At 45.5% G+C, this 131,078-nt stretch overlaps 2 protein-coding genes and 2 long non-coding RNA genes across 4 annotated transcripts; 1 reads left to right on the forward strand and 3 right to left on the reverse strand.

Moving 5' to 3' along the window:
* Nucleotides 1–14,120: 14,120 nt before the first annotated feature.
* LOC127047093 (transmembrane protease serine 11C-like) lies at nucleotides 14,121–73,721 on the reverse strand. Its single transcript, XM_050945036.1, has 10 exons — nucleotides 73,386–73,721; nucleotides 63,206–63,327; nucleotides 62,191–62,309; nucleotides 44,620–44,687; nucleotides 40,417–40,580; nucleotides 25,768–25,806; nucleotides 21,233–21,428; nucleotides 20,241–20,500; nucleotides 19,239–19,381; nucleotides 14,121–15,089 (listed from the first exon to the last, which is right to left on the reverse strand). Exons 1-10 carry the CDS (start codon nucleotides 73,535–73,537, stop codon nucleotides 14,928–14,930), a joined length of 1,425 nt encoding a protein of 474 aa, XP_050800993.1. The 5' UTR covers nucleotides 73,538–73,721; the 3' UTR covers nucleotides 14,121–14,927.
* Nucleotides 26,469–27,776, reverse strand: LOC127047134 (uncharacterized). The gene is made up of 3 exons (XR_007773303.1): nucleotides 27,075–27,776; nucleotides 26,696–26,888; nucleotides 26,469–26,633 (listed from the first exon to the last, which is right to left on the reverse strand). It is a non-coding gene; the product is annotated as an uncharacterized LOC127047134 (long non-coding RNA).
* Nucleotides 39,257–49,579, forward strand: LOC127047139 (uncharacterized). The gene is made up of 3 exons (XR_007773310.1): nucleotides 39,257–39,594; nucleotides 40,484–40,601; nucleotides 49,446–49,579. It is a non-coding gene; the product is annotated as an uncharacterized LOC127047139 (long non-coding RNA).
* Nucleotides 73,722–93,375: 19,654 nt separating the features above from the next.
* Nucleotides 93,376–121,649, reverse strand: LOC127047354 (transmembrane protease serine 11C-like). The gene is made up of 10 exons (XM_050945474.1): nucleotides 121,618–121,649; nucleotides 120,964–121,085; nucleotides 119,695–119,813; nucleotides 117,927–117,994; nucleotides 116,007–116,170; nucleotides 112,579–112,617; nucleotides 105,548–105,725; nucleotides 104,825–105,090; nucleotides 96,428–96,570; nucleotides 93,376–93,537 (listed from the first exon to the last, which is right to left on the reverse strand). Exons 1-10 carry the CDS (start codon nucleotides 121,647–121,649, stop codon nucleotides 93,376–93,378), a joined length of 1,293 nt encoding a protein of 430 aa, XP_050801431.1.
* Between the last annotated feature and the right edge of the window lie 9,429 nt (nucleotides 121,650–131,078).

Here is a 131,078-nt window from a genome sequence, read left to right on the forward strand (position 1 = left end):
TGACCCAGGCCCTACACTCAGCCCAGAGCCTCGGGCCCTGCACCGAGCCCTTCCCAGCTCTGCACAATGACCTGGGCCCTGACCCAGCCCCATATAGAGCCCTGGGCCCTGCACCCTGCCCCAGCTCAGAGCCCTACACCCAGCCCAGCCCCATACAGAGCCCTGGGCCCTGCACACTGCCTAGCCCCATACAGAGCCCCAGGTGCTGCCCCCAGCCCCATACAGAGCCCCGGGCCCTGCCCCCAGCCCAGCACCGAGCCCTGGGTGCTACACCCTGCCCCGAGCCCAGCACCAAGCCCCAGGCACTGCAACCTGCCCAGCGCCAAGCCCCAGCCCTGCGCAGCCCCACTCCTACACAGCCCTGCACAGAGCTCCCGACCAGCCCAGCACACACACAGCTACTCAGCCCAGCACTGTACAGCGCCCCACATCTGTGCATCCCTTTCCCCTCGGCCCCTGTAGCCAGCCCCACTCCTACACAGAGCCCAATACAACTGGGCTCCCAGCCCCTAGAGTCCATCATGCAGTGGGATCTCCCAGAGCCATCCCACCTCCTCAAGCCCCACACAGAACCCCAGTGGCAGAAACCTTCGTACCTCATACAGCCAGCTGCACCCCAGAGAGGTGCCCCCCATGCAACCCCAGCCCCTCCATGTAAGCCTAGCCACAGAGCCTGTTACCCTACACAGCCAGCCCTACTCCACAGAGTCCCTGGCCTCCCACCAGCCCATACAGAGCCATTGTCACCCCCAGATGCCCTTTGCAGCCCCACCCAGCTACCCTTATCTCCCATGAGCCCCACCCTGGAGAACCCTTGCTTCTCCTATTCACTATTCAGCCATGCCTATCCTCTACATCCCCCTTGTCATCTTCCTCCCACACCTGTAGTCTATCGCTCCCTCCTCAGGGAGACACCCCACTTAGGGTTGCCAGGCATCTGGTTTTCAATCCAAACATCCAGTCAGAAAGGGACCCTGGTGACTCTGCTCAGCACTGCTGACCAGGCTGCTAAAAGTCCAGCTGGCTGCAGCAGCCACCTCCACATGGCTCCGGGAAGCAGCCGGCCTGTCCCTCTGGCTCCCAGCCACAGGGATGGCCAGGGGTAGGGTGACCAGATCACAAGAGTAAAATATCGGGACACATGCTGGGGGCGGGGGAAGGAGCAGCCACAGGCTCACAGCCCCCACTGAAGCCATGGGGGAAGGAGCGCACAGCTGTAGGAAGCTGCAAGGTGGGGGAGCAGGGAGGGCATGGCCCTGGCTGCAGGCCCTGACAGAAGCAGCGGGTTGGGGGCCCACAGCTCCATCCCCCACCGTGGGTCGGGGGCATACGGCTATGGCCCTCACTGCAAGGTGGGGTCTCAGGGTTGGGGCACAGGAGGGGAAGGTTCAAGGTGCTGACTGTGGGAGGGAGTTTGGGTGCGGTTTGGGATTCCAGGCACGCTTACCTCCGGCGGCTCCCTGGAAGCCTCAACATCTTCTGGGTCCTAGGCGGAGGCGCAGCTAGGCGGCTCTGCATGCTGCCTTGCCTGCAGGTTCTGCCCCTGCAGCTCCTATTGGCTGTGGTTCCTGGCCAATGGGAGCTGCGGAGCCAGTGCTGATGGCGGGGGAAGCACACAGAACCCCCTCCAGCTGTCCCTGCACCTCAGACCCAGAGGGAGATGTCGCCACTTCCAGGGACCTGCGCAAAGCCAGCCGGGTAAGGAGCCTGCCAGCCCCACACCAACTGGAGGCCTGGCAACCTTACAATATTGGGAGAAATGGCGTCCCAATTGTACATCGGTCAGGATGTGGGACAGAAAGTTAAATATCAGAACAGTCCTGATTTTATCAGGACGTCTGGTCACTCTAGCCTGGGGGCTTCGAGCGCTGCCCCCACAGCTCCCATCACCCAGGAACCTGGGCCAATGGGAGCTGCGGGGGTGCTGCCTGCAGATGGGGGCAGTATGCAGAGACACCTGGCAACCCCTGCACTTAGGAGCCAGAAGGACATGTCGGCCATTTCTGGGAGCCACCTGAGATAAGGGCCACCCCACACCCCAACCCCCTGCCCCAGCCTTGTGAAAATGAGCCAGCGAGTGAGAATGGAGGAGAGCGAGCGATGGAGGGAGGGGGGATGGAGTCAGAAAGGGAGGGGTCTCAGAAGGGGCGGGGCAGGGGCAGGGCCTCGAGCGGGGAAAGAGTGTTCAGTTTTCTGCAAAAAAAAAGTTGGCAACCCTAACCCCTATCCCTATGCTCCATCATAGCCCTGTGTATGAACTCCAGCCTCCACATTCCCCAGGGACAGTCCACCTCTCTAGTACCTCACAGAGACACACTTGGCCCAGCTTCTCTCCTATACAGTCATAGACTCATAGACTCATAGGTCAGAAGGGACCAATCTGATCATCTAGTCTGACCTCCTGCACAAGGCAGGCCACAGAACCCCACCCATCCAATTTTATAACAACCCCTATCCCAGGACCGAGTTATTGAAATCCTCAAAAATGGTTTGAAGACCTCAAGCTGCAGAGAAACCACCAGCAAGTGACCCGTGCCTCACGCTGCAGGGGAAGGCGAAAAACCTCCAGGGCACCTGCCAATCCGCCCTGGAGGAAAATTCCTTCCCGACCCCAAATATGGCGATCAGCTAAACCCTGAGCATGTGGGCAAGAGTCACCAGCTAGCACCCAAGAAGGAATTCTCAGCAGTAACTCAGTACCCATCGCATCCACCATCTCCCCGCAGACCATTGAGCAGACCTGTCTGGTGGTAATTCAAGATCAATTGCCCAAATTAACGATCCTATCATAACATCCCCTCCATATACTTATCAAGCTTTGTCTTAAAGCCAGGAAAGTCTTTTGCCCCTACTACTTCCCTCGGAAGGCTATTCCAGAACTTCACTCCCCTAATGGTCAGAAACCTTCGTCTAATTTCAAGTCTAAACTTCCTAATATCCAGTTTATACCCATTCGTCCTTGTGTCTACATTAGCACTAAACTTAAATAATTCCTCTCCCTCCCTAACGTTAACCCCCTTGATATATTTATATAGAGCGAGCATATCCCCCCTCAGCCTTCTTTTGGCCAGGCTAAACAAGCCAAGCTCTTTGAGTCTCCTTTCATAAGGCAGTTTTTCCATTCCTCGGATCATCCTTGTAGCCCGTCTCTGAACCTGTTCCAGTTTGAATTCATCCTTCTTGAACATGGGACACCAGAACTGCACACAGTATTCCAGATGGGGTCTCACCAACGTCATCACCTCTCATCAGCCTTTCCTAGAGCAGTGGCTCTCAGTGTTTCTAGATTACAATGCCCCTTTCAGGAGTTTGATTTGTCTTGTCTACCCCCAAGTTTCACCTCACTTAAAAACCCCTTGCTTACAAAATCAAACATAAAAATACAGAAGTGTCACAGCACACTGTTATTGATAAATTGCTGAGTTTCTCATTTTTACCATAAAATTATAAAATAAATCAATTGGAGTATAAATATCTTACTTACTTTTCACTGTATAATATAGAGAGCAGTATAAACAAAACTTTGTATGAAATTTTAGTTTGTACTGACTTTGCTAGTGCTTATTATGTAGCCTGATGTAAAACTAGGCAAATATTTAGATGTTGATGTATCCCCGGAAGACCTTTTGAGTACCCCTGGGGTACACCTACCGCTGGTTGAGAACCACTGCCCTAGAGAAACAGCCACACCTCCCCTGACCTGCTACACAGCCATCTGAACCCACAGCTTCTCACAGATACACCCCAAGTGCTACTCTTTACCTTAATACACAACCACCGTCTCCTCAGAACTATCCTTACCCTTCCTGCCCCACAGAAATGCCCTGTCCAACACTCTCGTCTCTCCCATCCCTCATAGACACCCATGTGTTACCCCCCACAGAGACTCCTTCACCCAACCCTACTGCCCCCACCATTACACATTTCACTTCCTCCCCATAGAGATACCCTACTTTCCAATCTCTATACAGCCCCTACGTACTTTCACCGATCTTCATCCTCTGTAGCTATAGGTCTGTGCTGTAGAGCTGGCCTGGATAGCATAAAGTGACAGCAACATTATTGTTTTGATGTATAGTGGTTTTTAAATTTCTCACACAGCTAAGCTGGGATTACCCAATAAACGCATGATGCATGTTCAGTTTGTCTTCACCTACATTAGGGCTATTTTTCAAAAATTTCCCTTTGTTGCTAACAGCAGTACACCTCCATTGCTGTTAACAACTTTGGGAGCACTAATGTAGACAGGCTGATGCTATTATTTTAGGCTCTGGTTCAGCAGAGTACCTAAGCACCTTTGTGGGTATGGATTGGACCTCCTCAGTGTATTAGCAGCCATCAGCCCCCCAACAATGTAGAGAACAAAAAAGTATTAGTGAGTTGAGAGGCTTGCTGATTCACACCTTCTCTCATGTTATGGAGTTTGAGTTCCCTCCGAAGTTACTGGTTATAGGAATTGCTCTGCCATATCAGACATGTGGTCACTCTAGTCTGTTGTTTTGTGTCTAACGGTGACCACATGCTTTAGTGGAAGTTGCAAAATGCCACATAGCAAATAATTTAGAAATAATTGCCATAGGAGAAGTTCTTTCTAAACCCCATCAATTAGTGGTTGGAGTATGCCCTGAAGCGTGACAGCTTATTTGCAGTGAGTTAAAGTATTATTAAGTTGTCTAATGATTGAAATAGTTCTTCCTTTTGTGACCTATTTCCAGGGTAAGAAATACACCCTGCTGCAGTTGGGTATTGTAAATGCAAGGGTCCTGTTCTGCCCTGTTTGGCCCTTTGTGTGGCCTGGCATAATTTGGTAAAGTGAATATGAAAAGCCATTGAATAACCCTACTTTGTCCTTCATTTGCACAGATGTAAATGATTGCACAAGGTGTAATGCATTGGAGAATCATGCCCAAAATGCCAATGTAGATGAAGAGGCTGAATCTGAGAAGTATGTTCACCCTTGATGGAGCCAAGTAACCCTCATGAACTAGTTTTGCACATATACATCTGAGGAATATATTGCATAAAAGTGTGAAGTTACATACTAGCTGTAAGCCTTTAAAGATACTTATGACAGAAATGCAAGGCTGGAATTTAGAGTATGTATTAGCAGGAATAAGTACTTTTAAAGATAGAATAATTTAGAGTCTAAGACCCTCGTCCTCTAATGAGGTCCTTGCAGAGACCCATTGCATGATCACCCAGCTCTTCCTGTGGTGGGGTGTCTGTCTGATATCTCTGCTGAGCGAGGCCGAGCTGCGCCATCAGCCCCCCCAAGGATCTGAAAACCCAGACAGCTGCGAGGATCAGCAAGGCCAAACATGGTCATGAGAGCGAGCAGGGGCATGCTGCGGTTCCCATCACATATGATAGCCCAACCCTGGTGCGGGCCAGGGCGTCCACCTTCCCTGGCCAGTGGGAACCTCATATCGCCCTCTCACTGGAGCCCCAGGACCCCCTGCTACCCTTTCTGTCCGGGTTGTTGTCTTCTTCTCTAATGGATTGCCTGCAAGGCAGTCACGTCAAAGAGGGCCACTGGGGAAACCAGGGCTCCAACCCTGCAAAGATTTACACGTTCTTCACTTTATGCACTGTGAGTGATACCAATGACTGCAACTGCTCTGCTCACAATGGGTGCAGTTAAACACATGAATAGGTCTGCAGGATTGGAGTCAGAGTTCCTTTCACCAAATCCTTTAATTCTCAGGCAAAATGAATGGGAAGATGAAAGGACGTTTCATATGACCACTAGAGGACACCAAAATTCTAAATTGTGTGACTGGTTGGTGAGAGCAAGCGAGAGAGCAATGCAGCTGTTCAGGATGAGGTTCAGAAATGAAAGGTACAAGTAAGAATTATATTTGTTTGCTTGCTTCAAATAGTATATATTAAAAATGGAAAATACAAGGATAAAATATTTTGTTCTTTGATTGGAACTAGTGTGCTCCTCCTCACTGTGAATATATATATAACGAAAGAGACATGGTCCTTCTCCTGAACATGTTAAAATCTAAGTTCTGGTCTACACACAAAGTTGTACCAGTTTAACTGAAGGTGTGATTTTATACTGGTTTAATTAGATGGCTGCAACTTTGTGTGTGGGCACTCAGATCAGGTTAAACTTGGCTTGTAGTGGTTTAGCTTGTATTTATAATTTTACAGACAACAGCTACATTGGTATAACCAGTTCTAAACTGATATAAAGAAGTGCCCACACACAAGTTGCACTAGTTTAAAATGATGCAAGTTGGATCAGTGCAGTTTGTGTGTGCAATTTGTGCTAACTGCAACAGGCATACCAAAGATGAATGACTCAGACACACAAAGCACTGGGTGACAAAGTGAGGGAACCCTCACCCAGAGAGGCAGGATTTTAAAGTTATAATATGAGCACTTGTGCAGGTGGAGTTCACAAAAGTGTGAGTGGAGGTGTCACACCCCAAGGCCCCCTCCCTCAGGGAGTCCCCATGGGAAGGCAGATCAGCATTGTATATTGCTAACGCTGTTGCAAGCATTGCAAAGCATTTTGAGGAAAGTCAAAGGTGTGTGAGTGGGGAGTGGAAGTTTCCTTTGCAGGTACGAGAGGCCGAGGGGAGAAGAATAAGAGAGCAAAGAACGAGTTAACTCAACATTTCAGCTAGCTCAGTCAGAAGGTAAGATGCTGGCCCCAGCTGCCCAAGGACACTGCTCACATCTGAGACTTGGCTGACAGCCGAGAAAGATGGGGGCTTGAGGCTTTCTCAAGCAGCCATGAGAAAGAAAAATCCAGCTACACAGGCCTATGAGACAGCAAGGCCAGCAAAGACTAAAACAAAGTCCAGGCCTGCGGAAATTGAAAACACAGACGAGACGACTTGTGTCCCTGGAACTGGGGTATTTTAGGAATAGTGAAGAGACCACAGAAAGCTGGTTTGGACTGGCACAAAGAGCCCTAAGAGCAGAGGTACACCCTCAAAGGAACCCAGGACTTAAAACCCTCCTGAGAGCCAGAGCAACTCAGACATCAACAGTGGACCTCAGATGGCCTAGGCCCAGGACAGAACTCCCGTCCACCCTTCCCCTCCTCTTCTTCTGACATTACACCCAGGCCTGGCATGTGTGAGTATGAAAGTGGGTTAGGGCTTGGGGCGCTAACGCTTTCTTTCTTCCCCCGAGTGATGTGGGAGTGTTCCCAGCACTCTCTGCTGTTATGTTATGTTATTAATAAAGCTTTAAAATTTAAACCCTTGGTGTGTTTCATCATCTCCTCCCCAAATGATCCTGTGGCCTCAGCCTGATCACCTGACGCCTCAGGCAGATCGGTAACTGAAATCTGTCACAGAGGAGGTTTTTAAAGGAAGAGTCGGATTCTTGCCAATCCTCAGGGAAGGTTCAGGCCTATGGTGAAGCAAGCATGGGAGGAGAGTGCAAAGGGAGTGCTTTAGGCACGAGGTGATGGCTAAGCCCTGGTCTACACTGCGGGGGGAGGATCGATCTAAGTCACGCAACTTCAGCTATGTGCATAGTGTAGCTGAAGTCAATATACTTAGTTCTACTCATCGTGGTGTCTTCACAGCGGTGAGGCGACGGCTGATGCTCCCCCGTCGACTCTGCCTGCACCTCTCTGCCTGGTGGAGTACAGGAGTCGACGGGAGAGCGCTCAGGGGTTGATCTATCACGTCTAGACTAGATGCGATAAATTGACCCCCACTGGATTGATTGCTGCCTGCCAATCCAGCGAGTAATATAGACATGCTCTAAGTGGAAGGGGAATCTAAGAACATGGGAGAATAATATAACAGCAACACTGAGCTGGCATGTAGAGATAATTACATGAATATTTACCAAGTAGCAGATCATTAATATCAGCATTTTTTGTCTTTAATTTCGTCCTTTGATTACTTAGAAAGGGATCTGTGTCTAATCCTTGTCAGATTATATTACACTAATCTTTGTCATTTGTAAGAATTTACTAATCAAGTGTGGCCTGAAATATAAACATCACACATTATACTGCTTCATTTGTATCATTTTTATTTGACATCCTATTTGCACATGTAGCTCTCTGATACTGATCTAGTAAAACCCTGAACATATCTGACTTTCCTCCCATTACTTTATATACCACTGCCCTGTCCTGGATGGCATGCCAGAAAGGATTGGCGTGGTGGGGCTGGGGTGGGGTGGAGCATGTTATGTTTTTGGTGATGCAACCTGTAGCAGCTATAGACATAAAAATCTTTGTACATAAGTGCTAATATTTGACAGGGTAGCACTAGCTTTAATTTAAAAACACAACAAAACAGAGCACTTGGTTTCATGAAAGTTAATAAAAACACCTGCTGGAAAGTCGATCAAGCAACTGCTGAGGTAACATAAGAGAACTTTAAGGTACTGTACAGTCTTGTTTACAGCACATTAGGGGTTGAGCAAATCAGCTTTGTGATAGCTGAAGGCTGGTTTATAAGAATACTGCACTTCTGCTGATGCTCTGCAAATATTCTTTACACCACCATGAATAAAATTCTGTGTTTAAGCAGCTCCCTTTCAAGTTGGCTGGAGGCCAGCGTGCATGCTGGGGGATTCTGGACTTGATTCCAGAGAGGACAACACAAAGTTTGGAAGCTTAGCCAAACCACTTGGAACTGTAAAACTGGAAAATCTCTTGTGAAATTTATGAAACTTCCTACAGCAGAGTAGCTGGAAATACAACGAGGACATGCTTTTTCCAAGCCCAGAAGCAAGACATGTCGAACCTGAACTTGTTCAAACCTTAAAAATATTCTAAGTTCAGACAGGAGCTCAGGTTAAGTTTCAGTTTATGTTGTTCTTCCATCTCTCCCACAAATCCACCTCTTAGTTTTTGAGCTGAGTTGTGGACTATGTGGCTAAGTCTTTGCAGAAATCTCTGTTGGACAATCATAATGCAAGTCAAACCATTCTGAGATCAGTGAGAGAAAATAAAGGCTCTAGTTTTGCCACAAAAAGTTGGAAAACTAGACTAAATCAGATTAATGTGAAATATTGGAAACAGGAGAACTTGGGCTTGGTTACTATTAAACCAAAGATGGACAATAACTAAGAGAGAATTTTTAAAATATATTTAATCACACTTGACATATAATAATTTCACCATGTTTAAATCTCTGACATAGCTCAATTTTAACAATACTATAAGGGGTCTTGTTTACTTTCCTTCACTTATACAAGGTTCTCTTTGTTCTGTTCTAGTGCAGCTAATAAACTTTGCTTTCATAAATAAAACACTGGCATGCAGTAAAGACAAAACTAGGCCAGACAGTTCACTAGTACGTGAAGAACAATGCTTCTGTCTGGCTTGCAAGTCCCTGAGTAAGGTGGAGAGTCATGCTCCCCTTGGTGCTTTGGTTTCTCACAGGGAAAATCTGAAGTAAATGCTGCCTTTCCCACTTCCAAAGTGAGATTATATATATATATATATATATATATATATATATATATATATATATATATATATATATATATATATATATATATATATATATATAGGGCTGTTGATTAATTGCAGTTAACTCACACAATTAACTCAAAAAATTAATCATGATTAATTGCACTAACAATAGAATACATTGAAATTTATTAAATATTTTTGATGTTTTTCTACATTTTCAAATAGCTATTTCAATTACAACACAGACTACAAAGTGTACAGTGCTCACTTTATATTATTTTTATTACAAATATTTGCACTGTAAAAATGATAAAAGAAATAGTATGTTTCAATTCACCTCATACAAGTACTGTAGTGCAATCTCTTTATCATGAAAGTGCAACTTACAAATGTATTTTTTGTTACATAACTGCACTCAAAACCAAAACAATGTAAAACTTTAGAGCCTACAAGTCCACTCAGTCCTACTTCTTGTTCAGCCAATCACTAAGAGAAACAAGTCTGTTTACATTTATGGGAAATAATGTTGCCTACTTCTTAATTACAATCTCACCTGAAACTGAGAACAGGCGTTCACATAGCACTGTTGTAGCTGGCGTCGCAAGATATTTACGTACCAGATGCACTAAAGATTCATATATCTCTTCATACTTCGACCGTCTTTCCAGAGGACATGCTTCCATGCTGACGCACGTTAAAAAAATGCGTTAATTAAATTTGTGACTGAACTCCTTGGGAGAGAATTGCATGTCTCCTGCTCTGTTTTACCCACATTCTGCCATATATTTCATGTTATAGCTTTCTCGGATGATGACCCAGCACATGTTGTTCATTTTAAGAACACTTTCAGTGCAACTTTGACAAAATGCAAAGAAGATACCAATGTGAAATTTCTAAAGATACCTACAGCACTCAACCCAAAGTTTAAGAATCTGAAGTGCCTTCCAAAACCTGAAAGGAACAAGGTGTGAAGCATGCTTTCAGAAGTCTTAAAAGAGCAACACTCTGATGCAGAAACTATGGAACCCAAACCACCAAAAAAGAAAATCAGCCTTCTGCTGGCGGCATCTGACCCAGAAGATGAAAATGAGCGTGCGTCAGTCCGCACTGCTTTGTATCATTATTGAGCAGAACCCGTCATCAGCATGGATGCATGTTCTCTGGAATGGTGGTTGAAGCATCAAGGGACATATGAATATTTAGCACATCTGGCATGAAAATATATTGCGACGCCAGCTACAACAGCATCATGCAAATGCCTGTTCTCAGTTTCAGGTGAAATTGCAAACAAGAAGCAGGCAACATTATTTTCTGCAAATGTAAACAAACTTGTTTGAGCAATTGGCTGAAGAAGTAATAGGACTGACCGGACTTGTAGGCTCTAAAGTTTTACATCATTTTATTTTTGAATGCGGTTTTTTTTGTACATAATTCTACATTTGTAAGTTCAACTTTCATGATAAAAAGATTGCACTACAGTACTTGTACCAGGTGAATTGAAAAATACTATTTCTTTTGTTTTTTTACAGTGCAAATATTTGTGATAAAAAATATAAAGCAAGTGCTGTACACTTCGTATTCTGTGTTGTAATTTAAATCAATATATTTGAAAATGTAGAAATATCCAAAAATATGTAAATAAATGGTATTCTATTATTGTTTAATCGCACAATTAATCTTTTTAATCATGCGATTAATTGTGATTAATTTTTTTAATCGCTTGACAGGCCTAATATGTATAGATATAAATAAAGATACACACACACACACACACACACACACACACACACACACACCACTTTCAGTATACATTTGGGACCCGATGGTTATGGGTTATATAAGATGAGCTTGGTCACCCATTTTGTAGGCAAAAAAATATTTTTTTTTCCAGGTACAAGTCAGAGCTCTTGCCCTTTTACCCACCTTCTTCTCACCTGCACTCCAGTACTTACAGGGACAAGTACCCTGATTTGCACCTGCAGTTCCATTACAAGCCCAGAAAAATGGGTGACAATTTTCCAGGCACAAAAAGGACAAGGGAGGCTGCCCTTTGGAAAATGTGTCTCATGATTTTTTAGTCACCTTATTTTATTGTATAACCTGATGTTCCTTCTGGAGATGAGAAATTGCTTCCTTCCCTTGTTCCCTATCAATAATGTGACCAGGGCACAGTGACTGAGAACACTGTTCATAAAGATCCTGATTGAAATCCCATTGGATCTCTTCCCTGAGTACTGGATTTGGCCCAGAATGACATCTCAGCTGAAAAGGAGCAGCAACAGAATAGTGCACGATTAGCAACCTTTGTCAATAAGTGAAGGTAACAGACCTGTTGGATTTGACCTAACCCTGAGTATCCCAAGATATCCTTTGTAGTTTACTGGCAGAGAAAGAACAGTAATTTAAAATGACATGGCAAATCAGAATAGAAATGCCACCATTTAAAAAGTAGAGAATCGCCTAAGACACTGCACCCATTTTGTTCAGACCAAAGTACGGTGGCTCAAGATAGAGGAAAACCTTCTCACCATTAATTATGAAAAATATCTGAAAATAAGCCAAGATTTTCAAAAAATGGGGGCCTAGAGTTAGGCTCCTAAATCCATATTTAGACACCCAAATGAGTGGTTTGACCTATCATAAAGTGCTGAGCACCCTGTAACTCCTGTCAACGTCAGTCATCAAGGGCCACCGTGATGCTTGGGTCAGAAGATATGAGCAGAGAAGGAAGCAGGGAATTCTAAAGAGCTGTTCAGCAGTAGGAGATTTCCAGCTTCTCTCAAACATCAAGGTGATCCTCTGTATTTTACACCACCAGTTGCTTCTCCTGGCCAATCAGACACAGGAGGAGGCGCAACTGGCCTTACTTTGGTGCCTCGCACTGATGCAGCAGTGGTGGGTCTCAAGGGGATTTGGAGGTGGGAGGGCGAGCATTATGCACCTGGGATCCTTTACTAGGAAAAAGAACAGGAGTGCTTGTGGCACCTTAAAGACTAACAAATTTATTTCAGCATAAGCTTTCGTCGTGACATTTTTTAAAAAGTGCATTATCATTTGAAGCGGTGGGTGGTAAAGTTCTCGTGCTGGAGGAGAGGGGTCATCCCCAGGGAATTTCCTTTTGAATGTCCCCTCTGGCCTATTCTTAATGTTTAAAATTACCCTTTAGCCTTCTGAGTCGGGATAATGGTCATCCTTGGCAGGGATAAATCCACCAGTGGAGTAGGAAGCAAACCACTCAGGTCTTCCTTTTCAGTGAGCCGGAGGCTCAGAAATGTCCATGACATCTTTACTTAAAGCTCTAATTTATGGTGAGCATTTGTTCCCCTTTCACAAACATCTAGATGAGAGCCTGAACAAAAAGGGTGAGGGTCTTTTCTGCGATCTGATTTTCCTTCCTGTTCTTTAAAAAAAATAAACTGCGTTGCTATTGCACAATAAGCACCAAACTAGGATATATCGTGTGTTTGAGGCAATTCAAGTACATTGTGCAGACTGAGAGAAGTCAGCCTAGAGGTACATTAATGGAGCAGAAGCATCCAACTGTAATAAAGATTTTTTAAAAATTAAAGATAATCTGTGCTTCACTGAGTCCATTGAGTTGCAATTAAAAATATACTTCATACCCGCATGACAGATTTCTCCCCCCAGGAACCTACTTTTGGAGTCACTGAAATCCTTCTTCACCTTAGCTTAGCTCTGCCCTTAGTCCTGATTCTTGTGACTTCCCTAGACTCTGACTACCCCTTCGGACCTCTGACTGTGGGCTCTGGGGACAGTTAGATTCTCTTGTGAGCTCCGAAACTCCCTCTGAAGTTTCTTCACAGGAGCCATGGCCCCTCATCGTAGCCCCTGGCTTCCTCAAGACAGCTGAAGGTGGCGTCACATCTAAGTTATGTACTCACTGGCATAGCACTACTTACTATTGCGGGAGAAGGCAGTGCTACCTGCCTTTGGTTCCAACAGAGTTCTGAGGTCAGCACTGATGTTGCAGTTTAAGATTAAGTGCAGTGGCCTAGTGCCAGGACCTTGCACTGCCATGCTATACACCAGGGGTCTCAAACATGCGACCTGCGGGCCACAGGCGGCCCACGAGGTTATTTTCTGCGGCCCGCAAGCTCCTCGCGGCCCCCGTCCTCCCCCAGCATTTACCTAGAGCAGCTCCGGCCCAACGCGCACAGGGGCGGGGCAGGGCAGGCTCCCTGCCTGCCTTCCCTGCCCCCATGCCACTCCGGGAAGCGGCGGGAACCTGGGGGAGGAGAGGCACAGGGATGTGTGTGTTGATGTTGCTTCAGGCACTGCCCCCAGCAGCTCCCATTGGCCGTGGTTCCCGGTTCCGGGCCAATGGGAAATGCTGGGAGTGGTGCCTAAAGCAACAGCAATACCCCCCCACCCCCCGTGGCCCTGCTCCCCCATGTTCCGGCTGCTTCCCGGAGTGGCACAGGGGCAAGGCAGGCAGGGACTCTGCCATGCCACCGGTGCGTGCCGGGACAGAGCCCGCTTCCCAAACCCCTCCTGCAGTCGAACCCCCTGCCCTGAGCCCCTTGCCACATTCCGAACCTCTCCTGCACCCCAACCCCCTGCCCTGAGTCCCCTGCCGCACCCCTCCTGCACCCTGATCCCCTGCCACACCCCACACCCCTCCTGCACCCCCTGGGACAGAGAGGGGGTGGAGTTGGGGTGGGGATTTCGGGGAAGGGGTTGGAATGGGGGCAGGGAAGGGGCGGAGCCTCATGGAAGGGGTGGAGTGGGGGCAGAGCCGAGGGCAGCAAGTGGGAGATGTCAGTAATGCTGCCCTCGGGCCAGTGTACTAGCCCTCATGTGGCCCTCATAGTCATTTGAGTTTGAGACCCCTGCTAGATACTCTGGTTTATTTCTAGTCCTAGTTTCTAGACCCCTGCTAGATACTCTGGTTTATTTCTAGTCCTAATTTCTAGACCCCTGCTAGATACTCTGGTTTATTTCTCGTCCTCATTCCATGTTCTGGAGCAGTGGGGGAGGACAGGCTCTCAGCAACTGGAGGGAAATGCCCTGAGTCTTAATTGCAACCAGTGTCCTGTAATTGGCGGACTGTGCTGATAGGCTCTGAAAGGAGGAGCTGTCCAGGCTTGCCTGGCTAGAATAAAAGTGGCTAAGACTTTAGGCCCCAGTGGAGGAGGAGGAGAGTACCAAGGCTGGGGAAATCATCGGACCTTGGGGCAGGTAACTCTCCTTTCCTGAGAGAAGTACATACACTTTTTAACTAGTAAAATAAATAAATCAGTAGCTTTTTTCATTCTGATGGGGTGTTTTCCTCTCCTCTAATAAGCCAGAGCGATTCGGAGCTTGGAGAGGAGGCAGGTGATCTCACACCTTCAGTGTGAATTCACAAGGGGTTATGGCATCTCCAGCAGCGAAGCTAGTGCTTGCTTTGGACGGGAATTGATGTAGGGATATATGGATTAAATGACACCTTGTAGAGTTACAGACGAGCATGACCTCCATGCAGCCTGTGTAGCGTAGTCCAGTTGTGACTTCTGCTGCATTAGAGGCCAGTTTTTGAGGTGATCCAGTCCCGATAGTAAGTCACTCGTGTGTAGACTCCCGGCTTATTTGGTTTAGCACATTCATCTCCCCAGCTCACTATGCCCACAAGGTACCACATTCCTCTAGAATCTGGACTAACCAGTGGGCCACCAGAGTCACCCTATGAGAGGAGGAAAAAAGAGAAAAAAGAAATTTAGTGAACCAGAAAGGAAAATATAGCTATTTTCACAGGCAATAGGGCAGGGGTGGGCAAAATATGGCCCATGGACCACATCTGGCCTGCGGGACCCTCCTGCCCGGCCCCCAAGTTCCTGGCCCGGGAAGCTCGCCTCCGGCCCCTCCTCTGCTGTCCCCCCTCCCCAGCAGCATCTGCTCACTCATTCTGCTGCTGGCACAATGCTCTGGACGGCGGGGCTGTGAGCTCCTGGGGCAGCGCCGCTGCAGAGCCCGGCCTGACCCTGTATCTGTGCTGCGCGGTGGCAGCATGACCCAGCTCCAGCCTGACGGCGCGGCTGTAGCACCACCAGCCACTGGTGCTCCAGGCAGCGCGGTAAGGGGGCAGGGGGCGGGGGGGGGTGTTGGATGGAGGACTAGGGAGTTCGGGGTGGTGGTCAGGGGGCGAGGGTATGGATGGTGCTCAGAGGGGAAACAGGGTTGAACGGGGGCAGGGATACCGAGGGGCAGTCAGGAAGGAGGAGGAGGAGGTTGGATGGGGTGGCAGGGGGCAGTCGGGACAGGGGTTCCAGAGGCAGTCAGGGGACAGGGAGAAGGGGTGGTTGGATGGAGCAGTGGTCCCGGGGGGGCTCTCAGGAATGAGAGGAGGGGTTGGATGGGGCGGCGGAGGTCCAGGGGCAGTCAGGGGACAGGGAGCGGGTGTGTGTGGATGGGGCAGGGGTCCCAGGGGGCCGTCAGGGAACAGGGGAGGTTGGATGGGGCAGGAGTCCCAGGGGGCAGATAGGAGGTGGGGGCCGGGCCACAACCCCCTCCCCTAACTGGCCCTCCATACAATTTACGAAACCCAATGTGACCTTCAGGCCAAAAAGTTTGCCCGCCCCTGTAATAGGGTCTGGAAAGGGACAGCTTCCTTTGATGGAAGATGGGAAGAGAGCATTATTTAAAGGAACACCATCAACCTGGAACTTAGTCACTTTCCAGAAACTAAGGGTACATCTATCCCACAAATGAGGGTGTGATTGCAGCACAGGTAGCCATACCCATGTGAGTTTTAATCTAGCTAGCACGGGTAGCGACAGCAGCGAAGACGTGGCAACACCAACTTCAGCGTGGGCCAGCAACCAGAGTAGGTATTCAGAGTCCCTGGCTGGCTTGTACTGAGATGGTTAGCCCGTGCCGAAGCCCATGCCACCACGTCTTCACTACTACTGTTATCCACACTAGCCAAACTAATGCTACCATGGGCATGTCCACCCATGCCACAGTCACACCTTCATTTGCAGTGCAGATGTGCCCTAAGCACTGCTTCTCAAACAGAAGTACGCATACCTCGGGGGATACTCAGAAGTCTTCCGGGATTACATCAACTCACTAAATATTTGCCTAGTTTTACAGCAGGCTACATAAAAAGCGCAAGCAAAGTCAGTACAAACTAAAATTTTATACAGTCAAGGACTTGTTTAACCTGCACTATACAAGATACACTGAAATGTAAGGTTTCAGAGTAGCAGCCGTGTTAGTTTGTATCCGCAAAAAGAACAGGAGTACTTGTGGCACCTTTAGAAACTAACAAATTTATTTCAACATGGGTTTTCATGAGCTACAGCTCACTTCTTCGGTTGCACAGAATGGAACACACAGACAGGAGATATTTATACAGACAGAGAACATGAAAAGGTGGACATATGCATACCAAGGAAGAGCTGACTCTCCTCCTGTTGGTATGCATACTTTCACCTTTTCATGTTCTCTGTATGTATAAATATCTCCCGTCTGTGTGTTCCATTCTATGCATCCGAAGAAGTGAGCTGTAGCTCACGAAAGCTTATGCTGAAATAAATTTGTTAGTCTCTAAGGTGCCACAAGTACTCCTGTTCTTTTTACTGAAATGCAAGTACAGTATTTATATTCCATTTGATTTATTTTTTAATTATATGGTAAAAATGAGAAAGTCAGCAATTTGTCAGTAACAGTGCTCTGTGATACTTTTGTATTTTTATGCCTTATTTTGTAAGCAAGTAGTTTCTAAGTGGGGTAAAACTTGGGGGTACATAAGACAAATCAGACTCTTGAAAGGGGTACAGTAATCTGGAAAGGTTGAGAGCCACTGCCCTACATGATAAGCTGTGGTTCTTTGCCAGCCATGGAGTCCCCCTGTCAGGATTGTAAAACCACAGAAACTATTTCCCAATTATAATTTTTAAAGTTTCTCTCTCAACAGGGGAACCTGACTAAGGGCTTGATCTCAAGCCCACTGAAATCAGAGGGAGTCTTTCAGGAGAAACAGTTCAACTGCTGTACCCAAAGTGTTGTCAAAGGCGCACAGCAAATGGAACAAGAACAATATTTTTTCCACAATCCTTTTTCTTCTAAATAATTTTAGGTGTTACTTGTAACTATAGTAGGTTAAAACTAAGTTTTCAGTCAGAACTGTGGTTTTTAAGTTGATGACATTTCTTTAAATGTTAAACACATTAGCCTCTCTCAGATTTTAAATTCAGACACTATGTAAATAGCATCACACATAAATCAGACTGGTCTGGGAAGCTTACGGGATTTCAGGCAAGTTAGTTCTGGTATAACAGTGAATATATTCCCTTCCCCTCCCCAACTTTACTGAAAGATATACATGACAGCCCTTCAGCCCTTTTCTATGTGGAGTAGAATGGGAACATAGGAACTAGGTTATCTGGACTGAAGATATTTAGGCCTCAATCCTGCAAAGACTTTTGCATATAATAATTTCGTGCACATTGAATTGAATGGGAATACTCACATGCATAAAGTTAAACATACGCAGAACTCTTTGCAGGATTGGGGCAATAGTGCGGAGCTGTTAAGTATTTAGACTCAACATTTAGATGAACTTTTCAGAACCTCAGTAGAAATTTTAAAAATATTGCCATGGAGACAGTTTTTATTTGGATATATTCCTGGCAGTCTTTGCAGGTCAAACATTGCAGCATCCCATGTACATCTTGTTGTTTTATAACAATCTTTAATTATTGTTTCAACCAGTTTTCCTGGTCCTGAAGCTGTCCAACTGCTCAGTAATGCCAAAGATCAGCCCTAGCACCTTTTAAAAAACATAGGTACATTTGCTGCTCTCCAGACCAGAAATTGATTTTAATGAGTGATTGCACATTTTAATGAGCGATTGCTCAGCTACTTCATTCCTAAACTCCTTCAGAATTCTTGAATGGTTACTGTCTGGTCCTGGCTGCCTGTTGCTATTGAATTTTTTAATGTTTGACACTTCAGTCTCAGATGATGCCTCATTTTTATTACCTGGAAAAAAAGCAGGTCAGGTATCACTCAGCGTCAAAGCTAGCAGAGAGATAGTACAAAGTAATTTATTCCTTATGGGGCAGATTCTCATTTATACTAAGGCCACTTTGTGCCACTCTAGAAGTGTAAAAGGACCTTAAAATACGCATAACTATAATTAATCTTTACTATGCTGTCATGACTAGCTCCAGCATAACAATTTACTCTCACATTAAGGCCCCTTTATAGAGCAGAGCCCATAATGTAAATGCAGCAAAGAGTCCTATGGCACCTTATAGACTAACAGACGTCTGTTAGTCTACAAGGTGCCACAGGACTCTTCGCCGCTTTTACAGATCCAGACTAACACAGCTACCCCTCTGATACTATAATGTATATGAGAATCAGGCCCACTTGCTAGCAGAAAACAGATCACTTGACAACAAGAAGTCAGCAGCTGCAGGGTGGGGATGGAGGAAGGCTGAGGCAGCAACACAGGGAAGCCAGGAGATGACAGTACTTGTGGGAGCTGATGGGGAGTGAGTGACAAACTGTGCAGGCCATGATGGGAGATAAAGATCGGGCACAAGCTAACTTTGAATTACAGGGCTCCAGTTCCATCTTGCCCTTTTGAATTTTACAGGTACTATCCTAGTTCTGTTAATATGAGTTTTATGTGCTAAACTGCATGGAATAAATGTTTTATTTTACAAACCTCTTAGCCAGAGTCTTGGTTGAATCAGAACCCATATAAACAAAGAGTCCAGGGAAGGAGCATACACAGAATTAGTTAAGATTTGGGAATCACTATATTTAATAATTTAAAGTCATTTTCCCTACTAGTTCTAAGTATTGAGCTTAGACCTACCTGACAGGCATCTACTCCTCCTTCCAAGTATCCAGCACACAACATCCCAGGTGTGATGAGCCCATCGTACACTTCTCTCCTATTGCAAGTGTTTGAGTCTATAAGTTTCACTGTTGCTTCCTGGAGAACATTAGGACTCGGGCCTGAAGGGAAAAAATGACTCTACAAATATAAATGCTTTGCACTAGCTAAGATGTGGAAGGAGCATTTAGCATCTGTTCATGGGTGAGAGGGCTGGGCTGGGTTAAGAAGAAATAGAGCTGTTCCAGCTTGTACCACTTTTCATAGATTGAAGTACTATATGGGAGGAGTTGTACATACATTATAACCATTACTTTGTAGGAAGGGCTTGAAGGATTCCACAGTAAAGACCTGTGAGTCACTGATTAAGATGGCCCACGCTCATATGAGGACATAGGCGTGGTATCACTGAGGTGGGAGAAGAGGCCTACCACAGTCTATTTACTCTTAAGTACAGTACCATACAATGGAGCAGAGGCTAATGCTTTCAGCAGGTGACACAGAGCCAAGATGGCTAGTTCTATGGCTAGCTGTGTTCTGACTGCGTGAACTTGAGTAAGCCACCTATCTCCAGCTCAGTTTGCACCTCTGCTCCACACGTTATAATACATATCTCACAAAGGTTTTGGGAAACCCTAGTCAAGGCCAGCACCCTGTTGTCATAGTCACTGTACAAACACATTGCTAGACAGTGCCTGCCACAAAGAGCTTGCAATCTAAAATGTATGGACAAAAACAGAATGTCAGACTCCTCCCTAGTTTCTGTTTCAGTGGCTGGCAGCTTTGTCTTTTTCCAATCCAACATTAGAAAGCAAGAAAATAAGGAATGTGTTTCTTATAGTTACACAAATCTATTATTTTTTTGCAAGGATTAAACAAGATGTGGCCACACTGCTGCTCTCACCTAAACAGTTAGTTGGACTCATCATTAATGTAAAATGTCTGATGTTATTATTTTTTTTTGCAGATGGAGGCACTCACCATCGTCGCTCAGTGCTCCCCAGCCTGTGATGATAGCATCAGAATTATATGGGAAAATCTGAGATGGATCTGGCAGACAGACGCGATGCACAATATTTGTAAAATCAACTCCTTTCGAGAGTTTCACGACAGCTATATCATAGTTGTGTGCTGGATAACGGTACTTTTCATGGACAATAATAGCTTTGACAAAGCGTTTCATTCTTGCAGGTCTTAAAAGAGTTCCAAAGGTAACAGTCCATATACGTGGGTTATTTGCTCTGGAAAAGATGAAAGAACTTTGTAGATATATTTAAGCCATGGAGATAAAGGTCTGTAGACTTGGTCCACTGTATGTAGCTCAAAACCTCACCCATAGTTCCTTACAAAATCCTTGGAAGATCTTGGTGGAATGGGGACTTGTGCCTACACCATCCCATCTGTACTACTCACTGGCCAAGTCATAAATGTGGCCAGGTAGCTTCCCAATATACAAAGCAAATCCAGTTCACTACAGCAGGTAACGAGAGGTGTTTCCCTTGCTGTTTGCAGACCCTTAATCTATTCCAGTTTTTATACTGCCACACCCTTTAGGAGCAATCAGTCTTCACTATCTCCTTGGCTATTCAAAAAAGGAGTGATGGAACCACCAAATTCTAACCTCTGCTCAGGGAACAACTCACACCACTGCCCATAGAAGGAAAGGAGTAAGGTGTCCTAATGGCTCAAAAAACATGCATATTTGGGCCAAGCTGTGATAGCACAAAGTCATTCCTCTTGCTCTACCTGACCTTAGGCAGAGCAGCTTCCTTTGGAGCATCTTTCAGAGCCTTTTCCTCAGGAATTATTCTCTCAAGCTTCAAAAAGAATGGTCACAGCTCTCTGCCTGAAACGCTGCAACTTTACTACGGCCCTTCCGGGACTTGGCATTGGTTCGGAATGGAGCACCATTTGATGTGCAGGTCAGTACATACCACATCTTACTGCAGCCTCTTTCAGAGCTGGGAACTTACTTTCTAAAGCAATGAGCTGCAGACAGAAGCCACGTGTTGCTGATCAGCGTTGCACCGCAACGGTGGATGTTGTTCTGCCGTAAACTCGCTTGCCACGGCCAATCTCCAAGCTCTGCAGAAGTCAACCCTCCAACTACTCGTTCTGATATGGATGATGATTTTGATTTTGCTGATCTATTCTGTCGTAACCCGCAGACTGTCAAAATGGGGAGAGAAAACATAAGTCATTTCTCAATGTACTAATTGTGCCTACTGATGCCTCTAGGCACATGTACAAAATGTACCGTAAGATAACATGCAATTAGACCCTGTAATGACATAATGTCAATCTCAAAACACTCCCTGATATGGAGGCTGTCCACACCCACCCTTTCAAGTAAAAGTCTGAGAGAACAGATGAAACTTGTGGAGAGCTACGAAGTTCAACAGACTCAGGCTCAACTGCATGACTAAGAGGAGCGAATTCTAGAGTCATGAGCTTTTCACCCTGCATCCCGCCTCCAGGGATTGTCCGTTTGAATGTTGCAGCCAGGGCCGGCACCAGGCACCAGCTCAGCAAGCAGGTGCTTGGGATGGCCAACTGAGAGGGGCGTCATGTCCAGCTCTTTGGTGGCAATTCGGCAATAGGTCCCTCAGTCCCTCTTGGAGCGAAGGCCCTGCCGCCGAATTGCCACCGAAGACTGAAGTGGCGGTGGTAGAGCTGCCGCAGATTGCAAATCACGGCTTTTTTTTTTTTTTGCATGCTGCTTAGGGCGGCAAAAACCCTGGAGCCGGCCCTGGTTGCAGCTGGTCTCAGTTGATGGGATAAGGCATCTCTCTAAGACAGGTGGGACCCACACCATTTAGTATTTTACAGAAAAAGCAGCACCTTGAATTTCAGCCAGACATGACTTGGAAAACAGTGCAACATACGGAGCGTGTATCCAATGCTCTCTCAGTGAAACACTGCTATAGAAGCTAGCAGCTGCGATTTGCATCAGCTGAAGTTTCCAAATGGTCCTTGAGTGTAGTCCCAAGTAGAGCACGTTGCACTAATCCAAGCCAGAAGTGACAAAGGCATGGTTAACCAGAGCGAGGTGTGCATCTGACAGGAAAAGCGACAAGCTCTTTGCCAAGCACAGACAAAGACAAGATTCTTGCCTTCTGCTACTACCTGGAAATCCAGGAGTAGCGGACGATCTGTCAAGCATAAGGCCCTGAGCTGCACCTGATCAGTACTCCTGACACCCTAATGAGCCAGCTAGGTTGCCTGATGGACTGCCCTGCCTGACTGGCTGAGACAGCCAGAAGGTCGGTTCTTAATCCTAGCAGCAGCAGTAGCTTGCTGGCTGCTTAACACACATGTCCACAGACTCTCTGCCTCCCTGCGCTCATCTCTCCAAGCCCTAGTCCTGCTCTGCTCTTCCACAGCTCCAGCCCAGATTCTGACCAGCCTTGTTTCCATCCTGTCCCAGCCTTGCTCCTGCCTTCCCTGACTCCTGGTAATCCAGTTCCGATCCTTGGCTCTGACTCCTGACTCCAACTCTGCCTCAACCTTTGGCTCTGTCATTCGGACTTTGACTTCAGTTCCAATCCCCAGCTCTGACTCCGACCCTGTCTCGACCCCAGACTCTGGAATTCGGCCTCCAACCACTAGGCCTGACTCCTGCTCTGACTGCTAGGCATGACTGCCTATGATCTGGTCTCCTGACAGTTTGAGCAGCCCAAATTCTAAAACAGGGGATCTAGGCTAACAAGGGGTCCAGAGCAGTGGCTAGTACAGAACCTTCCTGGCCAGTCTTTCCCTGCTCCAATTTCTGCTGCGTCCGCAGTTGTTCCCCACTGACCAATGCAGAGTGGGGCTCATTATTAGCCGGCTGACTGGGAAAGCTTTGGCCTGGGCATTCCCACTCCTAGAGAAAGCAAGCCCACTCCTGGGCTAGCTTGAAGACTTCAATCATGCCATTGCCATGATCTTTGAGCATAGAGCCAAGACCACCCTTTGAGCGTCACGGCAGCGACCTCAGCACGTTGCTAAGTATGCCACAGAGTTCCAGTGCTTGGTAGCAGAGGCTGAATGGAACGAAGCCGCGCGGTATTATCATTTCTGCTTCAGCCTAAATGATGACATCAAAGATGAGCTCACGTGAGTGGACTCCCCACCCATTCTGGATGTCCTGATTGACTCAGCATAAAGATTGACAACTGCTTGATGGAACGCAGCCAAGAAAGAAGTTCAGCTTCCCAGCTCCTGCCAGTCCTCCTGTTTCCAGCCCATCAAGCTTCCGTGCTTTTCCCACAGCCCCAACAATGCAGCTCAACAGAGAAAATGCAGCATCGAGCATTGGCACTATGCATGTTCTGTGGAAGACCAGAGCACTTCGCATTGGGCTGCTCTGCTAAGGTGCACTCTGCACCCTGGTCAGGGAATGCCAAGCCCCCAGGAGGGAGTCTGGGTGGGGGTGGCACTCTCTACCTCTTATTGGTACCCAGCATCCGTACCTGTCTGCTGACAGATTGACAATAACCAGGTGTATACTGACACATCTGCAACTCCCTCTGCAAGCCCGCACCCCTCCATCTCCAATGTCCACCTGGAGGCACTGGTGGATTCTGATGCCTCTGGCAACTTCATGGATCAGGACTTTGTATGAGTACATCAGATCCCCGCCAAACACAAGGACACTCTAGACTTGGTAGAATCTATTGATGGCTCACTCATTTCATCAGGCCCAGTTACCCCCTAGACCACACCTCTGCAGGTGATGACCCTTCAAGGTCAACAAGAAACCCTTCAGTTTGGACTTATCTGAACACCACATTTTCCAGTTATTCTCAGCATGCCCTGGATACTTCTTATGCAATCATTGGCAATACGGTTCAGCGCCCCACATTGCCAACAATTCTGTCCCTGGAATCCAAATATGGGGACCATAGACTGGGAGCCTTCCTCGAGATTCCAAGTCTGATCAGGTTAATCCCCAGGGAGTCTTTTTATCCACTGCAGTCCAGTCTGCTGCCTCCATGTTATCACTTAATTATAAGGATTTTGCTGATATGTTCGAGAAACAGAATGCAGATGCTCTGCCACTCCATTGCAGCTATAACTGTCCCATCAACTTTCAGCCCACTCCAATCCCCCTTTGTCCGCATCTGCTTCCTTTCAGAGCCAGAACTTCAGGCTCTCCATAACTACCTCCAGGAATATCTACAAATGTGATTTATCCATCCTTCCATGTCTCCAGCTGGGGCTCCAATTTTCTTTGTGAAGAAGAAAGATGGATCAATAAGGCCTTGTGTTGACTATCGGGTTTTAAACAGAGTCACAATTTGAAATTAATGTCCTCTCCCTCTCATTAATGTGCTTTTACAAAAGACTCTGCTCTTCAATGGTTTTTACTAAGCTGGACCTTCACGGACCCTATAACTTTGTCCTAAATAGAGAGGGAGATGAGTGGAAGATCTCCTTCCATACATGGTACAGACACTGAGTGCCTGGTCATGCCATTCGGCTTGTTCAATGCCCCAGAAACATTTCAGTACTTCATAAACAATATCTTCAGAGATGCATTAGAATGCCATGTTGTCATTAATCTGGACGACATACTCATCTTTTCTGACAATCAGGCTTCTCATGATCAGCATGTCCACGGCATCCTAGACTTTGCCAATGTCATCTATATGCAAAGCCCAAAAAATGCAAGTTTGACCAGGATACAATAGAATTCTTTGGTTACATTATCTCCTCTGAGGGAATAGCCAGGGACCCATGCAAGGTGATCGTCACCTCTGACTGTGCTGCACCAAAGGACACCAGTGAGGTCCAGTGGTTCCTAGGCTGTGCTAACTTCTACCAGTGATTCATTGAGGGATTTTCCAGCCTAGTTGCTCCTCTGACCACCCCTCTGAAAAGGAGTCCAGTTCACCTGGTCCTTGGAAACCCACGTAGTACAGAGAGGAAAATTGTGTTTCTACTGGAAGTGGCCAGGTTTCTTGTCCAAGTGCTCACAGCCCATAAAAACCTGGAAAATCTTCAAGCAACCAGATTCTTCAACCAACAACAGATCCACTGGTCCCTCTTCTTCATCCAGTTTGACTTCATAGTTGCCTATTGCCCAAGAGTCAGAAATGGGAAGGCTGACGCTCTGTCCCATAAGGCTGAGTACCTGGAACAGGTGAGAAGACTCCCTCTGTGATTCTAAAGGCATCCAACTTCATCAATGGCACAGCAGACAACAGTGTAATGGAGTCAGATCAGATCAGATCCGCCAGACTCTGGAGAATGTTGACACCTCATTCAGGCAAGCCCCCCTCAGGGTGGGAGGCTCAGGCGAGCCGCGGGTGGTGTCCCATTTTCTCTTTGGGAAATATGGTCATCCTAGTAAAACCAGAAGGAACTGGGAAGATGCATCCCCCATGAATGTGCAAGGCTCTGTGTAAAGTGTAAGGTCAACTTCATTCAAGAGAAAAAGAGGCTTTCTAAAGGGCCAGAAAAATGATCAGACTATTTATTAAAACAGTCAGGGAATTGCCAAGCATGCACTGCTTTCACTTACAGTCACTGAAGAGGGTTTCAGCTCTCTCAGGCCTCATATCTGAAATAAACAAACAAACAGAGTGAGTTCAACACAGCCCGGGGTTTTTAACCTATGAATGTAGCTCAGATTAGGCCCAGCCCATAGTAAAGGGTGGGGTGGAGCTGAACTGCTACAGAGGAATCACTTGGAGGTGGAAAATTTTCTGCTGTGCACCCATTATTATATCCCCTGATGGGCTACAGCATGGTCTCTCTCTAAACAGCCAGCCATTTCCTGTGGACCAGAGCACAGGGTCTGAAATTCTGCCTGGGCACTGCAGAAAGCTCCGTATGCTCTCCCACACCACACTCTGCAGCAGTGTAAGGGTCAGCCACAATCTGGCCCTGAGACTGTGAGCTTTTCAGGGCAGGTACCACGGCGCAGCTCCCCAGTGGGTGTAGTTTGTCAGCGTTGGCTCTGACTTCAGTGGAGCTAAGACAACCTGCACCACCTGAGGATCTGCTCCCACAGCTTCTTATTTGGACTGGGAGGTGCCAGGTACACTTTTGGAGGCTGAAATAAATAAATAAAATTAATGCTAATAATTTGGTGTGTCACGGTGGGGCATTGATGGCACTGTTGAAATACCCTCCTACCCCAATTCATTACACCATATCTATGGTGTGATTCAGCACTCACTGAAGTCTGTGTAAAGGTTATCAGTGATCTTAATGGGCACAGGGTCAAGCAAGCAAACATCAATATAGTCCCCTGGCTACAACACCCACTTTCTAACCAGAGCCACATTCCTGGTTACTTGCAGGCCAGTGGAAAAACTTACCTGTTCAATAACATTTTGAAGTTGTCCAGTGACTCTTGAACAGCAACCAACGCCTAGGTATCACCTGATACTTATCTTCATCCATGTGCCTCTCCTCTGCCTTCTCTAACTTCACCTACATATCACCCGATACTTATCTTCATCCACGTGCCTCTCCTCTGCCTTCTCTACCTTCACCTACATATCACCCGATAGCTATCCTCATCCACGTGCCTCTCCTCTGCCTTCTCTACCTTCACCTACATATCACCCGATACCTATCCTCATCCACGTGCCTCTCCTCTGCCTTCTCTACCTTCACCTACATATCACCCGATACCTATCCTCCTCCACGTATCTCTCCTCTGCCTTCTCTACCATCACCTGCATATCACTCGATACCTATCCCTATCCAAGTCCCGCTCCTCTTCCTTCTCTAGTGTCAGCTGGGTATCACTCGATACATATCCACATCCATGTCCCGCTCCTCTATCTTCTGTACCTTCACCTACATATCACCTGATACCTAGCCTCACCCACGTCTCTCTCCTCTGCCTTCTCTACCGTCACCTAGGTATCACCCGATACCTATCCTCATTCACGTCTCTCTCCTCTGCCTTCTCTACCGTCACCTAGGTATCACACAATACCTATCCACATCCCACTCCTCTGCCTTCTGTACCTTCACCTACATATCACCCGATACCTATCCACATCACATCCTGCTCCTCTGCCTTCTCTACTGTCACCTGGGTATCACCCGATACCTATCCTCATCCACATCCCTCTCTTCTGCCTTCTCTAACGTCAGCTGGGTAACACCCGATACCTATCCTCATCCATGTCCCGCTCCTCTGCCTTCTCTACCTTCACATACATATCACCCGATACCTATCCTCATCCACGTCCCTCTCTGCCTTTTCTGCCATCACCTGCATATCACTCACACCTAACTCTATCCATGTCCCGCTCCTCTTCCTTCTCTACTGTCAACTGGGTATCACCCGATACCTATCCTCATCCACGTCCCTCTCCTCTGCTTTCTCTACCGTCACCTAGGTATCACCCAATATCTATCCTCATCTACGTCTCTCTCTTCTGCCTTCTCTAATATCACGTAGGTATCACTCTATACTATCCTCATCCACATCACACTCCTCTGCCTTCTGTACCTTCACCTATATATCACCTGGTACCTATCCCTATCCATGTCCCGCTACTCTGCCTTCTCTACCGTCACCTGGGTATCACCTGATAGCTATCCTCATCCACGTCCCACTTGTCTGCCTTCTCTACAGTCACCTGGGTATCACTCTATACCTATCCTCATCCACGCCCCTCTCCTCTGCCTTCTCTACCTTCACCTAGGTATCACCCAATACCTATTCTCATCCATGTCCCGCTCCTCTGCCTTCTCTTTACCTTACTATATCTGGGTCCTAATAAAAAACCAACAGCAATCAGTGGGGATCTTTCTACTGAATTCAATGGGCTTTGGATCACACTGCTTGTCTGTTGTGTTAATATCAGTGGCATTCTGCTTGTGGGCTTGACACTCCTTTCTATCTGTTCTGTGAATTCAGTTTGTTTGCAGTCAGCAATTGCTGTACCTGGGCAAATTAATTTCCTTATATTAAGTAAAAAAAAAAAAGTATGTTATGATACAAAAACCAAAACCGCCCTGTTCACACACACGTCTTAGAATCCCTGAGCATTAGCAGAGGGAAGGACAATGTTAAAGGTATAGACTGCTGTCATTGTGCAGCTGCTGTGTTACTTTGTAGGGATGGGGAAATTATTTATGACTAACTTTAAACCATGATTCACTGTTCTTCATTATAATGGAAGATTACTGGCATAATAAACATAGATTAATTTTGATCAGTGATCAAGTGGCCAGTTGTGGGCTCCAATCACAGTTTAAGTGCTCACTCCTGTACACATTCCACTCTGAAGGATAAATCCCTAACTAAGCTCGGAAGGTTTTAATTTTAACGTTATGGATTTTGAGGGATAACATTAATGTTTATTTCTACAATATAGTCATTCAAAATTTACTGATTTAAAGCACTGACGGCCAGATTTTCAGAAGTGCTCAGTCCCCAGCTGCTCCCACTGAAAACATTTGATGGGTTACCCAATGAGAAGAATGAGAGTATTCAATTCTTACTGATTTCTAGATAGATGCAATGAACAGCAAAAAAGTTCACCTCTTCTCTACAAAGGAAAGATACAAGATGTTTTCAGCATTCCCTCTTAGTTAATTTCAAATAGTGACTTCTTTTTCTTTTTTGCCACTCTTGGGATGGAGGGACATCTAACTATTAAAAGCTTAAGTACAAAGCCTGCAATTAATTACCATCACTTATATTAGGTTGCAAAACCAACGAGGGAGACAAAAGGATCAGTCAGTTTGTTCCAACCAGCACCAGAAGTGATTCAGTTGGTATGTTTTCACTGATCTGTGTCTCTCATCTGTACTGCTAAGCAGCTCTCTCTCTCTACTTCCCCTTCTAGCACCTGATAGTTGCCTAGGTTATTTATGTCAGAAGTGGCACATACCTTATACTGGGCCAAATTCAGCTGTGACTTATACTGTTGCCTTCAGTAGGGTTGCATGGATGTAACTGAAAGGAGAATTTGGCCACTTACATTTTGCCTTCTGGGGAAGGTGTAAAGGTCTATAAGGAACCTAATGTATGTTCTCTCTGTCTGTACAGCTTCATTTTTAGCATGTTTTGCAAGTATTCCATATAATCGAAGTCTGTGCAGATCATGCAAAGTCACGTTCACCCTCCACTGAGGAAGGCAAAGTACACGAACATATGCCCTAAGGTAGGAGTAATACTTTTTTGCAGGGGGCAGCCAGGGATCTGCCAGCGGCACAGTGGCCCGGCCCATGCTCCCTACCCTGAGGGCTGGGAGTGAAGTGGCATAAGAAACACTGTAGGAGCTCATCCCTACCAAAGGTCCCTTTAGGACTGGTAAAGAGACTCCTCATATGACCAGATCAGCTGGCATCAGGACTGCTTGGAGCCACTGGAGTGAAACAAAGCAGGCTCTGCACTGCAGAGAATTGGGGCTTAGGGCAAAATTTTTAAATTTGGGTTTATAAAGTTAGGTGACAAAGGCCAAGACTTTCAAAACTAGAGGCCTAAAATTAGAGCCTCTGTGAGGATTCAGGAGCCTTAAATACATGGCATAATTTTCACAAGTGATGAGCATGAGCAGCATCCATAAAAAAAAAAAAATCAATGGGAGCTGCTTGGTACTCAGCACTTGTTGGTGTGCTTCCACATGGATTTAGGTGTCTTGGCTTTATGAATAATTTGAAAACTTTGGCCTTAGTTTTTTCCCGCTTCTTTGTGTTTTTTTGTAAATGTATTTTGAGTGAAGTTAGGGCCCTAAAAGGAACTGGACGGATAGCCTCACGAAGTGAATCCACAGCATCAACAGCATGCCTCAGCCCTGCCTCTAAGGGGTGCTTATTTATTCCATAATCTCCTTGGTCAAGCTAGCAGTTAGTGCCAACTGTGATGTTCTTCTTGGGCCAAGGCCAAACCGCCATCTCCTAATATCTCCGGATCGACATGGCTACAACACCACTGTGTACACTAACTCCTCACTTAAAGTCGTCCCGGTTAACGTTGTTTCATTGTTAGGTTGCTGATCAATTAGGGAACATGCTCGTTTAAAGTTGTGCAATGCTCCCTTATAAGGTTGTTTGGCAGCCACCTGCTTTGTCCACTGCTTGCAGAAAGAGCAGCCTGGTGGAGGGAGCTGGTGGGGGCTTCGAACCAGGGTGGACCGGTAGCTTCCCTATCAGCTGCCCACTCCCCTAAGTTCCCTGTGCAGCAGCCGCCTAGCAGGCTATTAATCGCCAGCAGTTCAGCTGTCCCTCCCCACACTGCCATGTGCTGCTCCTTGGAGCCTTCTGCTTGCTGTGCAGGGGAAGAGGGGTGCTAATGTCAGGGTGTCCCTCTCCCCATGCTCCTGCCCCCCGCTTACCCCATCTCCATAGAGTGGGGGGGGGGAACATGACAGGGCTCAGGACAGAGGGAGCTTGCTGGCAGTAGCTGCTGTCTCAACTTGCTGATCTACTTAAAAAGGCAATGTACTTAGAGTGGTGTCAGCATACCTAAAGGGGCAATGCGCATTTCTCGCTCTCACATACACAGGGTGTGTGTCTCTGTCTGCCATGCTGTCTCCCCTCCCTCCATTTGTGCTGCCTTGTAGAGTGTGAGGCTACATTAACAACAATGTGTTGTTGAGTGCTCAGCCGAGTGCTAGTTCATCATTTAGCAGTAAGGCATTCCCTGGGAAATATCCCACCCTCTGACTCCTCCACCTCAACCAAGCTTCACAATCATCATTGCTGTGTATAGTATTAAATTGTTTGTTTAAAACTTATACTCTGTGTGTGTGTGTGTGTGTGTGTCTAGAGAGAGAGAGAGAGAGAGAGAGAAAGAGTCTTTTGTCTGGTGAAAAAATTTTTCCTGGAACCTAACACCTCCCTCTCTCCTCATTTACATTAATTCTTATGGGGAAATTGGATTAACTTAACATCATTTTGCTTAAAGTTGCATTTTTCAGGAACATAACTACAATGTTAAGTGAGGAGTTACTGTAGTTATAAGCAACCTATTGACCTGATAGATTCTATAACAATGGATTAACCATGTATTGAAATAGCTAATAATCATTAAACCACCCATAATAAGTAGTTTATAATTGCATCTGTTCCAGACTGAGATGTTTTTGGAACAAGTTGATAAATTAAATAGTGATAAGTCACCAGGACTAGATGATATTCATCCAAGAGTTCTGAAGGAACTCAAATTCTGTACCAGATGACTGGAGGACAGCTAATGTGACATCAATTTAAAAACAAAACAAAACTCCAGAAGCAATCCCGGCAATTACAGACCAGTAAGCCTAACTTCAGTACCAGGCAAACTGGCTGAAATATAGTAAAGAACAGAATTATCAGACACATAGATGAATATGATTTGCAGGAGAAGAGTCAACTTGGCTTTTGTAAAGGGAAATCATGCCTCACCAATCTATTAGAATTCTCTGAGGGGGTCAACTAGCATGTGGACAAGAGCAATCCAGTGAATATAATGTACTTGGACTTTCAGAAAGCCTTTGACGTGATTTTTCAGAATGGGGATGTATGTTCCACTTTTCTCCTCCAGGTTGTTGTCACTTGTATACAAGTGGAAATACGCAGGCTCCCAAATACACTATTTGAAACACAACCCAATGAAGCAATCCACAAAAATCCAGGTCAGATACTCATCTGCATGGCAATGAAGGAGGCTCCGACTAGGACAAGTGAGAACATCTATCTCCTAGATGCTGGTCTCTGTGCTTGTAAAGCATCTAGAAAGTTTTGACTGGTAGATAAATAAATAAAAATAATAATAGATGTTTCTTCTTATATGAAACAAATTTGGGACTCATGTTGTTCATGGTCAAAACCTCTGACTCTGGGACAGATGAGAATATGTTCTTTATACTTTGATGTGGTGGCACCAACAATCTTGCAGCTAGTTTCCTTTTTCCAGACAGAAGCAAATAGCCAACTTTGCACTTGGCAAGGCCTGCAAGCTGGCGGAGAGGGAGAAATGGGTTGGCAATTGCCTTCCTTTTTGGTCCCCTTGCTGGAGCAGGGAAGGGATCAGGCTGTGAATTGCTTCCATCTTCTAATCCTGCTGATGGAGAAAGGATGGGAGGAAGGGAAAGAAATTAGGCCATGTATGCCTTCTCTTCTGGTACCAATTCGGTAAAGGAAGAAGAAATTCACATCCCTCTCCACACCAAGTGTCAGTAGAAGACTGAATCTATTATCTCAGGTGTTTCTAAGACACCTATCACTGCTATACCTCAGCACCAGAGTTAGGGCCACAAGTTGCATCTTCCCTTCCTGCTGCCTTGCTTGTTATCTGGTGAAAATGGGACTTAGGTTGCTTTCATCTTCAGGGAGAACTTGTATTATGAGCTACCGAGGCCTACCTGAGGCCCACAAAAGAATACAGGCTTGACTGGCTTCCAGCTCCATCTGTAGAAAAAGGCATAGTACCAAGAAGAGACAGGAAGCTTTGGAATATTTCCCAGGAGCTCACAGAAGTGGATGAGAGATTCCAGACATCTCTGTATTTTCTACTGTGTCTGGTGTATGAAGACACCATTATCTTTCTGCTGCAGAAATATTAAATACAATTACAAATTATTAAATATAACTGTAGTATCTTCAGCATATTATCCACCAAAATTAATGTATTTCTGCAGATTTCTCTGTCCACGAAAGCTTATGCTCAAATACATTTGTTAGTCTCTAAGGTGCCACAAGTCCTCCTGTTCTTTTTCCTTTCCAGTGTGTAATGATGAGACAAAATGTAGACACTCGGTGTATTCGTCCCTTTTTTCAGCTTTGCAAAATTTCTATTTCCCAACTTGCTTGGTGCAAAGTGTTTTTGTTTTGAATAGACTAGTAAAATATCATCAGTCTTCCCAACATATCTGTCTCCACCACACTGGTGTGGGTGGGCAAGCAAAATGTTGTGGCTGTGAATTTTCACACCAGCTTTGAAAAGCTGCCCTTGATCACGGCTCTCAGATAACAGAAGGTGCACCAGACTCCTAGGCAGTTTGTTCCAGCTGCTCCCCAGCATCACTACTTTTGAACCAAGTACAAGTTGAGACATGGTGTTGAACAACAAGTTGGTGAGATACTAGGAGGAAGGTTTACTCATTCTCCCTGTCGGAACCTCCTAGTGTGCCATGCAAATGAGTACCTGACCTAGATTTTTAATAAGGGTTCAACCAGTTAGTGATGCTTTTTTATATATTATGGCACAAACCCATAGGCTTTTGGTAAATGACATATAGTGAAAGGGTCTATGCTGGCTTTAAGAAGCCATTAAGAATATGCTTAGGAATACCCTTATGTTTTGTAAGGACAACAAGAAACAAGATGGAATGAGGCAGAAGTTGGTAAGGATACCTCATAACCTGGACAAAAGCTTGGTACCCTCAGAATTTACTTGTCCTTTTTGTTCTAAAGGTTGATGCTGGATAGGGTACTTTGTGTTACATGTTGTTCCAAATAGAATTAGGCCTGAACTGCAAACCAGAGATCCTCTTCGGGACTCCTAGACACCCCAGAGTTCAGCTGAAGGATTTCACTTCTGCCTGTTGCAGGGATAATGCCAAAACATGGCATTCTGGATCTTGGTGCACACGTTCCACATCACCCAGCTCCCTACAAGGCACAGGGATACTCAGGTCTGGAGGGCTTGGATAAGTCCATCAGTCACTCTAATGTAATACTATAAATATGACCACTGTCAGGATTGTTAGAAGTAGAACTGCTTAAAATTGATTTACTTGCCCAGGTGTGGATCCCAAAGGGAATCTCTTACTATTCTTTCCCAGAAACAGCAGGGTATTGTTTTATGTTTACATTGTCTTTGTACAGAGTACTCGAACTATTGTGTCAAGCTCAGTGGTTTGAGCATTGGCCTGCTAAACTCAGGGTTGTGAGTTCAATCCTTGAGGGGGCCATGTAGGGATCTGGGGCAAAAATCTGTCTGGGGATTGGTCCTGCTTTCAGTAGGGGGTTGGACTAGATGATCTCCTGAGGTCCCTTCCAACCCTGATATTCTATGATCACTGTTTTACACTCAGATCAGGGTAGACAAGAAAAAGCAACTCAAAGATTAGCCGCAGTACTTCTCAGTCCTATACGTAATCAGATAACTTTATAAAACCTATTCTGAGAATTCATTTTACTATAATTGAGTATTTAATGAACAATCTGATTCCATTTAACTAGTGAGTTTACTGTAAACAATTACAGTATCTTAACAGTCCTGGCCTCGATGCATCTGTGAGTTAGAAAAACAAAGCTTTTGCATCATTTTATCTAATTCCCATCATTTACTAGATTCTGATTACATGCAGCTGATCAGGCAACTAGTGTGTTTTCCTCTCTGCTGTTCCTGAAGTTTGAGAACTCCCTATCAAAATTCACAGAGCCAGCACCCTGCGCTCGTCTAAAATCCCTCCTTAGAACCTACCTCTGCCTTAAACCGGGCTGGCCTTACCATGAGGCGAACAGAGGCGGCCGCCTCAGGCGACAGACTGTGGGCTTGTCTACATCACAAAGTTGCAGCGCTGGTGAGGGGGTTACAGCGCTGCAACTTAGGAGGTGTACACATCTGCAGGGCATCACCAGCGCTGCAACTCCCTGTTTGCAGCGCTGGCCGTACTCCCGTTTTGTCTCGGGTGTAGAGGATCCAGCGCTGGTGATCCAGCGCTGGTAATCAAGTGTAGACACTTACCAGCGCTTTTCTTGACCTCCGTGGAATAAGCAGGTATCCCAGCATACCTGAGGAAGCCTCTCTGGTAATCAAGCAGGTCTCCTTCCCCGGTTTGCTCTCGCGTTCCCCGAACCCCCGAGCAAGCATGTCTCCTTCCCCGCGGTTTGCAGGGGGGTTCGGGGAACGCGAGAGCAAACTGCGGGGAAGCAGGTCTCCTTCCCCGGTTTGCTCTCGCGTTCCCCGAACCCCCGTGCAAGCAGGTCTCCTTCCCTGCGGTTTGCTCTCACGTTCCCCGAACCCCCATGCAAGCAGGTCTCCTTCCCTGCGGTTTGCTCTCGCGTTCCCCGAACCCCCGAGCAAGCAGGTTTTCTTTCCCTGCGGTTTGCAGGGGAGTTCGGGGAACGCGAGAGCAAACCGCGGGGAAGCAGGTCTCCTTCCCTGCGGTTTGCTCTCGCATTCCCCGAACCCCCCTTGAAGCCGCCCAACAGCGCTGCAGTGTGGCCACATCTAACACCACTTGCAGCGCTGGTTGCTGTAAGTGTGGCCACTCTGCAGCGCTGGCCCTATACAGCTGTACTAATACAGCTGTAACAACCAGCGCTGCAAAACTGTAGATGTAGACATACCCTGTGTGTTTGGGGTGGGGGAGGGGAATGCCGTTAGGACCCAGAGTGTAGAAAATTGTGTCTGCTGCTGGTGTATATGTATTCTCTTTGCTCTAGATGCACAGAGATGGTGGAGTGCTGTGCTGGAGGAAGGAGGGTACAAGAGACATAACAGGGAAGCAGCAGTGAAGGTGAGAGGGAATAACAAAGTAGCAGGAGCTGCAGGGAGAGAGAGGAGGAGCAGCCTCTTATGTACTTTCGAGCACCCTCAAGAGCCTGGACTGATTCACACCAGCTTCTCAGGGAGCTTCCTGTTTCCTGCTGCTTCCCTGAACCCACCTGAGGCGAACAGGCAGTCAGCTGAAGTAGTAGGAGCCAGTTAGGGCCTTGAGACGCTGATATCTTTCCTCACTCAGGCCTGCTATCAGCCTGCTTATCTGTCCCCTTCAACTGAATGTTGAGAACCACTATAGCTGGCACAGAACAGCAGCCATGAGTGAAAGAAGAAAACACCCCTCTGGGGCAGCATTCAGAAAAAGAAAGCAAGCAAAGGAAGTTTTTCTATCTAAGCAGGAAGGAGCTCTCCTGAGATACATAGACACAAATGTTCACGCTGAGCCTTCTGGCCCCAGTGAGGATGTGAGTGGTGAGGAGATGCCTGATCTTTCAGTTAGCCAGAGTGCCGGTGACCTAGAAGCTACTGCAGCATCCATCTCTCCATCTCAAATGGATGGAACCATGCACATTCCTGAAGAAAAATGTAGATCAGAGAAGAGTGTGATGGAGGTGCAAGAAACAGCTGCTTCTGAGTTTAATTCCTTAAGTCTAGATGATCCAGGATTGTGGACCCACTTGAGCAGTAGCCTGAGGGACTTCCTTGTACTGCACGGGCCACAGCAAGTGAAAAACTTCATGTTTCCCAAAGACAATGAACATAGAAGTTTCCATCCAACACATTATGAGTGTGAAATCCCGAATGCTGACAAAGTGGAGAGGCCATGGCTTATGTACTCAAAAACCCAGAATGCTGCATACTGTTTTTGTTGCAAACTCTTCCAGTCTAAAGTTCCAGCCACATTGGGTTCTACAGGAACAAAGGATTGGAAAAATCTGGCTAGAAATCTGGTATGCCATGAGAAGGGAGCAAATCACCAGAGAGCATTCCATAGATGGAAAGAGCTTGAGATGAGACTAAGGGTAGAGGCCACCATATATGATCAGCATCAAGAGAAGATTGCATCAGAGTCTCTTTACTGGCAAAATGTTCTGAAAAGGCTCATTGCCATTGTGAGAATGCTTGCTACCCGAAACCTAGCACTGAGTGGCACTTCAGATCAGCTGTATGTGCCAAACAGTAGAAACTTCCTTAAAATTGTGGAGTTGATGGCTGAGTTTGATGTTGTACTCCAGGAGCATCTAAGAAGAATCACCACCCAAGAAATGTACACACACCACTACCTTGGAAAAACAATTCAAAATGAGATCATACAGTTACTGGCAACAAAGTCAAACAGAAGATTGTGGCATATCTGAAGTCAGAAAGATATTACTCCGTTATTCTGGACTGCACATCTGACATCAGCCATACGGAACATTTTACTTTAATGGTGCATTTTGTAACAACAACAGAACCTAGTGAAAATTGTCCCTGCAATGGTGAATGTCAGAGAGTATTTTCTAGAATTTATTGACATTGATGATACTACAGGAACTGATATGACAAATATGCTTCTTAAAAAGCTGGAAGATACGGGAATTGCGATAGCTGACGTGAGAGGTCAGGGCTACGATAATGGTGCCAACATGAGAGGAAAGAACAGAGGAGTGCAGACACGAATCCGAGAGTTAAACCCTCAAGCTTTTTTTGTTCCATGTAGTTCTCATTCATTGGACTTGGTGGTCAGTGGTGCAGCATCAGCTTCTAGTGAGGCTGCTGAATTTTTTAATATAATTCAGAGCATTTACATATTTTTCTCTGCATCAACTCATCAATGGCAAATTTTGAAGTAACCTCTGGGAACATCCTCTCTGACACTGAAACCACTGAGTGCTATACGATGGGAAAGTCGAGTGGAGGCGATAAAGCCTATCAAACACCAGCTTGGGAAGACAGATGATGCCATAGTTACCATTATGGAGAATAATGCTATGACAGGAACTGTTCATGGGAGAATATGGCAGAGGGAAATGGAATCACCATAAACATACAAAACTTCAAATTTCTGTGTGGCTTAGTGTTGTGGCATGACATACTGTTTGAAATAAATGTTGTAAGCAAGAGACTCCAAGGTGTTGACCTTGATATATCTGGAGCAATGGAACAACTAGACAAAGCAAAGTCACATCTACAGTCTTACTGTCAGATGAGGGATTTCAAAATGTTCTGAAGAGAGCACAGAAGTTGGCAGAGGAACTTCACACCGAAGCTGTTTTCCCACCCATTCAAGAATACAAGAGTCACCGAAGAAAAAGACATTTTGATGACGAGGCACGGGATAATCCCATAAGAGACCCCAAACAACAATTCAAAGTTCAATTCTTTAACCAGATGCTAGATTGTGCAATACAGTTAGTTGAATGTTTCATGCAGCTCAAGGAACACAGCAGTGTATTTGGGATGTTGTCTGATATTCCAAAACCCCTCATTATACCTGAAGAAGACCTACACCAGCAATGCAGGGCACTAGAGACAGTGTTGACACATGATGACATGCGCGATATTGATGCGAGTGATTTAAGTGATGAACTGAAAGTCATTTCAAGATACATTTCATCAGGATGAACTCCAAAGGCTGTTCTGGAATACATCTGCACAAATAAGATGACCACCCTCTTTCCAAATGCTTTTGTTGCTCTGTGCATACTTCTAACACTTCTTGTAACAGTTGCCAGTGGAGAAGGCAGCTTCTCCAAGCTGAAGTTAATACAAACACATCTACGCTCCACAATGACACAGGAGAGGCTGGTCAACCTTGCAACCACCTCAATAGAGCATGAGCTGGCCCAGACTGTGGACCTTCAGCAGGAAGCAGTTCAAATCTTTGCAACCAAGGAGGCACGGAAAGCAGCACTTTGATTATTCAAACAGATAAAAATGCCAGTGTTTACTATGCAGACAAGAAAAGTTACATCTGCTGTTCAGGCATTTGAAAGTTAAGTGTTACTTAACATTTTTAAACAAGGCATTTTAAGTTGTAAGTTCTCCTTTATTGGGGTAGGTAGCAGAGCAGCACCATGAGAGGAGTAGAACAGGAAGAAGGCAGAATTGAGACCTTTCAAAGTTTTGGCACAAGCTAGGGGGCATAGGGGCACCATTTGAGCTCCCCGCCTCAGGTGCCAAAATGTTGTCAGCCAGCCCTGGCCTTAAATCTGCAAATGACTCCTCTCCGCAGTCAGTTAGGCTGGCAGCCTCCCGCAACTGTGGAGACCATTGTGACTTCTAATTTATGCAAATATCTATCTCTCTCCTGTTACCTTGTCCACCCTCATCACCTTCCACCACCATCTGTCGCATTGTTCACCTGCTCCATACAGTTGAAATCCCAGATGGTGAGTTTTCTGGGTCAGGGACTTTGGGTGGGTTTTTTTTAATACACGCTCTAGCACAATGTAGCCCTGATCACTGAATGGGATCTGTAGGCATTGCTGTAATATGAACAATAAATAATAATACAAAGCAGAACTTTTGCTACAAAGCTCAGTGGCTGGGGGTGATCTGTCTGATTTTTAACCAGTGGACTTTTCCATTTCTCCACATCACAGGTTACAAATGGAGTGTTCCTGAGAAAACACATGGCATGAGCCAGCTCACATTTGGGTCTTACTCCATGCCTGCAAGGCAGTCCATACAAGAGCTGAGAGAAGGAAGGAGAGGCAGCTTGCAGTCATCTGCGACTGGGAGAAACCCTGGATCTGGCACCCATGGAGTCTGACCAAATGCTCCTGCAGTCAGCACTGATCTTGACATTTCAACATATCTATCTAGCCTGCACTTATCTGCATCAGATAGTCTAAATACACTGTTACGGAAAACCAGGGTAATACAACGCCCAGGTGTGTATTATATCATCTCAGGGTGGAGCAAGAGGAAAGCCTGCAATGCTGGAAAGTGCAGGTATTTACTTCTTTCTGTTCAGCTATTTACCTTTGGATAGTTTAAGCCAACCCCTGCCTCCAAAGGAAGAGAGAATAAGTGAAGCTCGCCTGATTCATATGCAAAACAAAGGCCGTAAGTCTGCATGAAAGTTCCCTAACTGGGCAGCTGCACATAGAGGGAGCAAGATGAGGTAGGGAATTGATCCTAAAAGTGACAGTTTGTAACATTTACTGTACCAAAATTATAGTGCTGAAACTTTTAAAATAAGTGGAAACATTCACTGTGTTTGATGAGGGAAATGATGGTAAACTCACACTCACACACACACACACACACACACACACACAAAACAGAAAGGAGGTCAGGAAGGATGTTTTAGAGCCTGACACGTCCACAGTGACACAGCTGGAATGTGTTTTCAGATGCTCCCACGGTGTCAAGTTTGTAAGGTTAAGACAAGAAGCAAAGAGCCCTGGAAGCCAAGGAGCTCGCTTACTTGTGTTGCTGCCTGCTGCAGTTCAGCAGTATCGACTAGGGCTGTCCATTCCCACAGCTACCAGCATTGCCCAAGGGGTGAAATTCATCCTCCTTGAGCAGAAAAGGCCAGCGCAAAGCATATGGCCCACTGAAGGCCCCCTTAAGCACTACTGAGAAGGCTTAAGGGCACATAGACTTTATGCTAGCCCCAGGTACAGGGATGACTTTCACCCAGAGTTCCACTGAGAACAGATATATAAAGGAAACAACTCATATTTACAATGCAAAATAATGTGCATTATACAAAGAAAGGAAAAGCACAAAGAACAAACCAAGAGCAAAACAGAGCCATGAGACACTTACTTGAGATGGTAGAAGATGCAAGATCTATTCGCACAGGCCCAGAATATTTACTCAGTTTCTTCTGCAGGACACTATCGATTTTTCCCAGAAATGCTGCTTTATCATCAGTGGCAGAGAAAAGGAACGTGAGCACAACCTGTGCCAGCACTCCGCCAGTGTCGGGGCTGCAAATCAACAAGACAGAGGTAAGTGACTTATCTGCTTCGCTCTTCTTACACTTCCTGGTTTTTCATTCGATCCTACAGTGATTTCAGATTAATTTAAGGGATTATGTGGATTGCCATAGGCTGTGTAAAGAGAGAGGGAAGTGTTGAAAAATCTGAGCAGATGCCAGGACATTGTAACTGAGCAGATTTATGCAAGAAAGCTACATCCGAGGAGAAGCGACACTTCCTATGAATGGTTTCAGAGTAGCAGCCGTGTTAGTCTGTATCCGCAAAAAGAACAGGAGTCCTTGCGGCACCTTAGAGACTAACACATTTATTTGAGTGTAAGCTTTTGTGGGCGACAGTCCACTTCATCGGATGCATAGAATGGAACATATAAGAAGAGTATAAATGTACATACAGAGCTGGTATGGCATCTTCTCTGTATGTATATTTATACTCTTCTTATATGTTCCATTCTATGCTTCCGATGAAGTGGGTTTTAGCCCACGAAAGCTTATGCTCAAATAAATTTGTTAGTCTCTAAGGTGCCACAAGTACTCCTGTTCTTCCTATGAATGGGCAGACAGGCCAACATTCTCAATCCTGGGTGCCTAGAGATGGGTCACTCATTCTATACTGGGCACCCAAATAACCTGGTCACCTGCAGCTCCCCTTGATTTCAATGGGTGGAGGCTCTGCAATTCTCAAAACATCAGACAATTAGTGTAGGTGCCAGCAGCCTAGATATTGTATTAGGGGCCTAATTTTAGGCACCTAGCTTTGAAAATTTGGGCCCCAGTAAATAACAGATAAAGGAATCTACAGGCCTTAGCAAAGAGGAAACCTGGGGGAAGGGGAGGAGTTGACTAAAACCATTCTGCCACTCCAGACTTGGATGGAGATAAAGCTGAATTCAGTGTCTCTGCATGGGAATCCCGGAGAGGTGTAGGACCGCAGAAACCACATAGTAATCACTGAAACTCTCCAACGAATCAGGGGTCCACTTTAGTTACAACTGAAAAGCTCCCCCAACCCCCCCAAAGGGGCTTTTAACAACATAACAGTATCATTAAGAAGAACAGGTGGATAACCGGTTCCACATACAGACACCTCTATAACTTGCGACGACTATTGCAGTGGTCTTTTTAAGACTGGGAAAAGTCAAGGGGAATGGTCAATGCTAAAGAACTACAGGTTTAATCCAGCCAACATTTAGACACGTAATGTAACTTTCGTAACGACAGTGTGCTGCCAGACTAATTCTGTGGCTAGATTTTAGAATGAATAGGATAATTTTGAACTGATATATACATGATCTTTGTAAGTATGGAAACCAGCTCACGGAGTGAGGTACTCAAAACTTATTCCCCAGGGTATAAACTCATCACTTCAGAGGATTAGGAAGAAACTCCTCCACATATGAACAATGATGAAGGCTAAATTCACACCAAAGGATCCCATTGAAAGTAGGAAAGTTATACAAGGACTGAATTTGTTCATTATCATTATTTATTTATCACTTTCTCGGCAGCATCAGTTACTCAGCATTGCCAGATGCAGACGATTGAACTACCTACCTCATAGGTCTAATCCAGTATGCTCTTTGTGTACATACTTTCCCATGAGTGCTGACCAATTAAGAGAGGGTGTGTAAAGAGAAGATCTCCTTTCCACTCAGCCTCTTCTTCCTACCCAATTCCTTAAGTGATAACACAACCCATAGTTGGTGACATCAGTTACTTCACATTGGATTCTGTGCATGAATTGTGATGTGATAAGCTTTGTGTTTTAGTATCACCGGGGACTCAGACTGCAAGGAGAAGCTGATTGGAAAAGAGAGAGCTTCTGATAATTCTGTGATATCTTGGCCATGACCGTGCCTAGCATAACAGGATCCTGGTCCAAGACTAGGGCTCTGAAGTGCTACTTTAACATAAATAAATAATTGACAGAAAAGGGAAATAAGTTTAAAAAAAATGGATGCAAACAGCTTATGCAGAATTCACCAACTCAGCCTCATGATGACAATCCGCAGCAAGCAGAACACTTCTCAAACCCAAACTGTGTTTTCTTGTTATCTGCTGGTGCTGGACAACAGAGAGACCTATTACCCCTCAAAAGGCACCAGGCATTTTACAATCACATGGTCCCTGCCCCAATCTAGACCCAATAGCTATAAATGTCCTCTCCAGCAGGCTGTTTTGTTTAGCATCAGCCTCAGGGTTATCATCATAGACTCAGACTCTAGGACTGGAAGGAACCTTGAGAGGTCATCGAGTCCAGTCCCCTGCCCTCATGGCAGGACCAAATACTGTCTAGACTATCCCTAATAGACATTTATCTAACCTACTCTTAAATATCTCCAGAGATGGAGATTCCACAACTTCCCTAGGCAATCTATTCCAGTGTTTAACTACTCTGAGAGTTAGGAACTTTTTCCTAATGTCCAACCTAAATCTCCCTTGCTGCAGTTTAAGCCCATTGCTTCTTGTTCTATCATTGGAGGCTAAGGTGAACAAGTTTTCTCCCTCCTCCTGATGACACCCTTTTAGATACCTGAAAACTGCTATCATGTCCCTTCTCAGTCTTCTCTTTTCCAAACTAAACAAACCCAATTCCTTCAGCCTTCCTTCATAGGTCATGTTCTCAAGACCTTTAATCATTCTTGTTGCTCTTCTCTGGATCCTCTCCAATTTCTCCACATCTTTCTTGAAATGCGGTGCCCAGAACTGGACACAATACTCCAGTTGAGGCCTAACCAGCGCAGAGTAAAGCGGAAGAATGACTTCTCGTGTCTTGTTTACAACACACCTGTTAATGCATCCCAGAATCACGTTTGCTTTTTTTGCAACAGTATCACACTGTTGACTCATCATCATCAAGTGATTATCTTATCTTATCACACGTCACATTACATTTTCCCTCTTCTTGCCTCACCCTCCACCCCCACTTCCTGTGCTGCACCATACAGAAATGATGGTCAATTCTTGCAGGCATACCTCTCCAGTCACTGAGATAGGTACAATCAGCTCCTCCTCACACCCCAGGAAATGTACATTAAAAAATCCAGAGCCAAAGACCTTGAGACAGAAGATGTGTCACCTGTCTTGGTAAGTCATTTGCGTTGCTATGAATTATAATGCACCACAGAGAGGCATGTCACTTCCTGACCAAATTACAAACGACTGCCCTGCCTCAAAGAATCTACAGGCTAAACAGCTAAACGAGTACTGGAGTTCAACATGCTGATGCAGTCTCCTGGATCGAGGCCTGAGGCAGAATGGTAACAAAGACTGGAGATATAAGGAGAGATCCATCTGCAGCAATACAATCATGAAGTAGCTTTGGTTCATCTTGGGGGTTTAGTACATATGAGTGAGTGTAATATTGTTACTGTGCAGGCACCTAGACTTTACGGTGCACTTTAAGGAGAGAACTGAAAATGAAAAATAAAATTCTACATTCTAATGAAGGAATAAAGGCTTGACTCTCTTCCTTTCAGTTCTGGACAGCTCAGTGGAGTGCCTGCAGTATGAGCTAGTGCCTACTACAGACCCCAGCACAATAATGCACCTAGTTTTGGTGTGCAGAGGTTTCACCAATCTTCTCGGTCATCTACAGGCCACAACCAACCAATTCAAATGAGGTTTAGTGATTAGCAGAGTATATTCCTGCCTTGTTTAACTGAAGATCAAAAGACCATCACGAACTGCGCTTTCAGGATTGACTTTCAGAGGTGTAGAGCATTATCCCTCCAATTCCTCCAGCAACTCAGATCATATGCTTGGAAACTCCAGGACGTAGTGATGGTGGACTATCAGCTAGACAGACTGTTCTCCATACTGCCTAAGGCCATGGTCCTGCAGTGAACTCTGTGTGGCCAGACCCCTGCACCAGCAAAGAGTCCCACTGGAGGCCTCAGCAGGCAACAGCAATCACTGTAGGATTTGTGGGCCCTATGACTAGCTATAGTCTGCACTGGAACAGGATGTTGGGGCAGGATGAACAATCCATTACATCTTCTCCTGGATTTCCTGGCTGCAATCTTACATACCTCAGTCGGACAACACGTGACCTGATATATTTTTTTCTTAAAATGGAACTCTGAAATGTCTGGTCTATCTGTTGAAAGAAAGGAAAAAAAAAAACCGTTAAAAATACTCAGTGTAAACGGAGTGTGTGTGTTTACAAGGCATTCTGTTAGAACACTATCCAGCTACAGGGCTGCTGCCTCCTCATATAATAATTCACAAATTCATAGATTAAAAAAACAGAAGCAGGCAATCCGGTCGTGTAATCTGCCTTCCCATAAAACATAGGCCACAGGACTTCCCAGAACTAATTCCTGATTGGACTAGAGCAGATCTTCTAGAAAACAGATCTTCTAGAGCAGATCTTCTTAACACACAAGTGTGGCAAGGCACCTTCTTCACTTCGCTGGGCTCAATGCTCCCCCTCGGGACAGGGGGGCCTGCAATAAATCACTCCCACTCTGGAGAGTTTTATTCCTTGCTCGGCTTTTATTTTCCAGTGTGTACCGGGGGGCCTCGGGGTAGCCAAACAAAGAAACAAACTTGGGAAACAACAAGGGAATATCTTTCCCTGCCCCTTTTCTGGGGTATCGTCCTATTACACTGGCCTCTGGTTGCCAGTCCTTAGTTTCGCTGTTCCCTCTAAAGGGAGGAGAGCAGCCGTCCCCCACAGGAGAAGTCTCTTCTCCCTGCCGCAGCTTGTCCCTCACCTCTCCTTCTCTCTCACCACAAGACAGATGTTTTCAAGGTAACAAGCAGTCCTTAGTTGGACTCCCGTGTCCCCAGTTGACCTGAGGTAACTCCTTCTCAGCTCAGGCCTTCAGCATTCAAGGGCTAACAGACCTGCCTTCTAGTACACACGCAAGTGACTGCCTCTCCAGATCCCACTGAAATCAGTGGCCAAAGTCCCATTGATTTCATTCAGACGCCCTTCCCACACACAGTGTCCCTGCCTTCCACACCAACCTACTACCCCTTCCTTTTTATTGTCAAACACTATTTACATCACAAGTTTATTTACACTAACGGAAACAATCCCAGAAAATCTGCTGTTTGCTGCTGTTTGTCACACATTGCATCCTACGTTTGGGCCCTGGCAGGTTGAAAGGGGCAGTAGTGTAGGATCGGCCCAAGAGAGAGAGCAGGCATCTTACAATTGTGGCCTGATATACAGTTTGATCGGCATGAGTTCAGGATCGCTGCATTACTCAGAAGTGGCACTGCTGGCGGTTAGCTGTGCAGTGCTGTCATAGCCATGTTGGTCCCAGCATATCAGAGACACAAAGTGGGTGAGGTAACATTTTTTATTGAACCAACTTCGGTTGGTGAGAGAGACAAGTTTTCGAGCCACACAGAGCTCTTCTTCAGGTCTGGGAAAGGTATGCTCAGCATCACAGCAAAATGCAAGGTGGAACAGATTGTTTAGCATAAACAGTTTACACATATTTCAAGGGCCCATTTAGGTGAAGTGGTCTGTTACTACCCCTCACATCATATGGGGGAAAGGAAGGAGGAGGAGAGACAGCTTTCGGGGGCGGGACTGTTAGTGGGTTATAGATGACTAATAGCAATGCATTGGCTGGATGCTGTCAAGTGTTACTGGGGTAGGGTGCTAGGAATTTAAAACCTCCACAAAATGTCAAATCATCTCTTCCCCTGCCAATGAGAAAAGAGAAAAACATCCCTTCTCTGCTGCCAGACCCCTCAATCTCCTCCAGGCTATCCAAATCCTAAATCATTCCCCACTCCTTCTGAGTACCCCCAATGCCACTACTATCTCCTGTGTAGCGAACCAGACCTCCTGGTTCCCACCTAGATCCTTCTACCATGAATTTATGCACCGTCATTAGCAAAATCTGCCATCTGCTGTAAACTGAAAACCCAGGGTCAGCACAGAATATATCAAATTGAATACAATAAATGGTGCAGGGAAAATTGCATGGATTGCATTACTTGCTTTCATATCAGATTCCATAAACCCCTCCATCCTCAGCTGGTCTGAGGTTGATGCACAATTCAGCAGTGATGTGATGCACAGATGTTTGGGAGTCTTGCTGCAGAAGTTAGGTCCAGATCCTCAGCTGTTGTAAATCAATACAGCTCCACTGAAGACAAAGAAGCTGTGCTGATTCACGCCAGATGAGGATCGGGTTCAAAGACTTTACACACATCCCTACCCGCCTCAGTGTATATGTCGAGAACTATAAAGAACTATAGATGTATAGATATTTTCTCTCAGCTTTTGTGCATCTGTTTGCCAACCGCCCACTCCTAGCTGGCAGAATCACTGCTAACTGTACTGAGAAAGCCTCATCAGCCTTTCAGAGCACTTCTACATGTCGATACAGCCAGATATGGAGCCTCATTATCCTTTGTTTTCTTGCCCCTGTTTCTGACAGCTTGAACAACTCACTTGACTTTGGGTAGTTTGGACTCATAACATGCTCAGCTCCACCCTCTACAAGTCCCACGCACACCCCATTCTGAAGCACTTTCTGAAAACACCAATCAGGAAATCCGTGTCTTGCCAATATAGACAGATTCCATGATAGGGGATGAATCATTGTTTTGCAGCTTACAAAAGAGTCAAACTAGCCCGAATATGAGTCAATCATCAGAAAAAAGTCTTTGTTTTCAAACTAAAAGAAGTCAGGTGATCCAGCCAGACATAACAAGGATGTCCTAGTTCCTTTCCCGGTTATGATAGATACTGAACATTTCAAACCTGAGCAATGAGTGTAAGCAAGTAAGCCCAGTACTGGATTTTGGTCTCGTTTGTGTAATTCCACACTTGAATGTGAAAGAGCATTTTCCCCTCATACTGAGTGTTATCACAAATTTTCCTCTTTTGAGAATTACATCAAGATGTCAGTACTAGTTCTTCTTTCCAATAACTCTGTTAATTCTCCATGGAACACTCCAGAGATGATAAAGGACATTCCTAAGGAAGCAGGATCTACCAAAGGATGTGGCAAAAGGCTCAGAACTTTGGGGTGTTTGCCAAAACCCACTGAACTATGTGGGTGAGATTTTCAAAAGCACCCAAATGACTCAGGAACACAAGTCCTGTTGAATTCCAAACATTGGCTCCTATATCTCCAACCAGTGCCAGATATATTTCTTCCATATTCAGGTTCGGAAAGCGCTCTTCTTTTATACTCTGTTGGTTCCTTTGGATCTGGAGCTTGTTATGAGACTTTTTTCCTACTATCACTATAAGATGTAACTAGTCATTTGGTTCAATTTCTTTCTTTATAGCTTTTAAATGGAAAATAATACTAAAATATGAATAATTACCAATAACAAATGTTATTAATTACACATTATAGCGTCCATTTCCCTGTGTACTATACAGGAGAATATACCCATGTAACATAATTTAATAAAAACAAGTTTAAGAGGGTGATATTTTACAAACACATACAAACAAATTGATCCAATTTATAAGGGAGAGAGAAAGGGATCAAAAGAGAAGGGAATAAAGGCTCCCATAGTGAGAAGGATGTGTGTTGATGTTGTGCAGTCACCATGGGCTATGGATAGGGCAGAGATCTACAGTGTAGGTGGGCATCATCGTCATACTGATGACAATCTACCCTCTGTTTAGAAATGATTTTCCCAAGGGTGTGTCTGTACTGTAGCTGGGATCATGCTTCCCAACTGCTGAGCAGACATACCTCAAGAGGTTTCATGTCTACAGAAACCTGTTCTTCAGAGACATCACATTTTAAATACCTTATTGCTGACACATGGTTGGCCAACCCCATTGATTGGCTTCCATCTCAGAGAGAAGCTCCAGACATCTCAGCAATGCCTCTTATTTGCAAAGGCATCATACCATGGCTGATGGATCAAAACCTGCTGAAAGGTCTCAGCATGGAACTGCTCAATAGCTGTAGCCAGGAGCAGATCATTTGAAGTCTGACAAGTGAGGTCTCCACTCCAAAGCAACGTCTTAAGCCAGGGTTGAGTTGGTGGCCTTCTCAATCTCATTCTCTTTGAGAAAGATGGAGGCTGGCTGATAATGAGAAAGCATTTTGGAATCAGCTGACGGATCCCTGAGCAAAGAGGGACCTCTGCATGCTTTCTGGAAGCAGACACGTCCCCTTTACTAATTGAGACACTGGCAATGCCAGCCAGTAATGACTCCACAGCAACATCATTTGCCTTAAGCAAACAAAATGGAGGGAAAAAGGGTGACAGCAACAATTTGTGAGCTTCAGGCAGCCCAGAAATAGAGAACATTCTCAGCAGAACTCAAATAAACACAACTAGTGTAGGATGGTCCATCAGGAATCTGCATCTCTCCTAATTGAAAGGGCAGGAAAGAATATTCCTCACTCAGTCTATGCACAAAGGAGATCACAAGCACATCAGAAATCAAATGGAAGGGACTCCCAAAGAAACGAGGCAGGCAGGCATAATCCGATTGTGCACTGCCGTAAAGAGTTCATCTGGATGGTTCCTTGATGTGTCAGCGGTTGAGGACAAATAACTAATCAAGTATGTTAGTTCCTGAAGAGGGAATTTTACTTCAGGATTTAAACAACCACAATGTTTATCCCTAATGCAACCAATTTGACAGACTCTTTGCTGCGTTATAGCTTCATGACAGCAGTAATAATAGTGGCAGCCTCAGTTAAGGTCACCTAAGTGTTTCCATTCCTACTCCCTGTTTTCAGTTGTTCATAACTAACTTTCTAAAACTTTCACCCTGCAGCCAATGAATATTTTCACAAATTCTGAAAGAAATGGGTCAGACACTTTGGAGAACAAGGAGAGGGGTATTTTTTGTTTTAACTGCACTTTCCCCATTATAACAACATTTTGCGTTTTGTTTTTTGAACAGCCGATGCTCCAGAGCAGGTGGAGGTGAGAAGCTGAAGTCTGGAGGGAAATAGCCCTATGGAGAAAAGTGGTTTTCAGTATACCTGGGAAGATTTGTTTTGATGTGGTCTGGTTATAAGGGTTTGAAAAATCATAATTCACACATGCACGGTGTTTTGTTTTGATTCTTTCCCCCCATAATTGACCGCATGTTTTAAACAACTGCCTCTTGGAATATCAGCTATGGAGCTTAAGGCTTTTACGAGGGCCAAATTCTGATCTCAGTTATACCAGTGTACATCAAGAGTCATTCCACTGATTTAATTTTCGTTAAGTCAGTGGAATGATTCTGGCTTTACAGCTGTATAACCAAGATAAGATTCCATGTCAACCATACACTCCAGATCTGATAGCCTACTTTACTGATAATTGAGCTTCATGACATTTAGCCTATTTTATTTTTCTTATACCTGGGTTTCTTGTGCATCTTTTCTAGCCATACGTTGGCAGGGGCTCCTGTATCAAGTTTGTCTGTAACAGAGCCTCAAGTCTTTCTTCTAGTCTTTTTTCTTCTCAGTACTGACTTGGGATCCTGATCCAGTGAACAGCCCAGTGATTGCACTTGGGGCACCCATTAGACCTGCAGGCAAATGACCTGCTTTTGCCCTTTTTTGCAAAAAGATCCTTCCTGGTACCTTTATTCCAGGCTTTCTCATATGCAGGAGAATGTTTATCACAGCTGGCACCCTGATAAACCAAGGGGGAAATGAAAAAGCAGCTGGTATGGATGTCATCAGGAAAAGTACTTTCCATTACAAAAAAAAAACTTGCAAAGAGCTGTAAACTCAGGCAAACACTGGATGTATATTTGCAGCTCTGGAGATATATACTGCTTTTGTTAAAGGAACACCATCAACTCGAAATCATCTCACTAACAAATATAATTAATAATTCGTTTCAGATACCACGCTGGATCTGCTAACTCTGGGACCTAAATCACATTTCCCAGAGTTTTGTGACTATTTTTCTCCCCCCTGTTGCTAAGTGAAAGACCTATATAAACACAGGTACCTGACTAAGGCCCTGATTCAGTACAGCATCTCATCTGAGAGAAGCACCTTAACACATGCTTAACTTTAAACATACGTGTATGTTCGGTTGACTTCAATGACACTTGAGCATGTACTTAACTTTAAGAACATATTCAAGTATTTTCCCAAATATTGAATGAACTTAAGACACAAAAAAAGAAATGATGCCTTTTGTATGTTACTGTCTTTCTTAGGGTACAGTTTGCATCAAGTAAAACCACAACTTGGCTATTTTACAGCTTTATACTGAACGTTGAGTGCATTATAAACCTCCAACTCAGTAGCTAATAAATCGGTCATCATCATGCCAACTTCCTCCGTTGTTCAGCCACATTTCCCAGGTGGCTGAGCTGCAGGGAGGCATTTGGTTTTGCTGTTTCCCCATCTAATTCCATGCTTTGTGCAGGAATCAGCAGTATACTCTTTTGTCACATTTGAGTAACACATGTAGAGTAGCATTTTCACCTCTAGAGGGAGCTTACATTGTGACAGACTAGATTGGTAGCCATGTTTTTGGAAAAACAAGAACTATTCAGTTAGCTAAAGTTAGGTCTCCTAAGCAGAGCTTGTCAAAAAATGGTATGTATGTGTATTTCAGGAAAAAAGCCCCTCCCCCCAACAAAATTTTTTGTTGTTGAAATTAGGTGCCAAGAAAAAAGTAGAACTTCTATTTGTTTAATGAAAAAATATAAACTAACACTTGTGATGTTTTTCCAATGGTAAAATGGAAAAGGGAAAAAGGTAAGAAAGGCTGGAGAAGAAGGGGGAAAAATACTAAACTGAAAAAAATTAAGAACGTTTATTTAGAAAACCAGAAAGTTTTTAGTTTTTCATGATATGCACATATTTTTAAAACCCAAGTCTTCAGCAAAACAAAACAAAAGACCATCTTGGTTTATTCAAAGATTTTTTTTCTACTATTTTGACTGGGCCTACTTCTAAGTCCTCATTTAGGTATCTAAGTAACCTGTGCATCCAGCACCTGTCTAAATAAGGCCATAGGAGCCTAACTTTAGGGAACTATATTTAAAAATATTATCCCATGAGGTTTATGAAAGTTGATAAAAATAGGATCACATTGCTGGGGACTTGCTATTGCAAACCCCCCTGCCTAGGACTAAACTTGATGGCCCTTTGAAAGCTTTGGCTAGCGCAGAATGTAGCTACAATACTTGCCTTCTGAGTGAGGCAGATGGAGGAAGCATATTTCCCCAGTGGATCATACCCTACCCTCACTGCAAATCCATTTCCAGGTAAAGTTCCAAATGTTGGCCACCAACTAGAATGGCTGAAATGACTTAAGCCCAAGTTTTAGAAAAGTGGGTCATATTCAGAAGGGAGTTTAGGTTGAGAGAGACATCACACCTTTCCCCAGCCCTTTCAACATGTAAATTTAACCAAGCCAGGCTTGCTGAGACTCACGCCCACTTCCCAATGTGTAATTTACTCCCTCTCACACCGTAGCTGGTTTTATAATTTGGCCAACTCAGTCTGAGTCTCACAGGTGTAACTCACCCACTACGGGGAGAGAAGCGAGAGTGGTAGCAGGACAAGCATTAGGAGGAGGGTACAAACAGGCATATGGTGAAGTAGGCCTCTGCTTTACTCCACACATCCTTAGACCTCCTTCTTCTGTAACTTATTCCAGTTCAGACTCCTTTGGACTCTCATATACCCTCCTCTCAAGTCTAGAAAGCCAGGGTGGGTGAGGTCATATCTTTTACTGGACCGACTTCTGTTGGTGAGAGAGACAAGCTTTTGAGCCACAGAGAGTTTCCCTTCAGCTCTGAGTGCTTTTTCCAGACCTGGAGGAGAGCTCTGTGTGGCTTGAAAGCTTCTCTCTCGTGCCAACAGAAGATGGTCCAATAAAATATATTACCTCATCTACCTTGTGTCTCTAATATCCTGGGACTGACAGGACTACAACTACACTCTTCCCAATATGTAATTCCCACCACCCTGTACATCACCTCTGAGTTTAGCCCTCTCTCTTCTCCTCTTATCCACCACCACCACAATTACAGTCACTGGGTGTACTCCATCACCCTGTCCCCAAAGGAAAGCTCATGGAAACTGGTGCTCCAGGAAGATCTCCATGGCCAGCTCCCACCTCTGGGATCTTCTCCTGCGGGATCTATGCCTAAGCCAAAACCTGGGTACAATAAGGCCCAGATCCAGCAAAGCACATGCTTCAGTTTAAGCCTGCAAGTGGTTCCACTGACGTCAAAAGAACAACTCACCTTCTTAAGCACTTTGCTGGAACCAGGTCTTTAAAGTACCTTACAAGACACACCTGATCGTACCAGCTTTTCAGCTAGCTGTTGGCCCTGGAATTCCATGCAGTCAAGTTTTTTCCTGTCTTCTGTTCTTTAAAACCATGGGACTAAAAAGCATGAGTTCCATAAAGCAACTCTTTTTGTGTGTTTGTTTGTTTGTTTGACTTAGTTCTCATTGTTATTCAGTTGAATTAGACTTTGCCAGAGTAAGGACTGTATAACAAAATTAACAATGACTCCACCATATGGCCCTATATTTGGGATTGTTAATGGCTCATAATCCTTGCTATGTAAAGTGCACTCTGATACCAAAATGATGGGTGCCTTATAAATGGACCCAATAAATAGAACTAGTTGTTTAGTCATTGTATTAACTCAGCTGTAAAAATATAATTAGGCAGGCCAAAAAAGAATCTGAAGAGCAATTAGCCAAAGACTTAAAAGCTAACAGCAACATTTTTTAAGTACATCAGAAGCAGGAAGCCAGCCAAACAGCCAGAGGGGCCACTTGATGATGGAGGTGCGAAAGGAGCACTCAAATGAAGATAATGTCATTATGGAGAAGCTGAATGAATTCTTTGCATCAATCTTCACATCTGAGCCATTCTTTTTAGGTGACAAATCTGAGGAACTGTCCCATACTGAGGTGTCAGTGGAAGAGGTTTGGGAACAAATTGATAAATTAAACAGTAATAAGACACCAGGACTAGGTGGCACTTAAAAGTATTGAAGGAACTCAAATATGAAAGTGCAGGACTACTAAGTGTAGTATGTAACCTATCATTTAAATCAGCTACTGTAACAGATGACTGGAGGATAGCTAATATGACACTAATTTTTTTAAAAGGCTCTAGAGGTGATTCTGGTAATTACGGGTTGATAAGCTTGACTTCAGTACCGGGCAAGCTGGTTAAATTATAGTATCAGATACACAGAGGAACAGGATTTGTTGCGGAAGAGTCAACATTGCTTTTGTAAAAGGAACTCAGGCCTCAGAGATCTATTAGAATTCTTTGAGAGGATCGACAAGCATGTGGACAAGGGTAACCCAGTGGATATAGTGTACTTGGACTTTCAGAAAGCCTTCGACAAGGTCTCTCACCAAAGGCTCTTAAACAAATAAGCAGTCATGGGATAAGAGAGAAAGGTCTCTCGTGGTTCGGTAACTGGTTAAAAGATAGGAAACAAAGGGTAGGAATAAATGGTCAGTTTTCAGAATGGAGAGAGGTAAATAGTGATGTCCCCCAGGGATCTGTACTGGGACCAGTTCTATTCAAGATATTCATAAATGATCTGGAAAAAGGAGTAAACAGTGAGGGGGCAAAATTTGCAGATAATGCAAAACTACTCAAGATAGTTAAGTCCCAGGCAGACTGCAAAGAGTTACAAAGAGATCTCACAAAACTGGGTGACTGGGGAACAAAATGGCAGATGAAATTCAGTGTTGATAAATGCAAAGTAATATACATTGGAAAACATAATCCCAATTATACATATTGTGGCAAGGCACCTCCTCAGTCTCCCCAGTCTCTGCTGCTTTCAGCCCTGGTGAGACAGGCTCAGGTAATGCGGTCCCCCTTGGGACACAAGGGAAATTTGCTCCCTGTATCTCCACTAGTCCTGGTTAGTGAATTCTTACCCCCCTTGTGGGAGAAAGTACGGCCTCTCCTCCTGGAGGGTCTCGCTGTTTTTCTGCTCCTGCACTCCTGGCAGCAGGGAATCTTCTCTCTCTACTCTCCTCCCCTTCCTTCCACAGGGAAGGGTTTAAAAAGGTCTCAGGCAGCCCCACATTGGAATCAGCTGGTCCCAATTAACCTCAGGTAGCTCCCCCCTCAGCTGATTCTAATTTACTACCTTGGTAACCTTTCCCAGCTGAACCTGATTGACCTGTGGTTGCCTCTCAGTTGATAAGGAGGAGGGCCTTTTAACCTTCTGTTACTGATTCCTACCCGTCCCTTGCAGCTATCTGTCCTGAGTTTATCACAATATAAAATGATGGGGTCTAAATTAGCTGTTACTACTTAAGAAAGAGATTTTGGTGTCATTGTGGATAGTTCTCTCAATGTGCAACAGCAGTCAAAAAAGCTCACAGAATGTTGGGAATCATTAGGAAAAGGATAAATAATAAGACAAAAAAAATCGTATTTCCTCTGTATGAATCAATTTTGAATACTGCGTGCAGATGTGGTAGCCCCTTCTCAAAAAAGATACATTGGAATTGGAAAAGGTTCAGAAAAGGGCAACAAAAATGATTAGGGATATGGAACAGCTTCCATATGAGGAGAGATTAATAAAACTAAGACTTTTTATCTTGGAAAAGAGACAACTAAAGAAGGACATGATAGAAGTCTATAAAATCATGATTAGTGTGGAGAAAGTAAATAAGAAAGTGTTATTTACTCCTTACACAAGAACTAGGGGTCACCAAATGAAATTAATAGGCAGCAGGTTTAAAACAAACAAAAGGAAGTATTTCTTCACACAACACACAGTCAACCTGTGGAACTCCTTGACAGAGGATGTTGTGGAGGCCAAGACTAAAACAGGGTTCAAAAAAAGAACTAAATAAGTTCATGGAGGATGGGCCCATCAATGGCTATTAGCCAGGATGGACCGGGATGGTGTCCCTAGCCTCTATTTGCCAGAAGCTGGGAATGGGCAACAGGGGATGGATTGTTTGATGATTACCTGGTCTTTTCATTCCCTCTGGAGCACCTGGAATTGGCTATTGTTGGAAGACAGGATACTGGACTGGATGGACCATTGGTCTGACCCAGTATGGCCAATCTTATGTTCTTAAGAATTCTTCCACAGACTCTGCCTCAAAAAATTCTTTCACAAAAATGATGAGACCACTCACAAATACCACATCCCCACTAACAATCGTAAGAAAAAAATAATCTGACTGGATACCACAGAGCGGATGAAACCACACTCTTAATTTTTACATTGATTGCTTCAGGAAAAAAACTGACCATAAAATCCTTAAACATCACATCCACCACAATCTCTTCACCACCGAGAGGATAGCCATACAATCCCTGAAATCTCACCACCAGATAGTGATCAAACCAGCAGACAAAAGGGAGTGCCATCATAGTCCTCAACAATTAACAAGACCAACCAACAATTCTCCGACACCAACTTCTACAGTATAAAGAACTCGAAGAAGACCCCACACCACAGTTAACCCAGAAATTTGAGGCTATCATCAAATCTTTCCCCAAACAACTCCAGGAGAAACTCTACAACCTCACCCCCCATGAATGCACCCCAAGGACCTTCTATATACTTCACAAGATACATAAACAAGGGAACCCAGGCAGAACCTTCATATCTGGCCACAGCACTCTTACTAAAGGAATATCAGGACTCATAGGAACCATCCTCAAACCACTCACCACACAAAGGGCCAGTTTCCTCCAAGACACAACTGACTTCCTCCATAAACTCTGCAACATTAACAACCTCCCTCAGAACACCGTCGTTGCCATCATGGATGTCACTTCTCTACATACCAACATCCTTCACAGTGACAGCATAGTTGCCTGGCTCTAATATTTACAAGACAATGGACAGCCCTCTGAGATCCACCCTGCGACGTTGCAAGCTATATGATTTTATGAAAATATGCTAATGAGTTTGAATATAATGTAACTGAAATATGCTTCATGCAAAAGGTCTCTTGTAAGGTATCATTACAAAGCTTATAATCTACTGAGTATTTGTATAAATGTATCACTCTTGTACCTGAAAACTAGAAATATGAAATAGAACTCTGAGGGCCTATTGTAATTATGCAATTGTGGGCCATTAATGGCGGTTTGGAATCTTGATGGCTTCCATCAACCAGGACAATTGACTGTAGATGGCTCTGTTTTACTTGTGAGTATTCCTGTATACGAGTGTGCTGGCAAGTGGGTAATGAAGTCTTATAGTGACATGTGATCTTGTCACCTGAACTGGAATCCATCTTTAACCTGGTGCTTTTCCATTGAGAAGGAGAGGGAGGGAACCTGGAGAGGGACAAAGGATTCCCACCTTATGCAAAAGATATATAAGTGGGTGGAACAGAACAAAGTGGGGGAGCTATCATGAGAAATCCCCTAGCTACCATCTGAGCTGGAACAAGGGCTGTACCAGGGGAAAGGATTGTGCCCAGACTAGGCAGGCATCCAGTCTGTGAAAGAAACTTATTGAAACGTCTCTGAGGGTGAGATTTTATCTGTATTCAGTTTTATTACTGTATTAGGTTTAGATTTGCGTGTTTTATTTTATTTTACTTGGTAATTCACTTTGTTCTGTCTGCTACTACTTGGAACCACTTAAATCCTACTTTCTGTATTCAATAAAATCACTTTTTACTTATTAATTAACCCAGAGTATGTATTAATACCTGAGGGGGGCAAACAGCTGTGCATCTCTCTCTCTCAGTGTTATAGAAAGCAAACAGTTTATGAGTCTACCTTGTATAAGCTTTATACAGGGTAAAACGGATTTATTTGGGGTTTGATATTTTCATCCTCTGCATGGATGATAAACTCCCTCATAGATTTCAACAACTTACCACCACCCGTCCATTAAACTCTCTGTGGAGCACTCCCACACTAGCATCAATTTCCTGGACACCACAATCAGCTTCAACAATGGAACCTTACAGACAACTATACACAAGAAACCCATGGATCACCACAGCTACCTTCACAGATCCAGTAACCACCCAAAACACACCAAGAAATCTGTTCTCTACAGCCAGGCATTCAGATACCACAGAACAGGACACACACCTTAACATACTCAAAATTGTCAGGAATTGGGGCCTGCAGCAGAGCTAGTCTCCAGGCAGCCTCGTCAGTACAGCTGGCCTGCAACAGCTGCCTGATAACCACGCAACCTGATTGGCTTCCGAGGCCAGCAGGCTGGTTCTTAAGCCAGGAACAGAAGCAGCTCATACTCTCAACACTCATGCCCACCAGTGTGCCTGCTCCTGGGCCACCTTATTCCTATCTGGTCCTGCCTTGCACCCAGCCTTGCCTCTCTCCCATCCCTGCCTTGAACCCTTCCTAGCCTGCTACCCTGCTTGCTCAAGTTCCTGACCTCTGGTTTTGAACCTTGCCTCTGGCTCCTGACTATGGACTCTGGCTCGACTCCCGGCTCTTATGATTTCTGGTCTTAACCCTAGCTCTGGCAACTGACTACAGCTCTGGCTCCGGCCTGCCGCCTGCTTTGGACACTAAGCTAGACCACCCTCATCCTGGCCGGCTGGCAAAAACTGCCTTTACCAAATAAGGAAACTCCACCAGAGAAGTAAATCGATTCAAGGAACAGGCCACCCAAATACCCCAAGAGAAGCTGCTAAATACAGAAATAACCCCCCTACCTCAAACTGCACACCCCTACTTGTCACCTGCCACCTCACACTAGACTCCAAACAGGATATCATCAAACAGCTACAACCCATGCTCAATGGGGACCCCATCCTGAATGAAATCTTTCCTGAATCTCCTCTTCTGGCCTTCAAACAACCTCCCAGCCTCTCCAAGCTCATTATCAGAAGCAAGCTCCACACAAACCAGGCCACATCAACTCAAAGCAGTACTAGACTCTGCCAGAAAAACAGATGCAAAACCTGCAGCCATCTCTCCACTACGACAATGATCAACACCCTCCACATCACACCCTTCAAGATCCATGGGTCCTACACATGCCTATCACAACACATGGTGTACCTCATCCAATGCGCTCAATGCCTCAACAACAACTATGTGGGTGAAACCAGACAATCACTACACTTCCGAATAAACTCACACAGGAAAATGATAAAAGACAAAAACACCCTATCACCTGTGGGTGAATACTTTTCACACAACAATCACTCTATACCTGACCTCTCAGTCCTCATCCTCAAAGGAAACCTGCACAACACTTTCAAAAGATGAGCCTGGGCACTTAAATTCATAATTCTACTAGACACTAAAATCACAGACTGAACAGTGACACCAGATGTAAGCCTTATTACAACAATCTGTAACCCATTAACCAGCACCCCCTTTTTTCCCCTCATATGACTGCAGAGGTGTCAATAGGCCACTCCACCTTGAATGATTCCTTAGATTAGAATATGTATTAACTACCTATGCTAAACAAATCTGCTCCACCTTGTATTTAACTTTGCTGCTCGAAGTACCTTTTCTGGACTTGAAGAACTCTGTGTAACTCAAAAGTTTGTCTCTTTCACTGACAGAAGTTGGTCCAATACAAGATATTATCTCACCCACCTTGTCACAGTTAAACACATCCCTCTAACCATGTAGCATCAGTGTAAATACGACAGAATCTCTCCCATATCATCCTGGTAATCTAACCTGGAACTCCTTTCCTATACCCAGTTCCAAGACAGCCACTTTAGTGTAGTTCATTTCAAAACTGACCATTTTCCCCACAATCCATTTTGTAATACTTTCCCATTGACAATAAATGTATTTGTATAGCATGCTCTACAATACTTTTCTTATAGCATTTCTAAATTTTAATAATAATTTTCCAGTGTTTTTAAGTACCTTTACAATATTTGGTAGAGAAGTAACTGGATTTGATGCTCTGACAATGTAGTATCTGCAAACCCACATTATTTGTTCTCAAACATACTCAGGTATTATATTTCAAGAGTGATATTCACTGAAGTAAGCCTATCCTAAACTTTTATACGTAAGGATGTGGTAGATTCTCCACCACTTGAAGTCTTTAATTCAAGCTTAGATGTCTTTGTAAAGATGCTCTTGATCAACTTCAAGATATGGGCTAGGTTCAAGAGTAACTGGGTGAAATCCCATGGCCTGTGTTTTATAGGAGGTCAGAGTAGATGATCATTATAGTCCCGTCTGGCCTTCATATATACGCATCTAGCACCTTCCATCTGAAAGGAAACCTAAAAGTTTTATACATGATGCATTGATCTGTACACCCCCCCTGCTGACACGCTGTCAGAGCTGGAATGAGAAGGGGGGTTCAAATTATCATGAAGGAAGACGAGGCAGACTTGCAAACCTGCACAGACTGATATTTCTTGGGGAAATCCAGTTCCACCCCTGCAGCTCTTGGGGCATATGTGTAGAGATCTGGCCCCTCTACACTTCTCCTTTGGCCGCATAGTTTGTTCTGGAGCCGCGCTGCCACTGACACCTCCACAATCACTGCCCACCCAGCCAGAAGCTGGCTAAATACCACGCCCCAGTAGGAGAGTCATGGGAGACAAGGCTGGAGGAGGGGTCTAAATTCAATGCGGGGGTGTAGGGACAAGGGATGGAGGGATGGACCTGGCCAGGCCCACGGCTAAGGAAGAGGAATCTGAAAGTGGGGATTTTCAAGCCATCTCAAAAGGAAAGCCCCGCCCCTGCAGCCCTCTCCCTACTTGGGGCCCTGCAGTGCTACTGCTGGGGTTGAAGTCACCCAGATAAGCCACCGCATGGAGAGCTGAGGGACCTCGACCACAGTGAGCCAAGGTAACCACTACAGATGCGCAGCCCTTAGGTGGCTGGACCAGGGCAGAGCTGAGGCTGGCGCTAGAGCTGTGCACCCCCATTGAGGTTATTATTGAGAGGGACAGGAAGCTGGCCTCTGTAGGGGCCTGAGGGAAAACAGATGGATTTTGTGGGGGCAAAGGAAACCGAACTAAAATCTGACATGGGGAAAGGCAGGAACTGTGGGGTTTAGGGGGGTGGAGCGGGGATGCAGAAAAGCCAGCAGAGAATAAATGGTATCTGAGGAGTCTAGGAGGAGATCAGATGGGTAGTAAGGGGGGCCCACTATAAAATAAGCTTGGCGGGGACATCCAGAAACTATGAACCCTGTCCCTGCTTCTTGGCTCCCTAGATACCACATACAGGAGGAGGAGATCTGATTGAGTGTATTTTAGGGTGGGAAGGGAAGATATCTTATCCAGTTAGCCAGAATAGCACAACCTGAGCTGAGATTGGATCAGGTCCCCAGGCTAACGTCTTGCTCTCTCAGAAAGTGCTGAGGGAACTCTAAGGTCCACTCAGGGTAAGCAAGCCAGGAAGCAGAAACCTTTCATCATCTACTTCCCCATTTCCTCCAGCTCCCAGCTTCGCCCCGGGAATATGTATGCTAGACTTTCATGTCAATTGTTGGGTGCTGCTTGGTGCACCAAGCTCATCAGCGCTCTGGCATGATTTCCGACCTTCCTGTCGGTCTTCGAGGAGATAAGGAAGCAGGAAGCATTATTCATACTTGCTGTGTTGGTGCTCAGCACCAAAGTGGCACTGAGTACAAATGTGTACGCAGCTGCTAGCAGGGAAGGTATTGGAGTCACTCTCCCCTGTATTCTACCAGCTCTCTAAAGGCAACTTGTCTTTGACCTGTTCTGAGTATGGATGAAGGACGCCTATTCAGACAAGGATTGGAGCAGGGAGAAACTGCCAGGAGTTGCACAACAGGTGATTTGAGCATATCTAATTGTTAGGATGATTCACCTTTGCTCATCGTGTTTATTATTAGGAAACGTGCTGCATTTATCTACAAAGCATCCCTGTGATTAATGGCAAAGTGGAGGCTTATGGCTGTTAAAACACCGAACCCAGAAGGATTCGAGTAAATCCAGATGAATTAGGAAGCAAGAACAATGACAACAAAGGGACAGGAAGCTGGGTTTTAACAAATGGATGAAAACCTTTTGGATCGAAATGCTGAGAAAACTGCCAATTAATAAGAATTCTTTGAATTGTCTGGAGCGAATTGGGCTGAATTAGGAGGAATCTCAGGAGTAGAGGAAATGTTTCTCCTAGAACTGCCCCAGAGTAGAGGAACTGCTCCAAATACCACAGACAGCCCTTCTTTCTCTCAGCTATGTCAGCTGGAGTTTTGCCATTGGTTTCATTAAGGGGCAGGATTCGATCCAGTAAGAGTCTGTCATTATTCATTTATATACTGAGTTGTTTTCTAAATTGCCACAGGCAATTTTACGAAGGTAGTCTGAATACATTCCATTGATCCTTTTGTGATAGAACATTGGAGGTTAAAAGAAAAAGCAGGGAAGGAGAAATGGTACCATTTTTCTATTGGGTGGGAGCCAGAGAGCAGAGTGGTGGATGTTTTACAAGACGAAACGTTTCTGGGTACATGATAAAGGTCCAAGGGAGCTGGGGAACTCAAGCCATCTGTGGCAGCTCATGCTTCTAGCTCTGGACATCCCTGGTTGAGTCCCAAGCGTGTTGGCCAAGTTGGCGGCTGTCAGAGATAAGCAAACCCTGACACAGGCCAGCCCTGGAGCTCAGGGGACAGGAGTCGGAGCTTTATGGCATAACAGCGCATCATTCTGATTTTATGTTATATCACCCCCTGCATGTTCAATAATTGGCAGCAGAGAGAAATCCCAACATACCAGTCTCTCGATCCTTCCGCTCTGGTCTCTAAACTCTCCTGAGGATTGTCTGGCCAGGACATCACTGTACTGGATACTAGTGACTTTAAAGTTGCCATTGTAATAGAACAGCCTCTGATCTGAAAGGAAAGAAAAGGAATGAGGAATACTTGCATTACAGCCCATCAAGGGCTGACTCAGATCACTCTGGGGTTTCCTGGGAAAACATTTGATGGCCCAAGAGTGGGCAGGCTTTCACCTGCATTAATGCCATTAAGATGGCAGCGGTGCAAGAGCTGGCAGCAGTGGATGAAAGCTTCCTGTTGAATAGAACAGGGTTGGGGGTTGACCCTTCCATGTGGACCGAACAGAGCTGTAACAATGCGGGGGCAGATCATCCGATTCCCCAGGAGGGTATCCCGATCAACCTCTCTGCCAACAAGCTGCAGTTCATATTCAACCCCACACGGCACCAGAGCGTGGGCAAGAAATATCGAACGGGCCCACTGCCCTCCCGGGCTGACCCACAACTGTGTGTGTTGCAGTGGTGCTTAGGAACCACACTCAAGGATCAGGGTCCCATCGGGCCAGGCACTGTACAAGCACATAGCAAAGAAGAGCTCACAGTCCGAATGAGACAGGCCGGGTGAGAGATGAAGGGACCAACAGAACGGATAGTTTCTCAGGAAGCGCTGGTTACTTGGCAAACCAGAGCCACACGGCAGTGATGTGCAGGCATCACAGCAGAGGTGGGTTTAGAGGAAGGATCTGAAAAGAGTACAAGACAGTGGTCTTATGACCAAGAGACAATAGCGACAGTGATACTTGCTACCCCATGTGGCAGGAGGCAGCATGGAGCAGAGATTGCTGAAGGGGGAAAGAAGCAGGAGATGTCGAAGTTGGTGGTAATTCCCCCTGAGATGAGTTTTAATTCTGCTGATGGGAACACTGGCTCCCAGTAACTTGCAAAGCACCTGAACCTGAGGCAGCTGCACCATACCACCTGCCCAAACAGTGAAATCAACACAATACTTACTATAGGCCAAAAAATACACCAGGAGGCCAAAGGTGATTGCTGCTGCCATCGCTATAGCCACAGCGATTACAGCACTCTTCCAGGGCTTGAAAAATCTCGGTTTGGTGGCCAACTGCTGAACTCTGAAAAGCAAAGGGGGAAAAACATCCCCTGCTATTAGTAAATGTACCAATAATCCCAATCTGTCATTTCCCCCGTGACCTCCCCATCCCAGACAAAATGCTCCAGGGTACTGCTGCCACCCTAAACAGTCAAAAAGCCTGAGTCGGCCCTTAAAAATCACAAGATTGGCTTTACAATCATGAGAGTTTAGGAAAAACAAGTGCTGGGTTCTTTCTATTTGCTTTCTGGTTATTGAACCTTTAGGGGTCGCCTGGGTCACATTTTCAAACTTCTCTTCATGGTCAAGTGTTCTAAAAACCTACTACTTTCTTTAAATGAAAGCCAACAGGTTCACATAACTCCAGGAGCAGGATTTCTAATAAAGACACCAAATATCATGAGACTTGCAGTAAAATCACAAGAGTTGGCAGTGAGATAGGTCAAACATTATACTTCTCTTTAAAAAGGGGAACAAATAGAATCCAAGGTATTATAGACCAATCGGCCTAAATTCAACACTGGAAAGATACTGAAACAAATTATTAAACAATCAGTTTGTAAGGACCTAGAGGATCATAGGGTTATAAGGAATAGCCAGCATGGAATTGTCAAGAACAAATTATGCCAACCTAATTTCCTTCTTTGACAGGGTTACTGGCCTAGTGAATAGGAGGAAAGCAGTTGACACGATAGATCTTGATTTTAGTAAGGCTTTTGACACAGTCTCACATGCATTCTCATAAGCAAACTAGTGAAATGTGGTCTAAATAAAATTATTAGAAGGTGGATGCAAACCTGGTTGAAAGATAGCACTCAAAGTATCAACGGTTTACTATCAAAATGAGAGGATATATCTACTGGGACCCCTTGGGGGTCAGTCCTGGGTCTGGTACTATTCAATATTTTTATTAATGACTTAGATAATTGAGTGGAGGATATAACTGGTAGTACTCCTGAAAAGGATCTGAGGGTTATAGTGGATCACAAATTGAATACGAATCAACAATGGGATGCAGTTGTAAAAAAGGCTAAAATCATTCTGGGGTGTATTAACAGAAATGTTGTATGTAAGACATGGGAGCTTTGCGAACAGGGGCTGCTAACAGGGAGTTTCGCAAGGGAGTTTGGAAGGGGAGTGGGAAGGGGGCAAAGGCCCCTTGCTGTTTTTTGTTTTAAAACCTATAAACTAGTCTACAGTCAAAACTTCTTGCTTTAAACAACTCCTTCATTAACTAAGAGACAATGGAGGCAGAAGCGCAGCAGCAGAGTGGGAGCTATCCAGTTTATTGTGCTGAGCGCGGCATGTATGATTATCTGCCCTGTGGGCAGGGGGCGTATGTGTGCAAGCGGTGCAAGGAGCTCCTGGCCCTCAGAGACCGCGTAAGGGCTTTGAAGGCCAGAGTGGCAGAACTGGAGGAACTAAGAGAGGCAAAGAGGTATGCTGATGAGGCTTTCCGGGACACTGTAGAATTGTCCCACCTCCGGTCAGACAGCCCCTGCGCTGTTGAGGAGGATGAAAGGCCCAGGGAAGCAAAGCAGTCTATGGGAGCAGAGGGAAACCTTCCCATAGTTGAGACCCTGCTTCCAGATGGTATTGGGGTATCCTCTTGCACTGAGGTTACCTCTCCGGGGGAGAGAACTCCAGTTACTAGGAAAAGGCAGGTGTTAATAATGGAAGGTTTGATCATTAGAAACATAGATAGCTGGGTTTGTGATGACCGGGAGAACTCTATAGTGACTTGCCTGCCTGGTGCAAAGGTTGCAGATCTCTTGAGGCATCTAGACAGACTTATGTGTAGTGCTGGGGAGGAGCCGGTGGTCGTGGTACATGTAGGTACCAATGACATAGAGAAGGGTAGAAGAGATGCCCTGCAGGCCAAATTCAGGCTTCTAGGGAAGAGACTGAAATCCAGGACCTCTATGGTGGCATTCTCAGAAATGCTCCCAGTTCCATGCGCAGGGCCAGGTAGGCAGGTAGAGCTTCAGAGTTTCAATGCATGGATGAGACGATGGTGTAGAGAGGAGGGGTTTACATTCATTAGGAACTGGGGAAACATTTGGGATGGGGGGAGCCTATACAGGAGAGATGGGCTCCACCTAAACCAAAGTGGAACCAGACTGCTGGCACTAACCATTAAAAAGGTTGTAGAGCAGTTTTTAAACTAGGAGATGAGGGAAAGCCGACTGCTGCAGAGGAGCATGTGGATTGGACAGAGACTTCTCTTAGAGGAGAGTCTATTGATCGAGGTTCTCAAGGTTTTAGTCAGGAACAGAGGATGGAAGAGGATAATATAAGGGCCAGATCAGACGAGAAACATTCACATAAAAAGGCATCTGACACATAAGACAAGGGCAGACAAATAAACAGGGACAAGTTTTTAAAGTGCTTGTACACAAATGCTGGAAGTCTAAATAATAAGATGGGTGAACTAGAGTGCCTTGTGATAAAGGAGGATATTGATATAATAGGCATCACAGAAACCTGGTGGACTGAGAGCAATCAATGGGACACAATCATTCCGGGGTATAAAATATATCGGAAGGACAAAACAGGTCATGCAGGGCAGGGAGTGGCACTATATGTGAAAGAAAATGTAGACTCAAATGAAGTAAAAATCTTAAGTGAATCCACATGTTCCGTACAATCTCTATGGATAGTAATTTCATGCTCTAATAAGAATATAACATTAGGGATCTATTATTGACCACCTGACCAGGACAGTGATAGTGATGATGAAATGCTGAGGGAGATTAGAAAGGCTATCAAAATTAAGAACCCAATAATAGTGGGGGATTTCAATTATCCCCATATTGACTGGGAACACGTCACCTCAGGATGAAATGCAGAGACAAAATTTCTCAATACCTTAAATGACTGTTTCTTGGAGCAGCTGGTATGGGAACTCACAAGGGGAGAGGCAACTCTAGATTTAGTCCTGAGTGAAGCACAGGAGCTGGTCCAAGAGGTAATTGTAACAGGACCGCTTGGAAATAGTGACCATAATATAATGACATTTAACATCCCTGTCGTGGGAAGAACATCTCAACAGGCCAACACTGTGGCATTTAATTTTAAAAAGGGAAACTATGCAAAAATGAGGGGGTTAGTTAAACAGAAATTAAAAGGTACAGTGACTAAAGTGAAATCCCTGCAAGCTGCATGGGCACTTTTTAAAGACACCATAATAGAGGCCCAACTTAAATGTATACCCCAAATTAAGAAACACAGTAAAAGAACTAAAAAAGTGCCATCGTGGCTTAACAACCATGTTAAAAGAGTGGAAGTCAAATCCTAGTGAGGTAAATAGAAAAGAACATAAACAATGCCAAATGAAGTGTAAAAATGTAATAAGAAAAGCCAAAGAGGAGTTTGAAGAATGGCTAGCCAAAAACTCCAAAGGTGGTAATAATCAGAATTAGGAAGCCTGCTACACAACCAGAGGGGCCCCTCAATGATAGAGATAGAAAAGGAGCGCTTAAAGACAATGAAGTCATTGCGGAGAAACTAAACGAATTCTTTGCTTCAGTCTTCACAGCTGAGGAAGTTAGGGAGATTCCCAAACCTGAGCCGGTTGTTGTAGGTGACAAATCTGAGGAACTGTCACAGACTGAAGTGTCACTAGAGGAGGTTTTGGAATTAATGGATAAACTCAACATTAACAAGTCATCAGGACCAGATGGCATTCACCCAAGAGTTCTGAAAGAATTCAAATGTGAAGTTGCGGAACTATTAACTAGAGTTTGTAACCTGTCCTTTAAATCAGCTTCTGTACCCAACGACTGGAAGATAGCTAATGTAACATCAATATTTAAAAATGGCTCTAGAGGTGATCCTGAAAATTACAGACCAGTAAGTCTAACGTCAGTACCGGGCAAATTAGTCGAAACAATAGTAAAGAATAAAATTGTCAGACACATAAAAGAACATAAATTGTTGGGCAAAAGTCAACATGGTTTCTCTAAAGGGAAGTCGTGTCTTACTAATCTATTAGAGTTCTTTGAAGGAGTAAACAAACATGTGGACAAGGGAGATCCAGTGGACATAGTGTACTTAGATTTCCAGAAAGCCTTTGACAAGGTCCCTCACCAAAGGTTCATATGTAAATTAAGTTGTCATGGGATAAAAGGGAAGGTCCTTTCATGGACTGAGAACTGGCTACAAGATAGGGAACAAAGGGTAGGAATTAATGGTAAATTCTCAGAATGGAGAGGGGTAAATAGTGTTCCCCAAGGGTCAGTCCTAGGACCAATCCTATTCAACTTATTCATAAATGATCTGGAGAAAGGGTAAACAGTGAGGTGGCAAAGTTTGCAGATGCCACTGAACTGCTCAAGCTAGTTAAGACCAAAGCAGACTGTGAAGAACTTCAAAAAGATCTCACAAAACTAAGTGATTGGGCAACAAAATGGCAAATGAAATTTAATGTAGATAAATGTAAAGTAATGCACATTGGAAAATATAACCCCAACTATACATACAATATGATGGGGGCTAATTTAGCTACAACAAATTAGGAAAAAGATCTTGGAGTCAGCGTGGATAGTTCTCTGAAGATGTCCATGTAGTGTGCAGAGGCGGTCAAAAAAGCAAACAGGATGTTAGGAATCATTAAAAAGGGGATAGAGAATAAGACGGAGAATATATTATTGCCTTTATATAAATTGATGATACGTCCAAATCTTGAATACTGCTTACAGATGTGGTTGCCTCATCTCAAAAAAAAATACTAACACTAGAAAAGGTTCAGAGAAGGGCAACTAAAATGATTAGGGGTTTGGAGAGGGTCCCATATGAGGACAGATTAAAGAGGCTAGGACTTTTCAGCTTGGAAAAGAGGAGACTAAGGGAGGATATGATAGAGGTATATAAAATCATGAGTGATGTGGAGAAAGTGGATAAGGAAAAGTTATTTACTTATTCCCATAATACAAGAACTAGGGGTCACCAAATGAAATTAATAGGCAGCAGGTTTAAAACAAATACAATGAAGTTCTTCTTCACACAGCGCACAGTCAACTTGTGGAACTCCTTGCTTGAGGAAGTTGTGAAGGTAGGACTATAACAGCGTTTAAAAGAGAATTGGATAAATTCATGGAGGTTAAGTCCATTAATGGCTATTAGCCAGGATGGGTAAGGAATGGTGTCCTTAGACTCTGTTTGTTTGTCAGAGGGTGGAGCTGGATGGCAGGAGAGAGATCACTTGATCATTACCTGTTAGGTTCACTCCCTCTGGGGCACCTGGCATTGGCCACTGTTGGTAGACAGGATACTGGGCTAGATGGACCTTTGGTCTGACCCAATATTGCCGTTCTTATGTTCTTATGTTCTTGTCTACTTGACACTGGTGAGGCCTCAGCTGGAGTCCTGTGCCCACTTCTGGGCACCACAATTTAGGAGATAGGTGGACAAATTGGAGAAAGTCCAGAAAAAAGTAACAAAATGATCAAAGGTTTAGAAAACCTGACCTATGAGAAAATGTTTAAAAAACTGAGCATGTTTAGTCTTGAGTATAGAAGATTGTGGGGAGACCTGATAGCCTTCAAATCTGTTAAGGGCCGTTATGGAGAGGACAGCGTATATTTGTTTTCGGTGTCCTCTGAAGTTGGGCCAAAAAGTAATGGGCTTAATCTGCAGCAAAGAAGACGTAGGTTAAATATCAAGAAATACTTTCTAGCTATAAGGGTAGTTAAATCCTGGACAGGCTTCCAAGGGAAGTTGTGGAATCTCCATCATTGGAACGTTAAGAACAGGTTGGACAAACACCTGTCAGGGATGGTCTAGGTTGACTTGGTCCTGCCTCGACCTCTTGAGGTCCCTTCCAGCCCTACATTTCTATGATCCTATAGTGGGGGGCCCCTCTTGGCCACATTTCTAGTCGTTAAAACAATCTGCATTAGGACTAGGGATGAAGTCACCTCTCACTGAAGAGCTCCTCCTTACGTTTCCCCATAAGCAATGCAGAGTTCAAGATACTGCATACTCTGAAGATCTAGAGATACCAACCCTCACACTGCAGCAGCCTACTTGATGGTCTGGGTGATATCTCGGGCGTAAACTGGTTAGAAAATGGGTGGGAAAGTGGCAAAGGACATAACTTTCATAAACTCCACAAGAATCAAATCATGGTCCCATTGAATCACAAAGCATTTTACTTGGATTTCAGTGGGATCAGGATCTGGTCCCAGCTGTACAAAATGAGAGGAACTTGCACTGGCTTGGTGTTGCCTGGGGACCATGTTTAGCTCCTTTAATAAGCAGTTTCAAGTCTGATTCAATGAGACATGCAACCGCTGACACCATGGCCAGCGCTGGCCTCAGGAGTGTTTTGAGAAGCGGTGGCGTAAGTTAAAATAGGGTGTGGGGGCAAAAGGCACATTACTCTTTCCTGCAATACACACACCCTTTCTGCCTCCATTGGCCTGCAATTTACACGCATTTTGATCACCTACTGAATGCCAAATGAATGCAAGTTACAGTACTTCACCACCTACACCCATTTTTCAGTGCAACGTGTGTAACTATCCCTGCTGTTTACATCACCATGGCATTTGGACCACAGTCTCCCATGGGGGCAATGGATGCATCCACTCACTCCAGGCTGCATTCGGAACACAGACCACAAAGAGATCGAACATGAACAAGACCAAATGGGGTCCTTGTCTGTTGAGGGCTTGCTCCCTGTACAGTCTTTCCAAGTGCTTGCTGTCAGACTGGCTTTAAAAAGTTCTAAAAAGATGCATCACTGAACAGGATAATGACAGGATAATGACTTCAGCATTTCCAGTTGTAGTTGGGCCCAATAGCCTGCAAAGCTCAGATTCGCCTACAGAGCCCCAGTCCAGAAAAAAAGGGAAAAAAACCTTCAGTACATACTTAACTTTAGCCACACAAGTCCCACTGGATTTTTGTGTGTGCTGTAGCATGTCTTTTAAACTTGCTGTTGGTTATGACAGCTCTTTGGCAACATGAAACCAAAATCTGTTACTTGTAATGCAATTGTCTCCAATTTGCAATATGCCCATCTAAAAGTACATTACAGCACTCAAAGACTTCAGATTAAGTAGGTATTTAGGTGTCTTGTGCTGGATCAGGGACCTAGATTTGAACTTTCCAAAATTTAGGGGGAGGTGGATTGAACTGGGACCTTGGCTCGATTACAGAGAAAGGCACCAGCTGCTAAATTTGAATAGGGATCCCAACTTCCCTAAAGCTGGCAGAGCCTGCTTTATAAAAAATACAAACAAACCTAGCTGCGCATGTACAAACAAGAGCCAATGCTGATTCAACCGTCATTGAAATGCTCCCATGCTGCTTTCGAATGAACAACAGAGTCATTAGCTGTAGTTCTCAGCACCACCAACGCCCTGAAGGTTCTGATTTCTATTTCCTGCCCGGGTTTGTCGCAATGTATTTTCAGTAAGGAATAATGTGATTGCTTTATTAGTGAGATAAGGCAGGTGCTGCAGCTCCAATAGCTCATGACTGTTCTTGTTCCAAAACTCACTTGAATTCAAACCTAACGAAAGCTCCTCTGACATCAGTGCAGTACAGCGAGCCTTAGCCAGGATGGGGTTCTGTGCAGGGCACTTAGAAATTTCTTTCACGAGACGAGCCTTCTGAGAAGTCAAGCTAGTGTACTCCCTTGCTTCCCAGATCTACAATTGAATTCAGAGATTTGCCCTGTAGCTGCAGGATAAGTGATGCAATTCTTTTACATGATCTCCAAATGGCAAGCTTTCTTTCCAAACAGAAGGAGGCTACGCACATTACTCAGGCCTGATCAATGCAGTTTTTGTACTGGCATAACTATTTTGGTTAGGGGTGTGATTTTTTTTCTTATAACAAAATTGTTACATTGTTACAACCTCTAGCGTGGACGTAGTTTTATCAATATAAAAAGTCCCTTATACCAATATTATATATTTCCCATCTCTTAAAGAAATAAGCTATATCAATATAAGCACCTTTATACCAGTATAACTGCATTTGCAATAGGAGGGTTGCACTGCTTTAAATATACCATAGGATAGTATTAAAATATACTACAGCAACTTGTGTATAGACAAGCCCCTGAGATACAGTGTCACACCTAGATGCAAAAAAACCCTTCAGTTCTCTGCTTCAAGAAATCACAAATGAAAAACGACCGTGATATTTTTCTATCCAGTTTCATGCTCTGAGAGGCAGCTCCATGGCCCATCTCATCCTCACTCTGCATTAGGGTGACCAGACAGTAAGTGTGAAAAATTGGGATGGGGGTGGGGGGTAATAGGTGCCTATATAAGAAAAAGCCCCAAATACCAAGACTATCCCTATAAAATCGGGACATCTGGTCAGCCTACTCTGCATTCCATCATCATTTACATGCACAAATTCACCACTGTGCAAGATCGCACTGGTGCTTTGTTTCCATATTAAAATGCACAGTAGCTGAATAGATGCATATCCTATTACAGATTAAAAGTTGCAAAGGGTGCTGCTACAGTTAGGAAGAACACAGGTTGAACTAGTTCTTTTCCTTTGTATTGGTTTGCAAAGACAATGCCATATTTTGTACAATCTTAAAAAAAAGTTTCAGTGCATTTAAAGACTAAATCTCACCAACTCAGAACCAACATTTTTTTTTGTTTCAAGTTTCCAGGGAGAGATTATAACCATCAGTAAATTTAAAATATGTTAAACTTCATCAACAGTAAAATGTCTTACTAAATTAGACCCCCGAGCTTGCAATGCAATGGCATTGCAGGATCAGGACCTTATTCTTTTAACTCCATAATAAACTACTCTCTGGAGATAATAGTTTCATTGTCAATTTCAGTGGGCTCACTTGTGGAGTACGGAGCTACTCAGGGAAAGGGTATCACAATCTGTCCCTGAGTAATTAGTCACACAGGCAAAAACACAGGATTCATGCCACAGAAGCTTTGCCCTTTGAAAAAAGGCACCTTAAATTGTTCAACTTGGGGGCAGGAGGGACCAGCTAAGTTAGGGGAAATATAAGGGAACAGCCTCAGCCACCATACATTTCTAAATGGAAGCCAAAGCTTTAAGGTCTAGCTAAGTCTAGCTAAGGATTTCCACTTGAATTTGCTTTTCTGGCCCATGATCCAACTCCCGCATCAAGCCTGGCTCTCCGAGTCATCCTGCCCATGAGCCCCACCCACCCATCAAACCCCAGGTTCCCCTCGCATCCAGCCCGTGAACCCCCCCAAACCATAACTCCCTTTTATCCAGACCAGAGGCTCTCAACCTTTCCAGAATACTGTACCCCTTTCAGAAGTCTGATTTGTCTTGTATACCCACAAGTTTCACCTTACTGAAAAATGACTTGCTTACAAAATCAGACATAAAAACACAAAAGTGTCACAGCACACTAATACTGACAAATAGCTGACTTTCTTATTTTTAGCACATAAAATCAATTTAAATATAAATATTGTATTTACATTTCAGTGTATAGTAGACAGAGCAGTATAGAGTCACTGTGTGTATGAAATTGTAGTGTGTATTGACTTCGCTAGTGCGTTTTATGTTGTCCATTGTAAAACTAGGCAAATATCTACGTGAGTTGATGTATCCCTTGGAAGACCTCTGTGTACCCCCAGGGATATGCGCACCCCTGGTGGAGAACCACTGAGCCAGGCCATTCCACCAGCTTGCGCTTTCAATATGTGACCTTCCAGTTAGTTTCCCCTCCTCCTGCTTTCCCTGCAGTGAATCCCTTCTCCTCTGGGGGTGTGTACATTTCAGAATGGTCCATCATGAGTAGTGTGACCGGATGTCCCAATTTTATAGGCACAGTCCTGATATTCGGGGCTTTGTCGGATATAGGCGCCTATTACCCCTCACTCCCCTCCCAATTTTTCACACTTGCTGTCTTGTCACCCTAATCATGAGCAGCATTCTGCCTAAGCATCCTCACAGGGGGAGATGGGGAGAGGTTAAGCCACTGGGTTTTGGAACAGGGAAGTGAGGAGATGACTGGGGGCCTCGCTCCAGGTCCTTCAGACACATCTTAACGTAAACAAAATCTCTCCACAAACAGCATCCCCCAAGTCCAGCTCAGACGTCACCTACCTTTGAAGGTCCCATGGCACATCCCGGTAGGTTTGATAGCCTCGCTGGGATCGACTGAAGTCTCGAAAGCACCGTGAATGCTGCTGGTACATAAAGTCATCGCACGGCTGGGTGTTGCAGGGAGAATAGGATGGTAAGCGAAACGTCTTCATTGAGCTGCTTGTGGTACAACACTCAGCAGCGTGTGGGTTTATTGCAAAACGCAGGAACTGGCATGCATATAAAACCCCAAGCAGATGTGAGCATGGAGACGCCAAGCTGCCGATCAGCACTCAGTTGTGCTTGACACTGATGGGCTCACATGGCAGGGTGGCCACGCAGGCTAGGGGAGAAGACTTGTTCTTCACCAGACAGGATTCATAACAGGAAGCGCTTCACATTTCCCTTCAGTATTACTCCCTTTTTGGCAAGCTGATGTCACTGGGCTGTGACCTAAATGCTAGCACCCTCTAGTGCGAACTCCAGATCATATCCTTGTTCTTGAGCCTGCATCATTGGCCCTTCTACAGCTCCCCTCCTACACGATGAGGAGAGAGAGCAAATAAATGAATACAAAACAAATGGCTTCTGCCTGGCCAACTCTCCCCAGCTGCTCACTCCTCCCAGACTCACTTGGCATCAGGGATCACAACTACGTGTGCATCTGGCTGGGTAATGATATGTTAGGCACCTTGTGATTAACATAATCCCTGCCTTTGGGCCTGCGTAGCTCAGGGCTGCAGCCCTCACACGTGATGCGGGGCAGCCTTGAAGGTGTACCAAAGAGTTCTGTCTTTCATTTAGAGGGAGTGTCCATCCCTCTCCCTTGCAAAGACAACCTTGAGCACGATAAAAGCAGACAGGAGCTGACTGCTGGGGTTGAAAGCTTGCCCCTGATTTTTCCTAATGATCAGGTAATTCGCAGTCCCTCAAGACAGACTTTTGGGATCTTTGGAAATCACAGCGGTGGGGCCCTCTGGTTTTGGTTCAGTTCACAGCTGGGAGGGGAGCTGCTACCCAGGGTTATGCTGATAGCATTAGGCCTGCTGTGTGCCCCGCCCCAAAACCAGCTAACTGGCTGAGGTCACGCCCACTCCTGTGTCGGCACCTAGTGTGACTTGTCCTGACATGTAGGGGCAGCGTGGTCCAGTGGACTAAGGGTGAGATTTTCAAAAATGCTTATTTCCTAAGAGGAACTGTCAATAGGATTTGGGTGTCTCGCTCCCACAGGTGTTTCTGAAACCCTCACCCCAAAGACAGGTTGGAAAGGCAGTCTGACACTGACTGTCTCCACAGCCTTGGTCAAGTCACTTACTGTGATGGGGGATGCACCCCCCACACAGCCCTGATAGGGGTAACAAGGGCCTGAGAGGCCACTTAGGTCACCTGGCATCACCTGAGAGGAGGAGGGTGAGGGTTAGCTGAGAACGAAGCCTGGCTGGGACAGCACTGAAAACCAGGGAGCTGCAAGTAGAAGGGGGCTGAGAGGATGGCGTCTGCAGGTGTTCCCTGGGAGTCCCCCAGGAACAAGAAGGAAGCCCTGGGGGAGAATCATAGAACAATAGAGTTGGAAGGGACCGCAAGGGACATCTAGTCTCCAGGGCCGTCCTTAGGCATACGCAGCATACACGGCTGCGTAGGGCACCTGAAAATTTGGGGCACCCCCAGTGGCGGATTAACAAATTTGGCGCCCTATGGCCCTCAAAAAATTGCTGCCCCGCCTCTCCCCCTCCGCCAGCTCACCTCTGCTCCCCCGCGGCAAGCCTGGGAGGAATGGGGGAGAAGGGGAGTTGTGGCGCTCGGGGGATGGCAGCGGTGGAGTGGAGTTGAGCTGGGGCAGGAAGCGTTCCCTGCCCCCCCCAAGTCACTCCCCACACCTGCCGGCCCCAGCTCACCTTTGCTCCACCTCCTCCGATCAGCCGTTACTCGCTCCTCCCTCCCTCCCAGCACTTTCGTGCGGCAAGCCTGGGAGGGAGGAGGAAGGAGGGAAGCGCGGTGCGCCTGGGGAGAGGAGGCGGGCTGGGGATTTGGGGAACGGGCAGAGCTGGGGAGGAGTCACGAGCAAATTTGCCGCCCCTGCAAATTTGCTGCCCTAGGCCTAGGCCTTGTTGGCCTAGGCGATAATACGCCGCTGGGCACCCCTGGGTCTTAGGGCCCAACATTCCTCCTCTTCCTATCCCTGTTCTGATCCTTCTTGCAGGCTCCCACAGCCAGCTGCTGCTGCCTGGTGAGTCTTCCTCCCAAGGGGACTCTAGTAACTTAAATGTGAAAAAGCATCCAGCCTGCCAGACCTATTAGCACAACATTGAAACTGTTAAAGAGCCGTTCAAGCGGTAATGAAGCCATTTAACAGGATTTGCCAACCCCCAGGTATATACTGTCAGTTTCTGAATTTACTGACTAAACCAGTTGTGCATCACTGTCATATTTATTCAGAATATGTCAGTCTACAAGATCTTAGTTTAAAATTTGCTTTAAAAATATTTCCTTAGTGTGTTGCTGAAGATTATAAAATCACATCTCTAAAAAATCCTTGCATAGATTTTTAGATGTACGATCGGAGTATTCATCTTTAGCCTTAAATCCTTGGAGCTTCAGACATATAGATTTTTAAATAAATCCTTCAAAAGACTCCCCTTATCTAAAATACACAATTTAATTTTAATAACTATAATAGAAAAAACTTGCTTCCAAAGTCTTCCTGTTCATCCCTTTCTTCCTACACCTCCCTGTTGAAGAGAGTCCTTAAAGTGACAATACCCCTTTCCTGCCAGATAAATGAGTTTCCCTTTCTTTACTTCTGACTATTTGATGAACTAATTTTAAGAGAACCCTTTAGCAAAATCAGTACCTTAATAAGATATAAAATCCTTTGTTATGCCTAAAATCTTTGGAAACATATTTTTTAAAGCTGGTGAAATTTCATAAAGATGTCTATTGTTATGGAGATCACACCAAGTAAATTAGTGTTCCCTTTTTCTAAAAGCAATGAACATTGTTATGAACACACTAAACCTCTATGACTGATTACTTTGAAATAATGTCTTTGTTTCAATGAGTTAAATACATAGTAATCTGGAATGAGTACTTTATGAAGACTTAAGAGTATATTTAAAATATAAAATCAGTTTAGAAATACTAATTAAGAAAATGTAAAACAGAGAAGAGCTGCATCATTTATTCCATAATATTTAATGTTGTATTCAGCAGGACAGCTGACTTGCCCTTACTACAAAGTTTTTGCAAATAAATCTTTGACAAACTTCAGGACATATTAAAAAACTCATGACTGACATTTTTTATTCCCAAAGGTAGTGCTTTTAATTAGGTACTGTAGAGGGGTGGTTACCCGCTCCTGCCCTTTGGGGCTTAAAACAGCCCAGGAGAGGGCTGGGGCTGGGGCAAGATGGGCTCTAAAAGCTGGGCTGATTGGGGAAGCGGCTGCAGCTGGGCCACACCCTAATCAGGCCACACCTGGCCTGCAGAAAAAGGCCAGCGAAGCCAGGAGCAAACAGTCTTCCTCTGCTTGTAGAGGGAGAAGGGCCTGGCTGCAGGGAGCTGGAGACAGGGTACCTGAGTGAAGCAGGGCTGGGGAAAGGCAGAGGAACTGGGGAGCTCCTGCCTGGAAAGCAACCTAGCATAAGGCCAAGAGGTACTGGGGGTTGCAGAGGGTAGCCTAGGGGTAGGCAAAGGCAGTAGGTCCAAACCTCTTTGCCTATGAGGAGTGGCTGATACAGCAGTCTGCCCCAGTGAACGGGGGCTAGATGGAGACTGGCAGTAGCCAAAACTGAGGCAAAGGTGAGGATAGTGTGTTAGGGGCTCCCCAGGGAGGACATACTCAAATTGGTGGGTTACAGCCAGGGGCCAGCACCCCAGTTAAAGGGGCACCGGAGTCCAGGGAGGAACATGGGGGCCAAGAGGACAGGCAGATCACTGGTCTGCAGAGGGCGCTACGGATGCTGGAAGCGAGCTAATTCCCTGAGAGACCAGCAGGAGGCGCCATAGGGGTGAGTCTGCACATCTACAGATACTTTCTGCATGTCCAGTTTTCAGCTTCTGGCATGCAGTGGAAAACATGTTCCATTTTCTTTAGAAAGAAATTGCAGAAGAGTGGTTTTTCAAATGTCATTTGCTTCATTTGGGTTCAGGGATTTGGCTAGAAGGGGGTGATCAGGGAGGGGGAGGGAAGAGAGGAGGGAGACAGTGGGGAGAGGGTGGGACCTGGGCAGAGTGGGGCGGAGCCTGGGGCAGAGCAGGGGTGGAGTAAGGATGGGACTACAGGCAGAAGATGTGGGCTGGGGAGCTGGCCTCCCCAAGCGGCAGCTTCACCCACCACCCACAGTGGCGAGTAAGAGAGGGTCGGCTCCTACACACGCAGCGCGCGCTGCAGTCTCCTTCGGCAGGAGCCGTATTCACAGAGCCGACTGCGCCGGCACTGCACGTTCTGTATGAGGGAGAGTGTACGGGGGTCTCTGCGGGGAACTGTGACTCTCTGCCGCTGTGAGGTGGGCCCAGCAGCTCGGAATCCTTTGCTGCCTTGTCCCTCCCCACCCCTGGGCTGCAAGCCCAGGCTGCCCTTGGGCATAGGGGCACCAGTTTAAAAATATGTAGGGCCCCATAAAGCCTAAAAATGGCCCTGAGTCTAATCTGCTGCCAAGATGCAGGATTTGTTGGGTCTAAACCATCCGAGACAGATGGCTGCCTAGCCTTCTTCTGAAACCTCCAGTGAAGGAGCTTCCATGACATCCCTAGGCAGTTTGTTCCATTGTCCTCCTGTTCTTACAGTTAAGAAATTTTTGCTGAGATATAATCTAAATCTGCTACGCTGTAGTTTGAACCCATTGTCTCTTGTCCTGCCCTTTGTGGCAGGAGAGAGCAACTTTTCTCCTTCTTTTTTATGGCAGCCTTTCAAGTATTTGAAGACTGCTGTCATGTCCCCCCTTAATCTCCTCTTTTCCAAACTAAACATACCCTGTTCCGTCAGCCTTTGCTCATATGGCTGCATTCCATTCCTTTGATCATCTTTGCCACTCACCTCTGAATCCTTTCCAGTTTCTCCACATCTTTTCTATACATTGGTGACCAGAACTGGACACAGTACTTCAGCTGAGGCCTAACCAGCGCCACGTGCAGCAGTCATATCATTGCCCGTGACTTGCATGCTGTGCCTCTGTTAATACAACCCAAAATTGCATTTGCTTTTTTTGCAATAGCATGTTCATTTTCATCATCTGTCAGATGCCAACCAACAGACTGCTGAATTTATTTTAGGAACTTTTCAATTTAGAAATTTCATTTCAGCATTTATTTTATTTTATCGATTTTCTTCATTTTTATGTAATTTTTTTATTTTATTATGCTATTGTTATGAGCTGGGTAAAACTTTGAGTTGGGTTAAAACCCCATTGAGATTTATAGGTGTGACCTCACGTTTCAGTTAATGCAATTATAAACATAAGAACCACCTAAGACAAAAAATGGGTATGAGCCCACCCAGGAGTTTTTGGGCTGAGTATTGTTTTGGGTGAAAGTGAGAGAAAACCAACAGATACTGAGGTTACAGATAAGAATAGAGAGGAAGAGGCAAGAAGGAGCTGGCTGTGAGCAGTATATGACCCTAGAGCAAGCTAGCAAGAGCTTTTGGGTCTGATCTTGGCAAAAGGCACTTGAGGGGCGGGTAATCTAAGCAAATGCTCCTTTTTGTTCTTGGTCCCTTCTGCATTCAGAATGGGGTGGCCACTGACACATCCCCAGAATACCGGACATTGCAGTACTTCCAGAGCAGCATGGGTCCATCGCCACCAGTGACACCCGAAGGCGAGGTCATGCTGGCGGGGACAGAGCAACGCACTTTGCAAAACAGTGTCCTGCTTGATAATACCGGACAAAACCTTGTCCAGTACCAGCCAGGGACAACCTTTCCAGAAACAGGACTGTCTGGCTTATCACTGGATGAATGGCCTGCCTAGTTTAATGAAATAGGACATTGTACATTCCTTGTAAATAAACAAGATTGCATCAAAGAAATACCCGGCTACCACAAATGTCTACTCCATCGGGAACACCCACAGAACACAGCCCTGAACTTTGACTAGCCACTCGGGTCAAAAGCAGAAACATGATTAACTATTTATTATAATTAAGTATTATTTCCATTATTTTATAATATGTGCTAACATCATGCCATAATATAATAGCTGAAATATTTTTATTATATATAATTTTAAGTAATTAAGGGCAGCTGCTACTTGGATAAGATTTTTCAATCCGTACTTCTTATCTAGATCAAAGAGTTTCCTGTTTGCGTTGTAATCAAAGGGCTGTGTCAGACTCTGTCGTATTAGTCACTCCTATTGACATATCACGAAATAAGGTAAAAATAATACAAATACTCTGATGTGAAATAAAATTCTAAATGAAATTTCAAATTTTTCCAAAAACTGACGTTTTCCAGAAATTCCATTTCATGGAGAACTTCAAAAATATTTGGTTTTGTTCCAAATTAGAGCTAAATGAAATTTCAAAATGAGGAGATTTCACACAAATTGGACATGCCAAGTTTGGAGCAGCTTCTACCCATCTTATCTGTTCCAAGTCGAAGGTCAAGATATACAAAATCTAAGCAAAGGGGCTGGCTCCCCATCTGCAGAAGAACACTGTGTGTCAAAGGGAATCTTTACAAACTGGTGTGTATACACACACACACACACACACACACACACACATACACACACAGAGTGCCAGTCCCCAGCAGTCAAAAATCACAAATCTGGTCCCAAAAAACCATGATTATTTTATTTTTAAAATTCAGTAAAATTCTGGATTTTTAAAATGTATTACATTCCGGTCACATTTTAAAGCTTTTCTCTGAAAAGATGAGGGCTAGTGAAAGATGAGATTCTCACATCACAACACGATAACACCACCACATAATATCACAATCCCATCAGTGGGCGCTTTAAGAAAAACTCCAAATTTCTTGACCACAAGAAATGGCAACATTCCACAAGTGCACACTCACTTGGGCTATCTCTATATTTAAAATGCTCTAGTGGCACAGCTGTAGAATTTTTCCATCAACATAGTGCCTTCTACACACACATTTAGGTCATCTTACCTGTCAGTTAGGGGTGGGGATTTTTCACACCCACAAGTGGTGTAGCTGGTTTGATATAATTTTCTAGTGTAATCCAGCTCTTAACTTTAAATGTAAAAGGGACTAATTAAACTAGGCATGTCAAGGATCATCTTACTATGACTGTCTACACCTAGGCTATGTCTACACTACAGCACTTACACTGGTGCAGCTGCACCAATGCAGCTGTACCACCGTAGCACTTCTGATGAAGATGCTCTAAACCAGGGGTAGGCAACCTGTGGCACGTGAGCTGATTTTCAGTGGCACTCACACTGCCTGGGTCTTGGCCACCAGTCTAGGGGGGGCTCTGCATTTTAATGTATTTTTAAATGAAGCTTCTTTAACATTTTAAAAACCGTATTTACTTTACATACAAAAATAGTTATACCTTATAGACTTATAGAAAGAGACCTTGTAAAAGTGTGTTACTGGCAGGCAAAACCTTTAATTAGAGTGAATACATGAAGACTCGGCACACCACTTCTGAAAGGTTGCCGACCCCTGCTCTAAACCGACTGGGGAGAGCTCTCCTATCAACTTAACTCCTGCCTCCATGAGAGGCAGTAGCTATATTAGTGGGAGAAACTCTGTCTACACCAGCACTGAGGTTGGTATAATTCATGTTGCTTTTGGATGTGGATTATTCACACCCCTGAGCAAGGTAAGTTATGAGTAATTTGTAGTATAGACATAGGCTTGAAACGCTCCAGTGGCACAGCTGCAGCGCATCATATTTAGGGCTTGGCCACACTTGCAAATTAGAGCGCATTAAAGCAGCCCCAGGTGCCCTAACTCATGACCCATCCATGCTGGCAAGGAACTTAGAGAATCTGGATTCTGCAGCTGGAGCGCTCCTGGTAATCCACCTCCATGAGAAGCATAACGTGTGCAACGCTTCGGCTGAAACACCCCAGCGTCAGTGTGAATGAGGTGTTGCATTACTGCGCTCTGATCGGCCTCCGGAAATGTCCCATAATCCCCTTAAGTCAAGTGGCCACTCTTGTCATTGTTTTGAACTCAGCTGCAGGAATGCGGTTATGCCCTTTCAAAGCTCCGTTTCTGACAGCCAGCATGCTTATTTGCTCTGGGACAAAGCAAATATTACTGTGGAATGCTGCCTGAGTGTGTGTGAGAGAGAGAGATATGGGGAGAGGGTCTGCTGCTGTATGAACTTACAAGACAGCATGCTGACATGCTCTCAGCCCCCCAAAAACCCATTCTCTCTCCCCCCACATACACACAACACACTCCCTGTCACATCCTACCCCCATTTGAAAAGCACATTGCAGCCACTTGCATACTGGGATAGCTACCACAATGCACTGCTCTCTGTGGTGTTGCAAAAGCTGCTAATGTGGCCACGCCAATGTGCTTGAATCTGACAGTGTGGACACACTGCAGCGCTTTCCCTACTGTGCTCTCCGAGGGCTTGTTTAACTCACAGTGCTCTACATCTGCAATGGGAGGGGTTCTCAGATACTGTGGTGCTAAGTACCTAAAAGAGAGATATTATTGCCAATCCATTTTACATGGAAGGTGCCCAAATCCTGTGAAAAGCACTAGCACAAATCTCTTAGGCATTTCTGAAAATAGTATCTCTGTCTCTCTACCTAAGTGACTGAGGCACTTTTGCAAATTGTATCTTATATTCACACCTAATTACAATCAGAAAAACCTCTCCTAATGTACCCAAATCAATCCTGTGGCCTGGCGCTTTACGTTTGTATACGTTTAAATACCTAGATTGCATCGGTGAAGACACTGAGGAAATAGAATAACAGAGAAAATTTTCCTTGACATTTGCATTTGGTGGAGCAAAACCTTTTTGCTGCCCGCTCCCACCATCACTCCCTCCCCCTATATGTTAGTGCAAACCTGGCCAATTTCCAAACACTTCATCTTTCCAAGATGCGGAATAATCTCTCTAAACAGCAACCACTCTTCAACCAGCACTATGGTGCAGCCACCATGGCCCCCCTATAATATTAACAAAGCCCAAAGTCCGAGGAATCTTTTAAGTGAGAATCTTTACCAGGAAATTCCCAGTCTAGGCACGGAAACAGATGGCCGCAGTGCACATCTCTGCACTATGCACCAGTGCTCCCTGTCACCAACTGGGAGCTACCAACTGGTCCAGCAAAACAGGCCATGCAGCACTTACATCTGGGTGCCGGCTGGTGAGGAGATGGAGGAGCCCTTCTGTCCAGCCTACACTCTGCTCTGACCTCTCAACCTGACGGGTGACATCTTCAGCATAGATGTAAAACTTTGATGGGCTGGGTTAGGATAACTAAGGTGTAACCCTTGTGTCCAGCAAGGTTGGCAGCAACAAGGGCTGGGTTCAGTGTCTAGGAGGGTTACTCCAGTCAGCTCTATCTTTAACCGATGCAGTGGGGCAGGTCAGATGGTATCTAGGGCTCTTCAGGCAGCCTCTGTACCACCACGTACAAACACCTGCCCTCACCCAATCTCTTCTTCACTGGGATTTGCCATCTCTTACCCCTGCTTAGCAAATGAGCTTCAGTTTAGGGGAAGCCCCTCAATCAGGGCAGGCAAAGCACAGTTATGCTGCCCATTACTCGTGCACTAAGGATAACAACATTTCATTACCCCATGTCACACTGTCTGGAGTGGCTCACAACCATGAGTGCCTATGGTCAAAAACAGGGCAGACACCCCAAGCTGGCATAGGCGCCAACTTTCTCTGGTGCCGGTCGGTGCCCACGCCTCCGTCCCTGGCCCTGCCCTGACTCCATCTCATCCCCGCTCCTGCTCCAATTCCAACCCCATCCCCAAAGTCCCGGCCCTAACTCTGCCCCCTCCCTGCCCCTATTGGACCCCTTTGCCAAATCCCCACCCCGGCTCCACCTCTTCCCCCAGTGCACCGTGTTCCCCCTCCCTCCCTGCCCTGCAAATCAGCTGTGTCATAGTGCAAGCACTGGGAGGGAGGGGGGAGAAGCAGGATGCAGCAGTGCGCTCACGGAGGAGGCAGAGGTGAGCTGGAGCAGGGGGGCGGGGCCACAGGGGCCACCAATTTTCTTCCATGAGTGCTCCACTCCAGAGCACCCATGGAGTCGACACCTATGCAAGCTGGTGGTGTGATCTATAATTAGCTTTCACCAAGCCAGTAACAAATGTGAACTCCTGGATCACTAAACCAGTCTTACCATGGAGTCACAGACAGTCCCCTCAGACTTTCTAGTCTATCTTGCCACCCAGACAAACTGGACTTCGTGATAAGTGGTCACTTGCACCAAAGATCACACCACATTCAGGTTGCTTCCAGTCCCAAGAGACCAGTCACTGACCCCAGATCAATTGGTACCCTAGATCTTACACCAAAGACAACACCTGTAGCCAATCCTGCAATAAACCATAAAGATTTATTAACTAGGAAAAAGAAATTAGTTATTTATCGATTAAAGCAAGCAAACATATACACACCCATGAGTTACCATCTGCATCCTAAGAGTGACAGAATTGTAGTGATTTGTCAATTCAGAGGGACTTTCATGGTGGACCAGGAAACAGTCCCTGGGGATCTCTGGCTTCAGTTTAGAATCTCTGACCCTTCAGCATTCAAAGCCAAAAAGATGGAAATTTTTCCTGTGACTGTTTTATATATCCTTCATTCAGCTTCCAAGCCCACAGGACAAGCTTCCTTGCATGTAATATTTCCCAGGTGCAGATAGGCCATTAGCCTTTCCTGTGTATTGCAATGATCCTTGATGACCCATCTGATTGTGATAGTCCTTCTGGACGGGCAGGGATGAATCCTGTGCCTGAATTCATAAATTCCGGGCAAACATTTTCAAAGTTATAATGCAAAACTTACCTATTTTCTTATAGCACGGCATACAGACACTGCAAGTGCAATTAATGCAGGCAGCAACTTACAAGCATTTCATAGAGGCTAAACACTTAATATATTTTTACAAGACTAATATCTATTGCGAACAAAACTAACATACAGGTGACCTGGTTTCCAGCTACGAGGGTGTCAGTTCTTAGCTAATGCCTGCAGTCTGGGAACGAGCTGACATCTGGCCTGCCAGCACCATATCCTGCTTTCAAACCCCAGACCAGGAAAAATCAATCATTTTGGCAAAGCAGCTCCATTTAGGGTGACCAGAAGTCCCAATGTTATAGGGACTGTCCCGATATTCATGGCTAAGGCTACGTGTTATTCACAGGTATTTTTAGTAAAAGTCATGGACAGGTCACGGGCAGTAAACAAAAATTCATGGCTCCGTGACTTGTCCATGATCCCAGGCCCACTGCAGGCCCTCATACTGACACTTTGGAATCAGACTTGAGGACATGTGACAACATTAAAGGGTCCATGGCATTTTTATTTTTTTTTTTGCCAGGGTAATGGATTTAACTCTCATGTCCTGTTGTTATTTATTTGTATGCTGACAGCACATTCAAGATCAGGATCCCATTGTGCCAGGTGCTGTACATACACAAAGCAAAGACAGTCTCTGCCCTGTTCTACATTGTTGTGGGCCTTTAACCTGTGTTTCACCCCAGAAGTGGTGGCACAATCTCTGTGTATGGGAGCTGATCAGAAACCAGAATCTCCATTCCAAGGCAAATTCCAACGTTTTTAAAAAAAATTGTTCTGAATCGGAATGAAAAGGTCGAGGTTTCTAAATTTCCTGTGAGATGGAAAATCCCAAAACTTTAATTCAGGACCATCAAAACATTTTGTTTCAGTAAGATAAAACTATCACTTTACTAAGGTAAGAAAGTGTCATTTCAATGTTATGGTGATTCATTTTGTTTTGATGTTCATATAAATATTATATTTTAATGTTTATATCCAAAGATATTAACATTAATATTTGGAGTCTAAAGGGAATTAATCAAAATGATAATGTTGAAAAGAAATACTTTTACCTTATCGAATTGACAGATGTTGATGTTATTTAAATGAACCAAGTTGGAATAACTCGTTTAGCCTTTTCCTACCAAAAATGGCCAAATTGATGCCTTCCTGCAAAACATTTCAATTTTGCCAAACTGCAGTTTTCTGTGAAAAAACTGTTCTGGTCCCACTTTTCCAACCAGCTCTCTGGTGCAGACCAGGCCAGATGCAGAAGTTGGCACAAGATGATGCAAATTGTACTGCTCTGTAATCCCAGGCCTCTGCCTCTCTGGTGAGCTCCCCTGCTTGGGAGGGCAGGTGTTGTAGTCATCACCTTCTGTTGGGGTTTCTGTCATTGAGGGGGCACAGAGGAGAAGTTAGGCTGCAGTCAGCACTCCTGACCAGTCCAAGCAGCTGAGAAGGTGAGCTGAATCATATTGCCATGCAGTTTGGGGAGGGTATTTTGCCCCCACAGGGCTGCCTAGGGAAAGGGAAGCTGAAGCTGTTTTCTGGTACTATCTACTGGCAGATCTGGTGCATTGCAAGCCTCATGCCTGGCTACTAGCCTGGATCTGGGCGTTGGTGTAAGTGTAGACATGCCATTAGCTTCAGCCCTTGTGAGAACCCAAACAGCGAAGAGATGAAAAATCTTACATCAGCGATTTTTATTGCCCTCCTCCAGCATTCCAACCAATGGGACGAAGCCCCCTGCATGTACTTCTCCATGGGTTGATGGGGCAATCAACAAAGATTTGTCCTGCAGTGGCCCACTTAACTTTAATAGTCCTTCTGGATGGGCGGAGGAAGCTACTCTTCCTGTCAGAGTTCACAAGGCAGGGCAGGCACCCTTACACTTATAAAACAAACCTGTGTTTTACCTTGTCGCCTGGAATACAGAAATTCTATGAGGGATTAATTCAGGCAGCACCTCATACAAGCTAACTGCTAAAGACATTCTTATAAGACTAATACCTATTTTGAGCAAAGCTAACATGCAGGTGAGCTGGTCTGGTATCCAGCTATGAATCTTTCCATTCTTAGCTAACGCCTATGGCCTTGGCCAGCACTGGCCATTGGGTTACCCAGGACGAATCCCCAGAATGCTGAGAACACAGATGTAGCTGGATTATATTGCATACAGGACAAGGTCAAACTTCTTGAAAGTCAGAGCCAGGCCTATCAGTCTGGGTTACTGCACGAGGAGAGCAGACACAGCCCATTTTTGAAATAACCAGCTCCTGAGAGGCCAATGTTCTTTGTCTGTATAGAAACAGCTTCTGAATTGATTTAAAAACACTCTGAAATCTTTACTCAGTGAGTTGCCCGACTGTATTTTTCAAATGGATGTGTCTGGGGCAGTAATATTTGAGTCTGCTGGCAAGTTGAGGGGAGCCATCAAAATTTCAGAAAAGCTACATTCAACTACCCAAGAAAACAAGAGAACCTTTCCTGAGCTCAAGCATTCCAATTCAAACCAGTCAAAAGAAACTCCACCGTCAGAGCTGCCCCAGCAAGGTATAAAGTTACAAGCACAAGAAAAAGAGAGCACCATCAGTGGCTGATCATACCTTTAGATCATGATATAGTTACCTGACTACTGAGCCATAACAAGACATGCATTAAAACAATCAAACCAAGTGTTTCTGAAGCTGCCATCTCTCTGACTTATGGCTCTTCATTGCATCTGGTCAATGTTTAGGTACTGAGCTTTGGGAAAAGTGCTCTGTGCACTTTGCCTTTCCATACAGGAATTGGGGGCATTCCTAGAAAAGAATGCAAGATGGGGAATCGGGTGCTGCCTGTACTGTTTTTGCTGGATCTTGTCTCTGCTCTCTGCTGGTGCTCTGGGACCTTCTCAAGTGGACATTGGCACTTCAAACTCAGACACCTCCTGGGCTTCCAAACGACTAGTTAGCATGTGATCCATTGGAGTCTTCATACATCCCACCTTTACTTCTAGTGAGAATATGGCCGGACCAGGCATGCGATATTGTTCTTGCTGGATGTCTGCTGATGCTCTTTGAATAGGCCAATTTTTCTTCACCACCGTTAGGTGCTATGGAGCAGATCTGATGAGCTGTAGAACTTTTCATTCACAAAGGGCCCTGTCTTCCCTGTGTGAGACTGGCTTCCGCAAGGGACTGGACCCCCAGTAGTAATTTTTCCTTCTGCAGAAGGGAGCAGCAGGGTTTGCTCCCCTGCACAAGTGGCAGTGGGTTCAGCCCTCCAAAATCAACAGATCTGAGAGGGATCTGCCAAAGGTGTAAACAACTCTGCCCAGAGACGGTATGTCACTGCACTGCCTCCTCCAATGCTATCATGGTGCCTGCGGCTTCACAAAGTGCTGCTTGCATTTGGACCCCACATCGTGGGGAAAGTGGGCCCAGAACGCCGACACATGCTGAGCTGCCCCATGGACCTGGGGGAAGAGAGAATCAAACAGAGCACAAGCCTCATGGGTGTTGGTGCGAAGCTGTACCAATAGATGATGCACAGGTATAAGTGAACCTGCAGGCCTGTATCCTGTAAGACAGTGGTCCCCAGCCTTTTCATCTGGCAGGCGCCAGACGAAGGACCATGGCAGCAGTGGAGCACCCGCCGAAATGCCACTGATTTTCTGTGGCATTTCGGCTGCAACGCTTCTCAATGACATTGCTTGTCAGCGGCAAGTGGCGTCATCGAGAGGCGTCGCTGCCAAAACGCTGCAGAAATTCGGAGGCATTTCGGCGGATGCTCCACCATCGGCCAGGATGCGGAAGCATTTAGATGCCCCCGTGGGCACCATGGTGCCCACGGGCACTGTGTTGGGGACCCCTGCTGTAAGATATTGGCTTAAGCAGTTAGCATAAGGCTTCAAGGCCTGTGAATTTTGGCACAGTTAAATGGCCTGCCAGTTCTGGGGAACTGGGAAACGTGTGTTGAAGAGGGAAGTGTATATCAGGTACCATGAGAATACTGAACTGATACCAGGTTTTGGCTATTTTAGGACAGGAACGTCCACAGCTTTCTGACCACAAGAGTGCCATGGCAACGAATTGACATATATGGTTACCTGAGCTCATTAATATACTACCCTATGGGATAAGCGCACCCGAGCATTAGTGGGGTGAGGCAATACAAGTAAGGAGAGGGGATGAAACCCCTACTAAATAGGCGTTAGACCTAATGGTCATCAGCATAACACATCATAAAAGTTGTGACCTCAGCCTGTGTGTTTGGGGGAAAGGCAGAGATGGAGGTACTTGACAGCCACAGATGACAGCGATGGCTAACATTCCAGGTGGTTCTGCCAAGAATGGTAAGAGTATATGGCTGTTCAAAGGTACACACTGCATTAGCTCCGTCTACCTTACAGGTTTAGAGTGTTGGTGCAGGGTTTTCCTACGTGTGAGTGTTGCATCCATGCATCTTGGGGTTCCCACCTGAACTGTAATTTTAATAATTGGGCCAAGACCTATCGAACCTCTATGTGTTAACTAGAAATTCTTAAGTAATCAATATAAAGAATACAGTATCTATGGATCAGGCAACGTGTTCCCCACCCGAACCACATCCCCTGAGGTCAGCTGCCCATCCTCCACATAAGCATGGAGAAATGGAGTTTGGTGCAGATTCCCAGAACTCCACAGGGGAATAGTGAGGTCTTGTATCCAAAACTAACCACTGGGGAGACCTGTAAACAGTGGAGCTGGGCAAAATCTTTCAAACAAAACTTTTTTTTTTTGAGGCAGGGGGAGGATGCACACACAAAAATGCAGATTTGGAGACACCAAAATGTTTCACAGCTTTTTGTCTGTTTCACAGGGTCAGTTTAACCCTCCCCCCTACACACACACATCCCCCAAAAAATCCCCCCGCCCCAAGAACAATCGAAATGTTTCATTTTTCAAAAAGAAATATTTGGGGTTTTTTTGGTCTGAAAGGACTTTGCTTCAAAATTTCTTTTAATTTTATTGTTAAAAAACGTTTTTAAAATGTAAAAAAGTTCAAAACCAAAGCAAACTATTTGGTTTGTTCCCAAACCACTTTTTCCAACTTTTTGCAGTTGCCAGAGAATGTACGGCCCTCGGCCAACCTTTCCAAACCTGGGTGCCTAAAGTGAGTCCCCTGAATCCATATTTTGGCATCAGATCTTTGCAGGTCAGGTCACATCCAAGTAGCTGGCTACACCTAGGGTGACCAGATGTCCTGATTTTATAGGGACAGTCCTGATTTTTGGGTCTTTTTCTTATATAGGCTTCTATTACTCCCCACGCCCGTCCCGATTTTTCACACTTGCTCTCTGATCACCCTAGCTAGACCTGAGTTTAGGAGCCTAGCTCTGGAAAGCCAAGTTTGAGAAATTTGTGCATCTAAGTGAGGGAGTGATGTCGCCCTCTAGTGGTCATCATGGTAGCTGCAGATGTTGTCTTTTACTCCTGCTGTCTTTGGAGCTGTTTGTGCACAAAACTATCAGCTACAGCCTGTCCCGAACAGCTGAATCTAACTAGGGTCTAGAAGCACTGAGGGGCTGGCTTTGGCTGGAATTATCAAAGGAGCCTAAGGAAGCTAGCTGCCCATCCTAATTCCTACTGGTGTCAAGGGGGTTGCCTATGTGAGTAGGGCTATCACAGCCTGTCCCCCTGCAAGTTAGACACTTTTGAAGTCAGAAAATTGAAAGACCTGATTGTCATTTAAATGAGCCTTAAAAGAGAGAGTAGCTACAACTTATATCTACTCTAAGGCCTCCGTACACTGCCAGAGCAGTGCAGAACAGTCTTTGCAGAACATTTATAAAGCACATAATGGACTTAGGAGCCTAATTTCCATTTTTGAAAGTGACTTAGGCACCCAGGAGCCCATGTCAATGGGAATGAGGCTCCTAACTCACTTAGGTTCTTTTGAAAATGACATGTTATCTTTCATGTCAGTGAGAGTCAGGCCCAAAGAACGCAGGCCAGAAGACTGGGGAAATAATGATACACAATTAGTATAAACTGTTCTGAAACATATGACAGTTCCCAGAATGCAGTTTCCTCTTATAAAACAGGAAAGACAATCCCACTATGGCCATTTAAAAAAATCCATTTTAATAACATTACATGTGAAATTTACATTGATTTTGACACCACTCCTCTTTTCCACTATGGATCATATCAAAAGATATTTGCCGTTCCATCTTTGGTTCTGACATGGATTCCCTTTTTCTGACAATCTGTTCTAGGACAGACAGTGACCCTGGCTTCAAAAAACAGGCAAGAACTTATCAGCTAGAGAGACACAGGAGGCAAACAATCCAACTGTTAACCCAGCTAGTCAGTAAGTCCCTGAATTTTAAGGACACGTTCCTTCCTTGGGCTGCTTTGGTTTTCCGCACTTTCTCACAGGGCAAATTTCTGAAAAAACTAAAATGCTTCCTTTCCTCCAAAAACGGGATTGCATACAAGGGCCCTGATCCTGCAAAGACTTGCTCACTTGCTCAGAGTTATGCTCTGTGACTAGTCCCATTGACGCCAATAGAGCTACTCACAATGCACAGCGTTAAGCATGCGCTTACGTTAGTCTTTCCAGGGTTGAGCTGATAGAATCCGATCCCGGTAACATTGCATCCATGGGAGCAGGCTTAAAACCACCACTCTCGCTGTATGATAGAGACTAGTCATTAAGACTACAGATTTTGGGTGCTTCTGTCTTTTGGTGCCCATCTCGAGAGGACTCGGCTTTCGCAGGCCCTACTGACTTCAACTGGAATTGTGGGTGCTCAGCCCTTATGAAAATTAGGACCTACTGGGTCTCAGCTTGAACACCCTAAGTTAGTGTCACCTTTTGCAAATGTTGGCTGTAACCTTTTCAGCCTCGTATTTGACCGTCTAGAATGGTTTCCAATTCAACCTTTTATTAAATATGAAATATAAAGGTCTGGTTTTTAGAGTCTCAACCCAGCCTCTGGTTTTGCACCAACAATCAACAGCAGGTGCAAAATTATGGAGGTAAATTAGCCCATTTAGCTAGCTGGTTACCTGATTTCTGGGCACAATCGGCACTAAGGCCTAAGAGAGACTAAGGGAGTTAGGTATGTCATTGAAATTTAGTGGGATTTGGGTGCCCAACTCCTTTAGACCCCTTGAATATCTCAGCCCAAAGTTCTTTGCCAGCTAGTTCACAATGACTTGCATAGGGGGCTCTCTATACGTAGAGTCACAAATTAGATTGCCTTCCTAGAAAGATGACTTAACACCAGCAGAATCAGATTTGCCCTTTGTATCTCGCAGTCAAGTACCCTGTATTCCTCAGTACGTTTGTGAAGCTAAGTTATGCTAGTGGTGACTATTATGATCACTGGGCTGAACATAATAAGTAGGCTCCCTCATAGATGCTGGTTTTCATATACTACATAAAACAGAGCCCTGAAAAATGGCAGAGCCTCTTATTGGGGCCCAAGGGCACTGTGCTGCATGAGAGACAACAACCTAGAAATGCATTAGAGTGCCAGTGGTAAGAGCAGGTAGGAGGTTTATTGGTGATGATTGTGTGCGGTGATGGGTTCATTGACTCCAGATCTTCTAAGGATTGGCATGAGGCTGAAGGTTGTGGTTTTTGTCTGGTGCATGAGGTAGCTGTGGCTCGTAGCACTAGACTGGACACAGCTGTCTGCAACCCGGCATTTCCTCTGTTGATTTCTCTCTTCTCTGGTGTGTATTGGTGACTGCTGGATGTGGGACCTCATTGATCTAGCAACTTGTTGGCTATCTAGTGAGTGACAGGGCTGCTCAGCTCCCCAGGGGGGAGAATTAAGGTGAGGCACTGGGGAAGATATAGGGATTCACGGGATGCCCAGTGCAGAGCACGTGTGCTTGGTATAGGCTCTGCTCCACAGTAGTGAGAAGCAGAGTATTGGGGTTTTTTTTTTTAAAAGGCACAGGAGAAATGGCTATTTGGAATGAGGCGTGGAAGGATTGTTCTGTATCCCGATTGGTGCCCAGCAAAGGGATACAGACTCTACTTTGCTTCCTGATGGGAGGGAGGGCGAAGAGACTAAGGGGTTATTTAGACTGTGACCGCTTTGGGGCACGGACTGTCTTCTATTCTTGGTTGGGTCTTAGGCACTATTGTAATGTACATGATCAGTAAGTGCGGTCTCCTGGGTCAAAGCTCCTCCTCCAGGAAGTTCATCCACGTTGGAGGTGGGTGTTCCTCTCTTTTGGGGTTTCTCATTGCTGGAAGGTAGCTCTAAATGTTAATTACACACTGGCCAAGGATTTCTGTGTGTGGTGTAACCCAGTTCACAAGTGGCCTCCCTGGGACATCGGTTGAGTTCCGCCATCGGTTGAGTTCCGCCATCGGTTGAGTACCTCCAGTAGAAAGTGCTCAGGGACACAGCCCCATGTAGTGCTGCAGAAGAAGACAGCACTACCTGCCTTTGGTTCTAACATGGTTCGGAAGCCAGTAGTGATGGTACAGATTCAAGTCAAGTGCTGTGGCCTACTGCTAATGCCCTGTGTTGCCATGAAGCAAACTTTGGTTGATTTCCACCACTGTGGTGGGGTAATGCAGGAGGCCAGGCACTCGGCAACTGGAGGGAAATGCTGTGGCTCAATCACAGGTGACTGACAATTTGCGTGGATGGGTTCCAGCCAGGGGGACGTTCTGCTCAGCCTGGAAAACAGTGGCCAAGACATCTGATCCCAGCAGGAGGTGGGTAGCACAGAGGGTGGAAAGCAGAGTTATTCTCAGTCCTGGGCTGAGGATGCAGAATAACCTGCTTTTCCTGGAAGCAGTAGATGCACAAAGAGCACAAATTACTGACTGATTTACCACTTATGAAAGTGCAAGTTAGAATGAGTCTGTTCATCTTCTCTGACAGGCCAGAGCAATTCAGTTCAAAGATGAGTCACTGAGCAGTAGGAATATCACCACAAGCTAAGCCGGCACTTGCTTTGGATAGTAAACAGAGTGGTAAAGAGTGTTTTGAAGTTCCTGGCTTGTATACCGAGCCTGTGCAGTTTAACCCACTTGTGGCTCCTTCAGATGCCAGTTTTTGCGGCGATCCAATCCCGATAGTAAGTCACTCGCGTGTAGACACCTGGTCTATTTCTTTTAGCACATTCGTCTCCCCAGCTCACTATTCCAACAAGGTACCAGATTCCTCTACGATCTTCAGTGACCAGGGGGCCACCAGAGTCGCCCTACAGGGGAGAGAAAGGTGGAACTCAGCAGGAAGGAATTGAGAGCAAAGCAGGGGGGGTTATTTAAATATTAAAGCAAATATTAAAGCTAATTGTTCAAATTCGTTTACTATGTAAGTAACATCACACTTGAGAATAAGATCACAGGCTATTGGTTGGTGGTTAAGTTATTTCTGGTATTCCAGAAGGACTTTTTCTACCAACTTCGCTGATAGAAGCTGCATCTTCCCCTCTGAGTATATGCAAGGTGGGCAGAGGGGCTATATATTCTTCCGTCCTCTGGCGGGAGACTTACTCTAATAGTGTTGTCTCATTTTATCTTTACACAACAATAAATGAAGAAACTACACAGGCAGGCTGGGGCCCGAATAATTATGTATATTGAATTAGGGTGACCAGATGTCCCGATTCTATAGGGACAGTCACAATTTTTGGGTCTTTTTCTTATATAGGCTCCTATTACCCCCCTCCCCCATCCTGATTTTTCACACTTGCTGTCTGGTCACTCTAATATTGAATACACACAACGTGCAAGCCTTGGCTTCCTAGACATACGGCTACTCTGGTCGGGCTTGTGGCTTCTAAATCAAGTAATACAGTGAGCACCACTAGGGGGCTCAAACTATTTTATGGGATATTACCCTATTTCTAGCCACTAACATGTGCCTTTCAGGAGTCAGTTAAAATCCCATCTTTGAAATAGATTCCTTCATTCACTTAGACCAACATTTTCAAATCTAGAAACAGAGTTAGTCTCCTACATTAGGCACCTAAATGGAAGAGACCCGTGTTTCAGAAGTGCTAAGCACCCAGAGCTCCTTAATGTAGCAAACTGGATGGTCTCATGCACTCTGTGAATCCATCGACTTTTACTTAGATGCCTAAATACAGATTTAGGGCCAATATTTTCAAAAATAGCAGCCTCATTTCAAGCTCCTGTATCCTTACTGAAGTAGTTAAATAGGTGACGTGATTTTCAGACGTTCCTAGCACACAGCAGCTCCTCTTGAATTCAGAAGGGGCTGTTAGGTACTCAGCACTTTTGAACATCAAACCAATTATTTAGGTATCTAAATAAGGCTTTAGGAACCTAAACATAGACACAGAGGTTTGAAAATCCTGACCTTATGGCCCAGTCACTCCTCATTCGTTTCCCCGTCTGTAAAACAGGTGCAATAATTCATACAAACCTCACCATACAGGAGCATGGTGACGATTCAACGAATGTTTACAAGCCCTTTGACGATTAAACAGGGTAAATGTTTTTGTAATTATCATAATTATCCAAAGTGAATCCATTTAGGATAAACGAAATAAGTCATCTCAAACCAGTCAGCTAGCCTGAGGAAATTCACTGCTGCAGAAGATCTTAGAAGGTCAAACACTGTAGCTGGAATTATCAAAGGACTGGGGAGTTCTATGCCCAGCAATAACATCTGTTGCCATGCATATTTTAATAAAGGTAAACTACTCCCACACTCCAAATTGATCACCTGCCGGGGAAGGTGGAGGGAACAGGAATTAATTAATTGGTTCCCAATATAATAGTGGTCAGATTAGCCAATCTTATATCATGGGCTTGCCCCAGGGTCAGTGTTTATTCATGTAATTACAAACTTAAAATACGTGTTTGAGATCACAAGCGCTTTATGGTTTGGTGCATATTGTTAAATGTGTTTCTCTAGCGCCTGGCAAAATGGGGCCCCGATCTTAACTGGAACCACTGCCAGCCCAGTACTAAAAATGGAGGGTGGGATTTTCAAATGCACTCAGTCATGGCCTAGCTCGGCTCCTGCTGGAGCCAGTGATAATAGTCTCATTGACTACAGGAGCGCAGAACTAGGCCAGCACTAAATGCATTTGAAAATCCCGCTCTAAGCTGCATGCCAGGGCAGCCGGTGCTAACAGCTGCAGCTGGCACAGAGCGCACCGCACTGCAAACTGGAACGTGCAGGGAACGATGATCCGCAATGTCCCTGAGATCCACAGGGCAACAGAGACTCCCTTGTTGATTGTGAGAAAGGCATTAAACAGCCTCAGTAGAAATCAACCTTCACTGCGTTTATTGAGAAGATGGTCAATGTCATTGTGTGCCCACCTCAAACATATGTTGGTGAAACCTTTAAACCATACCACACCCTCACGTATATACTCTCTCTCCTACACACACACACACACACACACACACACACACACACACACACACACACACACACACACAGAGCCTAGGTCTACTGAAGTCAACAGAACTATGATAATTTACACCATCCGAAAATCAGGCCCCAACAGTTCTGTCATTGCAGTTGTTCAGGGTACATGCCCCATGTTCACTATTGCAAACCCCCACCCTAGGGGCGTGCACAGGAATTTAAATATGACCCCATTTGGGGGGGGTCACAGAAGCTCGCTGTCCCCCTCAGCCCGATCTTCCCTCCCTCCACTCTGCCCTAAGCCCTGGCCGGAGCTCAATCTTCCCTGCCTCCGTGGCCCCAGGGCTGGAGAAGTTCTATGCCTCAATGATTACTGGGGGGGGCAAGGGATGTGCCCCTTCTTGTCCCCTTTTGCGCACATCCTCTGCCCCACCCCCTTATAGTCTCCTATTTCTTTCTTAGTGTCATCCCTGGATTTTTACAATCTCCAAAAATAGCCATCTGCTATCATGGGTGTCTTTGGCGCAGACATAACTGATCTGCTCTGAAGTTATGGATCGTATAGACTACCCCTTCCCTCCCCAGCTCTCACTGGAGCTCAAGGCTCTGTAAATCAGAACCCTGAGCCGGACACAGGTGTAGCCTGTTAAAATGTGTATGTTCAGAGACCACCAGGTGCGAGGAAGTATCTGTCAGCAGTTCTCACGCTGATCAGTTCTTGGCATTGCGATTAGACCTACCTGGCAGGCATCTATTTTCCCCTCCAAGTATCCAGCACACACCATCCCAGGCGTGATGGCCCCGTTGTACACTTCTGCTCTGTTGCAAATGTTCGTGTCTATGATTTTCACTTCCGCTTGCCGAAGATTATTAATGCTTGGACCTAAAAGGGAAAGAAAAGGTTTAGAATTTACAAGGCCTGGGAGGAGCAGGAGGAACCAGACCATCACAGCTTCCATTTCAGCACCTAAAGGAAGTGGCCAGGTTGACACTTTGGGAAGAGAACAGTATATCCTCCTTCAGCCTCTCACTTGCTCCAAACCCCTTACCCAGCTGCCTTTCAGCCTCTGTCCCTCCCAAAGAGTGCCTTAATCCAAGTCCCCCACCCCATTCGTTCTTCAACCTCACTCCTCTAACATAATGAGCACAGGGATTTCTGGTGCTGAGGTCCCAGCTATGCAGTGGGGGGAGGGATAGATCAGTGGTTTGAGCATTGGTCTGCTAAACCCAGGGTTGTGAGTTCAATCCTTGAGGGGGCCACTTAGGGATCTGGGGCAAAAATTGGTCCTGCCAATGAAGGCAGGGGGCTGGACTCAATGACCTTTCAAGGTCCCTTCCAGTTCTAGGAGATTGGTATATCTCCAGAGGGGAGTTAATACATGTCTGTGAGATCAGAAAGCCTCAATCAGAATATGGCTTTGGACACTCCACGATCATAGCAAGAGTCTAATATAGATCCTGGCTCCAATTCAACAATGCTCTTAAGCTTTAAGTCTCATTGATATCAATGTGTCTTAAAGTTAAGCATATGCTCATGTGCTTTGCTAAATCGGCACCTGAATTAGTACCAAATAGTGCTTAGGTGAAGAGAACTTCTACGGCAAGTTTAAAGGTTCTGGAAGCTAGATTACACCAAGCTGATGCCAGATGTAAAAACAAAGGCAATGGCTATCATAAACCTAGTCCCATAATTGGACCTTAGCGTCCAAAATATGGGGGTTAGCATGAAAACCTCCAAGCTTAGTTACCAGCTTGGACCTGGTAAAGCTGCCACCACCCAAAAAATTAGAGTGTTTTGGGGCACTCTGGTCCCCCCCAAACCTTCCCTGGGGACCCCAAGACCCAAATCCCTTGAGTCTCACAACAAAGGGAAATAAACCTTTTCCCTTCCCCCCTCCAGGTGTTCCAGGAGAGACACACAGAAGCAAGCTCCGTGAATCTAAACAGAGGGACTCCACCCTCCCCGTTTCCAGCCTTGGAAAACAAAAGTACAGAGAGCTAATCTCTCTTCCCCCCTCACCCAGAGGGAATGCAAAGTCAGGCTAGTAAATCTAACACACACAGATTTCCTCCTGACTTCTTCCTCCCACCAATTCCCTGGTGAGCACAGACTCAATTCCCTGGAGTTCCCCACTAAAGAAAAACTCCAACAGGTCTTAAAAAGAAAGAAAAATACATAAAAATGGTCTCTCTGTATCAAGGTGACAAATACAGGGTCAATTACTTAAAAGAATTACGAATAAACAGCCTTATTCAAAAAGAATACAATTCAAAGCACTCCAGCAACTATACCATGTAAATACAAAAGAAAAAAACAATAACCCCTATTGTATTATGATCTCTGTACTCACAACTTGGAAACAGAAGATTAGAAAGCAGGAAATAGAGAAATCCTTCCCATAGCCGAGAGGGAGATTCAAGACAAAAACTCAGACACAAACTTCCCTCCACCCAGACCTGAAAAAATCTGGTTTCCTGATTGGTCCTCTGATCAGGTGTTTCAGATTACTTCTTTCCAGGTGAAAGAGACGTTAACCCTTAGCTATCTGTTTATGACACGCCCCTCAAATTGCAGACAGTGGAGAAGCTCACTGGCGGCGATTTTCTTCTAGAACTTTAAAATAAACAGATTAATACAACACATGCACCTTTACATATACCACTAAGTATATAACTAACAGACTTCTACATGTTAAGAACACTGTTTAACTACTGGATTCTGGGAAACTCTCACGGGAGAGTGCATCAGCTACTTTGTTAGAAGTTCCTGAGATGTGCTGAATTTCAAAATCAAAATCTTGGAGAGCTAAACTCCAACGAAGAAGTTTCTTGTTGTTCCCCTTGGCAGTATGAAGCCACTTTAGTGCAGCATGGTCAGTTTGTAGCTGGAACCGCCGTCCCCAAACATATGGGCGTAGCTTTTCCAGGGCGTACACAATGGCATAGCATTCCTTTTCACTGACTGACCAGTGACTTTCCCTCTCAGACAGTTTCTTGCTGAGAAACACGACAGGATGGAAGTTGTGATCCGTTGCTTCCTGCATGAGTACTGCTCCTATACCACGCTCAGATGCATCCGTGGTTACTAGGAATGGCTTGTCAAAGTCCGGGGCCCTGAGCACAGGGTCAGACATGAGCGTTGCCTTAAGTTGGGTAAAGGCCTTTTGACACTCATCAGTCCACTTAACTGCATTTGGCTGGGTCTTTTTGGTCAGGTCGGTCAGTGGGGCAGCGATTTGGCTGTAGTGTGGTACAAATCGCCTGTAGTATCCGGCCAAGCCTAAGAAGGATTGGACCTGCTTCTTGGACCTTGGGACAGGCCACTTTTGGATAGCATCCACCTTGGCCTGTAGGGGGTTTATGGTTCCTCGACCCACCTGGTGCCCCAGGTAAGTCACTCTGTTTTGGCCTATTTGACACTTTTTGGCCTTAACAGTTAGTCCGGCCTGCCTGATGCGCTCAAAGACCTTTTCCAGGTGTAGTAGGTGTTCGGGCCAGGAGTCTGAAAAAATGGCCACATCATCGAGGTAGGCAACTGCATATTCTCCCAGTCCTGCTAGTAGACCATCTACCAGCCTCTGGAAGGTGACGGGTGCATTTCAAAGGCCGAAAGGAAGGACATTAAATTCATACACCCCCGCATGGGTGACGAATGCTGACCTTTCCTTGGCAGGCTCATCTAGCGGTACTTGCCAGTACCCCTTGGTTAAGTCTATTGTAGAGATGAACTGGGCACGTCAGCTCATCGGTGCGTGGCATTGGATAGTTGTCCGGACGAGTTATCGTATTTAGCTTACAGTAGTCCACACAAAAGCGTATTTCCCCATCTGGTTTGGGTACCAGAACCACTGGAGATGCCCATGCACTGGTAGATGAGCAGATTATACCCATCTGTAGCATGTTCTGGATCTCCCATTCTATAGCAGCTTGGGCATGAGGAGACACCCGGTAGGGTGGGGTTCTAATGGGGTTAGCATTACCTGTGTCAATGGAGTGGTATGCCCGTTCAGTCCGTCCTGGGGTGGCTGAGAACAATGGGGCGAAGCTAGTGCACAGCTCCTTGATTTGTCGCCGCTGCAGACGTTCCAGGGTGGTTGAGAGGTTCACCTCTTCCACGCCACCGTCTTTTTTCCCGTCATAGTAGACACCGTCAGGCCACTCAGCATCATCTCCCTGGACTGTAAACTGACAAACCTGTAAGTCTCTGGAATAGAAAGGCTTGAGAGAATTAACATGGTACACTCTGGGCTTTAGTGAGGAATTGGGAAATGCTATGAGGTAGTTCACATTTCCCAGGCGCTCTTGGACCGTGAATGGCCCTTTCCATGATGCTTCCATCTTATGGGCCTGTTGCACCTTCAAGACCATAACCTGGTCTCCTACCTTGAAGGAACGTTCTCTGGTATGTTTGCCATACCAGGCCTTTTGCTCTTCCTGAGCATTCTTTAGGTTCTCTTTAGCAAGGGCTAAAGAGTGTCAGAGGGTGCTTTGTAGGTTGCTTACAAAGTCCAGAATGTTAGTTCCTGGAGAAGGTGTAAACCCCTCCCATTGCTGCTTCACCAACTGTAATGGCCCCTTAACCTCGTGACCATACACAAGTTCAAACGGTGAAAACCCTAAACTGGGATGTGGTACAGCCCTGTAGGCAAACAGCAACTGCTGCAACACTAGGTCCCAATTATTGGAGTATTCGTGGACGAATTTACGTATCATGGCCCCCAAAGTTCCATTAAACCTTTCCACCGGGCCATTGGTTTGATGGTGGTACGAGGTGGCAACCAAGTGGTTCACCCCATGAGTTTCCCACAGTTTTTGCATGGTCCCTGCCAGGAAATTAGATCCTGAATCAGTAAGGATGTCGGAGGGCCAACCTACCCTGGAAAAAATGTCTGTTAGGGCCAGGCACACAGTGTTAGCCTTGGTGTTGCCTAGAGCTACTGCTTCCGGCCATCGGGTAGCAAAGTCCACGAAAGTCAGTACATACTGCTTTCCTCTGGGTGTCTTTTTTGGGAAAGGACCCAGAATATCCACAGCTACTCGCTGAAATGGGACCTCAATTATGGGGAGTGGCTGGAGAGGGGCCTTGACCTGGTCTTGGGGTTTTCCCACTCTTTGGCATACCTCACAAGACCGGACATACTTGGCAACGTCCTTGCCCATCCCCTCCCAGTGGAAGGACTTCCCCAACCGGTCCTTGGTTCTGTTCACCCCAGCATGGCCACTGGGATGATCATGGGCTAAGCTTAAGAGCTTCCCCCAGTACTTAGTTGGAACCACCAACTGTTTTTGCGGCTGCCATTCTGCCCGGTGTCCACCAGAAAGAATCTCCTTGTATAAAAGTCCTTGGTCTATAACAAACCGGGATCGATTAGAAGAGCTGAGAGGCAGTGGGGTGCTTCGTGCCGCCGCCGAAGCTTTCTGAAGGCTGTCATCTGCTTCCTGCTCAGTCTGGAACTGTTCCCTTGAGGCTGGGGTCACCAGTTCTTCCTCAGACTGTGGACTTGGGCTTGGTCCCTCTGGAAGCGATGTAGGTGATGGGGTTGTTTCCAGTGCTGGTGAACCGCTCTCCGCTGGGGCACCTGAGGATATTTCAGGCTCTAGCTGAGCCTTTTGGGTATGGCTGTCTGTTGCTTCTGCCAGTTCTGGCTCGCTGGCGCCCTCTGGCGTTGAGTTTGAAGATGTGGTTGCACTTGCTGGTGCTGGTTGCTGTTCCAGTTCCAGGCCTGGGACTGGAGGTGCTGTGGCTGTTTCAGTGGTTGGCATGGTATCCGGGTCCACTACCTCTGTCTGGGTCTCTGGTAACACAGACGGGGCGTCTGTGGACGGCTCAGGAACAGGAATGGGTCTGGAAGCTTGCCCGGTTTGGCTACGTGTAACCATTCCCACTCTCTTGGCCCGCTTCACCTGGTTGGCCAAGTCTTCCCCCAGTAGCATGGGGATAGGATAATTGTCATAGATGGCAAAAGTCCACATCCCTGACCAGCCTTTGTACTGGACAGGCAGTTCAGCTGTAGGCAAGTCTACAGCTTGTGACATGAAGGGGTAAATTGTCACTTTGGCCTTTGGGTTGATGAATTTGGGGTCTACGAAGGATTGGTGGATAGCTGACACTTGTGACCCCGTGTCTCTCCACGCAGTAACCTTCTTTCCGCCCACTCTCAAATTTTCCCTTCGCTCCAAGGGTATTTGAGAGGCATCTGGGCCTGGGGATCTTGTGGGTGATGGTGGTGTAATGAACTGCACTCGGATGGCGTTCTTTGGACAGTTGGCCTTGATATGTCCCAGTTCATTACACTTAAAGCATCTTCCATCTGATGGGTCACTGGGTCGAGGTGAGTTACTGGAGACTGGTGAGGTGGAAGAATACTGTGTCTGTGGCTTTACTTGGGTTGTAGGTGGGGTTTTTGGCTGCCCTCGGTTGTAGGGTTTATGGTCGATGTGCCCTCTGGGGTATTCGTTCCCCTTGACAGTAGCTTTCTGCCACTTCCATCCATCTGGCTCCAATCTCCCCCGCCTCAGTAAGATTTTTGGGTTTTCCATCTTGTATGTACCGTGTTATGTCCTCAGGAACACCATCCAAGAACTGCTCCATTTGTATGAGGAGGTGCAGTTCTTCCAAGGATTTAACATTGTGTCCTGATAGCCAGGCCTCATAATTTTTCCCAACATAGTAGGCGTGTTTGGGAAATGACACATCTGGTTTCCACTTTTGGGTTCTGAAACGCCGACGGGCATGATCCGGGGTTATCCCCATTCTGTATCTGGCCTTGGTTTGAAAAAGTTTATAGTCGTTCATTTGCTCCTTAGGCATTTCAGCTGCCACCTCTGCTAAAGGTCCACTGAGCTGTGGCCTCAATTCTACCATGTACTGGTCTTCAGAGATGCGGTACCCAAGACAGGCTCTTTCAAAATTTTCCAAGAAGGCCTCAGTGTCATCACCTGCCTTGTAGGTGGGAAATTTCCTGTGCTGTGGAACAATCATTGGCGCAGGGTTGTTAGGGTTGGCTGTGTTTTGCTTAGCCTTTTCTAATTCCATGGCCTGTCGGTGGGCTTCCCTCTGGAGTTCCCACTCTTTCTCTTTTATTTCCAGCTGTTTTTGGTGGTCTCCATCTTTGGCTTCTTGCTCTCTTTTGTAGGCCGCCTCCCTGGCTGCTTGTTCTCTTTTGTAGGCCGCCTCTCTTTCTCTTTCTCTTAGTTCCATCTCTTTTTGTTTTATTTCCAGTTGTCGCCTGTGTTCAGCTTCTTTGAATTGTTCTTCTGACTTCCTTTTTTCCTTGGAAGTCATGGTTCCTGTTTTCTTGTGTTGGGGTGCCCTCTGGTGTTTGTTGTCTGAACTGCAGGTTCTCTGTTGCCTCCTGGGGTCTGCCTAGCAACAGTGCCTTTTTCCCTTTCTTCCTCTAGCTAATCTTTTCAATGTAAAGTAAACCAGAAAAACCACTTTATTTGCATGTGTATAGTGCTGGTAATAACTCTCAATGGGAGTGCTATTGTCTGACAAAAGACCCGAAATAGTCTCTTAATGGTTCCTTGCTTAATATGCAAGCCAAAAACTGCCAGAGAGAGCAGAAAAAAAAATTCTCTCTGGTTCCTTTTAAAACCAAACCCTCTCTGCTAAAAAGCCCCTAGCAGAGAAAAGAAAAATATAATATTCCTACTGGTTTCTGGATTCTATCTATCTCACCACTGCCACTCATATCATAAACCTAGTCCCAGATTTGGACCTTAGCGTCCAAAATATGGGGGTTAGCATGAAAACCTCCAAGCTTAGTTACCAGCTTGGACCTGGTAAAGCTGCCACCACTCAAAAAATTAGAGTGTTTTGGGGCACTCTGGTCCCCCCAAACCTTCCCTGGGGACCCCAAGACCCAAATCCCTTGAGTCTCACAACAAAGGGAAATAAACCTTTTCCCTTCCCTCCTCCAGGTGTTCCTGGAGAGACACACAGAAGCAAGCTTCGTGAATCTAAACAGAGGGATTCCACCCTCCCCATTTCCAACCTTGGAAAACAAAAGTACCGAGAGCTAATCTCTCTTCCCCCCTCACCCAGAGGGAATGCAAAGTCAGGCTAGTAAATCTAACACACACAGATTTCCCCCTGACTTCTTCCTCCCACCAATTCCCTGGTGAGCACAGACTCAATTCCCTGGAGTTCCCCACTAAAGAAAAACTCCAACAGGTCTTAAAAAGAAAGCTTTATATAAAAAGAAAGAAAAATACATTAAAATGGTCTCTCTGTATCAAGGTGACAAATACAAGGTCAATTACTTAAAAGAATTATGAATAAACAGCCTTATTCAAAAAGAATACAATTCAAAGCACTCCAGCAACTATACCATGTAAATACAAAAGAAAAAAACAATAACCCCTATTGTATTATGATCTCTGTACTCACAACTTGGAAACAGAAGATTAGAAAGCAGGAAACAGAGAAATCCTTCCCATAGCCGAGAGGGAGATTCAAGACAAAAACTCAGACACAAACTTCCCTCCACCCAGACCTGAAAAAATCTGGTTTCCTGATTGGTCCTCTGGTCAGGTGTTTCAGATTACTTCTTTCCAGGTGAAAGAGACGTTAAGCCTTAGCTATCTGTTTATGACAATGGCACAGAAAGGAAGCTGGTGACGGAATGCACAAATGAAATCTGCTTAGCCTTGGTAATGGCAGAAACAGCAACGAGTGACTGCCACTAGTGGCTTGCAGCTCTGCCATGTCCCAGACCACTACTGGAAAGCCAGAAAATGCCCAATACAATGAACTGAGCCAACCTGTATATAACACGAAGATGCTCAGCCTGGTAATAGGTCTGAAGGTCGGAAGGGACCATTCTGATCACCTGGCCTGACCTCCTGTAAAACTTCACGCAGTGACTCGTGCAGTGGAAGGAATTATTCTTCGCCACTACATAAGCAAACCCAGCAGCTGCTGTCTCACGCTGGGACGTCTCATTGAGAAAGATAGCCAATCCCGATGTAGAATTTTTGTGTCAGAATGAATGTCCCGCTTCCTTTGGTAAGCTGTGCCAATGACTCATTAGCCTCCAGACTAATCACATAAGAAACCACGTTCAACAGCATAATGAACTGAAAATGAACTAAATATGAAACGTCATGGGAGGGCTCTTTGAGGAGACACTCACCTTCGTTCTGTAAAGCACCCCATCCAGTGACGAAGCAGGTAGTGTTATGTGGGAAGACGTAAAATTCTTCGGGGAGACAGACCATGCGTATGTCATTTGTAAATTCCACGGGGGAGGAGAGCTGCACAACAGCAATGTCATAATCGTGGTTTAGAATGGTATTAGTGTATTTTTCATGAATGATTATGTTGCGGACAGATCTTCTGCTTTTCGGAGGCCTTATGACTGTCCCAAAGCTAGCCGTCCACCTAAGGGGATTCTGTTGTCTGAAAGAGATACAAGGTTAGATCACAGGCATACACAGACAATTTTTCAAAGAGCTCAGCTCCCAGTTAGGCACCCAAATGCAGGGCTACATGTGTTGGGAAGCACAGAGCATAGCCAGAACATTGCTGTGCTCCAGCAATCCCCTGAGGAATGTTGCCAGCTGGTATAAGTTAGAACAGCCCCAAGGTTGCTCTAACTTGCACTAGTGGCTGAACTGACACCCAGCAGCCCGAGGGTTGGGCGGAATTGAAAGGTAGAGTACAGCCATCTTTGACTTCCACCACCTCTCAGGTCTCTTCCCAAGTACAGCTCAGCTCAGCCCAGCCAAACTGGAGGATCAGAACCCGAATACATTTAGGGGTTCTGTTTTGGTTCCACATGTCACAGAATTCCAGGTTGGTGTCTGTACGGGCACACAGTTTTTTACAGCATCCTGTCCCCAAGCTAGGATCTTACCCTCTAAAGCAGTGAGCTGCAGTTACAAGCCACATGTCACTGATCAGCGTCGCGCCACAGCGATGGATACCGCTCAGCTGAAGACTAGCCTGCCAAGGCCACTCGCCATCCTGGGCAGACGTGCCTCCAGTTATTCTGTCCGTGTAGGAAGGTGATTTACTTGTTCGTATCCCACAACCTATCAAAGAAAGGACCAACTTAGCTGGACTGCTCCCCAGGAAAGAAAGACAGGCTTTTGTTTGGTGTATGTTCCCAGCATGCTGAACACAAATGGCTGCTTGCATCACACACACAAAGTATTAGGCACACAGAAGACATACATAGCCAAGTATAATGATAACAAAAACCAGATGGTCTTAAAATAAGAATGAACCAAAATATATTATATTTATAATTATGCTATTAAAATAACCACCCCTTGTATCTAAAACATATTCATCCTTCCATCTAGCTGCATAAAGAAAAACACAGTTGTTATTATAAATAATGAGTCGATCTCTTAAAGAATAGTAAAAACATTTAAAAACTAAATACACATCTAAATCATAACCCAGAAGTAAAACACAATTGCAGGTAGGATTAAGCTAAACTCCATCTATTATTGCCCATTACCTCTAAGGTCAACATTTGTCTGGAGGATGTCATAAATATGGATTTTCCTAGAGATCTATTAAAGTATATTTTATACAACAGATTGTGTTGGGTCTAGAACTGAACAAAACATAGATTTTGAGGTTTAAAGAAAACCAAATTTTGTTCAAAATTTTTCATCAACTCAAAAGACGTGTTTGAATTGATAACAGACCTGAACTGCTTTGGCCGATTCAATTTTTTTGTTTTAGTTTTTGTTTCAATTTAAGCAATTTGAGCAATTAACACTTATCCAAGGGCAGATACTTGACAGGCGGAATGTGTGAACTCAGCAAAGGCCTGCAGGGACTGGACACTGGACAGAAAAGCGTCAGGGGGCTGAGATAAGGGTTGGCAGCTCTCACTCAGGACTGATAGAGAGAGATGGCAAGCCAGAAGGACTCCTTGGCAGCTTTGCTGGGTGGAAAGCTGGCTTGGCCAAAATGGACTATGTCTATTTCTCTGTGCTAACCTAAGGACTTCCCACTGCTGTGTTCCAGGTGACTAATAAATCCTACTCTGTTTTGAAAAGGTGTCCTGGGGTCACTGAAAATGTTTGCTGAAGTGCACTGGTCCCTGAAGAGTGTGAAAGTCTCAGACCAGGCGTCTATCTCATCCAGTCTTGCTAGGCAGAGATCTTGGTGTGAGGCAGGAGGGGTGAAGCCCAGAAGTTCAGTCTTTGAGGTGTTGAGGCTGTGTGGCCAACCCATGTGGGTCTGGCACACTGACAGGTTTCCTCCAGAGGGCTATTTAAAAGCTAGGCCGCAGCACAGATTCTGTGGACAGGAGTTCACTTTTTTTGAATATTTTCTTAATTGCCCAGGTTTGAATTTGAAATGCCATTTCAAGATGAAAAGTCAGAACAAAACAACGTTCTGAAATGAAACGTTTCTTTGAATTTTTTCCATTGTTTTCTCAGCCACAACTATTTGTTGCCCCAAATTCACAAATAATTTGGGAGCACAGAAAAAAAAAAAAGACATTTTTTAATTAAAAAAAATCTATCAGTCAAAAAACTTTTGCCCAGCACTAGTCAGGTCACGTTATCTTAAAATTCAGGTATTAGAAGAGCACATGTTTGTAAAATGAACAGGAATGTTTCCATTATGGTTTTTTAAAAGGAAATAGTTTAATAGGAGTTCTTTTGCAATGTCTGCAACCTCAATACTGAAGCATTGTGCTAGTGCAGGATAGCCAAATGGTGGAATTAACTAGAACCCAATTCTAAAAAAGAGTGAAACTGACTAGTCTATCTTCATTGCCTAAGCTTAGCAAAATGCAAAATGCAACGTAAATTAGATGCTTATTATTCTTTGGGTTTAAAACCTACTGGGAGTCCTGAATAACTGATGTAAAGATTATGTCTAAGTGCCTGACTTGGCCTTCTGTACTCCTGAAGTACTAGCTAACTCTGCAAGTGTTTCACTAGTGAGCTCTGTGCTAACTGCAGAGTAACATACTGCTCATGCCCCAGAATAAACCATGCTCACAGGCACTGTCCCTTTAAACTTATGCCTGTAGAAACTCCTGCCTGAGGCAACAGAAGGCTCTTGCACCATATTGTGTAGCCTGAGGCTACGCTAGGCAGAGATGCCTTCAACCCCCTCAGCAACAGTCTCAGTACAGTATGAGGATGGTGCCACAGCTCCAACGGCCAGTGGTTCAGACCTGAACCCCCAATTGCCAAGTACCACAATAGGTCTGCCTTGCCGAGAGGCACTGGGGTCCAAAGAATGCGGCACTGAACTAGACAAGCATTCAGGTGACCTGGGTTCTAGTCCCATCTCTGCCACTTACCTATTGTATGACCTAAGTCACTTTACCTGTTTCCTCTCTCTCCTTGTGTCGATGGTAAACTCTTTGGGACAAAGACCTGTCTCTTACTCTGTGCTTGTACAGCACCTCACACAATGGGGCCCTGATCTCAGCTACAGCCATTAGCCACTGCTGCCATACACACAACAACACGGGTCTGGGTGATCCCCAAATAAAAGCTATGATCTCAGCCTTGTCTCTGTGACCTGTGTAAAGGCCTGGGAGATGGTCATTGGCTTTCTCTTCCTCCCCAGTGAAGCTATATTCGGTCCCACATCCTCAATGTCGAAGTATCCCCCCTGAACATTATCTTCCAGTCAGGTACGGTATGCTGCGGGTCAATGCCTGGGGTGGAGCACTGACATAGGCAGAGCATGCATCAACACCGGTTATGGAAAAGCTGCCAGCTCAGGCTGAACTGGGACAGCTGGTCAGTCTCTCCTCGGAGTCACAGCACAAGGCTTGACTGCGCGTACACACGGCACTAGCAGCAGGACGATGCATTGTCAGTCCAGGGTGAGCACAAAAGCCTTCACGAGACCAGAGAGTTCTGACTGAAAGAAGACATCGAGGCCTACCGCTGTCCCCGGCTTTCGCTGGGGGTCCCCGTCTATCACTGTGAGGAATGGGTCTGGAGCAATCAGAGGCTTCCCTCAGTTGCTTCTGGATGCTGGCTGCATATCAGGTGAGAAGTGGGATGCTCAGCGCTTTGCTGGCAGTAATTACATACCCAGGGAGGAGCTGTGTCAAGCACCAACAGGGTATGCACAGAGGCAAGCAAGACTTCAAAGCCTTGGACCCAATGCATAAGGTCTAGCTGATACCTTGGGATGCGCCAGCGTGAGCAGTGTAGATCCAGCAAGCAGCCTATATGCAGACTCTCATGGCTGGATCTGTAGAAGTGCTCAGTACCCAGCACCTCTCACTGGGAACAGAGCTTTTACCAACATCCACCTGGGACTCAGAACTGTGAGCAACTCCTCCAACAGGGAGGAGACCAGCAGGGACTCCAGGCTCTCACTCCATCCATGATGATATTTATGAACAAATCTCAGAGCTGCCTGGTCCTTTTGGAGGCAGCCGTATCCACTCAGGAGAGGTGCAGTCCAGTCTGCATTTGGAACTAGAGCAGGCCGGGGATTTTTCAGTGAAACTTCTTTTCCTTTGGAAAATCCGGATTTGTTAAAACCAGAACGTTCATCAGGATGTTGTCTCAGGTCCAGGATGGAATTTCTATGGGTGAATGTGAGACATGAACCCCATCATCATCCCAGAATAGCCAAGTGCATGGTATTTAGAGCCAGGAATAGCAGCAGCTCCCTAAAAGTGGGAGAGGGACACTGTCATCCAAACTGCTGCCCTGCTGTGCCCTGCCCCTCCCCTGAGGCCCCGCCCCCTTGCTGCCGCTTCCCCCAAGGCTCCGCCCCATGCTGCCCCACCTCCCACTCACTCCTTTCTGCCTCCTCCCACCCATTGCTCACCCTTACGACTAGTGAAAGGCGGGAGGACTATGTCCTCTCACTTTTAAAAGTGATGGGGCCACGGCCCCCTGGCTGCCCTAGTTCCGGCGCTCCCGGTTGTGGGTGACTCATTTTCTAGCCTGTGCTCTGCCAGATATAGATCAGGGTCTTGAACCCACATCGCAAGTGAGTGCCTGGACCCCCAGGCTGTTGGCTCTCCTTGGGGGCTGCCCCTTTCATTTGTTTCTGAAAAGGTTCAAGGGGCCTTGGCTTCATCCCAGTGCAGAACAGGAAGTCTCACATCATTTTCATGGGATGGGAAAACCGTTTCTCACTCAGCTCTACGTGGAACAGCTCTCGAAGTCAGAATATACAACCTGTCCATGCAGCACAGAGCCACACACAGCCGGGCGGACGCCAAGACTCCAAGGATATAGCAGTGAGGAGCTGAACATTCTCAGCATATCTGTGGTGCTGCTGTCATCAGTCTCAGTCAGCGCTAACATGCAAGTCCCAAGGGCTGGGAATGCCCATTTGGTGGACTGACACAGCTGGCACCTATTGTCAAACCACTAAACAAGGCAGAGTTGTTGTGGGGAGCAAGGTGGACATGCATCTACTGCAGCCAGTTGTAGCTACTCAGTGGAGCTCCTTCACGATCAGAGTTGGAGAGAAACCAGCAGCTGGAGCAATAGGGGACTCCTTCATTCCACTTCAGGGATGGTGATGGATCCAGCAGCGGTAGGATTGCCACCTTGAAAGCTCTCACCTTGGTCACACACAGCAGCACAGTATGGCAGCTAGATAGCCGGACAGAGGCATGTTCTCCAAAGGCTAACCTCGGCAAAAGATAGATCCCGGTGGGGACAGATAGCTCCAGGCAGGTAGGTCCGTGCCTCTCAGCTATGACTGTGGGTGTCATTTTTGCAATTCAGTGTTCATGGTGGCACCTCACCAGCAGGTGGCCTATATCTCCACATGTTTGTCTGAGCTAAATGAAAATACCTTTTCCCCCCCAACAAAGTTTTAGGAACAAACAAGTTGAGTGGCAGGCTTCCAGCACAGAGGAATGTTTCCCCAGGCAGCAGCAGGGAGGAAGGATGAATCAAGCAATCAAAGCAGCAGAACAAAGGACTCTCCCACCTGTCAGCGGGATGGGTGGGGAGTTACAAACTCGTACATACCATATCTGTTAGGTAGCTTAACAGCTCAGGACCAGGGCCTGCATCCCAGCACGTATATGAGACACGGTGCTGCGAATGGGATCTGTCCGCAGACACTGTGTCCTGAAAACTTGTAGGACAGGTACGTCCATTCCTTTCCATTACTGCAGAGTCCCTGAGCTAGTAACAATGCACAATGGAGAATAAAAACTGGTATAAAACTGCAATAAAGTGACACTGTCAAGTCCATGAATCGTGAACAGCTGGGAATTACTTCAACCATTGTTACTGAAATTGCAACACTGCACCTAACTACTGTGTCATTTCCAAAGAGATGCACCAATAACCTAACTACAATGCTGAATAATAATATGGCAAAAAGCCCAAAGACTATGGGTTTGATGCAAAGTCAGTGGAAGTCTTTCCGTTGACTTCAATGAGTTTTAGACCAGCCCCTACTGATGCAATGTACATTGCCTACTAGGGATTCCTGCAATAAATCTCTCACTTCTTGAGTCACCAGGTACAAATAATATCAGTTACATCTGTCGCCAGAAGAAAATCAATCTCTCTGTCCCTCACGTGATCATTAATGGCTAGAATGTGCCTGGATCCTGTTTTTAAACACTACAGACTTAGGGCTGGGAGGCACTGAAGATATATGCTAGGGAATAATTTTGGCTTCTGTTTAGAGGGGCTGGCAGAGATCAGGGCCCCATTGTGCGAGGCCAGGGATAGGCAACCTGCGGCACGCGAGCTGATTTTCAGTGGCACTCAGCTGCCTGGATCCTGGCCACCGGTCCAGGGGGCTCTACATTTTAATTTAATTTTAAATGAAGCTTCTTAAACATTTTAAAAACCTTATTCACTTTACATACAACAATAGTTTAGTTATATATTATAGACTCATAGAAAGAGATCTTCTAAAAACATTAAAATGTATTACTGGCATGCGAGACCTTGAATAAGAGTGAATAAATGAAGCCTCGGCACACCACTTCTGAAAGGTTGCCGACCCCTGTGCTAGGCCCTCTACAAACACAGATAGAGTTTCTGTGCCACAGACCTTAGGGTCTAACTAGACAAGGCAGACACAGACTGGGAGACAAGGGGTATTATTATAATGCACTTTTTGTAGGGAATTGAGGTCCAGCTAGATTAAGGGACAGGCTTACAGACTTACTCTCACACGTAACATTAAGCATGGGGTTGGCCCATTGAGCAGATGCTCCAGAGGCCCTACAATCAGAGGTTGGGAGGAGCAAAGGGCCATCTCTCCAGCACCCTCTTGAAGGTCCACGGGAAGGGGAAAGGAGCTAGCCAGTACTCTGGCATGAAGGCCACTCCCTAACACTTCTAAACGACCAGGAGAAAAAGTAGCAGCCGGGAGGAGCAGCAAGGACCGAAAAAGCCTCCTGACTCTTCCATGTGTCCAAGAAGCAAGAAGAAGGACACTTGCTCTCTTTCATCAGCACTAAAGTCACCTCCTCCCCTCTTAGAGAGACTCTCTGGAGCTCACGGCTGCCAGGAGATGCAAGCGAGTCATCAGCGGGGCGGGGGGAAGCTAGTCCCTATTTCTTCCTAAACAACACACATCACCTCCATTTCAGCCACAGGGGATAAGTCCCCATGTAGACAATGCCTAGGTACGTATATGGCCCCCGCATCACCCTACTGTCCAAACATCTAGTCCTATGAGCCCTGCAGCACCAACCCAGCTACAAGAAAGTGAGCTGATTTCTCTTCTGCCTCATGCACCCTCAACAATTGTTACCTGCATTTCAGCTGGGTAATCCCCTTTCTGGATGCCAGGCTGACCTGCAGATTTTATAGCACGGTCAGTCAGAAGAATCACCTTTCTGCTTATAGACTGAGCACACCTCATGTAGAAGTCACTGAAACCTGGAAAGCATGGAACCCCACAATGGCACGTCCCTAAGGCCCAACAACTGCTTGTACTTACAGTTGTTGAAAAAGTGTTCTCCATTTTCCTTCTTCATCTCTGAAATGAAACACACAGCAGACAGTCAGAACAGCTCACACTTCCTGTCTCAGTTGGTCAGGGTGGATTTCCTTAAAGTCCTTTTGGGACATATGTGATGATTGTTTTGAGGTGCTGCCAGGGGTATTGTAATAGGAGATAGATGAACATGCCTTACTATTTGAGGGGGGATTTCACAGTTAGTAAGTCTATTTGGGACTTGATTAGGCTACTGTGGGGTCCCCCAAGTACGAGCCCTCAGATAGTCTCTTTGCTTCAAGACTGGAATCCTGCAAAACTCCTGGATTCAGTGGTATCATGTGGCAATGAGTTCCATAGATTAATTGTGCATTATTTGTGTGTATGTGTGGTGGGGGAATCCTTGTATCAGTTTTAAATTTGCCACCTGTATTGTAATTGATTGCCCTGTTGCTCTCTAGTATTATGAGGGAGAACAAATAGGGGTGTCCATTCGTTAGATTGTCATGTAAACTTTCTATAAGAAAGAGCAGTGGCTGATTACAACTTGGATCCAGCAAATGGTGATGTCCGTGACTTCCAGCCTTATCTTATCTGAACTAATCCATTTAGGGTTTTATACCATGCTCATCCACACAGCATGTTAGCAATCGGTTGCATTTACAGAGTTACTTTAGACCAGCACTTACAGATACTCCATCCAAAACCAAAGAGGGCTAGAGCCATTGATATAGATAATGAGATCATGCACAGGGTTTATTAGATAAGAAAGATATATGATGGACGTAACCTCCTCTGATTCAAGGGATTAACTAACCACTAACTGCTTGGCATAAGGGGAAATTTCCCATAAAGGCAGATTATTCCATAATGCTCTGTTACAGTAATTCTTCCTCTGGAACACCTGGTATTAGACACTATTGGAAACACGATACTGGGCAAGATGGACCCCTGACCTGATCCAGTGCAGCAATTCCTGTGTTCCTACAAGTTACACAATATGGCTAGCATAATTATCCTGACATCGTTGCTTATGTTGAGGCCAGGATAACCAAGAAAAGCAACTGAAAGATAGCCACTGTACTTCACAGCTATAAAGCTGATCAGATAATGTCTCGGTGTTGCAATTTAAAAAGTAACCATTGCCTGTAATTGAATCATTAAAAAACTATCTGGTTGAATGCAACATATCAGCACAATTAGTTATTTAAGCACCTTTGCCAACACCTCGCCAGCTCAGTATGAGCATAATTCTCACTGTAAGCAATCAGACACCCATATGGGAGAGTTACTGTCCAGGGAGATGGAGAACTACACTCCAACTCATTGCGGGGCAAATCTCACATGCTGGTGCGAGGCACCAGCTTCTCTGCTCCACACACAAAAGCTTCATCTCTTCCAAGGAGGGCCATGAGGAAACCATGTTAACTGGGTCCGACTCCATTCCTTGGAGGCATTCCATCCATTATAACGGAACGGTGGCTGGCTATTATCTCAGCCTGGGAAGACCTCAAGATCCAGCAAGCATGGAGTCTGACCCAGTGCTCCTGCATTGTCATGGATACTCCTGATGCTTCCACATACCCATATGGCCTGTACCTATCTGCAAGGGATAGTGTAAAATAGTGTAGTGATGAAGTGGGGTCAGTGTCTCCAGCCCATTAGGGATTCAAGTGTTCTTCTACAACCCCGGATTCCTGTTACCAGGAGACATGCTTAGATGTGTATTGCATTATCACAGGATGGAGGGATTGGGTAGCTCCATGCATGGGGCTGGAAGTACGTAGAAAGGCGGCACTTCATGATGGCACAGGTGTTTACCTCTCCTTTCCGCCCAGGTACTCACCCTGAACAGGGGGCGGTTCCTCCCCCAAAGGAAGAGAGACTAAATAAAGCTCAGTCCTATTCACATGCCACGACAAGAGCCTAATGTATTGCATGGAAGTGCCTCAGTCTACAGCAACCCAAGAGAGGGAGTAAGAAGAGTAGGAAACGGAGATCCTTAAAGTGACAGATCTGTAACATTTGATCTGTCAAAATTATAACACCGTTACTTCTAAAACCAATGGAAAAGCTTGCTTTACAATATGTATTTGCCTTAAGAATAGACTTTGCAAAGTATTTAAAAAAACACTTCTCCAATTAATCCTATTTTACAGCTTTTCCCCAAAATAACTGAATCTCCTTAGAGAGTATAAAATGACTGCACCAGGCTGATGAGCAGAATGTTCAACTGCATCATTTCCTGCATTCTGATGCTAAGCGATCAATCCGACGTCCATTGGGGAATATTACCGTCCCTTGAGATCAAGAACTAGGCTGCAAAACTCATTGAGCAGGGGACTGTCAGTGAAGCAGGCGGGGAATTTTTTGATGAAATATTTGTAGATGAAAAATGCCAGTTCGTCAAAAACAAAGCTTTGTGGACCAGGGTCGGTTCTGACGACTTTCCCAACATGAACATTTTTTGAAAAATTTTTTCAAAATTGTCAAAAGGTTTGTTTCAGCGTCTTCTAAAATGAAAAAATTCTGGTTTTGGGGTTCAAAATAAGTGTTTCAAAAAGTAAACTAGACAAAAAAAGTGGGGAGGGCGGGAGCTCAAAACTGAAACCAAATATTTCAATAGACCCAAATCCAACCCTTTTTGTTTGTTTGCAAAAATCTGAGATGGACTCTTCATCTTGATTCAAGATAGGAAAATGTTTTGAACTCTCAAAATTATTAATGAGATAAGAGAAGTGTCCTACCCAGTTCTGTCGTATGATAACAGCGAGGACAGAAAACGAGGGGCCCTTTTGTGGAATGCTCCCAGGTTTGCATATTTTTAATAGTGTGACGGCTTTATATTTGGGCACCTGACCACAGAGTGGAGAAGTGACCTTTTATTCATTTGCGTCCACACCAAAATTCATTTTTCTCTGTGGTAGGCTGGGAAGGGAGAAGACGGAAGGACACAAAAGCAATCTTCATTCAGTATGGATTCTGGGGCTAACTGTGGGGAGAAACAAGTCCAGAAGGGAGGCTGCAAAACAAGAGACATAAGGTGAACCAACAGGAAGGCTCTTCGCACCATTGGTTTAGAAAATTTGAAAGCAGAAGCAAAATGCTGTGGAAAAAATAGGAACCTGGAGACGGAGCTTTTGCTGGTGTAAATCAGTGTAGACGGGGTCACACTGATTTATGTCTGCTTAGAATCTGGCCCACTGACTTCAGTAGCACTAGGTAAAGTTGCATCAGCTGTACCCTTGTCATAGCTTTATAGTACCCTCCCAGGCTGTCAGCTGATGAGGGTGGCAGCGCTGTTTGGGAAGAGGGAAGAAGGAAACAGCAGGGACTCACATCAGGGCTATAAAACAAAATCACATTGCACAGAGGAAAGGGAGGCCTGAGCAGCAAAATCAAGGCGAAAAGGGAAAGCTCAAGAAACTTGCCTGAGAATTTAAAAGTTGAAGGGTCAATTTCCAAGTGCCCTGTGTTCATCTGCAGCCGCCTAAGCAAAATGCTCTTGATTCTTTCCGAGAAAGCCTCTCTGTTATCGTGTGAGGCGAATTCAAACATCAGCACCAGCGTTACCAACACTCCGCTGGCATCTGGGCTGCAAACCAACATGACATTAAAGACAGGTGAGTGAGCGTGTTTGCTACTTGTCCTCTCTTTCTACATGGCTTTAGTTTTCATTAGGTCCTCTGGGCCTTACCTGGGGACTGACACACAATAGAAGAAGACAGGGGGATGGGAAGCATCTAAGCAGCTAGCAGGGGATTTTGACTGAGCTCATCCTGTCAGAGTGATCGGGGAGGTCAGTGGGAATCTTGCCGAAAGCAAAGAAAAAGACAGGGGCAAAGGATGATGTTAAGGAGAGCAACATCCCAACTCCAGCCTGACGATGGTGGTGAGGGTGAGCTCAGTGCACGACCATGTGCATCATGGTCACAAGATGACACATGGGCATTGGAACCATGTTGCAGTAATCAGAAGAGCTTCATGCCTAACAGCTCTCATTTAGGCACCTGAATTAAGTGTGTTGAAGGACGGAGCATCCACCACTTCCCTTGCAGCCTAAATTCACCCTTTCCTAATTTCACCCGCTGCTCCACAGCACTCAATGGTTCCTCTCCTTCTATAGTGATCATGCCCTGGATATGGTCCCCAGCCTTTAGTTGTCGCTGAGTGAAGCCCCATGTTTTTAACGATTTCCTTCTCGCCTTGAAAGCCAATCCCCCTCCAGCAACTTCATGACTTCTCTAGCTCAGCACTGAACCCCCTCTCAATTGTCAGTATCTTTCTGGTAACAAAGCACCTGGACCTGAACATACTATTCCCATGGCATTCACACCAGTACCACATAGTCCGTGCTATATAGCAGCCTGCCTATCCCATGATGCTGCCTCTGGGTAGGTTATTCAAAACTGCATGGCCCTTTCTTATTTTTGCACTGCTCTATCACATTGCATGCACCACTCCACTTATGAGCATCTGATATAAGGTTCACTGAATCCACTCCGAGGACATCGAGACGAGAAAGATCCTGTTACACTAGGCCACTTTGCAGAGCAATCTGGAGACCTTGAACTGGGTCAGGTCCCACTAGAGTTTTGTGCTCCTCTTGGGTCAAGTGGATACCTTAAGTCAGTGGTCCCCAACCTTTTTCATCTGGCAGGTGCCAGATGACAAGCCACGGAGAACTGTGGCAGCAGACGAGCATCCACCAAAATTCTGCCAACAAGTGGCAACGTCAACAGGCGTCACCACCGAAATGCCGCCGACAAGTAGCATCATCCAGAGGCGTGGCCACCGAAATGCCACCGAAAATCGGCAGCATTTCGGTGGCAACACCTCTGGATGATGCAGCTTGTCGGCGGCATTTCGGCAGATGCTCATCCACCGGCCAGTACACGGACACACTTAGATGCCATGGTGCCCGAGGGCACCACACTGGGCACCCCTGCCTTAAGTGCTCAATCTTGGCTTCTTGGAGGTCAATGACCATAAAGACACTGTTCTGGGAAAGACAGAGGCACTGGGCCTTCCTCTGACTCCCCCTGCCCTGCATCCTGTGCAGACACTTATACTAGCTCAGCACGGCAGCCTTTTATACCCATTTTGCACAGGTGTAAGTGACTGCAGAACGGGCAAGGGGCAGCCATACTCCCCGCAACTGCAAGCCATGCAGGTGGAATAGCCTCCAGGCCGGCATCTTGATACTGAAAATTTCTGGTTGATGGCAAGCGTGCGTTCCCCCTGCCCTCACACTGCCTGGCTGCCCCAGACTGAGAGAAAGGTTCATTCAAGCTAACCTCAAGCAGGAAACAGACCTGCTGAGGAAGAAAGGGGCATTTAATTTTACATACCTCAGATTGACAATGTGGGCCCTGATGTACTTCTTATTTAAAATGGAGGCTCGAAACGTATTGGTCACCTGTTAAAAGGATAGAAAATGTTTGTGAAACAACACAATCGGGTGTAAGAGCAGTGCACTCTCAGCTAAGGCGTTCTGCTCGGAGAGCATCCAGAATACAAGACTACAGTGCTCAGGCTCCTAACCCTGTCAAAGCCCACAGATGAATGTCCCTCATCCGACCCAGGTCTTGCCTTCAAAGAACCATCCAACTGGCATGGTGCAATCACGGCCCATTCGTAAGGTTGAAGCTGTTCACTGTACTCAGTTTGACCTTGTACTAACACATCACAGAGTACAAGGGAGAGTGAATGCATTTTTCCCGCTAATCAGGGTATCCCGCCCAAGCGTGTTAGTGAGTCAGGGGACAGCTGCCCTGAGCTGTGAATTAAGTGCTTTCTGCTCAACAGGAGAGCTTTCGCTTGTTGCTTCTGTTCCCATATTCTCAACCGTGTGCCCACCTCAGTAGCTGCGGAGAACTGCAGCCTGTGCCGTGTTTGGCTAATTGGCTAGCACTGCATGCCGTCCTGGCTTCTGGCTCTGCGACTCAATAGTGAGACACTGACCGGGACTGCACTGTCTAAGTATTCACACAGCACCAACGTCGGGCTTGAGCCAAAACTCAGTGAAGCCAGGGGAAAGAGTCACATTGCTTTCAATGGGCTTTGGATCAGGCCCTTGGTTCCCAAAGTGCTATTCCAGCATGGCCCTAGGGTGACCAGATGTCCCAATTTTATAGGGACAGTCCCGATTTTTGCGTCTTTTTCTTATATAGGCTCCTATTACCCCCCACCCCCTGTCCCAATTGCTGTCTGGTCACCCTACATGGCCCAGACTTGCTGTAAATGAAGTGGTAGTAGCTGTTGTGAGAATACACACATTAAATACTACTGAGATGGGGCCAGAGAAAGGCCTCAGACAGTTGGAGTGCAGTCCTTTCTATTGCATTATCTTAGCCTGCTTTCAGAGTCGTAGCCATGTTAGTCTGTATCAGCAAAAACAACGAGGAGTCGTTGTGGCACCTTAGAGATTAAATTTATTTGGGCATAAACTTTTGTGGGCTAAAACCCACTTCATCCAATGCATGGAGTGAAAAATACAGTAAGCAGTATATATATGAAAAGATGAGAGTTGCCTTACCAAGTGGGGGGGCGGGGATCAGTGCTAACGAGGCCAATTCAATTAAGGTGGAAGTGGCCTATTCTCAACAGTTGGTTACTTTTGTAGTGCTAACGAGGCCAATGACCCCCCCCACACACTTGGTAAGGCAACTCCCCTCTTTTCATATATATACCGCTTACTGTATTTTTCACTTCATGCATCTGATGAAGTGGGTTTTAGCCCACGAAAGCTTATGCCCAAATAAATGTGTAAGTCTCAAAGGTGCCACAAGACTCCTCGTTGTTTCAGCCTGCTTTATAAGCCTTAATGAATTAACCCTACAAGGGAGGAATTATCATTCTCATTTCTTCCACTGGGAAACTAAGGCATGGAGGGATTGGGTGACTCAGGTCACGCACCAGGTGAATGGCAGAACCGGGAATTAAATGCAAATTTCCTGACTCTTAGCCCTCTTCTTTACCCCCAAGACTATCCTTCCCTTTGGGTGGAGCCCGAACACTATGGCCTGGAGAAGAACAGCATCTCATTCTGGTTTCCAGTCATGTAGCCCAGGAGGTTCAGGGGCACCCTTGGAGGGGGAAAGAAAAATTCTGATTTACCAGCATCTCGATGCTTGTGCTCAGGTCTCTGAACTCTTTTGAGGTGTGCTTGTCAAACTCACGGCTGTACTGGACATTAGTGATTTTAAAGGACCCATTGTAAAAGTACATATCCTGATCTATAGAGGGAGAGAGAAGGAAAGGTCAATGCCTAGGTTACCATTCGGAGATGGGTAGTGTGGCAGAACTAGATAGCAGATATCATGGCTCCCAGAACAGGAAACTGGGTTCCTGGTTCTAATCTCACTTATTCCATGTCAGTGAAGTTACATGGACTAGATCTGCAGCTGAGCTCTGCTCAGTGCTGTGGGCAAAGGTGGCTCTAAGCCACCTTCTGATCCTTGGACAGCCAGAGGCTTACTTTTGTCTTCAGTGTTAACCTGAAGGAGCCTTTAAGATGCTCTAAGGGAGGCCAGCTGCAATAGGGCGCTCAGGGACCACTCTGTCAGCCAGGGATTGGCAGCATACAAGGCACACCAGCCACATGCCCATTCCGTCCCGCCACAAGCCTTCCCCTCTGCTCCATGCCCTGCCCTGGAATGTCCCCATCCCCAAGAGGGAGCAGTAGAGGCAGCACAGTGCTGGCTACACCACCTTGACTTCCCTGTGCAAGGATTGGTCCACACAGGGGTAAAGTGGAGGATTAAACCCGGGATATTGCATCCAAGCCTACATTTATTTACAACTCTGAAGCAGAGACAGCAGAAGCCACCGTGCATCACAGAACCAGAGCTACAGAATGACTTGAGGCTTTCCAAGCCTGCTCTATTCGCCACCTTCTACAGGATGGACCATGTATGAAGTTTATGAATTTGCAATCTCCTTTCAGCTAAGAGCGGCTTCTTCAGCTGAAACAGTAGGGGTTTGTGCTTTTGGATTCAGACATCCTAGGTTCAGTCCTTGAAGACAACCCAGCCAGGGACATCATTACATAAAACACTAAAACGAGAACATAATCCTCCAGTGGCTGGATGTTAGTAGACCTCGGATTTACTGTGATAACTGTCCATCAACCACTCTACCTGGACCCCAGCACAGGAGACAGAAATAGAATGGACAGAAACTTTAAATCCCTGCTTTAGACAAATGGCTGGTTTTTAAAAGGTGTTTTTAGGAAACTGTTAATTACACCCTTAACATGAGACTAAAAGGCCCTAAATGGGCTCACGCCCTGGGGTGAATTCCATCCTTTGTACATCACATAAAGATCACAATTGTAAACTCCCAGCACATACAATTCACCCATGATAGCAAGACTGTCACACTTACCAAAGAGCAAAAAATAAACAAGCAGACCAATGACTAGTGCCATAAAGAGCACGATGGCCAGAATAATAAGGGCGAACTTCCATGGTTCCAGAAGCTTCATTCTTGTGTCCAGCTGGGTCAGCCTAAGAAGGCGGAGAAAAATCAGACTTTATAATAACGATAATAATGATCCCCTGAGCCAGATTCTCTGCACAGGTAAGTTGGCTCAGCTCCATTGACTTCAATGGAGTTACACTGCTTTACCTGAGCTGGAGATCTAGACAGTTATCTTCATAAACATCCCCTGCTGATGGAACAGCAACGACACTATACTTAGCCAGGAGGACGGCTATATGGGTGCATTGAGCATTTCCGCACTCAGAGGAGGAATAAAGGAGGCTCCAGGTACACAAACTGTACCTCTACTTTCAGGAGCTTTCTAGCTGACACGCACTCAGTAAGGCATTTACTCTGAACCCAAAGGGCAGACAGGAAATGCTCATTTCCTAAATCGAGTCTCTATTTTAGTAATTTAAAAAAAAAATAAACATGCTTTTGTCACATTCACCATGTTCTTCAATCAGTCACTCTCTGTTTATGTCCAATCCAGTGCTGTGGACACACCACCATCCATGCTGAAATGAATATTGGGAAGTCATGGATGCAGCAGAATACTTCCAGCTAAACTCCAGGGAGCTCATTCCCATCGCGGGACCTTGCTGGTCTCGCTGTTAGACATTACAGGAGGTGCACAGAGAGCAAAATAATTCCCTTCTATACCCCAGGGCTTGGGGAGAATCCAGGCTCTGGAGGTCCGATCCATGGAGAATGCTGAACACTCAGTCTGTCTGCACCCAACTCACTCTGTCTCTACAGAGACGCCAGCTACGGACACTGCTAAGATACAGGCCAGATTGTAACTGGTGCACAAGAGATAAGGAGGGTACAAGGAGCTTCACTTCCCTTGCAAACCAAACTGCATTCCCTTCTAATTCCCTCAGGGGCGCAAATCAGTCTAAAAGGGGGCACAGAGCCTATAGGACCACCCGCCAATCAGCAGACATGGCCTGCTGCAGCGCGAGGAGCACCCTGGAAGGAGTGTAGCCATGGACATGCACTCCCTCTCTGAGTACAGTACACGTCGCCACACTCTGAACTGCTCCGCAAGCTGCTGTGAATGGCATCTCACTCTGGCATCTCAAGTGTGTGGACCTTGAGCTGTAGGGAGAGCTGATAAAAGTACCACCAATACTATTTTATATCCCACTTTATCCCCCTTTTCCCTTGTGGGGGAAGAGTCAAAATGGCTGGGAGGAGGGGGGAAATTCTAGGCAAACCCAGAGAAAGAATAAAATATCCAATAAAATCAGTCACCCCAGAGATGTTTGGTTAAACAACAAAATATGTCTGCATATATTATTATTGAATATTTGGACTGCAGTAGTGCCTATGATCCCCAAACATACATGAGGATCCCATTGTGCTAGGCACAAACAGAGAAGAAATATGATCCTAGCCCCCAAAGAGCTTACAATCCAAGTAAAAGGCAACTTTCCTCACACATCCCTCCAGTTCTAGAGACAGAAGTAGACTGTCATTCAGCAAGAGGTTCGAGAGCTGCAGATAAAGCCGCACCCTGACTTTTGCCCCCTCCCTGGGTGAAATAGTTAGGGAATACCTTGTCGGAGAGCACTGAAGTTCTGGGAATAGAGATAAGACCTAGAATACATATTTAAACTCATGCCATAAATTAAAGCAACAGGCTCAGAAAGAAAAAAGAAAAAGAAGGAAGATTCCCACTCCACACTGTCAAAGGCTTTCTCTGCATCCAAAGACTTCCAGAGACAAGAGCCCATTGCACAGAGCAATCATCTATTATTTATTACTTAGCGCCTTCCCATGTCAAACTCAGTTTGATCAGGTGACAAAAGAGGTTTCAAGAGTGAAGCTCCGACCTTGGAAAGTATTTGGACATCTAGATTAAGAAATAAAATCTGGGATAATAGGACCCACACGCTGTATTTGAGATTCTCATCAGGTTTTAAAATGAGGGTGATATTGGCCAGATTGGAAAATAATAGGAGGGTCCTGGTGTCAAAATATTGCAAATATACAATGAACCCATACCTCAATCCTGCAGTTGTGTGGGTGAATTGCTGTGTGCATATGGAACCCCATTGACTTCAATGGTGCAGCAGGTGACAGTCTGCCTGCGTGCTGTCAGTTGCAGGGTTAAATTCACTAAGGCCTGTGAAATTTCATCCACCTGCAAGCTCATCAAGTCCAGGAGGATAACTCAACCTACCTTAAGGGGAAAATAGTAGAAATCTTACACTGAACTGGCCATCTATAGAGCAAAGGTGCTTATCTGGTCCCCATAACTGTAATATCTGAGCCCCTCACAATTTTTAATATATTTATCCTCAGTACCCTGTGAAGTAGGGCAGTGCTATTATCTCTGTTGTACAGATAGGGAACTGAGGGACAGAGAGTCTAAGAGATTTGGCCAAGGTTACACGGAAGTTTGTGGCACAGCAGATAACTGAACCTGTCTTCTAAGTCCCAACTACCATCCTAACTCCTGGGCCATCCTTGCTCCCCACTCCCTTCCTCTACTTTGCCATTCTTCAGGAACCTGACTTGCAATTCATTGATTTGCCCCCCTGCTTCAAAAAGCTTTACATCTGACTCCATTTACTGGTTCAGGAATCTGACTGGCTACCTCTGTGGCTGTTTTCTTCTAAGAGAACTACATTACTATCCTTTATGGGATTCATTCCTTAGAGAATCTAAATGGATGCTCTGGATACACTGAATGCTGAAACAGAGAATAACCCGCCACCGGATTCTCTCTCATCCCCTGCCGAGTGGCTTGGTCCATCATTACATTAATAACAGTCTGGCCTAAAATTAGAGTATTACTGGTGGTAGCTGATAAGACATATTCTACTAAGGAGCTAGTTTGGAAAGTGAACCAGGGAAACTGAACCAAGAAAATGAAGTGAAGTTGGATTCCTCAGTGTGTAACAACCTCCACATATCAATCAGCAAAAGGTCTGCAAACAAACCTCTCAGCAGACTCTAGCATAGCTCCTTGGGTGGGGGTATTTGAAGTAGATGAGATACTAGGCTACAATTAAAATCCCCACCCACCAGGACGTGTTTTCTTACATGAACAAAGGAAGGGAGAGGGCTGTGCTAAAAATAAAACCTGGGATCAGGATTGCTGGGTGCATACATATTATAGAAGATTAATTCTTCTCCTTATATCATTGCCCTGATTATCATTATTCTACCTCCCTTATCATTGAAAGTTGTCTTATCTGTTAAGATATAGGTCCAGGATCTGTACTGCAAAGAGATGTGCTTGGTGTGGTGCGGGGATGAAGAAAGTAACCTCTCGCTGAATCTTATGACACATTTGTGCCAGTTATATCAGTGTAACTTGGAGCAGCTTAGGGGCTGCTCTAATTTACATCAACTGGCCCCGGTCTCTATAGGACCATATGCCAGGTATGAACTGGCATAACGCAGGCACATTCCACCTCCTTCTCACAATGTGCAAGAGCCAGCTATATGCCATCTTACATCAGCTCAGAGCACTCCTACGCTACAGGAATTCACAGCTAGCCAGTTAAGACCAAATTCAAGCTATTTTGCACCATCTGAATAAGGAGAAAATCTGGACAACCTGCTCCTCTGCTCTTTGTGTTGGAGGTGGATGCCTAGACAGCTCCACTCAGTCCCTGCACAATTTAATATTTCCAAGAGAGTTAAGATCGCAGAGGGGTAGCTACAGGCACATCTTGCCTCTTAATCATGACTAGGATGTGCTTTCTTTTACAGTCTGTGACAGTGAGTTTAATCCCAAGACACCCATTTAATTACAGGAGCAAGTACGCATTTAACAATCTGAAGTAATGAACCTGTCCCAAAGCCAAATAACAGGGCTGAAGAGGAGTCAGTTGTGTAAAAGGGCCAGGTACGGAATTAGGCAAACTTCCTAGTGTAACAGGAATTGTTTCTTGAAATACCACAGCCCAAGCTATTGAAACGGATGCCGCAATACAAATCAATCAGTATAGCAAAGTCCGGAGTCCATCAGATGTCCTATACAATATGCTGGGCATACATTTATATTTACCACCAAATCAGAAACCAGGCCAGAAATAGCCATGGACACCAGGCAGAGAGAGGGGGACATTGGAATAGGATAAATCTGACCTGAAAAATCTCTCTGTGGCCCCCGTCATAGTAGTACCTGACCTCTTCACAACCTTTTAATGCATTTATTCTCACAATACGGTTGTGAGGCAGGGCAGTGCTATTATCCCCATTCTACAGATGGGGAACTGAGGCACAGAGAGACTAAGTGACTTGACTAAAGTCACATAGAAAAATCGGTGGCAGAAGTAGGAATCAAACCCGGTTCCCATGCTAGTTCCCAAACCACTGGACCAACCCGCTGTTTGGCCGAATCTTGGGGAGATTTCCAAAAGGCTTGTGCTACTACATTCTTTAGGTGCTTTTGAAAATCTAACCGCTAAGTCTCTGATGACTACCTTTAGGTACCTAAATGTGTGACCAGGTGCCCAGCACTTTTGAAAATAAGGTCACTTGCTTAGAGGTCTAGAGATGGGTGAAGGAACATAACTGTAGGCCCCTGCTTTTGAAAGTTGTAGTCCACGTCCTTATCACCTCAATGCTGGTCTTCTCCATACTACTCTGCCACACAACACTTCATGATAGGTCAGCCCATGACTGCCTGCCTGTTGGGTAGGGTAGGTGACAGAGAATATAATGCTTGCATTGCCAATTTCAGAGCCTGCCAACTCACTCCGTGATACAAAGCCCGCGTTGAGGTAGGACCTAGATATTTCAGAGACTACTTCTTGGCCTATTCCCCACCACCTTCAGCAGGAATCCTTCTGTCCCCAGGGACAAACTTGGAAGAGATGCCAACGGTAGCAGGCCTTCATCCAGGATCTTTCCTCCCTGCAGAAATCTACCTTATCCTAAACTGCACCTGGCTGCTTTTGCAGTTTGATTTAAAGTCCATTGAAGCCAAAGAAGAAATCTCCCATTCACTGGTCTCTTGGGACACAGCACAAAACACCGGGCTTGGCTCAAGCTTTTCGCAAAAAAAGAAGTGATGGAATCTCTCCAGCAATTACTATTCTCATTTTACAACAAAACTTTGTTCCCATATAAAGCCAAGTCAATGTGTCTGGATATCTTCATCTGGCAATTTCAGATACAACCATGAATGTCATGAGAGGCAATTATCAGATTATTCAAAAAGCAAGCACAATCAGTCTCCTTGCTGGTAATCCCCTGACTCCGATCCATGTTGGGAAAGTAGTTTGGTCAATGAAGAGAGAGTATGCTCCCTGACTGGGGGGAAAGTGTTGCAGTCCCTTGATCTAAGTGAGGTGAAGGGAGCCCAGTTACCAAGATTAGGGCAATGTATAAATGCATGAAGTAATTCTCTCAGTTTAGATTTTGTTTTTTCATTCCAGTTTAAGGCAGCTGTTGCCACTGGATTTTCTTACGCAGTGAGTATTGTGCAGTCAGACGTACCAGTAAGATGTGTGATGTGCTTGATTTCATAAAGTAATTTGAATGCAAGCGTAACATAGCATGGATAATTAAATCCAATTTCTGCATGCTTTGTTTCAGCTCTGTGAAAAAACACCCAACCCATGAGTCAATCTCCTTGACTCTTCTCTGCAGCAGCTATATCACAAGAGCACCCACAAGCCCCCCAAACTGGGATCATGGCCCCATTGTGTTAGGCACTGTGTAAGTACATAGCAAGAGACAGTTCCAGCCCCGAAGTCCTTACCATCGAAATAAGTGAAAAACTAATATAGGGTGGGAGAAATGTTGCCATCCCCCATTCACAGATGGAGGAACTGACACAGAGGTAGTGGCTTGCCAAAGCCACAGAGGGATTTCTGGCAGAGCCAGGAACTGAACCAGTGGGGGAAGAGAATCCACAAGGAGCCTCCATCACTTAGGTCCCGCCGATCACAAGCCAAGCACGCCTTGGAGCACAAGGTCTGCTCCCACTTAGCAAACCCCGGGGCTGCAGCCTCCTCCGAAGGGTCAGGAAGAGTCTGGGAAGGGATGAGAAGATGGGATATTGGCTATATCCCACTGCACCTGCCAGCGAAGCTGGCCAGCCATAAAGAATGTCACAGGCTGCACTGTCCTAAGGGGAGGAGTTCTGGAATAGGGTGTGGTGGGTCCGTACGGCTCCCTAGTGCCCATCAGCTAGAATGCAGCCTACAGCCTTACAGCCTGCAATCACAAGGGTTGAAAATTCACTAGCAACTGATATGCCAAAAAGTTATGACAATAGCACACAGAACTCCAGTCAAAATCGGGGCCCTGTCGTGCTAGGTACTGTACAAACGTAGGAGACAATAAAGTCCCTTCCCAAAGACGCTTACAGTCTAAGATGAGAGACAGCAGAAGATTGCGAGATGGAGGGACTTAGGCCAATAGCTACACCATAGTTTTATATCTGTAAACACACACACACACACACATTTGCATTCATTAGACACAGCAGAGTAGGTGCTAACTCTCCCCAGCACTCCTCAGTGGAACCATCACTGACTGGCTGATGTCTTAAAAGCTCCCCAGCTGAGGTGGGCCACGTTAGGAGGAGCATAGAGGGGTACAGACCTTTCAGATGCATTCCAGCAGGATGTCCCTCGCGTGCATGGCGGCGAGGCAGGCGGCATGGGGGGTGCTCGTGTGAGACACTGACAAACAGGTGGACGAGGCTAGCAGCGCAGCACCATACGAAAGCAAAAAGAGGGGCTGAGTGGTGAAGATGAAGACAAGCATCTCAAACCGGAGGCGGCATAACAGGGAGAGCCAGTAGAGGGATTGGGAGCGGTGTGATCATCAGAACAGCCAGAAAGGAGGATGAATCTAGCAGTAGGATTTGAATGGACCAGAGAGGGGCAAGGTGGGTGCTGGAGGCCCGGAGTGAGGGAGGTGATGGGAACTGGATGAGAGAGAGAGCACACTCAGGGAAAGGCCAGGTCTGAGAAAGGCCACAGAGGAGGAAGCAAGATTTGGACACAGCCTGTACATGTGCAACAAGCGAGAGAGGAGTTGGGAGATGACTCACATTTTAATCCTTCTATAGGAAGGCTTGTCTAAAGCTATTGCAGGCCCCTGGCAGATGTCCCCGCCCTTTCCTCTGGAACAACCAGGTCAAGGGTGCGCTGCTGGCACAAAGCGATCATACTCTGAGGGACAGATGGGTGAAGATAACTCCAGACCAAGATCACCACCCACGCAAGGGAACAATCACTGCACGAGGTAAAATATTGCAGCTAGCCTACATGGGACACCAACGTATTATGCTCTTGGAGGCACTGCACTGGTGGGCCAAGCATTTCTGCCAGGCAGGAGTGGTTATCCCCATGACATAGATGTATACTAGTGACAAGAGCCGTGCAGATTCTCTGCCTGAGACAGCAATTCTGCTCTGGCACTGGGCAGTTCCAGCTTTACCGAGCCTCTTCAACTCCCTATCAGATTAGCTCTGCTTACCAAGCACCAGCCCTGCTTCCAAATGTCAACCTGGGTCATTCCCTCTCTGGCATCATCACTTGGAACGAAGATTCTGCCAGCTAGATTATTTTTTTCTCAGTGACACTTGCACAATCCCTTCGTTTCACATAATTTCCTCAGCAACACTGGCTCAACTTTATTAGTCTCGCTGGGATTGCACGGGTGTTGATGAGTACATAATATGAAGGCAATGGGCTGGTCAGGTTTAGTGGAGGGCATGTTCTGAGGACACCACAAGGCCACATGGACCTTCACCTCATGCAAACCCCATTTATATCCTGTGGGATGTCTTCTTCAGGGAAGAACCAGTGGCCTACTATCTCCCTCCAACCTGCTGCACACAAGGACCTCTCTTCCATCCCATGTCTTTCAGGAGGTCCAGGCCCTCAGCACTAAAATCCTGGAAAGCCTGTGCAAGCATTTTGCATGTGCCGATCCCCAGTCCACCCACGCAATCATGGTAACTGCATGCACAAATGAAGTGCACAACAACCTATGCATTTTTGCTTGAGCAAATGCACGTGTGAGTTTTAAAGAGAGAGGTGCACTATCTTCAGGAAAATATTTTTTTCGGAAAGTCTCATCTGAGTGGGATTGAGAAGTTTAAACAAGGACCAGGTTCAGGATACAAGACCACCAAACCACTAGAGTCAACAGAGGCTGCAGTTCTCGAGTTTTACAGCTACACTGAGATTTGCCCTTCACTTATTTGCAGATGTGGGGACAGAGGGCTCTCCTGCTTGCTTTCCAAATAGCAAACTTCCTTCCCCATCAGAGAGAGTCCACCCACTTCATTGAGATGCAGCCTCACACCAAGCTGGGAAAACTTGAGCACTCGACCCCTCTGTTCAGAATACTCACGCCTGGAAAACGAGAAGGCAGCTCTCTGTTGGACTTCATGCTCTGGCAGTGCAAGAGCTCCTCTCATCCCTGCCCGTTTTGCATAATGTACAAACTCATCATTATGTAATAAGTTTTAGTGGCTGCTCAAAATAAGTGCAGGAGAAGCGTGTGCTATAGCACTCCCTCCCCAATTCTCTCCTCCTCCCCTCCTAGTGCAAGTTTAACAGATTTGCAAGGGGAAGGAGATGCTTGGGGGAGTAGGGAAATGAACTAGATTGAAGAGGATTCAGAAGTAGAGTTGAGAAATACTCCTCCTATCTACTCCCCTTTCACAATGAAAATCTCAGCTGCATTACAGTAAAGTGTGTGGTGAGAGAATCCCAAGACTTATCCTCCTGCAACTAGACTGGGTTGGGAATTTTTCAATTGATGTTTTGTCAAAATAGATTGATTTGCCAAAACAAAACTTTTCATAGGAAAGAGTCAATTTCACCAAATGTCTCAACTCCAACTTTTTGAAAAAGCTTCTTTCATTTTTACAATAAACTTCTGGTTTAAAATGACTTTAAGTTTAGAAATTTAAGCTAATTAGAATAACTTTTTTAAGTGGTTGAAAACAAACAAAAAAAAGGTATTGATCTGAACTGCATTTTTTTTTATTTGATTTTTGGTTCAAACACATTTTCAAGGTTTCAACTTTTTGTCCTGATCCAGAATGGGGAAAAGCTTTTGAAGCCTTGAAAATTCATAGGATGGGAAACAGTTTCCCACCTCGCTCTAATTTGCAAACTACCTGAAGTCATCCAGTGAGAAGACGCTCATGAAAAAGGACTCAGAAAACAAAGCCTTACGCTTCTCTGAGAGAAACTTCTTTCCGACAGCCCGGGTATTTCCCACCTCTCCCTGAAAGGCCTCGTGCTAAGCAGAGTGGAAAGTTGAAACTGAAATACACCAATGCCTTGGAGCGATTCATAGTTTTGCTTTTGCTTCTTCAAAAGCTTCATTTGCTCCCATGGGCCCACCCCACTTCACAATTTTTTCTTGAGACTGGGCTGGTTGACGTTGATAAGAGTTGACGTTAATGCTGTGTAATCGTACATAGGCTTGGTTGAAAGTGACCCAATGGAATGCTTTTCTGTTGGGCAATACCAATTTGTCCCACTCTGCACATTCTCTAGGAGTGCGTCAATTGCAACGAAAGCTATTTGAAAAAAATGTGATGTTTCGAAGTGCTATATTATTAGTTATCATTTAATACAAAAAGTCAGAATGGAAACCAAACATTTTTATTGAACCGAAATCAATATTTTCCAACGTTGTTTTTTAGGATGTTAGTTCATCGGGCTTTGCTCCAATTCAGAACCAGAACAAATTTTGAAACAGAGAATCTGCCTCACAACAAAAATCCCAGTTGCCGTACAGCTGTATAATTTAACATTGCCAAAGAAAGACCTCAGCTCTGAAACATTTTTGTGCAGATCAATGGTCTGTGTTTTGAAGGAAGGCATCCCTCTGCAGGGATGCCAGTTCCCAAATAAGCGACTTGATTTGGAGAGGAGACAGTCGTTCCTTTCTTTAGCTCCAAAACCATATTTTTTGCATGGTGTCTGCACCCTTTGAGGATTCTGCACAGCTCCACTGTCATCTTCCCAGCTGTTAATATGAACACAATCCAAAGAGGAAACTATTTAATCCCC

This window comes from Gopherus flavomarginatus, chromosome 3, assembly GCF_025201925.1.
Source record: "Gopherus flavomarginatus isolate rGopFla2 chromosome 3, rGopFla2.mat.asm, whole genome shotgun sequence".
NCBI classification, from domain to species: domain Eukaryota; kingdom Metazoa; phylum Chordata; order Testudines; family Testudinidae; genus Gopherus; species Gopherus flavomarginatus.

Excerpts from the sequence above, each read along its gene's own strand:
- LOC127047093 (XM_050945036.1), bottom strand. The coding sequence starts at position 73,537 with ATGAAGACGTTTCGCTTACCATCCTATTCTCCCTGCAACACCCAGCCG. Across the intron at positions 19,382-20,240 it reads GGGAGCACTGAGCGACGATG|GCCCGAGTCCTAATGTTCTC; the intron begins GTGAGTGCCTCC and ends TTTTCCCTTCAG. Across the intron at positions 15,090-19,238 it reads GAGGAGTAGATGCCTGTCAG|GGTGACTCTGGTGGCCCACT; the intron begins GTAGGTCTAAGC and ends CTCCTCTCATAG.
- LOC127047354 (XM_050945474.1), bottom strand. The coding sequence starts at position 121,649 with ATGGGAATGAGCTCCCTGGAGTTTAGCTGGAA. Across the intron at positions 121,086-121,617 it reads TCCCTGGAGTTTAGCTGGAA|GCTGACCCAGCTGGACACAA; the intron begins GTATTCTGCTGC and ends CCGCCTTCTTAG. Across the intron at positions 119,814-120,963 it reads TGTTTATTTTTTGCTCTTTG|ATCAGGATATGTACTTTTAC; the intron begins GTAAGTGTGACA and ends CTCCCTCTATAG.